General features: G+C 49.5%; 3 protein-coding genes and 1 long non-coding RNA gene across 6 annotated transcripts; 2 read left to right on the forward strand and 2 right to left on the reverse strand.

The window, feature by feature from the left end:
- Window positions 1-25,266: 25,266 nt before the first annotated feature.
- Window positions 25,267-45,568, reverse strand: LOC311520106 (maestro heat-like repeat family member 5; the record flags this gene model as incomplete). The annotated part of the gene is made up of 11 exons (XM_084627346.1): window positions 25,267-27,119; window positions 28,377-28,530; window positions 29,381-29,413; window positions 29,893-29,995; window positions 30,384-30,506; window positions 31,020-31,175; window positions 31,902-32,078; window positions 32,460-32,603; window positions 33,148-33,265; window positions 44,202-44,357; window positions 45,540-45,568. 10 exons carry the CDS (start codon window positions 45,566-45,568, stop codon window positions 28,418-28,420), a joined length of 1,152 nt encoding a protein of 383 aa, XP_084483472.1. The 3' UTR covers window positions 25,267-27,119; window positions 28,377-28,417.
- A 4,050-nt stretch (window positions 45,569-49,618) lies between these two features.
- LOC311520107 (uncharacterized protein) lies at window positions 49,619-84,859 on the reverse strand (the record flags this gene model as incomplete). The annotated part of the gene is made up of 5 exons (XM_084627347.1): window positions 49,619-57,205; window positions 57,613-57,726; window positions 67,588-67,714; window positions 70,288-70,370; window positions 84,724-84,859. 5 exons carry the CDS (start codon window positions 84,857-84,859, stop codon window positions 55,953-55,955), a joined length of 1,713 nt encoding a protein of 570 aa, XP_084483473.1. The 3' UTR covers window positions 49,619-55,952.
- A 73-nt stretch (window positions 84,860-84,932) lies between these two features.
- Window positions 84,933-104,985, forward strand: LOC311519259 (uncharacterized protein). Of its 3 annotated transcripts, none has more exons than XM_084625609.1 (5): window positions 84,933-85,283; window positions 86,898-86,986; window positions 87,631-87,757; window positions 100,663-100,776; window positions 101,148-104,985. In XM_084625609.1, the coding sequence occupies exons 2-5, from the start codon at window positions 86,906-86,908 to the stop codon at window positions 102,434-102,436; spliced, it is 1,611 nt and encodes a 536-aa protein (XP_084481735.1). In that variant the 5' UTR covers window positions 84,933-85,283; window positions 86,898-86,905; the 3' UTR covers window positions 102,437-104,985. The 3 variants fall into 3 exon arrangements, with proteins under 3 accessions (XP_084481735.1, XP_084481734.1, XP_084481736.1); XM_084625608.1 differs by having other exon boundaries at window positions 84,935-85,283; window positions 86,815-86,986; window positions 101,148-104,984; XM_084625610.1 differs by having other exon boundaries at window positions 84,936-85,283; window positions 86,815-86,986; window positions 101,187-104,983.
- Window positions 104,986-105,161: 176 nt separating this feature from the next.
- Window positions 105,162-108,107, forward strand: LOC311519367. Its single transcript, XR_014711256.1, has 2 exons — window positions 105,162-106,610; window positions 107,531-108,107. It is a non-coding gene; the product is annotated as an uncharacterized lncRNA (long non-coding RNA).
- Window positions 108,108-143,132: the final 35,025 nt, after the last annotated feature.

Genomic DNA, 143,132 nt, shown 5'->3' on the forward strand with positions numbered 1-143,132 from the left:
GACATCCCTCGGTGGGTCCCTTGGCGACAGCCCCTGGTGGCTGCTCTTTGCCAGGCTCTCCTAGTGCTGCAGTCATTGCTCTATTGCCCTCGTCTCCCATTGGGTCTGGCTGGGTTTCCTGCCGGTCCTGAGGGAGCAGAGAGGAGAGGAGGGACGGGCCAGGCCTCTCCTCCCCAAGGGTAGTGTGGGCAGAACAGCTGGTCGTGGCCCCTACACCATGGCATGGCTAGCTGTGCCTCAAGCAACCAAGCCACTTAGGCCTGTCAACACCACAGTTCGGCTGGCATACATTGCCTTGCATTCACCTCGCTGTGCCCAGCTCTGCACTCAAATTTGTCTTTGGCCAATGTAATTGCTCCCTTACGGTGATGCAGTAAAACCACCTCTCCAGATGGCATTGGCCTACATCTACCCTAACCATCCTCCAGCAGCTGTCCCGCAATACCCCATTCCCTGCAACAGTGACCACAGTGGCCATGTTGTAAACTCCACGCAGCACCCCTCGCCCCATGAAGTGATTCCTGCACTGCAGGGAGCCTGGTCTGCTCCCCGGGGTTCCCTAAACCCAAAGCTCATGGTAACTTTACTCTCTGTGAGGCCGTTGTGACGTTGCACTCATATGCTTTATGAAAATATGCTTATGAACAGGAATATAACATGCCTGGAATATGCTTTATGCTAAATGCCCCATGTAACATATCATTAGAAAGCTTGTAATCTACTAAGTGTGTACTACTAGGGGCGGATCGGGGGCATCCCAGGTGCTGGGGGAGGAGGCCCGGGACCCCACTGGTGCTGGGGGAGGGGGCTGCAGTGCGCAGCCTGGGAGTGGGACCCCTGCTGGTCCTGGGGGGTGGGCACAGTTCCCATTGGCCAGGAACCTCAGCCAATGGGAGCTGCGGGGGGCAGGGCCTGCAGGCACAGGCAGAGTGGTGTGGAGACACCCCCCCCCCAACCCCTCTGCCATCTAGGAGCTGCAGGGCTATGCCGGTGGGAGCCGGGGAGCCCCCCATCCCGAGGTAAGCTGCCCCGCATCCCTCAACCCCCTGACCCAGCCCCCTCCCACCTCCTTTCAAGGTTCCTTCTCCACTCTGAATTCTAGGGTACAGATGTGGGGACCTGCATGAAAACCTCCTAAGCTTACTTTTACCAGCTTTGGTTAAAACTTCCCCAAGGTACAAACTATTTTACCCTTTTGCCCCTGAACTTCCACTGCCACCACCAAACTTTATCTGGGTTCCTGAGAAAACGTAGTTTGGACACGTCTTTCCCCCCCAAATCCTCCCAACCCTTGCACCCCACTTCCTGGGAAAGGTTTGGTAAAAATCTTCACCAATTTGCATAGGTGACCACAGACCCAAATCCTTGGATCTTAGAACAATGAAAAAGCATTCCGTTTTCTTACAAGAAGACTTTTAATAGAAGTAAAAAGAATCACCTCTGTAAAATCAGGATGGTAGATATCTTACAGGGTAATTAGATTCAAACATAGAGAATCCCTCTAGGCAAAACCTTAAGTCACAAAAAAGACACACAGACAGGAATAGTCATTCTATTCAGCACAGCTCTTTTCTCAGCCATTTAAAGAAATCATAATCTAACACCTACCGAGCTAGATTACTTACTAAGTTCTAAGACTCCATTCCTGTTCTGTCTCCGGCAAAAGCATCACACAGACAGACACAGACCCTTTGTTTTTCTCCCTCCTCCCAGCTTTTGAAAGTATTAGGTCTCCTCATTGGTCATTTTGGTAAGGTGCTAGCGAGGTTACCTTTAGCTTCTTAACCCTTAACAGGTGAGAGGAATTTTCCTCTGGCCAGGAGGGATTTTAAAGGGGTTTACCCTTCCCTTTATATTTATGACAACTCACGACTGCGCCGTGCAGGAGGCCTGTGATGTGTAGGGGGCCAGATGAGATGATCTAAGAGTCTCTTCTGGCCTTCAAGTCTCCAAACCTCTGCAAAACCGAGTGCGGCACATTGAGCATCCTCTGATGGTTCCACGTGTGGCCTGCGTGAACCCTTGCACGACCACTGAGTGTGTGGGGGTGACCCAGGGGGAGCAGCTCAAACACGCACAGGAGCCGGCTCGGGGCAGGACATGAGCCCTGCAGGGCAGGGGTGGGGGTTGCAGTGACATCACAAGGGCCTTTTGCAGCACTCAGCTGATTGGTGAAAGGCGGTTGGGAGGCGGTGACCTCACAGAGAGTCCACGACAACGGCCAGGGAGGACAGGCTGCAGGGCAGGGGGATCTCAGAGACCCCCGGGGCTTTGCTGCAGGGAGTCTCCTTCTGGAGGTGTCTCCTTGAGGACTGAGAGAGAATTCAGGGTCTCGTATGTGAGCGCGAGGTGGAGCCTCTCTGGAGTTTTCTCCTTTCCCACTGCTCATTGAGCGAGAAGACAGACGTCCCTGTGGAGAAGGGAAGAGCCCCAGAGAGGTTTGGTACCGAGGCAGCCTGATCCACCCGGTGCTGGCCAAATTCTCGACACGGAAAACAGGAGGTTAAGGTGGGACAATTTTCTCAGTGGTGGCAGATGACAGAACAAGGAGCAATGGTCTCCAGTTGCAGTGGGGGAGGTCTAGGTTGGATGTTAGGAAACACTAGTTCACTAGGAGGGTGGTGAAGCACTGGGATGGGTTCCCTCGGGAGGTGGTGGAATCTCCCTCCTTCGAGGTGTTTAAGGCCCGGCTTGACCAAGCCCTGGCTGGGATGATTTAGTTGGGCTTGGCCCTGCTTCGAGCAGGGGGTTGGAGTCTAAGTTCCCTCTCAGCCGCGCGCTCGCACACCAGCGATGAAGGGCCACGCAGCAGGGGCCTGGAGAGGAGAGGGGTAGACGGGAGGGGAGCCAGCTGGGGATGAAGGGCTGCCACAGGCCCCTCTCCTGGCCCCGGAGCTCGCTGCTGCCCGTGGGGGGAGAGAGGCCCCTTCCCCCGGAGCACCGTGCTGCTGGTGGGGAGAGGGCTTGGGGGAGTCCTCTGGCCCGAGCCCCCGTGCAGCCTCTTTGGGCCCAGGGCTATTCGATATTGTCGGCCCCCAGGCTCCAGGCTGTGGTGAATAATGCAGGGTTCAGAGCACAGGAGGTGCTGCAAGTTGAGACAGGGGGGTGGGTGCGGAAGGTGGTGAGGGGGCCGACTGGGGGTGCGGGCTCTGGGGCAGGGCTGGGGATGAGAGGTTTGGAATGTGGGAGGGGGATCAGGGCAGGAGGTTGGGGTGGGGACTGGGGGGAGTTAGGGTGTGGGAGGGGGCTCAGGAAGGAGGTTGGGGTGGGGCTCTGGGAGAGAGTTAGGGTGTGGGAGGGGGCTCAGAGCAGGAGGTTGGTGTGGGAGTGGGGGTCTGAGAGAGAGTTAGGGTGCGGGAGGGGGCTCAGGACAGGAGGTTGGGGTGGGGGTCTGGGAGAGAGTTAGGGTGCAGGAGGGTCTCAGGGCAGGAGTTTGGGGTGAGAGTGGGGGTCTGGGAGGGAGTTATGGTGCGGGAGGGGGCTCAGGGCAGGAGGTTGGGGTGGGGGTGGGAGTCTGGGAGAGAGTTAGGGTGCAGGAGGGGGCTCAGGGCAGGAGGTTGGGGTGGGGGTCTGGGAGAGAGTTAGGGTGCAGGAGGGGGCTCAGGGCAGGAGGTTGGGGTGGGGGTGGGAGTCTGGGAGAGAGTTAGGGTGCAGGCGGGGGCTTAGGGCAGGAGGTTGGGGTGGGGGTCTGGCAGAGAGTTAGGGTGCAGGACGGGGCTCAGGGCAGGAAGTTGGGGTGGGGGTCTGGCAGAGAGTTAGGGTGCAGGAGGGGGCTCAGGGCTGGGGCATGAGGAGCGGGGTGCTTGCCTGGGGCAGCTCCCATTTGGGGGCGCACTGGGGTTGAGGCAGGCTCCTTGCCTGCCCTGGCCCTGCGCTGCTCCTCCCGGAGCGACCCTGCAGCTGCCGGCACGGCACGGATGTCCCTGGCTGCGGCTCCGGGGGGGGGAAGGTTGCTCCTTGCGCTGCCCTGCGTCTGCCTGCAGGCACCGCCCCCACAGCTCCCATTGGCTGCAGTACCGGGCCAATGGGAGCTGTGGGGGTGGAGCCTGCAGGCGAGGGCAGCGGGTGGGCGGAGCTTCCAGGCGCTCACAGCTCCAGCTCCAGCCCCGCTAGGAAGGGCCGGACGCAGGGACGTTAGTGGCCGCAGTGCAGGGTCTCGGGCTAAGGGGGCCCCGCCAAAAGATCTGCACTTCTGGCAGCCTGGAGATCTTTTGGCAGAGTCCCCCTTAGCCAGGGCTGCAGCCCCTAGAGCCCCTGCATTAATCCTGCCCTGTCTGCACCCCAAACTCCTCATCCCCAGCCCCACCCCAGAGCCCGCAGCCCCCACACCTCCCAGCCACTGGGTCTCATGATTTATAAAATTGCTGTATGCAAAAATCCAAATATTGAAAATTAATTCCCGGGTCCTGCAGACACTTAAACAGACAGAACTTTACTCTAGAAACAGTCCCGTGGTTTTAAGTTCAGTGAGCGTTTGCAGCGTCAGGGACTCCGTGTATTTTTATTAAGAACTTGTCATGTAGTGGCATAAAATCTGTCACTTCAACAGTAAAACAATTTTGTTTTAACAATAAAAAGTTATTTAAACTCTCAGTAATTTACAATAGCAATTTTTTTTATACCGGCCAAAGTTTCCAAAAAGTGGAGCCCAAAATTAGGCTCTTCAGCCTGCCTTTAGCCACCTAAGAGAGGGGTTTTCGAGAATGCTCAGGGCACAAGTCCTATTGACTTCAAACTGCAAATCCTGATGGTTGAAGCATTTCAGCTCTTTACTTGTGGAAGTACAGTGTCCTGGCCAGAAATCCTCTCACTCGTCCACGTCGCTTTTCACTAGTAGATCTCAAAGCTCTTGACCAAGGAGGCGCAGAGCACAGACTTCTTGATTTTCAATGCTGCGTCTGTATAGTCTCATACTAGGGGATATTAATGAGGCCTTGGGCTTGTCTTTTTCAGCACAGATGAGCATTTTAAGTGTGAAACTTCTTAGTCGAAAAATATCGACATAAAATCCAAAATCTTATTAACACTTAGGAAACGAAAAAAACAAACAAGTAGAAAACATCCACTTTGACAATTTAAGAGCATAAAATGGAAGAGAAGAACTAGCAATATGTAGATAAGAAATTTGATGTAAATTTTCAAAAAAAACCCCTATATTTAAATGTCATAATTTAAATAAAAATTTTAGTTGTGATTTTTAGCCACCCTAAGAAGGGGAGCTCCCAAAGGGTGCTGATGAAAATGTGGTCAGGTAGGAGAAACACCAAAACAAAACCAAGACCTGTTGTTTGAAAACACAAGAACAAAAGAACATAAGAATGGCCATACTGGGTCAGTCCAAAGGTAAATAACTTTTCCTTATTCACCTTCTCCACACCACTCATGATTTTATAGACCTCTATCATATCCCCCCTTAGTCTCCTCTTTTCCAAGACAGAAAGTCCTAGCCTCTTTAATCTCTCCTCATACGGGACCAGTTCCAAACTCCTAATCATTTTAGTTGTCCTTTTCTGAACCTTTTCTACTGCCAGTATATCTTTTTGAAGATGAGGGGTCCACATCTGTACGCAGTATTCAAGATGTGGACGTACCATGCATTTATATAAGGGCAATAAGATATTCTCCGTCTTATTCTCTATCCCTTTTTTAATGATTCCTAACATCCCGTTTGCTTTTTTGACTGCCGCTGCGCACTGCGTGGACGTCTTCAGAGAATTATCCACGATGACTCCAAGATCTTTCTCCTGATTAGTTGTAGCTAAATTAGCCCCCCATCATATTGTATGTATAGTTGGGGTTATTTTTTCCAATGTGCATTACTTTACATTTAGCCACATTACATTTCATTTGTCATTTTGTTGCCCAATCACTTAGTTTTGTGAGATCTTTTCGAAGTTCTTCACAGTCTGCTTTGGTCTTAACTATCTTGAGCAGTTTAGCATCACCTGCAAACTTTGCCACCTCACTGTTTACCCCTTTCTCCAGATTGTTTATGTATAAGTTGAATAGGATTGGTCCTAGGACTGACCCGTGGGGAACACCACTGGTTACCCCTCTCCATTCTGAAAATTTACCATTTATTCCTACCCTTTGTTCCTTGTCTTTTAACCAGTTCTCAATCCATGAAAGGGTCTTCCCTCTTATCCCATGACAACTTAATTTACGTAAGAGCCTTTGGTGCGGCTTCAGAGTGATAGCCGTGTTAGTCTGTTTCAGCAGAAAGAACGAGGAGGACTTGTGGCACCTTAGAGACGAACCAATTTATTTCAGCATAAGCTTTCATGGGCTAAAGCCCACTTCATCAGACGCATGCAGTGGAAAATACAGCAGGAAGATATATAGATATATATACACAGAGAACATGAGAAAATGGGGGTTGCCATTCTAACTCTTAACGAGACCAATCGATTAAGGTATCACAACAAAAGTGTTTTTTTCTCCTGCTGCTAACAGCCCACCTTCATCGATTGGTCTCGTTAAGAGTTGGTAGGGCAACCCCCATTTTCTTGTCTTCTCTGTATCGATATATCTATATCTATATCTTCCTGCTGTATTTCCCCTGCATGCATCTGATGAAGTGGGCTTTAGCCCATGAAAGTTTATGCTCAGATAAATTGGTTCGTCTCTAAGGTGCCACAAGTCCTCCTCATTCGCTTTTCCTGACTGATTGTGCTGGGGGATCAGCCTGGCTCCAGCGCTCCGGTCCCTCAGTGACCAAGGCCACCTGGGAACCCTGATCGATTCCAGCTTCAAGGAGTGCTGAGATCCATCTGTCTCTTTCTGTGCCTCTGTCTCTCCTGACCCTGCCTCCTGTGATCAGTTATAGTTTGCTAGCCCCCCACGCCACCTCCATGGGTGGTTTTGGCTTCTCCATTCACTCTGCAGCAACGCTCCTTGTACCCAAGCTAAAGATCCCTGCAGCCCCAAAATTCCTCAGGGGTTTGCTCAGCAAGTGGGTTACGAGCAGAATGGTTGTGGGGTGAAGGCGGGGATAGGGATGTGCTGAACCTGGGGCAGAGGGGGGTGGCAGATTAAGGTGTTGCTCAGCCCAGCCAGCTGAGTCCAAGGACATAGGAGGGGACCAGCTTTAAATTGCTGTTTGATCCAGCCCACTGAGTCCTGGGACACATCAGGGGTCAGCTTGCGAGTGCTGATGACCCAGCCCTCTCTGACATGCTATGTTCATGTGTGTGTGCCTGTGTGTCTGTTCGTGTTCATCATATCTGGAGGCTGGAAGACCCCAGCCCTGGGGAACCGAGGTCCTGAAGGGTAGCTCCATTGGGAGGGAACTTGCAGAAGGAAGGAGTAGCGATCCATAGGAAAACACAAGTGACAAAAGCAGCACATTCACAGAATTGCAGAATCTCCCCCCGACCAGAAGAGTAACCCTAACAAATGGGCGTACCCCAAGGTAAAGGGCAATTCTGGTAACAGCTCATTTGGGGCTTGTTTGGAAGGGGGATGGACGTCATTCTTGGCACAAGTCACCTGCTATTGCAAAAAACACTTTAGCCCTGTTCGCCCTTCCAGACAAATCTTATGTCCCAAATACTTTGGGGCCAGTTTTGTTTAATATCTTCACTAATGATCTGGAGGATGGCATGGATTGCACCCTCAGCAACTTTGCAGATGACACTAAACTGGGAGGAGAGGTAGATACACTGGAGGGTAGGGATACGATACAGAGGGCCCTAGACAAATTAGACGATTGGGCCAAAAGAAATCTGATGAGGTTCAACAAGGACAAGTGCAGAGTCCTGCTCTTAGGACGGTAGAATCCCATGCACCGCTACAGACTAGGGACCGAATGGCTAGGCAGTTCTTCAGAAAAGGACCTAGGGGTTACAGTGGACGAGAAGCTGGATATCAGCCAACAGTGTGCCCTTGTTGCCAAGAAGGCCAATGGCATTTTGGGATGTATAAGTAGGGGCATTGCCAGCAGATCGAGGGCCGTGATCGTTCCCCTCTATTCGACACTGGTGAGGCCTCATCTGGAGTACTGTGTCTGGTTTTGGGCCCCACACTACAAGAAGAGTGTGTAAAAATTGGAAAGAGTCCAGCGGAGGGCAACAAAAATGATTAGGGGACTGGAACACATGACTTATGGGGACAGGATGAGGGAACTGGGATTGTTTAGTCTGCGGAAGAGAAGAAGGAGGGGGGATTTGATAGCTACTTTCAACTACCTGCTTTGAGCAGGGGGTTGGACTAGATGACCTCCTGAGGTCCCTTCCAACCCTGATATTCTATGATTCTATGATCAGTCTGGAGTTTCACACACTGAATGATCAGAATAAAGTGACCTGGAATGAGCTACAGACCAACAACCATTCACAGCGATTCTTTAGCAAGTGTTTTAGAAGCACAAGAACACCAGCGAGAACCAGGAACGGATCAGAGACAATCAGCAGCGAGAAGGAGAACAATTCACCAAGCAGATGATTGGTTCTGGCTTATTTACTGGGCCTTAAACGAGAACAACAAAGTCCTGAATCTCCTCCCTGCCACGAGACCCCCTGCTCAGACAATCAGCGTGGAGACTCTGGCGGTGGCTGAGGGTTCCCCAGATGGCCCAGGGATGGCTCAGGTCACCGGTGAGGATCACTCTCAGAGCACGCTTCCTGTCCCAACTCTTTGGGACCATGAGGGCTACAGAGCAGCCCCCTCCTCGCCAGTGGAGGGAGGGAAGCAGGAAAAGAGAAACCAAAAAAGTCAAACCCCAAAGACTCACAGGGACAAAGGCCTAGCTGGCGGAAAATTGTCCCACCTTAACCTCCTGTTTTCCGTGCCGTGAATTTGGCCAGCACCGGGCGGATCAGGCTGCCTCGGTACCAAACCTCTCCGGGGCTCTTCCCTTCTCCACAGGGACGTCTGTCTTCTCGCTCAATGAGCAGTGGGAAAGGAGAAAACTCCAGAGAGGCTGCACCTCGCGCTCACATACGAGACCCTGAATTCTCTCTCAGTCCTCAAGGAGACACCTCAAGGAGACTCCCTGCAGCAAAGCCCCGGGGGTCTCTGAGATCCCCCTGCCCTGCAGCCTGTCCTCCCTGGCCGTTGTCGTGGACTCTCTGTGAGGTCACCGCCTCCCAACCTCCTTTCACCAATCAGCTGAGTGCTGCAAAAGGCCCTTGTGATGTCACTGCCACCCCCACCCCTGCCCTGCAGGGCTCATGTCCTGTCCCAAGCCGGCTCCTGTGCGTGTTTGAGCTGCTCCCCCTGGGTCACCCCCACACACTCAGTGGTCGTGCAAGGGTTCACGCAGGCCACACGTGGAACCATCAGAGGATGCTCAATGTGCCGCACTCGGTTTTGCAGAGATTTGGAGACTTGAAGGCCAGAAGAGACTCTTAGATCATCTCATCTGGCCCCCTACACATCACAGGCCTCCTGTATGGCACAGTAGTGAGTTTTGGACCAAAGCAGACTCCAGAAAGGCATCTCATCAAGGGATGGAGGAAGCACCACTTCCCTTGGGAGTCTGGAGGAAATTGATGCTGTGGGGGGCAGGGAATTGACCTCAAGGCCACACTTGTGAGTCTGTATCATAACACACATGCACAACAGCACTGCACGAAGTATGTACATGTCACCTTAACTCTGATGTTTCCTAACGTTTAAAGGCCTGGTTTCCAGGGTGTTCTTTGTGCTTCTAGATTGATTCTGGGGAGAGATGTAATGATTTAGTTCAGAGTGGGAGCCGTGTTAGTCTGTATCAGCAAAAAACAAAACAAAACGAGGAGTACTTGTGGCACCTTAGAGACTAACAAATGTATTTGGGCATAAGCTTTCGTGGGCTAAAACGCACTTCATCGGATGCATCCACTGGAAAATACAGTCGGAAGATATATATACACAGAGAACATGAAAAAATGGGGGTTGCCATACCAACTCTAACAGACGAATCAATTAAGGTGGGCTATTCTCAGCAGGAGGAAAAAAACCTTTTGTAGTGAAAATCAGGAACGCCCATTTCAAAGAGTTGAGAGGAAGATGTGAGTAACAGTAGTGGGGAACTTAGTTCTTAGTGGGGAAATAGTTTTTACTTTGTGTAATAACCCACCCACTCCCAGTCTTTATTCAAGCCTAATTTAACAGTGTCCAGTTTGCAAATTAATTCCAATTCTGCAGTTTCTGGCTGGAGTCTGGTTTTGAAGTATTTTTATTGGAGAATTGCGAATTTTAGATCTGAAATTGAGTGACCAGGGAGGTTGAAGCGTTCTCCGACTGCTTTATGAATATTATAATTCTTGACGCCTGATTTGTGTCCATTTATTCTTTTGCATAGAGATTATCCGGTTTGGCCAATGAACATGGCAGAGGGGCATTGCTGGCAAATGATGGCAAACACCACATTGGTAGACGTGCAGGAGAATGAGCCCATGATGGTGTGGCTGATGTAATTAGGTCCTAGGATGGTGTGCCTAGAATCATAGAATATCAGGGTTGGAAGGGACCTCAGGAGGTCATCTAGTCCAACCTGTTGCAGGCACCCTGTGCCGAGAGGCTAAACAACAGCTGAGGTTGGTTCACTACCCGGTGTGCTACACCCAATAATCACAACGGGGTGGAGAAGCAGAAAAGTTTATTTGCAGCTGCAAAAAGGTACAGGGAGAAAAAGATCTCATATCCTGCACCCAGAGCAGGAAGTTTCACAGGCTTTTATACATCCTTTTTCCCAGCATACCTATCCAATAGCAAGCTGCCCTAAGTATCCATATAGCCAGCCAATCCAGTTCCCAGCTAGTTCCCTTGTTCTCTGTATCATTTGTTAACCTATACATAAAGCTGCTTTATTCACCATTGTTCTTCCATATCTGCCCTGTTCGTCCTTGTTTAGTTTCAGGCAGTCTGACTCTGCAACATATTGTTGCAGATCCTCAGCATAACTGCTGCGAGTGCCTCCAGGCGGGGGGGGGGGGGGCAAGGACACTTGGACCTAGTATGCAGAGCTGCTGCGAGTGCCTCCAGGCGGGGCGGGGGGGGGGCAAGGACACCTGGGCCTAGTGCGAGGGGGCTTCATCGACACTCGTGGTCTTCTATCCCCTCGAGTTACCTAGTGGCCATGCCCCAGTGTCCCCAACAACTCCCCTGCTCAAAGCAGGACCAATCCCCCACTAAATCATCCCAGCAAGGGCTTTGTCAAGCCTGACCTTAAAAACTTCTAAGGAAGGAGATTCCACCACCTCCCTAGGTAACACATTCCAGTGTTTCACCACCCTCCTAGTGAAAAAGATTTTCCTAATATCCAACCTAAACCTCCCCCACTGCAATATGAGACCATTACTCCTTGTTCTGTCATCAGCTACCACTGAGAACAGTCTAGATCCATCCTCTTTGGAACCACCTTTCAGGTAGTTGAAAGCAGCTATCAAATCCCCCCTCATTCTTCTCTTCTACAGACTAAACAATCACAGTTCCCTCAGCCTCTCCTCATAAGTCATGTGTTCCAGTCCCCTAATCATTTTTGTTGCCCTCTGCTGGACTCTTTCCAATTTTTCCACCTCCTTCTTGTAGTGTGGGGCCCCAAACTGGACACAGTACTCCAGATCTCCAGAATAGATATGTGGACAGAGTTGGCAATGAGTTTGTTGGAAGGATCGGTTCGTGGGTTAGTGTTTTTGTTGTGTGGTTGCTGGTGAATATTTGCTTCAGGTTGGGGGGCTGTCTGTAAGCAAGGACTGGCCTGTTTCCCAAGATCTGTGAGAGTGAGGGATCATCCTTCAGAATAGGTTGCAGATCCTTGATGCTGTGCTGGAGAGGTTTCAGTTGGGGGCTGAAGGTGACGGGTGGTGGTGTTCTGTTCCTTTCTTTGTTGGGCCTGTCCTGGAGTAGGTGACTTCTGGGTATTCTTCCCTTCAGCAGGTAGTTTTAAGATCGCTTGATAGAGATCCTGTAGGTGTTTGTCTCTGTCCGAGGGGTTGGAGCAAATGAGGTTGTACCATAGAGCTTGGCTGTAGACAAGGGATCGTGTGGTGTGGTCTGGATGAAAGCTGGAGGCTCACCACATGATCCATCGTCTACAGCCGAGCTCTGTGATACAACCACATTTGCTCCAACCCCTCAGACACGGACAAACACCTACAAGATCTCTATGAAGCGTTCTGACAACTACACTACCCACCTGCTGAAGTGAAGAAACAGATTGACAGAGCCAGAAGAGTACCCAGAAGTCACCTACTACAGGACAGGCCCAACAAAGAAAATAACAAAACGCTACTAGCCGTCACCTTCAACCCCCAACTAAAACCTCTCCCACGCATCATCAAGGATCTACAACCTATCCTGAAGGACGACCCATCACTCTCACAGATCTTGCGAGACAGGCCAGCCCTTGCTTACGGACAGCCCAACCAATCTGAACCAAATACTCACCAGCAACCACACACCACACAACAGAACCACTAACCCAGGAACCTATCCTTCCAACAAAGCCCGTTGCCAACTCTGTCCACATATCTATTCAGGGGACATCATCATAGAGCCTAATCACATCAGCCACACTATCAGAGGCTCGTTCACCTACACATCCACCAATGTGATATATGCCATCATGTGCCAGCAATGCCCCTCTGCCATGTACATTGGTCAAACTGGACAGTCTCTATGTAAAAGAATCAATGGACACAAATCAGACGTCAAGAATTATAACAGTCAAAAACCAGTCGGAGAACACTTCCATCTCTTTGGTCACTCGATTACAGACCTAAAAGTTGCAATTCTTCAACTGAAAAACTTCAAAAACAAACTCCAACCAGAGACTGCTGAATTGGAATTAATTTGCAAATTGGACACAATTAACTGATGCTTGAATAGAGGCTGGGAGTGGATGGGTCATTTCACAAAGTAAAACTATTTCCCCATGTTTATTCCTCCCCACCCCCACCCCTCACTGTTCCTCAGACTTTCTTGTCAACTGCTAGAAATGGCCCACCTTGATTATCACTACAAAAGGTTTCCCCCCCCGTTCTCTGGCTGGTAATAGCTCACCTTAAGTGATCACTCTCGTTACCGTGTGTATGGTAACACCCATTGTTTCGTGTTCTCTCTGTATATAAATCTCCCCACTGTATTTTCCACTGAATGCATCCAATGAAGTGAGCTGTAGCTCACGAAAGCTTATGCTCAAAGAAATTTGCTAGTCTCTAAGGTGCCACAAGTCCTCCTTTTCTTCAAGTGAGATGGTAATTCATTCATTCCCTGGGTTACTTCCTGGCCATTTGTGTTGCTTTAGTGCCATTGAGAAAACTGTTCTCAAAATCTCTGGGTCCCCTTGCCCTACGCTGTGGTTATGAAAGCTTCTTCTCAGCTCCTTTTACTTTCCTGCTTTCCAGTCACTGTAAATAAACCATTAACACAATTCTTCTTGTTTCTTCCAAATTCATGTCCTAGTTCCAGTTGTCTGGGGCAGAGTCATGAGATGTGTTTGTGACACTTTACACCTTGAGGGAGTGTGCTATGCTGATAAGAAGCACATGGGATCTTTTCAGGGGAAAAGGCAATACGCCGCGTTTGTTGAAAATACAACTCTTAGCATACGCATTTAATCACACACACACACACGTCCTGCAGATGGTCTTACAGTTACCAGTTTGCTGTAGCTCTTGTCAATCTAATGGCCAGTTAGATTGAACACAAGCGAGGAGCTGGGCTCTGTTGGTCGCGATCCCATGCTCCGAGGCTTTGCAGCACTGAACCCAGAGTCTGATGGCAAAACACCCCAGCTTTAGACTTGTAAATTCCCACTTTCGTCGATGGATTTTGCAATGTCATTCTGTAATCGTTAGTCCTTAAGTGGGGTTAATCTCCGGGTTTTCTGCTATTATCATTTGGTGGTTTTGTTGGCTTCCCATCCTTAGCTCTTCTTTGTTGTCTTGCATTCAGGGTGCCTGCCTCGCCTTTGAGGTCATCAATGCTGCTAACATGTTTCGCGTCGGATACAGTGGCTGTTTTCTGATTGTCTCCTGCTGTTTCCAAGTCTCTCACTTCTTCTTGACCGTTTGGACATTTGTGATGGCTTTCCACCTTTATTTTGAACTATGCACACATTTCTCACTCACACCAAACAATTTGATGGAGACTTTCAGACAGGATAACATTTTAGAAAGGATGAAAAGGATGATATGGTTTCTAAAGGGATTACAAAAGAACCTTAGGCAACTTAGTTTGCAACACAGAGAAGAAACACAACTTAATTTCAGGTTTCAGAGTAACAGCCATGTTAGTCTGTATTCGCAAAAAGAAAAGGAGGACTTGTGGCACCTTAGAGACTAACCAATTTATTTGAGCATAAGCTTTCGTGAGCTACAGCTCACAGTGAGCTGTAGCTCATGAAAGCTTATGCTCAAATAAATTGGTTAGTCTCTAAGGTGCCACAAGTCCTCCTTTTCTTTTTAAAACTTAATTTGTAATGCAGATAAGAAACAAGACCTTGGAGCAAATACCGTAATGAAACCTTATCCTAAAACAAAAGGTGACCAGGACTGTTCTGGTCTATTCCTGCCTGAAATCAGCTTCAGACATCAGAATCTGGCTGATGCCTCTTTACCAATGGCACACGAGGCCGTTCCTTCCTGCACTCAGAAAGGGTGGCGGGCAGAATATGGTCAAATCCTATCATACATCAATCCATTTAATACATGATTATCCCTTCTCTTTCATTATGCAAAATGCAAACATCGAATCCTACTCCTCTAGGTGCCCTGTAACCCCCATATTCCTCATCTTGGATTGAATTGTGATGTTACACGTAAACCATGCCATGCAGGGGATCAGGGGAAAGGTGAGGAGCTGCCAAAAGTCACTCTTCTCTCTGTCTAGATCTGTGTCTCCTCAATGCCTATGAAATGACAAGAATCGGATGGTTTTCACTGAAATATGCTGTAAGTTGTGCAATCAGCCCAAAATGAGCTTCCCCAGAGGTACCAGCAAGGAAGGTCAGCAATCCCCGGGTGGGGTGTGATACAACCCATCAAGAGCCATTGCCCAGCAAGGAAGCTCCCATTCAATGATTCACCTGCATGAGGCCAGAGAAAGGGAATTGCTCCACCTTGCTGGGAGATTGAGCAATGCCCGCCCCCACCCCAGACATGCCTGGACTGGGGCTTCCCAAGCACACGGGCTGAGGGTACAAAAACCAAACCCAAACCCAGGGGCCCACGCTTGGCCTTTCTCCTTCCCCCACCGACACTGCAAGCAAGAAGGACACGGAAGACTTGAGACTCCAACTGAGGGGACTGGCCCAGATTCCAAGGGAGAAATCTGGGTGCTAGGGACTGCAAAATCCAGGAGGGGGAGAAAAACGGCTTCGTCTCGTTGTTGCCTAGTCTAGGAGGGTTGAGAGTTCAGACTGTACACTTAGGTGTTTATTTCCTTTGGTGACTAACTTGGATTTTTTGCTGTTCACTTCATACCACTTAAAATCTCTATTTTGTCGCCAATAAACGTGTTGACCTGTTCAACTTGAGCAGTGAGTTTCCCTGAAGTGGATGGTAAATTCCTCAGTCATCAAAGGCTGGTGTCGAGCCACTTTCCACTGCTGAAATGGGGAAGCAATTCATATGATAGAGAGCCTACTCCTGAGATACAGGGCTGGGAGCTGGGGGGATCCGGCTGGTGCCTCCCTGTGTGACTCAGGAGTGGCTCCGGGAGCATTCATGTGATCAAGCTGGGTGATAACAGCACTTGGCGGGGGTGCTGCTGGTCACTAGCAGGGCATTGGGAGAGACAGCCCAGGCTGGAGAGGGTTCAGGGGGCACAGCGGTCCCTTGGTCCCAGGCTGCACGTCAGGGGGATCCCATCACAGCACCCACAGGCAATAGCGAGCCTCGAGGAGCAGCGTTTGGGCTTTGCTGAGAGGTGTCCCTTTCCAGTCTGTGCTCTGTCTCTTGTCCTGGACACACCCCTGTCAATCAGGAATCGCTCAGCTGTGCTCTGCAGAGAGCTGACTGGTGACACAGGGCGCAGCCCAGGACGGGACGGAGGTGTGGCAATGCTGAGCGTCACAGGCCATGGGTTTAGACAGCTAGAAAATCACAGGAACAACACGGATCCACACAGCGGAGTTAGGTGCCGAAACTCCCCGTACAACGCATGGGCCACACAGGCACCATACAATACAACACACGAAAGCCAGCTCACTGGGCAGGGAGCCAGCCAAGCCCTTGAATGGGAGAGACTGAGGAGGGGGAGGTGTCCTAGCCCGACCCTTCTCTCACAGCACTCACCTGGGCTGTGTCCTGCTGCCTAGCGTAGCTCGGGGCGTGAGTACCAACCTCAGGGCAGAGTGTTACACACCAGGGCACACATCCCATGGGGACTGGGAGCTCGATAGTTTGCTTTCACCCACCAAGAGCCAACTCCCCAGGCACGGCAACAGCCTGAAGAGGGAGTCCCAGACACGCCCCTTGGGCACTCTGCTCTGTCCTGCCACCGAGGCAAGCCTGCCTTTGGGCTCGATCTGTGGCTCAGGGAGGCCTGAGCATGAGCTGGTGCTGCCAGCATCACCTCCCACTGCCTGCAAGGGAGGAAGGATTGAACCAGGGTCCCCATGTTTCAGTTCAGTGTGTGAAGCACGGTGCTGTGGTGGGGCTCTCTCCCGCGCTCCTGTGGAAGTTGGTTCCCTGAGGCTAAATAATGAAAGAGCTCGGGCCAGGGGGATTGGATCACCGGGGTTTCCTAATTCCGACCTCTCCGGTGGGTTCCTGCTCCACTGGACAGTGTCATCCAAATAACATTGTTAGAAATCAATCATGAAAAGATGCGGAATGACAGCAAGCCAGAGGGTTTCAGGACAGGGAGACCAATTCAGGCAATCAGAAGACCAGATAGGACACATTTGGAGCTCCTATGAGGCTCCAAGCAGACACGTTATAGAGACGGAAACTGGCCAGGAATTCTCGGAAACTGGTTTAACACTTATCAAAGTATCTGTTTGCGTTATGCTGAGGGGGTTTGGGGGGAGGGTGTAAACTATTTCCCTGAATCGAGTTTCCACTGGCAGCTCACTCCACCATGTCAGCGAGAGAAGAGCTGCGGTCCCTGGGCATTGAGCTCCCCGGGGTCTTTAACACCACAGCCCTGGGGAGGGGGTGCTGAGAGGGACCATCCAGTGAGGAACACAAGTCCTTCGACCATCCACCACACCCTCTTTTGGAACGGCTGCTGATGGCTCACCCCATCTGTGGGAACTGTTATCCCCTCTGCCACCCTCTATCTCGGGGTTTTCTCTTCTGCGCCTATCTGGCAGGGCAGCTCCCCTGTCTGAACGCCTGATCTGCTCCCAGTTTTGTCCCTCTGCCCATCCCTCCCCTCCAATTTCCCCCCTTCAGGGGGATTTTCCCTGCCTTTGGTTGCAGGGAGCAGATGCTGGTGATGAGTGTGGGCAGCAACTTGCAGATGTCACTGAGCAGGTGATAAGAACAGAAGAGCAAAGAACGGCCAGACGGGGTCAGACCAAAGGTCCATCTAGCCCAGTGTCCGTCTGCCGACAGTGGCCAGTGCCAGGTGCCCCAGAGGGAATGAACAGACAGGAATCATGCCGGGATCAATCCCTTGTCGCCCTATTCCCAGCTTCTGACAAACAGAGGTTAGGGACACCATCCCTGCCCATCCTGGCTAATCGCCATTGATGGACCGAGCCACCAGGAATCTCTCTAGTTCCCTGTCGAACCTTTTGATCCCAGGACCCTGCTCAGGAACAGGGAAGTGACCAAGTTCTAATAAAGAAGCAGCTTCTGATACCAGGGCAGCTCCTCTTCCTCCTCCCCTCCCGTGGGGATAAGCAGCCCCCACAACTGTCTCTCTGCCCCAGGCCTCCTTCTCATCACCCCTTCAGCCTCCCTCCAAATATCCCCTTCTTCCCATCACCTCTTCAGCCCCCCATCACTCCCTTCAGCCTCCCCTAACTGCCCCAGTCTCCCTCCCCTCATCGTCCCCTCAACCTTCCCCCCCTTCCCAGGCTCCTCCCTAGCTGCCCTTTCAGTCTTTCCCCCCTACAACCAACTGCCCTCCTTCAGCCTTCCCCCCGAACCCCTCGCCCAGCTGCCCCACCTGACCCCTTTCGCCTCCCTCCCCTGCAACTGCCCCTTCACCCCCTTCCCCACTCCCCTCCCTCTGCCTCTCCCCAAATCCCAGCTCTACCATGCTGAGGTTCCCTTCCCCACAACCATCCGCTTCCTCCCCATGGGGAACAGGGGCAGGAAATGCTTTTTGAAAACCCTGCTGCCAAATAAAAAGTAAAACAAGCAAAGCAAGCCCCTCCCTTGCTTTGTGCTGGGCGCCCCGCTCACTCTCTCTCTCTCTCTCTCTGTGTCTGTGTGTGTGTGTGGGGGGGGGGGGAGGTTGTTCTGAGCACACTCCGTTCAGGGAAGGGGTGGAGTTGGCCAAAGGGGCACCTTGAATCCTTAGCAGAGAATTCCTTTCTCCACGATGTTAGCTGAGCGTTGCTGTTAAATGTCAGCCGACGAATGCAGCATTTGAAACAATCTGACGGTAAATCCCTTGCCCTCTCAGTTGCTGGAGTTCTCGCACCCTCTGCTCTTGGGAGGTCCCCATGTGATGTGGTGTCTTATTTCCATAGCGTCTTGTAGATTAGACGGGACCTCAGTTTCCATGGTAAAAAATGAAGCGTAACTCCTTCCCTTCCCCCATTTGACTTCGGAAAAATAAATTCTGTCCCCTCCCGCATCTCCAAACCAGCGCCCCAGGAGGTGCTGCGGCCAGGAGAGAGGTGCCTCGCCCCAGGCCCTGAGCTGCTGTGGTAAGAGAGGGCTTGGGTGGGGGTGAGTCCCCTCTCCCTGGGGCAACCTGCACCCCAAACCCCTCATCCCCAACCACATCCTGAACCCCACACCCCCAGATTGAGCCCTAACCCCCCCTGCACCCCAACCCTCTGTCCCATCACCATCTCCAGAGGGGATCACTCTCAGATCCACACCCACCTCTTTGGGAGGACCCCCCACAATGAGAGCAACCCCACACACACACTCCACACACACCCCTCCTTGGACGGGGGAGGGAAGCAGGGAAACGGGGGAAAAGAAGCAAGCGAATAGGAGAAAAGAGGAAAAGGGAAACCAAAAAGGATAAACCCCAAGGGCCCCAGTGATTCCAAGAGTCACAGTCCGAGGTAGGAAATCAAATTCTGCCCCTTAAGCCAGTGTTTTCTGTGCCGAGAATTCTGCCTGCAGCAGGTGCATCAGACCCAACAGGTTCCAAACCTCTCGGAGCCTCTGACCTTGTCCAAGGGACGTTCGTTTTCTGGCACAACCAGGGGTAGGAAAGGAGAAAACTCCACAGAGGCTCCTCTTCATGTTCACAGAGGGGAATCCTAATTCTCTCCCCGTCCTCAAGGGGAGACCTGGAGAAGGAGACGTGCGGCTGCAAAGCCAGGGGGGGGGGTCTCCGAGACTGCCCTGGCCCTGCACCTCGGCCCTGCCCGGCTGATGTCGGGGTCTCTCTGTGAGGTCACCCCCTCCCCACCACCTTTGCCCAATGGGCTGAGTTCCTGCAAAAGGCCTTGGTGATGTCACTGCCCCACCCACCCCTCCCCTCCAAGCTGATGTCCTGCCCCTGCCCAGCCTCTTTGGAGGTTGGAGTTGTTGCCCCTGGATCGAGGGTTGCCAACTTCCACGCCCAACAAAACTGAACACCCTTGTGCCCCCCTTGCCGAGGTCCCGGCCCGCTCACGCCATCTCCCTCCCCTCCATCGCTCCCTCTCCCCCACGCTCCCTCACTCGCTCATTGTCACCACACTGAGGAGGGCTGGGGAGGGCCCCTTTTCAACTGGGTGATGTCGGGACGCACCTGGGAAGGAGGGCTGCCTGCCAAGCACCTTTAGGAGGAGGCGTCCCTCCCTGTCAGAAAATCATCTCCCTCCCTCAGCTCAGTGACGGCCTGAATTGCCCCTTCTCCCGGCAGAGCCAGAGGATTGGAAGCCTCACTCATTGCCACACTCAGTGCTTCCGACACACACAGACTCACACACACATCTTGCAAGGAAAACCTCACCACGGAGCCACATGCACCTGTTGCTTCCCTGCCCCCTGCTCTCCAGAATCCAACCCCAAGGAAAGCTTGTCGGGCCCAGAGCTGGCAGGGCGTCCAGTGCTGGAGTATTGAAGCTACCGTGACAGCACTCAGAGGAAAGAGGCTGAGAGATGCAAGTTAAGAATTGGCCGGTCAGGTTTCCAGTCCCCTCACAGGTCATTCCCTCACTCGAGCAAAGGGGCACATCTCAATTCTCAGCTGGCTCAGTCGAGCGGCATCGTTCTTGTTTCCACTGAGTCAGGTTTGAGGCCTGTTTCGCACCCTGTCTTTGAGAAGACAGTCAGAAACTACTCTCTGAAACAGCCAATGCAGGAGGACGTGTTATCGCTCCTGCCCCAAGTCAGACGGACAAAGAGAGAAATGTTCTCGCTTTGAGGGTGGGACTCCCTGCCCTGGGCCAAAGACGAGCACCTCTCTTTGACCTTGGTCGCTCCTTCAGCTTTTCTTTCAACAGGGAGCCCGAGAGCTCAGGTGCTGGAGCGCTGCGTTGGTCAGTGAAGCTCGGTGAGCTCCAAGGTCACTCGGCTCTTCTACCAGCAAGTCAAAACACAGGAAGGATTTCCTCATTTGACAATACTGGGGCTGTCTGAGGGTCTGTCCACACTGCACACTGAGCCTGTCTCTATGTGGCCTGGGCTTGCTGACTTGTGTTGCCAAGCTGGTGTTTGAGCATCCAGACTGCAGCGGAAACTCAGGCCTCACACTGTGTCTATCTGTCAAGGCTCCTTCCCCACTCTGAACGCTAGGGTACAGATGTGGGGTCCTGCATGAAAACCTCCTCAGCTTACATTTACCAGCTTAGGTTAAAACGTCCCCAAGGTACAAACTATTTTATCTTTTGCCCTTGGACTTTCGCTGCTACCACCAAAAGTCTAACCAGGTTTTTTATTAGGAAAGAGCCGTTTGGAAACGTCTTTCCCCCAAAAATTCTCACCAAAACATTGCACCCCCCTTCCTGGGGGAGGTTTGGTAAAAATCCTCACCAATTTGCATAGGTGACCACAGACCCAGACCCTTGGATCTTAAGAACAACAAAAAAGCATTCGGTTTCTTAAAAGAAGAATTTCAATAGTAGAAAAAGTAAAAAGAATCACTTCTGTAAACTAAGGATGGTAAATACCTTACAGGTTAATTAGATTCAAAACATCGAGAATCCCTCTAGGCAAAACCTTAAGTTACAAAAAGACACAAAAACAGGAATATCCATTCCATTCAGCACAGCTTCTTTTCTCAGCCATTTAAAGGAATCAGAATCTAACGCATATGTAGCTAGATTACTTACTAAGTTCTAAGACGCCATTCCTGTTCTGTCCCCGGCAAAAGCATCACACAGACAGATCCAGACCCTTTTCTTCTCCCTCCCCCCAGCTTTTGAAAGTATCTTGTTTCCTCATTGGTCATTTTGGTCAGGTGCCAGCGAGGTTCTCCTAGCTTCTTAACTCTTTACAGGTGAGAGGCTTTTTCCTCTGGCCAGGAGGGATTTAAAGGTGGTTAGCCTTCCCTTTCTATTTATGACTCTATCCTACTGCAGGAAGTCGTCCTAAGTTACGCTGCTCCCGCTGCGTGAATAACAGAGCTGGATTTGACGTCGCTTCGGTCGACTTACTGCTGTGTCTACACTGGGCTGGGTCGACGGGAGACGCTCTTCGGTCGACTTCCCTTCCTCCTGCTGTTCCCGACGCAGTCCCAATGGCGACCGGAGAGCGCTCTGCTGTCAATTTAGTGGGTGTTCACTCGACCCCAACGACATCAACCCCCAGTGGATCCACCGCAGCAAACAGAGCCTCCCAACCGTGCTGCCCCATCCACACGGCACGACTTAGACCCGAGTGGGAAATTCAGCTCCTGTGGGGTGTGTCACCCTCATCCGCTGAAGATGCTCCCCGAGTCTCCAGGGATTCCTGCCCTAACTGCTCTCCAGCCGGTTTGTGTCCATACGCTCCCCGCGGGGAGGCTGTGAGTGGCCTGGTTACAAGCGCTGGTTGCTCAGGCCTGGCAGGGAAGGGAAGCTCTGGGCAGCATTGACAGTCTGGCGATCCCTCGGGGGAATCACAGGCGGTGGGTGGAACAGGCCGGGAGGCAAAGCTGTGGGTCCTGCGGATGCCCTGAAACCAGCTCACAGACCCCCGGGGGTCACGCTGCCCTACACGCTGTTGCAGTAATGTTTGTACAAGGTGTGACGCTGGCAGAGCAGCTTGTGTCAGAGTGTATTCAGGCCAACGGATGTGTGTGTTAGTAGAGATCAAAGCGACTGTTAAATGTTCAAATATATTGGGTGTTTAAACCTCCTGAAAACTCGTGGAATGTTGTTTGCACTGTTTTCACGTCTCTGTGTCCTGTTACGCTGTGATAGCAAAGAGTTGCCTTGTGTAGACCCCTGTCACTAAATAACCCCTCAAAGGAGAATGAAGGTGTGTGGGATGCAAGTGAAGAAAAGGTTCATTTCCAAAGAAGGGGTGGTAAGAAGCAGGATCCCTGGGCGGGGGACAGGAGGGTGGTTTGCACTGTTGTTGCATAGGGTGGGAATGGGGAACTGGGCTCTGGCTTAAAGCGGTGTCAGGCTTCGGGGGCTGGGTTCAGAGCTGGAGGTTCGGGTTGGGGTGAGGGTTGGGCTACAGTTTTGGTTCAGGGATTTCGAGTTGGGGGGCAGGTTATGGGGTCAGGGTTCCAGTTGGGTTCTGGGTAGGGGGTGGGGTTTAGATTTTGGGGGGAGGGTTTGGCCAGCAGCAGCATAGAAGTGCGGGTGGCAATGGGGTGCAGCCAATCGTGATAAGTCGGGGGTCTTTTAGGTCGTTTTATTGTCAGTAGCACCCTGGGGAGGGGGTAGGGTCATGTTTACGACAAGGGGCTAAAGTGTTGGGGAAGGGGGTGGCAAGTTGACCCATCCCACTTCGCACTTCCCACACGGACACGCACAATATGTCGAAGGCGCGGACGCACACACGTCACACACACACGATGACACAAAACGGCACACAGCACGACACACAAAAATAACACACCACACAGACACACACACAAGACGACATGGAAAGCGTCACACACAAAACATCACACACACGACGCACAACATGTCATACACACTCAACACAAGACCCGCAACATGTCACACTCAACACAACACGACCCACAACACGACACACAACACGTCTCACACTCAACACGACACACAACACGACCCACAACACGTCTCACACACACTGAATGACACACAGCACGTTGCACGTACGTCACACACACACAAAGTCGCACACACAGTTTGTTGCATGTTGCACGTATCATGTCACACAGATGTCACACTACGCACATGCACACGCACAACACGTCACACACACGCACACACTACATGTCACACACACATGACGCACACCACATGACACAAAATGGCACATGACACAAAATGGCACACATGACATTGAGACACACACACACGACACTGACACATTGCACGTCGCACACACAACCCGTCACACACACAAAAATCACACACAACATTGACACACAACACGTCACACACCAACAAAACCCTCAAGAAAACACACACAACCACGTCTCACACACACACAATACCACATGACACACAATGCCTCACACACAGAAACACGTCTCTCACACACACCGACACACACACGCACGGCACACGACGGCTCTCATACGTGCCGACACACACTCACGCGCTCGCGCACGGGACACGACATCTCTCACACACGCCAAGAAACACAACACACACCCCCACACACACACGACACACGACATCTCACACGCCCACGACACCGACACCGACACCGAGACACACGACGTGTCACATACACACACACGACGTCTCACACGCCCACGACACGACATACGACACTTCACACGACACACAAGACGGCAGACAACACGACACCGAAATCACACGCGACACCAACACGCGACACACACACAAGACGGCAGAGGACAAGACGGCTGAGCTGCTTGGGCCTCTTTCCAAGGCTTGGTTTTTCTCAGCTCAGAGCCCTGATTTATCTGGTGCTCTGGGTAGTTCCCCTGATCACACTTCCTCAGGCTCTTCCTTGAGAGGAGATTTATCATGGGAATTACGCGGAGAGGAATGATCCTGGGGAAGTCAGTGCCGAGCCTCCCAAATCTGCACCTTTGTCTTTCTTTAATGAACAGATGGAAGATCAAAGCATTGTATTCAATCCTTGAAGTGTCCATCCCATTTCTGTGCAGATTGGACTTGAAAAGTTGTCCTTCTTCATCTGTACACCACACGTGTCCATTTTAAATCCAAAGATGCATAATGAGCCACGGGCTACTTCCCTATGACAGAGAGGGTCACAAACATGGTAGTGAAGAGGACAGATTACTAAGTAATCCCAGTGGGTTTCAGCCCCGTAGGATCACCTGGAAGGATTTTTCCTTCCTTTCAAAAGGGCAGAACCCAAACCCCATTCAGAAGATGCAGGGAATCTGACAGTAAATTCTTCCCACATGGTCCCCTTTGTAAAGCCAGTCTGTCAGAGCTTGCCTTAGCACAAGAAAATAACGGCAGGCAGTGGTAAGCACACAAACAAGACTTTATTTACGAGAGGGAAAAGGACTAGGCTAGGCTAGAGAAGGGGTGGATTAACAAAACTTGAACTCTGGAAATGCTCCAGTCTCCCAAACAATTACACCCAGGAGGTCAGGTTGATGTTCTCTCTCCCTTCTCTTGCAGGGACAGCGATGGACGGCTGCTGCTCTCTTGACATTGGACGTCAGGGAGGGACTCCATGATGGAAACAGGAACGGGTGAGTAGACCTAAATAAAAACCCTCCCTATCCCTCTTTGCGTCGTCTCTGCCTGGATGTTAGACCCTATCTACGCGGATTCAATCCATGCGTGGGAGTGTGCTTCCCAACCCAAACTAATAGAGGAAATGACTAAAGGTCACCAGCTTCTTTTCCCAAGTCCAAGATGGCCACCTGACAGATAACCCAAAAGGTACATGCCTTTCTTCCCTTCTTTTAGGAAAATTTGGCAGGGGCAAGCAGCATTTTACACACCCGGAGACTGGATTTGACCAATCAGGGGACGTTGCGGGGCAGGGTGACCCACACAGAAGGGGGTTGTATATCCCCTCTGAGAACTCCTCCCTGTGTCCTCTACCAATTGAAGTGGGCGTCAGCCCCGTAGGACCACCCCGAGAGGGGATTTGACCAAAGAAGGGAAGTGCTGCAGTGGATTGACCTGCCCGCAACAGGATCCTGTAGTCCCTCTAAAACGTCCCCACACCACCCTCTAGCAGTTGGCGAGGGTTTCACTCCCACCTTAGGCCATCTCAGAAGGGAAATGTGTACCAATCCAGAACAGGTATAGCCCGAAGGTCTAGGCCACAGTTTCTTCAAAAGACATCCTTGGAACGAGACGGGCTCTTCCCCGCAGTGTTGTGTTGCGACTTCCCGGACGATGCTGCCAGCCCCGCAGACAGGGAGCTCCAGAGATCGGCGGCTTCTGGCCTAGACCTTCGGGCACTGCCTATTCTGATCGTTACGTTTCCCTTCTGGGATGGCCTAAAGCGTGTGTGCGAAACCCTGACTGATTAGCAGAGGACGGTGCGGGGATTTCATGGAGGGGTGATGGACCCCTCTTGCGGGCAGGTCGCCCCACCAGGGCACTTACCCTGTTTGGTGAAATCCCCTCTCTGGTGGGTCCTAAGGGGCTGAGGCCCACCCCAAGTGGGAGGAGCTCTTGGAGGATCACGTGACCCACTTCCGGATGGGTCACTCTGCCCCAGAACATTCTCCAATTGCTCAAATCCATTCCTGAGGTAGGTGCATGGAGATAAAACACCCCCAGATTGGTAAAGGAGTGGGAGAATCTCTTAGAGGGGTCACATGCCACTCCTTGTTTCGATTCCTGTTTGCATCTTGACCCCAAAAGTCTTCTGTCATGGGGTCGGTCTCATGGTGACAGATGAGCGATGTCTGAGGAGTGAAGGGACGAGGTCCCATGGCTGACATCAAATAACTTCCCTAAGCCTCAGGGTAGTTTGGCCAAATGCCCAGTGTCAAAATGGCTGCCCTCCCACGCAGTGTGTGTGTCCCAACACCCAGAGTCCATGCGGCTGCCCTCTCCGTTGGGGCTGTGTGGCCCAGCGACCAGAGTCCGTGTGGCCGCCCGCACCATCGGGGCTGTGTGGCCCAGCGACCAGAGTCCGTGCGACCGTCCTCTCCGTAGGGGCTGTGTGGCCCAGCGACCAGGGTCCGTGCAGCTGCCCTCTCCATCGGGGCTGTGTGGCTCAACGCTTAGAGTCCATATGTCTATCCTGTCTCTTACGCCCGTGTGGCCCGATAGCAACGGACAATATGGCTACTCTCTCCCTCAATGCTGTGTGGCCCAACGGCCGGAGTCAGTGTAGCTGCCCTTCACTGCAGGGCTGTTTGGCTGAGAATTCAGAGGCAAGATGGTTGCCCCTCCTCTTGGGGCTGTGCAGTCTAATGGGTCAATGGGGACGTGGGCAGCCACCAAAGGATGGATGGCAGCCAGGGCAGGTGGACCCAGGCCCTCGTTACTCCACCGGCTCCTCGCCCAGGGCCTCGTCCGTGGCCAATGGGTTTGCCATTGAGTCAGTGGGGATCCAGCACTGCGGATGACAATGGCTAGTTCACCCAGGTTACTTCCTTGGAGATGTCTCTAGGCCATGGGCTGGGGGTCTCTGGGTTCCCGGCGTGGGAAACTCCCAGAGTCTCCGATCTCCCTTGCATATCTGCAGGCCCCCGGGGATGTGGCTGGGTCTCGGCGCCTCAGAGCTCTGCAGTCAGGGGCTTGAGCTGCTTCTGGACTGGAGCCTACAGTGTGCATCCTCCATTTTCAGCGGTCTGAGCTGCTCGCTTACACACTGGTGCTCCAGTTGGAGCATGTCCGGCAGGGCTGGGGGGGGCTTGGCTTTCTCCACCTAGACTATGGGGTTCTGTGTGGCTGGTTCAGCCCGGCACATGCTGCTCGGCCTCTTCTTTCTCCTCCTTCCCATGCAAAGCTGCTTTGCCATCTCACAAGAGATGGGATCAGTGGTGGGCTCAATTGGCTCCTGTTGGCCTCTCGATGTCTGGAAGAGGGAGAAAGGGCAGGAACCCAAATGAGAAGAACAAAACCTTCAAGCAGGGTAGTTTTCCACAGCACAACCCCACCCCACTTTGCTGATGCTCATTGGCAACTTCCCTGAGAGCTGGCATTTCTTAAAGAGAGCACCCAACCCCCTGCAACCTCTGCTACCCTGTGGGCTGGCAATGGTAAAAGGGAGTCTGGGAGAATTTCTCCTCTCTCCACCTGGCTCTGATGAGTGAGGGAACCACATGCGAGAAGCTGTGTGAATGTAGGGCTCTGTGCAGTGGGATGAGATGTCCTCCATGGTGCCCAAAGGTGGGGTTGTCCTGCCTTTGCAGTGACTTCCTTCTAGTGAGAGAGATTTCAGAGATCAGCTCCGGGGTTCTGCCCTGTACCAGTGTGTGGGAATGGGGCAGAAGTGGGGCAATGGTGCACTCAGGAAAGGAGTAGGGCTAAGGGGGGCCCAGGCTGCAGCCACTAAACCCCTGCGTGCTGCGTTGCGGCCGGGCCGGCTCTGCCTGGCTGGGGTGGGGGTGAGGAGGCTCCGCACACTGCCGTTCCTCATCCCCGCCAAACACGTCACCATGACGAGCACCACACCGGGAACCTCTGTCCCGGGGGCTGATCTTGCCTGTAGGCTCTGCCTCCCCGCAGCTCCCATTGGCCGGGGATCGTTAATCCGGCCCTTGCCCTATTCCCCAGCCTGTTCCAATCCTGCTCTTGACTCCTGACTCCGGCTCCAACCCTTGGCTCCCCTCGGCTCGGCCTCCATCACTCTGAGCATGAGGCCCCAGAGCCACTGCTCCAACCACTGGGCCCAACCAGCCGTGCTTTGGCCTCTGACACCAGCGCTATGGAGGAGTCGTTCACCTCACTGCTTTCCATGTGTATGGCCCTGCCTTGGTCAGCGCTGGTTTTCATCTGCCATGGTGCTGCCCAGTGACATGGCTTTCTTAGATCCCTTTGAGCTTCTTCCAAGTCTTCTCTAGGCCCGACTAATCGACATAATTTTGGGTCATCTGCTGATATCCACCTCGTTGTTCAGCCCCAGTTCCAAACATAAGGACATAAGAAAGGCCACAACAAAGGTCCATCTAGCCCAGTATCCTCTCTTCCGACAGTGGCCAATGCCAGGTGCCCCAGAGGGAATGAAGGGACAGGCAATCATCTAGTGATCAGAACCCTGTCCCCCATTCCCAGCTTCTGGCAAACAGAGGCCAGGGACACCAAAAAGTTGAGAAGCATCTGTTGTATTTACCATAGCAGGACAAAGAGCTCGTCTGTGTCGGTCCCGGTTCCCTAGTCAAATGCAGAACCCGACACGAGATTTCCAAGCTTCTGCAACCATTTATAATATCTGTTGAGGATGTACCATGTGGTCCTGTCTGATTTCAAAGGCACTTTGTGAAAAGCTGAAACCAAGAGGAAATGGGTTGAAAACCCTGTGATGCTGATGTGACTGGTACCTAGGAAACCTCCACTTCCGATGGCCATTGCCCCCTGCTATTAGCTCCCCAAGAGTCTAAGGGCACAAGAACAACAACTCCGCTCCTCCCAAAATAGCCCTGGACAGAGAGGAGACCCCATTCTTGCCTAACTTCCCCCTCTGCTGGCAGACACTCCTCCACACACCTGTACACACAGAGGGTTGGGGGCACTTGTTCTTTGGATGGAACAGGAAAGTGACAGCGGCAGCCACATTAAACCATCCAACATTTAGGCCGAGATCCACAAAGGGATTTAGGCTCCTAACGTCTCCTGAAATCCTTTGTGGCCCTGTGCCTTCATTCCTGAAGAGCTCACAGGAAAAAGTGTTACCCATGTGCCCTCATGGGATTTCCTAGGAGCTGATAACAAATCTCGGAGTGAAGGTCCCTGGCCTGCAATCACTCCATTCCAGGGAGGGCAGGTGATGAATCTTTCCCTACAGAGGGGAATCGTCGTCATCATCATCATCATCATCATCCTTAATACCAACAGCCCTTTTCAATTCGGTCAGGCCTTCCTTTAGAGACTTTCTGACCTTGATGAAGACAGTCTCCCCACACAGCTCTAAGGCTACGTCTACACTAGGAGCTCGGGATGGAATTCCCCTGCTCCCATGCACAGATTGTGGGACCACGATGAAAGCTCACGTGACCATCCTTCTTCCTTCAACGCTGTCCTTAGACTGAGAGGGACACATTCAAAGCTGTGTTCAGGCCCTGTGCTGCACCCCTGTGCTTCCCACAGAGGCCCAAACACACAGAGGTATTTCCTTACCTTCATACAGGCGGGAGATGCCATCTTCATTCACTGTTTCAGACAACAAATCACAGTAATGGTGGATAGTATTTCCTAGACAAACAATGAATACAATGGCTCTCATGGCTTTTCAGATCCTTTCCTGAAAACTGCTCATGATGCAGCCATTCTCCCAAGACACCTTTGGGAAATTCCAGACATTCCTTACATCTGTTCACAAAGCATATTCCAGAAAGCATCAGATGCCCAGAAGTTACTGAGAGGCTGATTTCCAAAGGAGACTGAATTCACATCCTGCTGGTTTCCCCTAGGCGCAGCCAAAGAATTGTTGTGGGCGGGGGAAGTTGGTGCAGTCGATTCAGCTAAGTTGCTCCCTTCATCTTGGAATACATGTTAATTCACACACACACACACTCACACACACACCCCGTTTTAGGATTCTGGTGCTGTTGGAGGGAACAGAGCAGCCGTCCAGAAAAGGGCTCTGAAGGAAGCATTGAGAAAAGATCAAGTGGATTTGCTCTGCTTACCAATGAATCGGGCTGCTGAATGTCTTATTGTTGTCTGTGAGCTTTCCAGGTACTGTAAGGCCTGGAACAGGAATTTGGGGATGTGGCTCTCGTTGTTCTGCATCTAGGAAGAAAGAAGGAAGAAATGCACAATATACAAATGACATGTTCTTCCCACAGTGAATAGTCCAGGAAAGCCAAAGCATATAGCCAGGCCATGGCAACCGCCAATATGAACCCATACACCAGAGCAGCACCCCTCTGAAGTTCCTATTGTGTTCTCCAGAACCTCAGCTTTCATTTGAAAAGACAAAAGTTTGAAGGTCGGAGAATTGTGGAGAAAAATGTCAACAATGTGAACGGATTGTAAGTCCTGCCGAAATGAGCCAGCAGAGAGCCTGGAACGGAGTCCTGCAGCCGGACCGAAGCGGATGGGTACTCAGGGTGCGGAGTTAGAAAGGTCTTCCTCAAGTCCCCATTCACCACTCTCAAGGCACAAGGAATTCACCTACCAAGCAGATCCAGACACACTTCAAGAGCTGTGAGGAGCCATCCCAGGCCAAGCTGCGGGAGAGGGTCTTCAAATGAGCCCACCTGAGGAACACTGCGCAGCGGAAGAGCGTCAGTTTACATGACTGCAAGAGAAGAGGAGACCAAGAGGGTTCTCCCTGAGAGAGGGATAGTCTGGGGGACATGGAACCTTCCCCGTCCCTTGTTCTCCTGCTTTTCCTGCCAGTGGAGATTCCTGTCATTTGTTCTCCACAGGAGTGTGCTGAGGAGAGGAAAGGGAGAGTTGGCTGGAGAGAGCCAGAGCCGTCCTGACCTTTGGATGGTTTGGGGTGGTTGCCCAGGGCCCCGTGCTTTGGGGGGCCCTGCACTTCAGGGGGACGCAGGCCCTGGGCCGTGCCGGGGCCAGCAGCAGTACTCCTGGCCCCGCTACGCTATGCCCCACCTCTTTCCCAGAAGAAGGCTTTTCTTCCCGATTGTGCTGTGTGCTGTGAGGATGGATGAGGCACTTGGCTCCAGCATGGAGTGAAGCAGGGAGGAGAAGACTCTGCTTGGGCAAGGGGCTCTGGCGATGACTGGAGTGGGGGCCCCAGGAGATACTGGCTCTTTCCTCTTCAGGCAATAATGACCGTGGCACTTACCAGTTTCACACTCTCCTCCTGGTCTTCAAGATGCAGCAGCAGGGGGAGCAAGCAGTGGATGATTTCCTGCTGCACGAAGGGTTTGTCGGGGTCCTGCACCCTGCTCACCACGTTGCCAAGCAGTACAATGGCAGCTGAGCGCACACTGCCCTTCTCCTGGCAATGACACACAGGGGGTGGGGACCCCCGGTTAAAGCCAGGCAGCATCAGAGCAGAACGCCACTGAGTGGTGATGCGCACGCTGCTCCGGTTCCCCTGTGTGAACTACCTGGGCTGGCGGGACCAGGGAGGCCACCAGGCCAGCGCCATGGACATCTTGTGCAGGCCTGAGACCCTGTGCGGGACAGTGCAGCCCAGGGTGTCCCAGAGGCAGTTTCTGTCTGGAGAGCACAGAATCCTAGAACCCGAGAAGATGAGGGGAGAGGGCAGGCAGGCTGCTGGAGACTGGTGTGGGGAAGGGGAGAAGCAGCTGCTGGAGCCTGGCAGGGACTGGCTGCTCCAAAAGACAGCATTTCTTTTGCTCTTGGGTGTCCCTGAGAGCCGGGCCATTCCTGACCCACCTCTTTCCTGCTGAGAATCTCCACCTCTTTGGGGGCCTGTGTTCTCCAGACAGCTGGTCATCTGCCCAGTGCCAGGCCCCCTCTCCCCCAGGCCAGGCTGCAGCAGGGGCTGGGAGCATGGCACTGAGGCTGAGCTTTGGAGAGAAGAGCTCTGACAGGGAGGTGGCTCAGCAGGAGATTCCCCACCCATGGCGGGGGCACTCCTTGGAGGTTCCATGGCAGGCCTTAGGGGAGGGAGGAAGGGGATGGGGAGAGAGAGACAAGGGCATCACAGACAGCTTTAGCGGGGGATTGGGCTTCTTCTGGGGGTTCCAAGCCTTACGTCATCAATGGAGGGGCGAAGGCTGACAGCAATGTCTTGGGAGATGGAGCCAAGCCCCTCCCTGTTGAGGAGGTGGATGATGTCTGCAGCTTTATGCATGGCCTCCATGAGATGCCTTCCATCCCTGCCACAAAACATGGCCAGGATTGCTGGCAGCTGGGCCCGTAAGAATTGCACCTGCCGGAATGAAGAAGGCAGCTCATTACTATGCCAGGTGACAACCTGGAGCACATGATGAACCACTGCCACCGATGATAAACCACGGAAGGCACAGCCCCCCAACGGGGCAGAAAGTCATTCTCCTGTCACTCTGTGCCAGTTGCTCACTGTCACCTTTGTCTTTGCTCACCCCGCCTCCCCCATTGCATCCCATCTGCAATCAGGGCTCAGCTCACGGCAGCAGGGAGCATGGCATGCCTTGATTTGTTCCGAAAGCACCTCCACCATTTGAGGGCTGTGTTTTAAACAACAAGGCTTGTGTGTGGCTCTCTCTCTCATTTCTGAGCTATTTGATGGCCATTGGCTTCCTGGGTCCCCTGGGCAATCCCCAGCTCTCACCTTTTCTGGCTGGAACACAATACTGCCAAGGCCTCGCAGACTGAGCCTCCGTATGATGGAATTTGCATCTTTGGTCCAGTCCATCAGCTGTGCCTGGAGGGCTGATCTTGTCAGGATGGTGTCAATGGAAGGACTCTGGAGAAACTGGCAAGAGCCAAATGAAGATCGGGTTGAGGAGCAGAGGTCTTATTGTGGGGTCTGTTCCCTGGACAGTCGTCTTTCCCAAAGGGCCACTTCCTCCTATGCAAAGTCTCTGGTGAGTAGGGAGCCAATTGCTGCTGTTTCAGTTGGTTCCTTCCCCAAATTTAGACTAATGCACAAGTCACAAATAAGCTCCCAGGAAAAGGGGAATCTCCAGACCTCATTGAGTGCCATGGAGAGAGCCGTGGGGCAGAAGAAAAGCAGAACCCCAGGAAAAGCAGAATCCCCAGTGAGGAGGGAAGCATGGCCTTGGGGCACTGGAGAAACATGGCTTCTTGTCCCATAACCCCATCTAGGCACATCCAGCCAGGAGCAATCTCACCCTGTCTCTCCCTCCCTCTCTTTGCCATGCCCCGCATCCATCCATGTGCGGAGAGGAGCTAGCTGGCGGTAGGGCTGCTAAGCTGCTGACAATGTAGCCTAGAGCTTGCTGTCCTGAGCTGCTCTCCAGAAAGCCCACTTCTGCCTGTCAACTCATGAATCTCACCTCAGTGCAGAAAGCCAGGGCGATAGTTCTCTGCTCCTCCTCCTTCCCACTCTGGACGATGGTGATTGCCTCTCTGAAAACTGCAGGGAGCTGAGGGTTCTCAAACTCGATCATGGCTCTGGAACATTTTAACAGAAAGTCCCTTTTGATTCTCAAGGGGGAGAGAGCGTTCAGCTCCAGTTGCTGGGCTGAGCTGGCAGCCTGGAACTGAGGACTATTTCACACGCAAATCCCATTCCCAAGAGAGACTGTTCAAATTCAGCTTCCAGGTGCTGAGCCTCAGTGGTCCAGCCCTGAGTGAAGCTTTCACCCTTCCCTTCAGAAATATTATGAAGCATATAGCATGTGGCTATAAGCATATTGTCATCGGCCAGGTCCAGCCTTCCATACAGGCAGCGCCAGCGGGCCTTTAAAAGGCCCAAAGCACACTCAACAGTCATTCTGCTCTTGCTCAGCCTGTTTTTGAACCACTCCTTGCTACTGTCAAGGTGTCCTGTATATCGCTTCATAAGCCACGGCATCAAGGGGTAGGCAGGGTCTCCCAGGATCACAATGGGCATTTTAACTTCCCCACGGTGATCTTTTGGTCCAGAAGGAAAGTCCCTGATTGCAGCTTCCTGAACAGGCCAGTGTTCCAAAAGATGCATGCATCATGCACCTTTCTGGACCAGCCTGCGTTAATGTCTGTGAAATGCCCATGGTGATCCACAAGTGCCTGGAGAACCAGAGAAATATCCCTTGTGATTAATGTACTCAGTGGCTAGGTGGTCTGGTGCCAGAATTGAAATGTGTGTGCCATCTATCACCCCTCCACAGTTAGGGAAGCCTGTTCGTGCAAAGTCATCCACAATGTCACGCATTTTGCCCAGAGTCACGGTCTTTTGGAACAGGATGCAATGAATAACCCTGCACACTTTTGTCAACATGCATCCAACAGTCACCTTTCCCACTCTGAACTGGTTAGCAACCGACTGGTAGCAGTCTGGAGTAGCCAGCTTCCACAGTGCAATTGCTACATGCTTCTCCAACTATGGCAGCTCTCATTCTCGTGCCCCAGCCCTGCAGCTCAAGGATGAGCTTATCACACAGTCCCAGGAATAAGAAAAGGAGTACTTGTGGCACCTTAGAGACTAACCAATTTATTTGAGCATGAGCTTTCGTGAGCTACAGCTCACTTCATCGGATGCATCCGATGAAGTGAGCTGTAGCTCACTAAAGCTTATGCTGAAATAAATTAGTTAGTCTCTAAGGTGCCACAAGTACTCCTTTTCTTTTTGCGAATACAGACTAACATGGCTGTTACTCTGAAACCAGTCCCAAGAATGTGGCTTTCCTCATCCGAAAGCTCTGCAGCTATTGCTCATCATCCCAGATGTGCATGACAATGTGATCCCACCACTCAGCAGTTGTTTCCCAAGACCAGAAGCAGCAGTCCACTGTGGTCAGCACCCCCACGAGCGCCACAAGCAATCTTGTGTTGTTGCTACAACACGTGACGAGATCAACGTCGAACTCCTCTTGCTTTTGGAGTTTAAGGAATAACTCCACTGCCACTCATGACGTGTGTGATGTTATGGACATAAACTGACCGTATAGATCATTGCAACCACTGTTATATATTTGCACCAAATCTTGTACAAAGGAGGTCCAGTAAGCTGTCTATGGAAAGATTATGATGTTGCTATCTGTATGTGTATCATTTTTGTAGTTGAAGCTGTGGAAGTGGAAAAAGAGATAAAGGGAATTTGAATGCAGAATTCTTAGTTTTCTTAAGAATAGAGCAAGAGTCAGGCTAACTGTAACTCTAATAAAGCAAGGCTTTAAGGCAGGGCCTGGGCAAGTGGGAAAACTGTAAGAGATGCTGTTTTGACCTTGTATTAGATAAGAATGGAACACAGACTGCAGCAGGAACTGCTGAGTAAAAGTAAGATATCAGGAAGGAATATGTATAATCAAGATGTGGCTGTGGATCATTATTGTATACAACAAAAGGTATAAATGCTTGTTCTAATTGTTTATCTGGCGGAGACCTGCCTAGGAAGGGGAAATGCCTGTCCATGCGCTCTCTTTCTCTTGCAATTGCTTGAGGATAAACTGTCTCTGTCTTGTTTCAAACAACCTATAAGGTGGGTAGAAAGCTGGCTAGATTGTCGGGCTCAACGGGTAGTGATCAATGGCTCCATGTCTAGTTGGCAGCCGGTATCAAGTGGAGTGCCCCAAGGGTCGGTCCTGGGGCCGGTTTTGTTCAATATCTTCATAAATGATCTGGAGGATGGTGTGGATTGCACTCTCAGCAAATTTGCGGATGATACTAAACTGGGAGGAGTGGTAGATACGCTGGAGGGGAGGGATAGGATAAAGAAGGACCTAGACAAATTGGAGGATTGGGCCAAAAGAAATCTGATGAGGTTCAATAAGGATAAGTGCAGGGTCCTGCACTTAGGACGGAAGAACCCAATGCACAGCTACAGACTAGGGACCGAATGGCTAGGCAGCAGTTCTGTGGAAAAGGACCTAGGGGTGACAGTGGATGAGAAGCTGGATATGAGTCAGCAGTGTGCCCTTGTTGCGAAGAAGGCCAATGGTATTTTGGGATGTATAAGTAGGGGCATAGCGAGCAGATGGAGGGACGTGATCGTTCCCCTCTATTCGACATTGGTGAAGCCTCATCTGGAGTACTGTGTCCAGTTTTGGGCCCCACACTACAAGAAGGATGTGGATAAATTGGAGAGAGTCCAGCGAAGGGCAACAAAAATGATTAGGGGTCTGGAACACATGACTTATGAGGAGAGGCTGAGGGAGCTGGGATTGTTTAGCCTGCAGAAGAGAAGAATGAGGGGGGATTTGATAGCTGCTTTCAACTACCTGAAAGGGGGTTCCAAAGAGGATGGCTCTAGACTGTTCTCAGTGGTAGCAGATGACAGAACGAGGAGTAATGGTCTCAAGTTGCAGTGGGGGAGGTTTAGATTGGATATTAGGAAAAACTTTTTCACTAAGAGGGTGGTGAAACACTGGAATGCGTTACCTAGGGAGGTGGTAGAATCTCCTTCCTTAGAGGTTTTTAAGGTCAGGCTTGACAAAGCCCTGGCTGGGATGATTTAACTGGGAATTGGTCCTGCTTCGGGGAGGGGGTTGGACTAGATGACCTTCTGGGGTCCCTTCCAACCCTGATATTCTATGATTCTAACCTAAGAGTGGAAGACTGCATTTTTCTTCCACAATTTTGAGCTGTGACTCATAGAATATCAGGGTTGGAAGGGACCTCAGGAGGTCATCTAGTCCAACTCCCTGCTCAAAGCAGGACCAATCCCCAATTTTTGCCCCAGATCCCTAAATGGCCACCTCAAGGATCGAACTCAGAACCCTGGGTTTAGCAAGCCAATGCTCAAACCACTGAGCTATTCCTCCCCCCATGGCAACTCAGCTGGCAACGCCCAGCTGAGACAGCGGTAGTCACTATGGACCACTCCCCTTCGAACCCCAAGGCACCAAACGAGAGGTAAGATACCTTTTGAAGTCTCTACTGGGGTGTCGGAGGAGGACTGCCCATGGGGCTGTCTGTCTCTTTGGGGCTTACACCATCTGAACTTAATAATTTTGCAACAAGATCAGATGCAGAGGGGTGCTGAGGAATTTGTTGCCGCCCTCAAGTAAGGTTAGCTAATGCGGTTCTGAGGAATAGTTTTGCTGCCTTCAATAAGGTTAATGCATCGGTGCTGAGGGCTTTTTGCCACTTCAAATAATGGAAAGGTTGTATTAAGTCTGGAGGTAAAGAATTAAGGTTTTTTTTAAATGAGATGAATCTAGATATGGGGAATGAATGAGTGTGTAAGAATGAATGCGGGGGGGGGGGAGTATGAGCCGCTGACCAGGTCTAAGATGTAAGCTGACTCCAGCTGCCCCAGGGCTACCCCATGCGGGAGTGCTGAAAGCAAGGGCACGTCAGCCGAACCTTATGACCCAGAGGAGAATTTTCCATTACTTATGAGCTGCTGACCAGGTCCGGACTTAAGTTGCTGGTTGATGAAACCCATGACCCAGTGGACCCTTTCCCTGGGATGTGAGAGAGTGAGAATTTTCTCTAGTTTATGAGCCGCTGACCTAGCAGACAGGCTGCCCGCCCTGGAGTGTGTGGAAATCTTCCCTTATGAGCAGTTGAATGGACAGGGCACTCCCCTGTGTGATTGGAAAATGGGTGGGGGACAGTCTAAGAATTCCCCCACACCACCAAAGGGCACCCCTGCATAATACACGTATGTACATTGTGGTCCTAGGACCTGCAGGTATTTAGAAATTTGGAATTTTTACAAGCATGATAATCCATCTAAACAATTCTCACTAGAAGGTACCTTCAATCTAGATAAAATCATATACCTCAGAGGAACCCTTACAGCACCAAAAGCCTCTGACATACAGTCGGAGCAATTTGTTTATTGGTGGGAGGAAGCCACAGAGAGACTCCATGAGTCTCAAGTGTGGAGTCTGAAGAACTCCCAGGAAAAATTAAAAACTCAAGTACAGGATTTGAAAACTAAATGCAAAGCATCCGGATGCCTCCCTACACAAGCAACTCCCTCTGCTCCTTTATATACCCAATTAGATAAGGCTGAGAGTGAGGAGGGAAAGGAATGGGTTAATTTGAAAAGTCAGCTTGGCCTAGAGATAAAGAGAAAGCTGCTCTGCATTCAAGGTCAAGAATCGACACAGACCGTGCCAAGCATGGATGCACGCAAGTATGCGTGTCACACACACACCCTCTGCTTTCAGCCTGTAACGCTGCTGGTTCTGGTGGGACCCAACTGAGAGTGCCAATTCAGGACAAATTGCTTCAAGCAGGGCGGTTACAGCCCAAGGCTGGGGTTTCTCCACCTCTAAGGCAAACCAAACCAGACAGACAGAGCGGACTTTGGTTTTACCCCACTGGCTAACCACAAGTCACACAAGCAATTCCCTTAGACACTCCAGTTTCCCAGTATCATCACCAGTGCCACTCGTTATGGGGACAAATGGTCATGAAAACCAATACCCATGTGAAAGAAAAAAGGTTCTCTCGATCTCAAAGGACCCAGACCCAGGTCAATACACAAATCAGATCTTACCCACAAATCACGCTGTTGCCAATCCTTTAGAACCTGCGTCAGGTTACAGGGAGCCTATATAGGAAGGATGGGTTCCACCTAAACCAGAGTGGATCCAGGCTGCTGGCACTTCACCTTAAACAGGTTGCAAAGCAGTTTTTAAACTGAGAGATGGGGGAAGCCGATGGCTGCAGAGGAGCACGTGGATCGGACAGAGACTTCTCTTAGAGGAGAGTCTAGTGATAGAGATTCTCTAGATTTTAGTCAGGAGGAGAGGATGGAAGAGGATAAAGTATGGGCCGGATCAGACGAGAAACATTCATATGAAATAGAATCTGACACATCAGAAAAGGGCAGACAAATAAACAGTGACAAGTTTTTAAAGTGCTTGTACACAAATGCTAGAAGTCTAAATAATAAGATGGGTGAACTAGAGTGCCTCGTGTTAAAGGAGGATATTGATATAACAGGCATCACAGAAACCTGGTCGAGTGAGGACAATCCATGGGAGTGGCACTATATGTGAAAGAAAATGTAGAATCAAATGAAGTAAAAATCTTAAATGACTCCACACGTTCCATGGAATCTCTATGGATACTAGTTCCAGGCTCTAATAAGAATATAACAGTAGGGATGTATTACCGACCCCCTGACCAGGACAGTGATAGTGACGATGAAATGCTAAGGGCGATTAGAGCGGCTACTAAAATAAAGAACTCAATAATAGTGGGAGATTTCAATTATCCCCATATTGACTGGGTACCTGTCACCTCAGGGCAAAACGCAGAGACAAAATTTCTTGATACTTTAAATGACTGCTTCTTGGAGCAGCTGTCAACCCACAAGGGGAGAGACAATTTTCAATTTAGTCCTGAGTGGAGCGCAGGATGTGGTCCAAGAGGTAACTATAACAGGACCGCTTGAAAATAGTGACCATAATATAATAACATTTAACATTCCTGTGGTGAGAAAAACACCTCAGCAGCCCAATGCTGTGGCATTAATTTCAGAAAGGGGAACTATGCAAAAATGAGGAGGTTAGTTAAACAGAAATTAAAAGGTTCAGTGACTGGAGTGAAATCCCTGCAAGCTGCATGGACACTTTTCAAAGTCACCATAATAGAGGTTCAACTTAAATGTATACCCCCAAATTAAAAAAAACAGTAAAAGAGTCACCATGACTTAACAACCATGTAAAAGAAGCAGTGAGAGATAAAAAGGCATCTTTTAAAAAGTGAAAGTCAAATCATTGTGAGGTAAATAGAAAGGAGCCTAAACACTGCCAAATTAAGTGTAATAAGAAAAGCCAAAAAGGAGTTTGAAGAACAGCTAGCCAAAACCTCAGAAGGTAATAACCAAATGTTTTTAAGGTACATCAGAAGCAAGAAGCCTGCTACACAACCAGTGGGGCCCCTGGACGATCGAGATACAAAAGGAGCACTTAAAGATGATAAAGTTATTGTGGAGAAACTAAATGAATTCTTTGCTTCAGTTTTTACAACTGAGGATGTTAGGGAGATTCCCAAACCTGAGCTGTCCTTTGTAGGTGACAATTCTAAGGAATTGTCACAGATTGAAGTGTCGTTAGAGGAGGTTTTGGAATTAATTGAGAAACTTAACAGTAACGAGTCACCGGGACCAGATGGCATTCACCCAAGAGTTCTGAAATAACTCAAATGTGAAATTGTGGAACTGTTAACTATGGTTTGTAACCTGTCCTTTAAATCAGCTTCTGTACCCAATGACTGGAAGATAGCTAATGTAATGCCAATATTTAAAAAAGGCTCTAGAGGTGATCCCGTCAATTACAGACCGGTAAGTCTAACATCAGTACCGGGCAAATTAGTTGAAACAATGATAAAGAATAAAATTGTCAGACACATAGAAGAACATAAATTGTTGGGCAAAAGTCAACATGGTTTCTGTAAAGGGAAATCATGTCTTACTGATCTCTTAGAGTTCTTTGAAGGGGCAACAAACATGGACAAGGGGGATCCAGTGGACATAATGTATTTAGATTTCCAGAAAACCTTTGACAAGGTCCCTCACCAAAGGCTCTTATGTCAATTAAGTTATCATGGGATGAGAGGGAAGATCCTTTCATGGATTGAGAACTGGTTAAAAGACAGGGAACAAAGGGTAGGAATAAATGGGAAATTTTCAGAATGGACCAATTCTATTCAGCTTATTCATAAATGATCTGAAGAAAGTGGTAAAGTGGCAAAGTTTGCAGACAATACTAAACTGCTCAAGATAGTTAAGACCAAAGCAGCCTGTGAAGAACTTCAAAAAGATCTCACAAAACTAAGTGATTGGGCAACATGGGTTAAACATTACTTTTTATACTAAATATAGGGCTTAACTGCTTTAATAGGTACTCACAACAATCTTCTGTCAGAAGGGGAATTTTCTCTCCCCTGCTGAGTTCTCTGTTTTAGCAAATGAGTTCATAACCAGATATTTACACTAGTTTCTTAATTTCCCTGTGATAGCAATTCAACTTTTGTTAACTGTTTGAAAGCACAAGCTTTAACAACCACCATGTCTTTTTAACGTAACATAACACACAAAAATAGTATAAAATGAAACCAAAATGAAGTTGAAAGGCAGGTCTATGCACACACACTGAGCGTATTAAGTTTTTATATTTGGTTGTGCTTGGGCGACAACAATAGAAACCTGTTGAAATTGGTGAGTTTTAACATTTTGCAGCAAAACCAGATATACTATAGATTGTAATATTTTGGACATTTTGGCTACAACATGCTTATAACTATATTTTAATATTTAATAAAGGTGCAAACAAGTTTGTAAACCCCCCAAAAAAGAAACTAACGTTTTCTTAATGTCAACTTTTCATTACTGTTGAGGATTCTCTCTGCAGATTTTCTTTGAATAAAACCCCCCTGTGATTGAGAAAAGAGAACCCTTTTTGTTTGCAATTGCATTATGTCTTGAGGCAGAGAAAGCGTTTCTGGAAGAGAAACTTATCTCGAGTTCTCACTCTTTTAAAAACTGGAGCCGAGAGGAGTGGGTCTGTGGACTAGCACTGTGATGGGAATCATTGGTGGGGGAAGGGGCTTTCTATCCTGGTCAGAAATTGGAGACCCCCAAACTTCTGCATCTCGGGCACACTTGTTGGGGTCCACGGCTGCACCTGAGAAATGGGCTGATCAATGGTGGGCATGCTGATCCATACCTAACTCAGGGTACAAACTGGTCTGTGCAAACAAAAAGGATGGAGAGGCCTCAGACTGCAATAATTCAGTGCGGATAAATCAGGCTTATCCACCCTGTATCCTGGCACAGCAGTGAAGGTGAGATTTGGAAAACTGTCAGAATCATAAACAAACCCCTTTTCATGCTGACAAACCAAAACAAAGTTGGGACACGCCCAGAGGGGGAACGGCACTCAGGGCATACATGTCGGATGCTCCTTGAGAACTGCTGCCTACCGCAAATGTCCCCTTTTTCTGTCTCCAAGTGGGTCCCCTTGGCTTCAAAGTGTTGACCTAGTGGACAGGCGACCATGGGGGCAGCACCACAAAACCCCATGTCCGAGCAGCAATGCCAAGGTCACAGGCTTAATCCTCCAGTCCAAGGCCAAAATCTTCAGCCGGGCCCTTGTCGTTCCCCTCCTGCCTCTGCCTGAGTTGCGAGGGAGAAACCCACGAGACGCGCAGGCTCCACCTTCCTTCCCTCCTGCTACTATGTAGACTGTGCCCAGCTCTTTGCCTGTGGCATCCCCTGCCAGGGAAGCCTGGCCATGCGACCCGAGCCTGAGCTGCAGTCACAGTCCCTCCTCCCGTGGCTGGCCGAGGGCAGAGCAATGCGGGCCAATGCCAGACTGAGCTGGAAGGCCCCTGCCAGCCAGACCGAGCTGACCGATATCCTGAGAGCCTCACTCGTGTGTCCTCAAAGCAGCTGCCTGCCTCTCTGGGCAGGAGAGGGGGACAAAGAAGCACCGATGCCTCAGGCCAGGGGATGAGGCACTTCCCTCCCATGGCAGCGCCCTTTGACTTCAGCCCAGCCAGCGAGGAGTGCTGGGGACCTTCCTAGCAGGATGGAGCCTCAGCAGGTCCCTGACCTCAGGGGCCAGGCTCTTGTTACTGTGCAGGCCCCTGCCAGGCTTGAAGATCCAGGAGAAAAACAAGGGGGGCGGTTGCTAGCAGAGAATGGTATCACTCCCTCAACCGCTGACTTCCCGGCCCAGCGTGTTACGGCTGCAGAGCTGTGCGCGGATCCGTTACCTTGGAGAAACAGGCAGTAGCCGTTGCCAATTAGCTTCCCTTCAGCAGCTGAGATCGGGGTCCCCAGGGCGGTGCCCGCGGGCACAATGGTGCCTGCCGGGGCAGATGTGTGCACCCGCAGGACACCGCGCCGCCGAAATGCCGACAGCGAGCGCGGCCGCCAGAGAACCACCTGCCAAAATGCGCTGCCATTTCTCGGCGGCATTTCGGCGGCGGGGTGTCTGGTGCCCGCCTGGTATTCTGGGAATAGGAATATGCTGTTCCCACAGAAAGGTTGGGGACCACTGGTTTAGATGGTGGAGCGGAGGCCTGTAGCAGGCCAGGAGCGGATTTACCATGAAACACTCAGGTGCAGAATACCACTTTCTCCTCTGGCTGAGGAGCTGGAAAACCAGGCACAGACGACTGGTGTCTGCCGAAACAGGTGGGGGGGCACAATTTCAAGGTTCAGCCCCACCCCCTTACGATCAACAGCCGCTCCCAGGTGTGAACAATGCAGGGAGGGGAAGCAGCAAAGGCAGCCCCCCTCCACTTCCCCCTCCAGCAGCTGCTGTGCAGGGAGGGAGCCTGGCCACACCGCATGATGTAGCAGGGATGCTAACCCAGGGGGGGCTCATGACCCCACATAGCACCCTCTGCAAGTGTTGCCTCTGAAATTAGGGGAACTCATGAGTTCAAGGCACAGCTGCACAGCCAGAAAAAAGCCCAGCACTACACGCCCAGGGTGAGGGGTGTGCTAAAGCCTGGCATCGAGCCAGAAACCTTCAGATCATCCATCTCATGCACTCCCAACTGAGCTACTTTGGCAATGACTGGGTCAACCAGGAAGGCTTCATACACGTGCTGCAGCTCATGCTAGGAAGATGTAAATCTGGATGTCACAACACAGGAGACCAGCAGTGGACTTGGTCTGGAGGGGTAGGCTGGGGTTTCCTACATCACGTTCACTCAAGCCAACACCTGGCCCCTCCCAAGCTGTGACTGGCGCCCCCAGGTCAGCCAGAAAGAAGCAGCTGTTCTCACTGGAACAAGTCCACCCACGGCTCGCAGACAACTCCCAAGCCCACCACAGCACACCATCTTGGCCAGAAAGGAGCCCACTCAGACTAACCATTGCTTATTTTCCTTCCACCCAGAACCCTGCTTCTTCTCCTGGGCTCCAAGTAGCCATCCCTGGGAAGCCAAGAGCCAACTGCCCCTCCATCCCAGGCTTTGGCAGAATGAATGGTGGCACTCTACTAACGCCACCTAGACACACTAAGGTGCTTAGCTTCTGCCCTGCCTTCCTCAGCATGACTCTCCTCTTTTGCCCCATTCCTGCCTCACTTCCTCCTTTGGCAAGTCATGCAAAGGAGGCCAGCTGGAAGAGCCGGCCTCCATAGGTCAGCCTCCAAGGGCAGAGGAGGCCAAGCCACAAGGCTCCAAAAGGTGAGTGGCCTAGATGCTCTAGCTTTCCCCGGCTGACGCCAAGGTGCTTTCTCAGCTCATTTCACCACCCTCTGTCCTGCAGGGGTCGGGGTTATCCCAGGGACAGGCCAGTGGCAGAAGGAGGAGTGCCTCACTGGACAGCTAGGGGAGTTGGGAAATGTAAACCATCATGTTTTGTCTGGTTTTGAATGGGGGGCCTTTTACATGTTAGGCAAACATGATGACCACTACACTACAGAAACTCTGACACTGAGCTCTGCCCCTCCCTTCAAATTCCATCCACTTGGCTGGCTCTCACCCTGGCACACTCCAATGGGGCGACCTGGAGAAAGTGGTGGCAGCCCTTTGGTAGGTCAGCTGGTAGAGCAAAGGACTGAAGCCAGAGCTCAGGAAGTCGTCTTTATGTCTCCCTTGTGACTCCAGCTTGAAGGAGAGCTTCTTTTTCTTCCCCTTGCTGGGAAAGAACAAGAGAAGAAAGAAAGCTCAGGTGGGCCAACTTGTGCACAAGCCCACACTGTCTTTTCCTACTGGGGAGCTTGAAATGAGGGACTCGTGGCCAGTAAAGGCACCGCTGCGCTTCCAGAAAACAGACCCCACCCCTGCACACCAAAGAGCATGCCAAAGCCTGGGATTGAATCAGGGAACTTCTAAATCTTCATTCTAACACTCTCCCCACTGAGCTTCTTCGGCACCAGCAGAGCACCTTTTTGGCCTCTTGCTTCTCTGTCCGGGACGTTTTTGTCAGCCACGGAACACAAAAAGGATGTCATTGTGAGCGACCCACAAAGTCAAGATGAATTTTTGCCTGCCTTGCTCAGCTTGACTTGCTTCCTCACCCCATTCCTGCCTTAGTTCATAGAATCATAGAATGTCAGGGTTGGAAGGGATCTCAGGAGGTCATCTAGTCCAACCCCCTGCTCAAAGCAGGACCAATCCCCAACTAAATCATCCCAGCCAGGGCTTTGTCAAGCCTGACCTTAAAAACCTCAAGGGAAGGAGATTAAACCACCTCCCTAGGTAATGCATTCCAGTGCTTCACCACCCTCCTAGTGAAAAAGTTTTTCCTAATATCCAACCTAAATCTCCCCCACTGCAACTTGAGACCATTACTCCTTGTTCTGTCATCTGCTACCACTGAGAACAGTCTAGATCCATCCTCTTTGGAACCCCCTTTCAGGTAGTTGAAAGCAGCTATCAAATCCCCCCTCATTCTTCTCTTCTGCAGGCTAAACAATCCCAGTTCCCTCAGCCTCTCCTCATAAGTCATGTGTTCCAGTCCCCTCATCATTTTTGTTGCCAAAGTTCCTGGGTTACCTGGTGGCTGAAGGTGACTGGGGTGCAGCGGCATGGGGAGGAAGTTGGGCAGCTGAACCCCGGCAGCAAGAGTCCTGCTGTCACTTGCCGTCCCACCCTGTTGTCCCAGCTTCACCTACTGGCTGCCAGGGACTTGGTGCCCAGCAGCACAGCAGGAGGTGGACAGAGACACCTCTTTGCCTCCTCTCTCTGGGCTCCTAGCTCGTCTTGCTGGCTGACAGGGATTCTGGGGTGCAGGAGTGCAGGGAGCAGGAAGGGCGAACATCAGCAGCTGCCTCCCCTACATGCGGGAAAATCGGCTTGACCTGCTGGACCCACATACCAAGTCACCAGGCCTCCAGCTCGCCGCATTCGACTTAATGGATTGACCTGGTGGCCTGGCTGGGATTTCCCCCCCTAAAGTACCCTACATGGGTTCAGGGTCCTCTACAGTACAGACCACACAGGAAGGCTTAATGCTCGAGCTGCAGCACGTACTGGGCAGCCTTAAGGCTGGGCTCCCCGAGGCAGGAGAGAAGCAGAAGACTTGGCCCCTGGAAGAGCAGGCTGGGGCTTCCTATATCCCATTCACGCACAGCCAGCCCCCCGCCCCCACTCCCAAGCAATCAATGGTGGCCCCAAGTTGACCAGAAAGGAGCAGTGGTTCTCACTGGAACAAGTCCACTGATGTCTCGCAGGCAACTCCCAAGACTGCTACAGCACACCCTCTTGGCCAGAAAGGAGCCCACTCAGACTCACTATTGCTTCTTTTCCTTCCATCCACAACCCTGCTTCTTCTCCAAGAGGCAGGCACAAGGTTCTACCTCCCAGCAGCCAAGCACACCTCCATGGGTTCGGCCCTTGGAAGGGCAGGCGAGGGCTTCCTGGATCCCAGTTGCTCACAGCCAGCCCAACCCCCACCTCCAAAGCCATCAGTCACACCCCCGGTTAGGCCACTAAGGAGAAGTGGTTTTCACTGCCCCATGGGTGGCAGGGAGCCTCTCAAGCCCATCATCACACACACAGATTGGACAGAAAAGAGTGCTGGCCCAGGCTCACTCAGACTCAGCTTTGCTTGTCTCCCTTCCACCCAGAACCCCCCTTCTTCTCCTGGGCTGCAAGTAGCCATCCCTGGGAAGGCAAGAGGCAGGCACAGGATTCTACCTCCCAGCAGCCAACCGCACCGCCCCAGGCTTTGGCAGAACGAATCAAAGTCATCCTTACATCACCCTTGCGACTCCAGCTTGAAGGAGAGCTTCTTTTCTTCCCCTTCCCGAGAAAGAGCAAGAGAAGAAAGAAAGCTCAGGTGGGCCAACTGGGTGCAGAAGCCAATGCTGTCTTTTCCTGCGGCGGAGCCCAAAATGAGGGATTCGTGTTGGGGGAAGGCACCACTGTTTCCAGAAAACAGCCCACCCCTGCACAAAGAGGGATGAAAGAGCATGCCGAAGCCTGGGATTGAACCAGGGACCTCTAGATCTTCACTCTAACACTCTCCCAACTGAGCTACTTCAGCAACTGTGGGGGTTGCTTTTGGCCTGCCGCTTCTCACCTTGAAGCTTATTCTCAATAAAACATAGCTCCAACCAACAGTGGCCAATGCAAACGTGTCATCGCTTGCTATTTTAGCACTTGAAAATGTCACTGGCCAGTGTTTGGCTCTCTCTAACGCTGCACTTCAGTTCATGAGGGGAAAGGCGAGAAAAGTGATCTTTGAACTAAAGGCCTATGATTAACAGTCTAACGCTGTCTCTTACTCGAACACTATTTAAGACTGGTCCACCCTGTGGTGATGCCAGTTTGGTTTCTAGATGTTAGTACATTTCAGTTACTGTTAAAATTAAAAAGTTTCTATATGCTTAAAGGAAACTAATTTTTTATTTGCTTCTATATGGGATGAATAAATACAGATTTACAGATCCTAGCCTGCAAATGTATTGTCTTATATGATACAGAAAATCATGCATCCAAATTGTGCATCAAAACCATGAAATGAGCTACAAATGCAATAAAAAACAAAGTATTCAATGGTTTAACATATCGAGTGGGTGTGGCGGGGGGCACCGAAGATGCTTCTCGCCTGGGGTGCCATTTGGTCTAGGGGAAGCCCTGTCAGGGAGAGCAGGAGTTAAGTTTCCCATGCCTATTTTCAGGCTGTAATCTGTGGGCACTCTGCTCTGTGGGAGGGATCCTGGTAGCCCAGACTCAGGGCTGGAACAGGCCCTTTATTTAGATGGTGGCTGCATGGTTTACAGCGCTCTGATGTCTCAGACAATCTGTCTCTCCCAAAGCCTCAGATCTGCGTCCCCAGAAGGCTCCTGCACCGCCTCCTCTCCCTTCACATTCTGTAGAAAGGAGCAGCATCAAGGGTTAGGGATGAATCATAGGGCACTACGTGGGCAGCAGATGCTTCAGGAGTAAACCCAGCACCCAAAACAGAGGGGGGCAATATACTGCTTTTTCTCATTACTTAGCCACATGCTATAGCTCAGAGAGCTCTTTTAAATGTCTCCTCTCACACAACCTGGGAAAGGGGAAGGATTCTTAGGTTCTGGCTTGATTTGAATGAGGATCACTGGACCCTAGAACCATTCACTGCCCTTTCCTAGAGAATGGGGAACAGAGAGAAACAGAATGGGGCTGAGATAAATGCTTACTGGAATCAAGAATTGTTCCCCTAGAATACCAGCAGCATTGGGCAGCTGGAAATCTCACAAAAGGAGCTGAAGCCTTGGTGGTTCAGTAATAGATGTCCTAGGTACTGCATGGGAGGTTTAGGTTTGTTTTCTGGACAATAGCAGTCTGAGTTTTATTGCCTCCAAATTTCAGTAGAAAAATTCAGACCCAAACTGTGTGTGGTGCGGAGGTTGATTGCAATTTCTTTGGGTTTGATTTGGTTTGTTCTCTTATTCTCATTTTAAAAGCCCTTGAGCATTTTGATGGAAAAAATGTTTGTACAAGACCAAGGAAAAGTAAGAAAAGTTAAAAATCTGCATTGAAGGGAGGGGGTGCCTGTGTACCAGGGCAGCGGTGGAGATTTTTATGGGGAGGGGGTTAAGGGATAAATGAGAAGCTTCTGCTGGAACACAGGGGGATGTTTTGCAGTTTAATTTTCTAAAGGGAAATCTCTCCACTTTCCCTCTGCTGATGCCCAGCTCAGACCCCACTGACACCCCTGTGATGAATGAGAATTTTCTGAACATTTTGTATGCATATTGTGTATACCTGTTGCACGATTATCTAGGTCAGATGTCCAAAATTGTGGGGTGCATCCTGCCGGGGGAATGGAGTAACATTCAGGGGGATGCAACTGGGGCCCGGGTTTTTGAATGTTATAATTCTTGATTTCTGATTTGTGTCCATTTATTCTTTTAGGTACAGACTGTCCGGTTTGGCAGTCGGAGAACACTTCAATCTCCCTGGTCACTCAATTACAGGCATAAAAGTCGCAATGCTACAACAAAAAGCTTCAGAAACAGACTCCAATGAGAAACTGTTGAACTGGAATTAATTTGCAAACTGGACACCATTAACTTAGGCTTGAATAAAGACTGGGAGTGGATGGGTCATTACATTAAGTAAAACTATTTCCCCATGCTTATTCCCCTCCCCCCACTGTTACTCACACCTTCTTGTCAACTGTTGGAAATGGCCCATCCTGACTATCACTACAAAAGGTTTTTTTTCTCCTGCTGATAATAGCTCACCTTACCTGATCACTCTTGTTAAAGTGGGTATGGCAACACCCATTTTTTCATGTTCTCTGTGTGTATATACATCTCTTCCTACTGTATTTTCCACTGCATGCATCCGATGAAGTGGGTTTTAGACCACGAAAGCTTATGCTCAAATAAATTTGTTAGTCTCTAAGGTGCCACAAGTCCTCCTCATTCTTTTTGCCGATACAGACTAACACAGCGACCACTCTGAATCCTGCCTAGCTGGATTTCCTGAGAACCACAGTTGTCCATGTTCTTCCCCTAGGTCCCTGTACAGGGGCAGTTGTCATTTCTGGCCTCATGAGTATAGCGGTGACTATGCCTACCTGCCACATGGGGGACTACGGTTTGATTTCCTGATGAGAAAGCTGTGATTTTGACATCAAGTGTATGCCTACAGTACAATTAAAAACCCACAGCAGGCCCAGGCCAACTGGCTCAGCTTGCCCGGCTTGGGGTCCAGGGGTCTCTTCAGGCTGGAGCCCGACCACTGGGATCCTCCCCATCACTAGGTTCAGTGGGCTATATGCTGAAGATGAGTTTATAATTGGGGAGTGTACACTGGGTGTTGCCACGGGACAGACACTTCCTAGCAGGAGATCCACCCAGTTAATGTGATATACTCTAAAAATACTGGATGACAGAAAGGCAGCCTGGGGCTCTGTATGTATCGTCTCGCAATGACTCCAGATTCAACATGCTCAGGTTAATAAAAAAGATTATTTTTTATTGCGAGCCTGGAAATAGCCTCCGGTGTGCAAGTCAGAGCTGGATTATTTCCAGCTCATGCACCCTTATCACTAATGAAGGAGTAAAGGAAAGTACAAACCAATGAAGCCATAACATGTCATTTGCATCCCCAGCCCTTTTCCCTGTGACAGGATCTCAAGGACAGGCAGAAATGTTACTCAGGGTCAGGAGGAGAGAGGAAAGCACTTTCCCCCACGTATTTCCCCAGCCAGCTGTGCAAGGCAGCACAGGGGCTTTCGGGCATTTTCTGTCACTGATATTTTTCATCTTGGTGTGGGAGGAAAGACTAAGGGTATGTCTACACTACAAAATTAGATCAATTTTATAAAGTCAATTTTTAGAATTCGGTTTTATACAGTCGATTGCGTATGTCCACACTAAGCGCATCAAGTCAGAGGAGTGCATCCTCACTACCATGGCTAGCAGCGACTTAAGGAGTGGTGCACTGTGGGTAGCTATCCCATAGTTCCCGCAGTCTCCGCTGCCCATTGGAATTCTGGGTTAAGCTCCCAATGCCTGATGGGGCAAAAACATTGTCGCGGGGGTTTTGGGTACTTGTCATCAGTCGCCCCTCCCTCCGTGAAAGCAATGGCAGACAAATATTTCACACTTTTTCCCTGGGTTACCGGTGCAGACGCCATGCCATGGCAAGCATGGAGTCTGCTCAGCTCACCATCACCGCTGCTGTTGTGGGCAAGTCTACTGTGGGGGCTGCTATGATCTAAGTAGCCAATGCAAACACTGACGTTTTGTTATCAAGGATAGTGACTGTGGGAAATGTGCAGGCCTTTTTAGATTTTAGGTGCATCATATTCCTGTCCTTTGTCACTGGTGAAGAAGTCTTGCAGTGGTATATTCCAATCCAGTCGGCACTGTAACTCTCCATAGCAGTTCTGTGGTTGACACATGTAACAGCTCCAGGGCTCTTGCTCTTTTGCCTTGGCCGAGGTACCTTGCCCTACCAGGACCTCCAAGCATTCGACACAGAAGCACCTGCAACAGCTGGCATTGCTACACAGCAGCAGCTCTTGGGTGCCTTCGCAGCAGACGGTGCAGTAGGACTGCTAGCTGTCCTCATCCATGGTGTACAGCTCCACCGCTTCAACTCTGCTCTCCTGTGAGCTGGAGGCTTCTGCCTCAGGCTGCTCTCCCAGGCAGCAGCACCGCACGGTCGCTCCTACCCCAGCCTACCCCTTGCTCCCATGGCTCATGAAGCCTGGACAGTAGTAAGAAGCAGTTCAACTATAGGCTGAGCAAGTGCAGAAAGCTGGTAGAATGTGCCTTTGGATGTTTAAAAGTGCGCTGGCGCTGTTGGTCAGACCTCAGTGCAACCAACATTCCCATTGTTACTGCTGCTTGCTGTGTGCTCCATTATATCTGTGAGAGTAAGGGGGGAGACATTTATGGCAGGATGGGAGGTTGAGGCAAATCTCCTGGTGTCCAGTTTTGAACAGCCAGACACCAGGGCGATTAGAAGAGCACAGCAAGGTGCACTGTGCATCACAGAGGCTGTGAAAACCAGTTTCATGACTGGCCAGGCTTCGGTGTGACAGTTGTGTGTGTTTCTCCTTGATGCAAACCCACCCCCTTTGTTGATTTTAATTCCCTGTAAGCCAACCACCCTTCCCCCTTCAAAATAAAGTTACTATTGTTTTGAAACCATGCATTCTTTTTTTATTAATTAAAAAAAGAGATAATGGACAAGGTAGCCCAGGTGGGGTGGGGGAGGAGGGAAGGACAAGGCCACATTGCTTATGGTAGCCACACTAAAAATCAAACTGTTTGAATGACAGCTTTCTGTTGCTTAGGCCATCCTCTGGAGTGGAATGGCTGGGTGCCTGGAGCCCCGCCCCCGCCAAGTTCTTGGACATCTGGGTGAGGAGGCTATGGAACATGGGGGGGAAGGTAGGTGGTTATACAGTGGATGCAGTGGGGGGGGGGGGTTGTGCTCTTGTTGGCTTTCCTGCAGCTCCAACAGATGCTTCATCATCTCCCTTTGCTTCCCCAAGAGATGCTTCATCATGTCCGTTTGCTCCCCCTTTAGCCTCAGCATCGCATCCTGCCTCCGCTCTTAAAATCTTACTTAAATCTCACTTAAATCTTTCCTAGCCTCTGCCACTGAATGCCTCCATGCATTAAGCTGTGCCGTATCAGTGCAGGAGGACTGCATGAGCTTGGAAAACATGTCATCGCGAGTGCATTTTTTTCACCTTCTGATCTGCGATAACCTCAGGGACAGAAATGATAGGGGGAGTGTAGAAACATTCTATGCTCTATGATTCTAGGGGAACTGTATGGTAACCTGTTCTGCTGAGATCGCCAAGCTGACCAGACAGGAAATGAAATTCAAAAGTTCCCTGGGCTTTTCCTGTGTACCCGGCTAAGTGCATCGGAGTTCAAAGTGCTGTCCAGAGTGGTCACAATGGAGCACTCTAGGATAGCTCGCAGAGGCCAATACCGTCGATTTGTGTCCACACTACCCCAAATTCAACCCAGCAAGGTCGATTTTACCGCTACTCGCCTTGGTGAGGAGGAGTACAGAATTTGATTTTAAGAGCCCTTTAGGTTGACGGAATGGGAGTGGTTGTGTGGATGCAGTCATTTTTAAATTGACCTATCACGACTAAATTCAACCTAACCCTGTAGTGTAGACCAGGCCTTAGACCTGCCAACTTTTTGAACCTGTGAATCTTAAGTGACCAAGTGATGAGTTAACAGGAATGCTGTTGCACAGGATTTGACTGGAGCTAGAAAACAAAAAGCCCTTAAAGTTGAACTCTTGGGTGAATAGAATGATCTGATTTATATTCAACCTTGGAAGGCAATAGATTGTTACATCAGTCAGAACAGCCTGGTTGGGTTGGTTGGTTGGTTTTATTGGTTGGTTGGTTGTTTTCCCTGAAAAATTGCAGAGGGTTCAGAGAAGAGCCATAGGAATGATTAAAGGCTTGAGCAGGGAGAGAAGTTTAAAAACAAACCCAGCCTTTCCTGCTCCTACCGGCTGTGGCTGGTGAGGACATTTTCCTTCTCTACTCCAGGGTCTCTCTTCTGCCAGATTCTCAGAAAGTCAGGCCGCCCTGCAGACTATGGCAGAGTAGTTTGGTAATAGGCTGCAGGACTCACCATGTAAGAGTGCAGCTGCTATAGCACCTTGACTGATCATGGGCCAAATCCTGCAGGCCTGGCAGCCCAGCATAACCGCCCACGAATGGCAATGGTAATTGAGCCTTTGTAATTAGCTGCTGGTACCTTAGGTCTCAGATATGAATTAAACTGGTGGCAAACACAGCTTTGAAGGATGTAAGTGAAAGAGCAAAGCTGGCCCTCTGGGGAACTGCTGCAGTCCCATAACAACAGCTGGAAGGGAGAAGAGAAAAAACTCCCTAAAGTGCTGGGAGCAGCACCGAGAATAGGAAGTTTGTCAGTGAGAGCAGTAGCAATAAATACGAAATGAAGGAGTGCTTTCTCCTCTGTGATGCCATGTTTGAATTGTGTTACTTTCTTATGAGATAAAGCTTTAAAATATCCTGGTCTAATTTCAGGATGGGTCTGTAACCATAATTGGTCTCTGTGGGAAGTGGGACTTTCAAAATTCCCAAGGAATTTAAGGGGTGGGGTTCATGGTTGGTCACCTGAGGGCGGTGCAGTAGAGTTCAAACCTATGACCAGAGAGGCAAGAACAGGGATTGTGGGACATCTCCCAGAGGCCAATTGCAGCTCTGTAATCGACCAGGGTGTTCACACTGGCATCGCGGCGCTGTAGCCCCAGGGCAGAAAGCTATAAGCCTCTCGTAGGGGTGGTTTTCATACAGCACTGCAACTGCGGAGTTTCTGCACAGCAAGTGGCTTGGCAGTGTGTACAACTCAGAAGTTACACTGCAGAAAGCTTCTTTACTGTGTAGAAACTTGCCAGTGAAGACAAGGCCATAGATGGCTTACATAAGAATGCAAGACTGGTCATACTGGGTCAGACCAAAGGTCCATCTAGCCCAGTATGCTACCTGAGAGTGACCAGTGCCAGATGTGTCACAGGGAATAAACGGAAGAGGCTTGTTGACCTGCAAGGTGTGGATCTTTCACCCTTACCTTTAACTTCATTGTTGTCTATTCCTACTTATCCTGTCTACCACACCTCCCCCAAGGTCTCTGGGCAAATCAGGAGTGAACCACTCCTTTGATACAGATGTGTCCCAATTCAGCTGAATTGAGGCAGACTTTGGGCCAATGTCACTTTGGAAAAGGCCCGCTTAACCCAGCAGGTTTCTCAAAGTAACAGTTGCTGTGAACCGCATGTAGTGTGTATATGTGAACATCAAAGATACCACACATGAAAGAAACACAAGGCCAGTTCTGAGGGAGTTTCCAGAGCCAGTTCTGAGGGTTAAACATCTGTGCTCAAAAGGAAAAGGGGCCTCAGCACCTATTAAAATAACTGGTTGCAAAAAAACAAAACAAAAATTAAATTAAAAAAACAAACCAAAAAAACAACCCGGAAAAGCTACCACCACACATCCATCACCATTTTAGATTTTGATATCTCCTGCCTAATGTGACATCTTTGCTTTGCAAGAAGGGACCTGGGGAACTCTCTGGCTGCTACCCTCTAACTCAGTAAAAGGTTACACATCTTGCCACAAATAATTTTCCTCTTAAAAGAAGATTTATTTTTAAATTTATCAAAATAAATTCCATTTTAAATAGAAATCATTACAGTCTACACTGGGTCTCTATTCTCATACATGCTATTTCTCTCACATATTCCCCCACTCTAATTCCTTTGGAGTGAGGTTTTAATTTCAGAATTAGCCACCATTTCCTATATAGTAGGAGGGTGCAGGGAGAGAACAAGAAGAAAACCTGAATCATAGAATATCAGGGTTAGAAGGGATCTCAGGTGGTCATCTAGTCCAACCCCCTGCTCAAAGCAGGACCAATCCACAATTAAATCATCCCAGCCAGGGCTTTGTCAAGTCTGAGCTTAAAAACCACAAAGGAAGGAGATTCTACCACCTCCCTAGGTAACGCATTCCAGTGTTTCACCACCCTCTTAGTGAAAAAGTTTTTCCTAATATCCAACCTAAACCTCCCCCACTGCAACTTGAGACCATTGCTCCTTGTTCTGTCATCTGCTACCACTGAGAACAGTCTAGATCCATCCTCTTTGGAACCCCCTTTCAGGTAGTTGAAAGCAGCTATCAAATCCCCCCTCATTCTTCTCTTCTGCAGACTAAATAATCCCAGTTCCCTCAGCCTCTTCTTATAAGTCATGTGCTCCAGCCCCCTAATCATTTTTGTTGTCCTCCGCTGGACTCTTCCAACATTTCCACATCCTTCTTGTAGTGTGGGGCCCAAAACTGGACACAGTACTCCAGATGAGGCCCCACCAATGTCAAACAGAGGGGAATGATCACGTCCCTCCATCTGCTGGCAATGCCCTTAGTTATACAGCCCAAAATGCCATTGGCCTTCTTGGCAACAAGGGCGCATTTTTGACTCATATCCAGCTTCTGGTCCACTGTAACCCCTAGGTCCTTTTCTGCAGAACTGCTGCCTAGCCACTTGGTCCCGAGTCTGAAGCAGTGCAAGGGTTTCTTCCGTCCTAAGTGCAGGACTCTGCACTTGTCCTTGTTGAAGCTCATCATATTTCTTTTGGCCCAATCCTCTAATTTGTCTAGGTCCCTCTGTATCCTATCCCTACCCTCCAGTGTATCTACCACTCCCAGTTTAGTGTCATCTACGAACTTGCTGGGAGTGCAATCCATGCCATCCTCCAGATCATTAATGAAGATATTGAACAAACTGGCCCCAGGTTTTATCAGTACAATCGTGATGCTCAGGATTTGTTTAGACTAGGAAAAGCAATGGAGTTTAGGTCAGGTCAAGGGGAAAGCTAATGTCAACCACTGCATCTGGGCTGCATCTGCTCTACAACTATAATTGTCTTTTTACACCAAGATCACTCACTTGAGCAACCAACACCATGTACAGTCCTAGTGGATGTAAGGGACAGGTAGTTTTTGCCTCAGTGTAGCTTGTTGGGATCAAACCTCTCTCCCCCACCTGGAGCTGATGAACATTCCTGGCTGGAGGGACACACTCTCCTATGACTCAAAAGCAAAGGAGTTGATAGAAAAGATCACAGGACTGACCCCAAAAAAGGGTTAGCTGCAAAGGGCAGAAGCAGGCAACTCATCTGGGGGAACTGAGAGACCACGGTGAAGATGGTGCAAAGACCGCTATGTGGGAATTAGCAAATGTGATTTAAAAATAAAAAAAACCTTTGGCCAGCCCTAGTCAAGGCATTTATTACAGTTCCCTCTCATGTGGATTTTCTGATGTGTAACAAGCTTTGAATTATAACTAAAGCTTTTCCCGCACTCAGAGCACGTGTAGGGCGTCTCTCCTGTGTGGATTCTCTGATGTGAGATGAAGGCTGAACTATGAATGAAGCGTTTCCCACACTCAGAGCATCCATAAGGTTTCTCACCTGTGTGGATTCTCCTATGTTTGATAAGGTTTGAACTCTGATTGAAGCTCTTCCCACACTCAGAGCATGTGTAGTGTTTCTCTCCTGTGTGGATTCTACAATGTGTGATAAGGTGTGAGTGCTGATTAAAGCTTTTCCCACACTCAGAGCACGTGTAGGGCATCTCTCCTGTGTGGATTCGCTGATGTGTGATAAGGTGTGAGCTCCAATTGAAGCGCTTCCCACACACAGAGCATCCATAAGGTTTCTCACCCGTGTGGATTCTCCTATGTGTGATAAGGTCAGAGCTCTGATTGAAGCTTTTCCCGCACTCAGAGCACGTGTAGGGCATCTCTCCAGTGTGGATTCTCCTATGTTTGATAAGGTTTGAGCTCTGATTGAAGCTTTTCCCACACTCAGAGCATTTATAGTTTCTCTCTCCTGTGTGGATTCTACAATGTGTGATTAGGTGAGAGTGCTGATTAAAGCTTTTCCCACACTCAGGGCACGTGTAGGGTGTCTCTCCTGTGTGGATTCGCTGATGTGTGATAAGGTGTGAGCTCCGATTGAAGCGTTTCCCACACTCAGAGCATCCATAAGGTTTCTCACCCGTGTGGATTCTCTGATGTGTGATAAGGTCAGAGCTCTGATTGAAGCATTTCCCGCACTCAGAGCACACGTAGGGCGTCTCTCCAGTGTGGATTCTCCAATGTGTGATAAGGGCTAAGTGCTGATTGAAGCTTTTCCCGCACTCAGAGCATGTGTAGGGTCCCTCTCCTCTCTGGAATTTCTGATGTATGAAAAGGTCTGAGCTCCCATTGAAGCTTTTCCCACACTGATGGAATGAGTAGTGTGTCTCTTCAAAGCTCATTCTCTCGCATGTAATAAGGTCTGAGTGGCTCCTCAAGTTTTCCTTTGGCTTGTGCTGACTCTCACAAGCTTTTGCTTTTTCTGGGCGTGCACAACTCCCGGAATCATTCCCTTTGGATCTTCCTGATAACGTCCCATATGGTTCTACTTGCTCAGCATCTTCCTGCTGGGGTTTCTCCTCCTCATTCTCACTCACCATCCCATCACCTGATGGGAGACAGAGAGAATCCAGACATAGGTCACTCCCTGCGCCAGAGAGAAAGGAAATCTCAGAGAGAGGAATGGAAAAAGGGAGGAACAAATGAAAATACGTGCAGGAGAGCTCAAAGCTATCAGGAACTGATTTTCCCCAAACCTTTCCCCAGAGGAGAGGGGAAGGGATCAGTTTTGCTCCAGATCTCACCAGAACACTCAGGGAAAAGTGAGATCAGGGAAGGACCTGCTGCCAGTTGTCAGTCAGGGTAGGTGGGAAGCCATGAGTGACATCTGCCTAATAATTCCACATCTGCAGGGAACAATCCTAAACTTGAAGAGCTCACAAGGTCTTTGAAGGGCATCCCAAATGTTTCCTGTATTCATGGACAGTTTCTGAATTGGTTTAACCAATTCCCTACCTGTGCAGGCAGCTCTTGAGAGCACTTCTTTGTCAGAGCCCTGGAGGTCTGGGACCCATAGCTCTTCCCCTTGTTCCAGCTGCGAGATCACATCAGGTTTGGAACCTGGAAACCCTGCTCAAGGCAAAGAAAACAAGGGAGGTCAGTAGAATTTGTGGGATACTTGTCACAAGGAATATTCCATGGTTTTAAGCCCAGCTCATTTTTAAGCAGTAACATCCCAAGGCCAGCTTTCTTAGCTCAAAGTGGCAGGAGAGTTGTTGTTATTATAAATCAAAGGACCAACTAACACTGGGTCCCCATTGTGCTAGGCAAAGTACATACACAGAATATTAGATGGCCCATGCCCTGAAGAATTTACAATCTAAATAGACAAGACAGACATAGAATGGGGGAAAGGGTAGAACCCACTGTTAGAATGTACAGGTTTCAGAGTAGCAGCTGTGTTAGTCTGTATTTGCAAAAAGAAAAGGAGTGGCACCTTAGAGACTAACCAATTTATTTGAACATAAGCTTTCGTGAGCTACGGCTCACTTCATCGGATGCATAAAGTGGAAAATGCAATGAGGATGTTTTATACACACAGACCATGAAAAAATGGGTGTTTATAACTTCAAAAGGTTTTCTCTCCCCCCACCCCATTCTCCTCCTGGTAATAGCTTATCTAAAGTGATCACTCTCCTTACAATGTGTATGAAAATCAAGGTGGGCCATTTCCACCTACAGGCCTCCAGCTTTCACCCAGACCACACCACACGGTCCATTGTCTACAGCCAAGCTCTACGATACAACCGCATTTGCTCCAACCCATCAGACAGAGACAAACACCTACAAGATCTTTATCAAGAAGTCTTACAACTACAATACCCACCTGCTGAAGTGAAGAAACAGACTGACAGAGCCAGAAGAGTACCCAGAAGTCACCTACTACAGGACAGGCCTAACAAAGAAAATAACAGAACGCCACTAGCCGTCACCTTCAGCCCCCAACTAAAACCTCTCCAACGCATTATCAAGGATCTACAACCTATCCTGAAGGACGACCCATCACTCTCACAAATCTTGGGAGACACGCCAGTCCTTGCCTACAGACAGCCCCCCAACCTGAAGCAAATACTCACCAGCAACTACATACCACACAACAGAACCACTAACCCAGGAACCTATCCTTGCAACAAAGCCCGTTGCCAACTGTGCCCACATATCTATTCAGGGGACACCATCACAGGGCCTAATAACATCTATCACAGGCTCGTTCACCTGCACATCTACCAATGTGATATATGCCATCATGTGCCAGCAATGCCCCTCTGCCATGTACATTGGGCAAACTGGACAGTCTCTACGTAAAAGAATAAATAAATCATATGTCAAGAATTATAACATTCATAAACCAGTCGGAGAACACTTCAAACTCTCTGGCCACGTGATTACAGACACGAAAGTTGCGATATTACAACAGAAAAACTTCAGAACCAGAGTCTAGCGAGAGACTGCTGAATTGGAATTAATTTGCAAATTGGATACAATTAACTTAGGCTTGAATAGAGACTGGGAGTCATTATGCAAGGTAACCTATTTCCCCTTGCTTTTCCCTACCCCCCTCCACGGTTCCTCAGACATTCTTGTTAAACACTGATTTGTGCTGGAAATGGCCCACTTTGATTATCATACGCATTGTAAGGAGAGTGATCACTTTAGATAAGCTATTACCAGTAGGAGGGGGGGGGGGAGAGAAAACCTTTTGAAGTGATAAACACCCATTTTTTCATGGTTTGTGTGTATAAAAACGTCTTTTGCACTTTCCACAGTATGCATCCGATGAAGTGAGCTGTATCTCATGAAAGCTTATGCTCAAATAAGTTGGTTAGTCTCTAAGGTGCCACAAGTACTCCTTTCTTTTTGTTAGAATGTAGATATTCAGGCCTGCCTGTAAAGCTTATACTTTAAGAAGTTAGGTGTATTTTTATCACTTAGCTAGTTATAAGGGTATAAAAACAAACAAAATCACAGTCCGCCTGTGTATGGGCCTTCTCTCACTAGCACAGTCTGACACCTTGTTCTTAGGCTAAGGCCTTTCGCTAAGCAGCAGGGGCAGCCATAAGGTGGGACGCGTACGGTAACATCGTCATATCCCAAAGCAGTTACACTGAAATAACGTGGTATTGGGCTGTTAGGAAGATGATCCTGTCCTGATAGTGCCCATCACCACCAGATAAAGAAACAGATCTTAAGATGGTTAAAGAAAACTTAGTTTGATAGCCTCCTGTCTGGCAAGAACTAAATGGTTCACAGAATCATAGAATATCAGGGTTGGAAGGGACCTCAGGAGGTCCTCTAGTCCAACCCCCTGCTCAAAGCAGGACCAATCCCCAACTAAATCATCCCAGCCAGGGCTTTGTCAAGCCTGACCTTAAAAAGATCTAAGGAAGGAGATTCCACCATCTCCCTAGGTAACGCATTCCAGTCTTTCACCACCCTCCTAGTGAAAAAGTTTTTCCTAATATCCAACCTAAACCTCCCCCACTGCAACTGGAGACCATTACTCCTTGTACTGTCATCAGCTACCACTGAGAACAGTCTAGATCCATCCTCTTTGGAACCCCCTTTCAGGTAGTTGAAAGCAGCTATCAAACCCCCCTCATTCTTCTCTTCCGCAGACTAAACAATCCCAGTTCCCCTAGCCTCTCCTCATAAGTCGTGTGTTCTAGTCCCCTAATCATTTTTGTTGCCCTCTGCTGGACTCTCTCCAATTTTTCCACATCCTTCTTGTAGTGTGGGGCCCAAAACTGAACACCGTACTCCAGATGAGGCCTCACCAATGTCGAATAGAGGGGAACAATCACGTCCCTCGATCTGCTGGCAATGCCTGTAGTTATACATCCCAAAATGCCATTGGCCTTCTTGGCAACAAGGGCACACTGTTGACTCATATCCAGCTTCTCATCCACTGTAACCCCTAGGTCCTTTTCTGCAGAACTGCTGCCGAGCCATTCGGTCCCTAGTCTGTAGCAGCGAAAGGGTTTCTTCCGTCCTAAGTGCAGGACTCTGCACTTGTCCTTGTTCAAGCTCATCAGATTTCTTTTGGCCCAATCCTCTAATTTGTCTAGGGCCCTCTGTATCCTATCCCTACCCTCTAGCGTATCTTCCACTCCTCCCAGTTTAGTGTCATCTGCAAATTTGCTGAGAGTGCAATCCACACCATCCTCCAGATCATTTATGAAGATATTGAACAAAACTGGCCCCAGGACCGACACTTGGGGCACTCCACTTGATACCGGCTGCCAAACAGACATGGAGCCATTGATCGCTACCTGTTGAGCCCGACAATCTAGCCAACTTTCTATCCACCTTATAGTCCATTCATCCAGCCCGCCCATACTTCTTGTATGGATTGTGCTGGTGAAACCCGCATTTCTGTGTTGTTTTATCTTTACGACCCCCACTTTTTTATTTTTAATTTGTCTGGTTCTCTAATTGTTTCTGTCTGCTGTATAATTAATTTTGCTAGGTGTCAGTTAATTAGGGTAGTGGGATATAATTGGTTAGAGAATTATGTTACCATATGTTAGGATTGGTTAGTTAAATTTCAATAAAATGATTGGTTAAGGTATAGCTGAGAATATTATTATATAAACTGGGGTCAAACAGGAAGTGGAGGGGAAACTGGAATCATGTTTGCTAAGGATGGGGGGAACGGGACTGGGGAACAGGGACACAGGCAAGGGGGACACAGAGCTAGGAAGGAGGATGTGGGGTAAATGATCTGCGGTGTCACAGCTGGAAAGGAAACACCGGGGAACAGACTATATTGGAGTATAGAGAGAAGCCCGACTGGTGTGAAGAGCTTCGGAATATGCTTGCTTGGAAATGAACCCCAATAAACATTGCATTGTCTGTGCTTCAGATTTCTGGTCTTTTGCTGTTTCCTGTCTGTGTGACAAGAACCAGGAAAGAGAGAGAGTGAAGGGAAATCCCTCTAACAAAATTGACATGACGTGATAACCAAGAGGTAAGCTTTTAAGGAAGGTTTTAGTACACTTTGGAAACGATCAGGGATTCCCATGAGGACTGATGAGGGGGCGATGGTAAATACGCATTTAGATCCTTTGCTTGTTTTATATCTTTTCCCACACTATCATGGATCCATAGGATCTGTGCAATGCCCTGGATTTTAAACAGTCCTTGGGAGGCGCCCCTTGAGTGCGCTAGACCCCCAAGGGGTCCCACTCTTCCACAAGGATAGGCCATATAGCTTCAACACATGAGACTGAGCATCTGGCTTCAAGACTCCTATTTCAACCTGTGAGCTCTGCCAGCAGGTCCAACTGAATTACACTCCTCTTCAGAGACCGTTCCTCATTCATGCTTCAATGCACCTCAGGAAGTTTTTGCTGTGACACTGGGCAGACTGTTAAACGTAGCAGGGTTTATTAGTCAACTGAAACACAGCATTGGAAATTGTCCTTAGATGAGGACAGAGAAGCAAAGATGACAATATAGTCCAGACTGGCCAAGGCCCTTGTGCCATGCTGCTGTTGAAAACAGTTTGGTTTCCTTTCAATGTGCCTGTCCATTTGTCTTTGCTGCGGTAGAGCTCCCTGCATCTGCGAGCCCAGTTCTTCCTGCTCCCCAAAACACAACGAGTCCATATATGCTTCACTCAGCCAAGCAGAGATCCTCCCGTGGACAGGTGACAATTATTCCCTTGCCTCTGTCGGGTATTCCACTGATGTAGGTTGGTCCCAGCCCATCCTTAATGAGCCATTCATATCACCCCATGACAGCTACGTGACAAAACACCTCATGTCTCCTGCTCTGTCTAATCATAGCAATACCAATCACAGAGGGAAACTGAGGTGTGTATTGGCATCATACAAGTATTACCAAAATTCCCACCTCTATCACACACACACTGCTCACAGCCCTTGGAGAGAAACCAAAGCACAGGAACAGGATGTTAGTCCAGTGAACACAGTGGAGGATAAGTTGCAATCCTCAAACCCTGGTCAAAAAGGAGAGGCATGTGGGTCCCTACCCACAGAGAGGGGCTGGCTAGAGTCCTGATACCGGAGAGGGCATTCCTTGAGCAGAACATGGAGGCAGATCAAAGGCTTAGCTACCCCAGAACTGTGACATCGCAAAAGAACATTTTGGGGAATTAGGAAATCTAGTGACTCAGTTTAATGGGAGGGAGATGTGTATTGTAGAAAAGGCTAGAGAATTAAACACTAAAATTCAGGAGCAACAGCCTCTAATTTTTCTGAAAAAGGAGAATGTAAGAAACAAGAACTGGGCCACACAACCTCAGGAGGAAGAGGCTCAGGGATCCAAGGAGCCTGGAGGGAAGACAGCTTGTGGCTACTGCAGATGGGGAGAGGAGGACAAGGCTCTCCCCAAATTCACTTCTGTTGATCCCGACCTGATTTTATGATCTATGACCCAGTCTAAGGTCTCGTGGGTAATTTAATACCTTTTATACCTCGCTAGAGGTAAAATGTCATTATCAGAATATTGCTTATTAGCTTGGAACATGCATGGAGGAGCAAGGAGGTGAACATAAATAAATGGGTTATTAAGCTTACTACAGTTAAGGGCCTGTTATATTAGGTTGAGGCTTTGTGGAAGTAGTTATATTAAAGTATGGGATTTACCTGAATAGGCCTAAGGAGAGAATCCCAGGTCAGATACTTTGCACCCACATTTTGAGAGACTAACGAGTAACCACAAACAGGTGCAATACACCACAGGATTCTGAAAGAAGGAAGTTTGGCATGGGCTTTATCAATTAGGTTGCTATGCAGTATCTCAGCAGCAGGACCACATTCATATATTGGAATTATTAATAAATAAGTGATTTAAATCATGAGTATTAATGCTCGATACTTAATGATGGACTTCCCAAAGGCCACATATGGGTTGGGGCAGCTATGGACATTATTGTAACCGCAGTAAAGGAGCAGATATGGTATATAGCTGTACTATTACCATTAAGAAGCGGATAAAACACCTCTCCTAGTAACCATTTTTTCATTTTGTCAGGTCCCAAAGACAGTGTAAACTGAACCAGGACCTCCCTTCTGATGGGCTCCCTTGCCCATCCATCTTTGTTTCCAATGGTGTCCATAACTTGCAAGTATGCAGAGTGCAAGATCTTCTTTACTATACTTATCTTAGTCTAACTGTTATGTGCATTGATCCTTGCCCATAATTTCAATTATAGCTGTCTGTATTAAATCAAGTTCTGTGTCTTTCACCAAATTTCAACTTCTCAATTAACTTTGAGTAGCCAGGTACAGGGGCAAGCTGTACCCCAATATGTAACCTTAGAGGTGTAAAAATTGTCACTCTGTGACACCATCAACAGTGTCCGTTTGTGCTGGGTAGTGGCCCTGCTATGGGAGGGAGGAATGCAGCAAGGACTCAGGATCGATGGCCAGGGTCGCCGTGCATAGAGATGGGGAGGTTATATGGGGAGGGGGGTAATGAGTGAGAGAGGGAGGTCAAGGGTTGCATTAAGGAGGTTGTCTAAGGGCTGCATTAAGGAGGCTGTGTTGGTGAGTATCTGAGTGTTTGTTGTGGGGACAGTTTGGCAGTTTGACCATGTGCTTGAGTGGTGGTTTGAAAAGTGTGAATAGGGAGTGCTTTGTTCCAGGTGAGCCTTGAGTGGGCCTGACTGTATAAAAGCCAGTCAGCAGCAAACAGCTGAGCAGCTAACAGAGGGAGTTTGCCTGGGAGTTCGCCCGGGGAGAGCCCACTGAGGCTTACATCTCGCCGGCTTCTCTGAGTAGTTACTACAACTTCTGAGTGAACTCGTAGAAGAAAGAGAATATGGATGGGGGGCGTTCAGCTGTTGTGACCTGCACTGGATGTGCCATGTTTGTCTTTCTTCCACAGGACAGAAGCGACTTTATCTGTACAAAGTGCAAGCTGGTCTCCATTTCAAGGTCTGGAACAACAGGTATCGACCCTGCGTTGCATAAGAGAAACTGAAGATTTCCTGGACAGACGTCAGGATATGCTTCTACGGACACAATGTTCTGAAGATTCAGAGCAGGCTGTGCAGCGGGGACAGGAGGACGGTGAAGAAATTTGGCAGCATGTGACCTCCAGAAGAAGAAAGGAGAGCATCCATGTACCAGCAACGAAGATACAGGTAAGTAACCGTTTCCATGTTATCTCCACAGGTACTAATGCGGAGACTGGACTAGATGATACATCTGAGGGAAGGGAACAGAAGGAGACTCCGCCGACTGGAAGGCATGAGATGCACTGTCCTAGGTTTGGGGGTTCCACGACCACCGCTCCCAAGAGAAGGAGGCGGGTGGTGGTGGTCGGCGACTCTCTCCTCAGGGGGACTGAGTCAGCTCCCAGACTACTGCACTGGGCAGCACAGCATGGGGAGGAGGTGGCCAGCCCTCTGTGAAGGAAGAAGTGGTTCGGGATTATTTAGAAAAACTGGACGTGCACAAGTCCATGGGGCCTGATGCGTTGCATCCAAGAGTGCTAAAGCAGTTGGCTGATGTGATTGCGGAGCCATTGTCCTTTATCTTTGAAAACTCATGGCGATCGGGGGAAGTCCTGGAAGACTGGAAAAAGGCTAATGTAGTGCCCATCTTTAAAAAAGGGAAGGAGGAGGATCCTGGGAACTACAGGCCAGTCAGCCTCACCTCAGTCCCCGGAAAAATCATGGAGCATGTCCTCAGGGAATCAATTCAGAAGCATTTAGACGAGAGGAAAGTGATCAGGAACAGTCAGCATGGATTCACCAAGGGAAAGTCATGCCTGACTAATCTAATTGCCTTATATGATGAGATAACTGGTTCTGTGGGTGAAGGGAAAGCAGTGGATGTCTTATTCCTCGACTTTAGCAAAGCTTTTGACACGGTCTCCCACAGTATTCTTGTCAGCAAGTTAAAGAAGTATGGGCTGGATGGATGCACTACAAGGTGGGTAGAAAGCTGGCTAGATGGTCGGGCTCAACGGGTAGTGATCAATGGCTCCATGTCTAGTTGGCAGCCGGTATCAAGGGTCGGTCCTGGGGCCGGTTTTGTTCAATATCTTCATAAATGATTTGGAGGATAGTGTGGATTGCACCCTCAGCAAGTTTGCAGATGACACTAAACTGGGAGGAGAGGTAGATACGCTGGAGGGTAGGGGTAGGATACAGAGGGCCCTAGACAAATTGGAGGATTGGGACAAAAGAAATCTGATGAGGTTCAACAAGGACAAGTGCAGAGTCCTGCACTTAGGATGGAAGAATCCAATGCACCGCTACAGACTAGGGACCAAATGGCTCTGCAGAAAAGGACCTAGGGGTGACAGTGGACGAGAAGCTGGATATGAGTCAACAGTGTGCCCTTGTTGGCAAGAAGGCCAATGGCATTTTGATATGTATAAGTGGGGGCATTGCCAGCCGATCGAGGGACGTGATCTTTCCCCTCTATTCGACATAGGTGAGGCCTCATCTGGAGTACTGTGTCCAGTTTTGGGCCCCATATTACAGGAAGGATGTGGAAAAATTGGAGAGAGTCCAGCAGAGGGCAACAAAAATGATTAGGGGACTGGAACACATGACTTATGAGGAGAGGCTGAGGGAACTGGGATTGTTTAGTCTGCAGAAGAGAAGAATGAGGGTGGATTTGATAGCTGCTTTCAACTACCTGAAAGGGGGTTCCAAAGAGGATGGCTCTAGACTGTTCTCAGTGGTAGCAGATGACAGAACAAGGAGTAATGGTCTCAAGTTGCAGTGGGGGAAGTTTAGGTTGGATATTAGGAAAAACTTTTTCACTAGGAGGGTGGTGAAACACTGGAATCTGTTAGCTAGGGAGGTGGTGGAATCTCCTTCCTTAGATATTTTTAAGGTTAGGCTTGACAAAGCCCTGGCTGGGATGATTTAGTTGGGGATTGGTCCTGCTTTGAGCAGGGGGTTGGACTAGAGGACCTCCTGAGGTCCCTTCCAACCCTGATATTCTATGATTCTAAGAGTTAAAATAATAATATTTGGGGAAAATATGTATAATGAAGTGAAACTAAACGGAAATAAAACTGGAGTGCAGGCTCTAAAGCAACAAGGCCTGGGTAGGGATTTAAGGCTAAAGGTCTGGGATCCCCCACAGATTTAGATCCCCAAACCTCTTCTCCCTCCCACCGACCCACCCAGTCTACTTCCTGGGTGCCTTCCTCCACACTCCCCTCCCCTTCTTCCCATTACTCTCAGCTGGCACCACCTCCCAGCACTTTTGGAGCTTCTTGTGTTCCCTCCTCGTCTCTCACTGCCTCATCCCTCCCTACTACTTCTTAGCTCTAATCCTGCACACACCCTCCCCATGTCCTGGCACCCCAGAATTATCTACTCCCCCCCTTCTCCTCCCTTTCTACGACTCTGTTCTCCCTTCACCCATGGGCTCCTGAATGGCAACATTATATATTCTCCTATCAAAAAAGGAGCTCATCTGACTGTCACAGAAGCCATACATGAGTCATACACCTATTTATTCAATTTAGAATTCTACAGGTGGCATATTTTCCTCTTAAAATGAGGAAAAGGCATGAAAGCTCTTGTTATTAATGTACCCAATAAGGTTACATTTAATACAATTTTAAAATGACTGACTGCACCAAAAAGGCACATGTCCAAAAATTATTCTAGTGGATGGGAGATAAAGCAAAAAAAGGGGGGCAAGGAAACTTGTTAAAACTTGTATGACAAATAAAAGTATAAAGTTATTACTACTCAGGTTCTTTAGAGACCCCACAGCTTCTACTAACAGAGCGGGGGAGGGATAGCTCAGTGGTTTGAGCATTGGCCTGCTAAACCCAGGGTTATGATTTCAGTCCTTGAGGGGGCCATTTAGGGATCCGGGGCAAAAATTGGGGATTGGTCCTTCTTTGAGCAGGGGGTAGGACTAGATGACCTCCTGAGGTCCCTTCCAACCCCAATATTCTATGATTCTAAGGGACAGGACTCCGTACCCAGCAAGACCACCGTCTCGTAGTTCTTCTGCATGACATCCCTGTAGAGGGCTCTCTGAGCGGGGTCCAGCAGAGCCCACTCTTCTCTGGTGAAATACACAGCCACCTCCTCAAAAGACACTGGCCCCTGAAAGAGCAAGAGTCCAACACTCAGTGCCTGCTGCCACACTCACAGCTCCACTATTCACGGAACAGCAGCACCAGGTAAATGGAAGCTCCAGGATGCACATGTTAACAGAGTCCCACCCCACCTTGCTTAGAGCAACCAGAAGGCACCAGAGGGTAGAAAGAGAGAAACTCTGAGTCCCCCAGCTGACAGACGGAGGTAGGATCTTCACAGTTATCACATACCAATTTTCCACAATTCTGGCTAGTAGGTAAGGGAAGCTATCAGAAATCAATGACTAATCAATGAAAATAAAAAGGAAGTTTTTTAAAAGCACATTAAGTACAAAATTAATCTTAACAATGGTAGTGGTAAATTACTAGACGGAAATGGCAGAAGTATCAAAAATAATGCAAAAGAGGTAAAAGTGTTCAATAAATATATCTATTATGGATTTGGAGAAAAAGAGATGATGTACTCATTTCATAAGATATTGACGATGACACTCTTTCCTTTTCAACGAGAACATTAAACAGCAGCTATTAAAGTTAGACATGTCCATTTAACTTCTATCCAAGAGTTTTAAAAGACCTGGTAGAGGAGCCTGATGGACTGTTAATGTTGATTTTAATTAGGACTTGGAACACTGGCAAAATTCCAGAAGACTGGAATAAAGCTAATGCTGTGCCAATATTTAATAAGCGTAAAAGAGATGACCCAGCTAATTACAAGAGTGTCAGTCTGACATCAATACTGGGCAAGAGAATGGAGCAGCTGATACTGGATTTCATTAATAAAGTAGTAAAGGAGGGTAACATAATTAGTACCCATTAACAAAGGTTTAGAGAAAATAGATCCTACCAAACTAACTGGATATCCCTATTGGATGAGATCAAAAGTTTGGTTGCAACTAAATTGTTGATGTAATATACCTAGACTTCTGTAAGGTGTATGACTTGGTTCAGCACAATATTTTGACTAAAAAACTAGAAAGATACAAAATAAACATGGCATACATTAAAAAGATTAAAAATGCTGATTGTAAATGGGGAACCACGGTCGAGTGGATTTATTTCTAGCGGGTTCCTGCAAAGATTGGTTCTTGACCCTGTGCTATTTAACATTCTTATCAATGACCTAGAAGAGAATATAAAATCATCACTGATAAAGTTTGCAGTTGCCACAAAGATTAAGGGTGGTGGTAACTAATGAAGTGTCAGTAGATTCAGGCTCCATCACTGGCAGTCTGGGAAGTTTTCCCAGCCCTGGCTGGAGGGTTATTTCCTGTTCCACAAAGAGGGGAAGTTCCATTCCCAACTCCAGTGCCTTGAAATTAGGCCCTATCTGACATTACATCCCATATTCAGCGAAGTGGTATGATTATAATATGATTAGGACATAATTATGATGCATTTTGTGCAAGATGAGTCATGTATGATGTCATTGAAAAGTTATGATTTGCTGAATATGATTATCCTATTTGTGTGCATGGATCACGTTTGTATCTGAAGTTATGGATATTGACTATGTAGCTGTATTTCAAATGTGCTTACTCTGGGTAACACCCACAACTAGCCTTTCAGGTACAACAATGAAGAAGCCAGACAGTGCTGATGGCTCATCAGCAAAGACAATGGACCGTGGAAGAGCTTAGCCTTCCTGTGAATGTTTCAGCCAGCCTATAAGTCATGGCTACTATGACTCGGCAGGGCATGTGTACAGACCACATGACACTGAACTCCATTTTGGTACCTGTATTTTTCCACAAACTGGACTCAGTTTGGAATAAAGGGCTCCCGCCGTATAGAAAAGCTATATAAGGTGGAGTGTGACATCATCTCTTGGCCTCATTCCCCACACTAGAGAACTCCTAGAAACACCGGAGGAACAAAGACTGAACTGGGGGAAGCGCTGGTTTCAGGGTAAAGGGATTTCTAGCTTGTGTATCGAAACTTGGTGGACTGTTTGTACGATCAGTCAGGGTGAGAAACTGCTAATTCAAATTCTATCCATCTAGTATGTTAGGCTTAGTTTGAGTTTTTGGTTATTTGCTAAGTAATCTTCTTTGATTTGTTTGCTATCACTTAGAACCTATCTTTCTGTCATTAATAAACTTGTTTTACGCTTTATCCCTGTGCACTATAAGATGGTATAATTCTGGATTTATATAACAGCAGGTGTGCAAGGTTGGGGAGCTGGGAAATTGGCTGTTGTCTTCTATCTGTCCTCGAGTGGCTTAGGTAAAGCACTCTGGTAGCTTAGTTGGATGTATGGCACCACCTACTGTTGGGTGATAAGAGGGCCTGGAGAGGCTGGCTGAATCTCCAGCAAAGCAATGCGAGAAGGGCCAGCCCAGCTTGAGTTAGAGGGCACAGCGGTTCCCAAAAGCCCCCAGATTGCACCCCAGGGGTGACAACCCATCACATCCTAGATTACACAAGTCTTAGCAGGTTTGTCACATCCTGTCCCCTCCCTTTTTCCACCCTAGATATTTCCTGCCTCCCATCAGCTCTAGCAGCTCCAACCCTCCTACGCATTTACTGGTCCTCTCCCTCCAAGCAGAACCCATCACCAGCTCCCTGATAATCCCTTACCTGAGCCAGCTCCATTGCAGCCACTTCCTTCTCCCTGGGTGGATGGGATAAACTGGAGCAAAACCTGGACATTATTTTGTAGCCTGCCAGGGCGAGAAGGGCAATGTGAGAGAATTCAGATGTGGCTCTTTTCCATTCAACAAGCCGATTCCCCCTAGAATTTTCCCCTGCTAAAGGACATTTTAGGTTCTGCCACACTGTGAAGCACAGAGTGACCTTATTCCAGTACAGGCCTAGCCCTCTCCCACCAGGATGAAACTCTCCCAGTAACAGAGTCTCTCCATTACATTTATAAAGTTTGTGGATGATACCAAGCTGTGAGAGGTTGCAAGTGCTTTGGAGGATAGGATTAAAATTCAAAATGATCTGGACAAATTGGAGAAATGGTCTGAAGTAAATAGGATGAAATTCAATAAGGACAAATGCAAAGTACTCCACTTAGGAAGGAACAATCAGTTGCACACACACAAAATGGGAAATGACTGCCTAGGAAGGAGTACTGCAGAAAGGGATCTGGGGGTCATGGTGCATCACAAGCTAAATAGGAGTCAACAGTGTAATGCTGTTGCAAAAAAAGCAAATATCATTCTGGCATGTATTAGCAGGAGTATTGTAAGCAAGACACGAGAAGTAATTCATCCACTCTACTCCACGTTGATTAGGCCTCAGCTGGAGTACTATGTCCAGTTCTGGGCACCACATTTCAGGAAAGATGTGGACAAATTGGAGAAAGTCCAGAGAACAACAACAAAAATGATTACAGATCTAGAAAACATGACCTATGAGAGAAGATTGAAAAAATTGGGTTTGTTTAGTCTGGAGAAGAGAACACAGAGAGGACACGATCACAGTTTTCAAGTACATAATAGGTTGTTTCAAGGAGGGAGAAAATTTGTTCTTCTTAACCTCTGAGGATAGGATAAGAAGCAATGAGCTTAAACTGCAGCAAGGGCGGTTTAGGCTGGACATCAGGAAAACTTCCTAACTGTCAGAGTGGTTAAGCATTGGAATAAATTGCATAGGGAAGTTATGGAATCTTTCTCATTGGGGATTTTTAAGAGCAGACTGAACAAAACACCTTTCAGGGATGGTCTAGATAATACTTAGTTTTCTGCCTTGAGTACAGGGGACTGGACTAGATGACCTCTCAGGGTCCCTTCCAATTCTATGAACCAAAGGGCAGAGAAGAGGAGAATAAAAGGAGTCACTTTGGGGGATTCTCCCCGTCATTGTCCTAAGAAAACTGTTTCAGGTTTACCCTTGTTTGCTGACAGTCAGCTCTTTCGCTGTTCCACCTGGTACCCCGAGAGAGGAAGAAAGTGCCCTGAGGTCTCAGCCAGAGGGTTGAGCTCTGACACACTAGAAAGATAAACCCCCATAGCACCCCAGGGGGAGGGGGCAACTGGACTCAGAAAGGTGCACCCCAGAAGGCCTGAGGCCCAGAAGTTTGGCACCAGTTTGATGGACTCGATAGTCTCTCAATCGGGCCTACCAGCAGCGTGGCACATGGAGTAGATACAAGGTGGCCTGGGGAGCAGGAAGCAGGCAGCATCCCAGACAGCACACCGAGAAGGAAAATGGAGAGGGGACGGGAGGCTCTGCAGTTGTCCTGAAGGCTCTGCAGAGAACTCAGCAGTTGTCCTGAAGGCCATTGGTAGAAAGTAGTCCTCTCCCTGGTCTACAGGGGTCAGACAGTGACACAGAGATCCCTTGGCAAAGGGTCACTTGGTCTTTGCCAGCAGCTCTCACCTGAGACCTGACAAACCCATCACAGCAAACGCATCCCTTGGAGGATGATTGTGTGAGGTGTCTACAGAGAGCTCATAACTGGTCAAGATCATAATGACTGAGAGATCAATGTATGAGTCATATGTAAGGAAGAAAGCATTTATACTGAAAATCTACTTTACAGACTTGGAATAGAAAATCAATCACGAAAGGTAACGGGCCCCGGGATTGGCCCATCCGCCAAAGAGGGAGTCGTCACTCCTGACTAGTCAGCTGGCAAGGTAACGCAAGGCTCATGTGACCAGCCCTGCTCCATCCCAAACCATCAACGGAAAACCATCGGGGCACCACCAAACAACTGAAATTGTGGTTGGGGGGGAGCTTAAGGTAACACAAATGTAATCATCCAAAATATGAATAGTTTAAAGGTACATGTTACACATGTATGGGGTGGAGGAACAGGCCAGAGTGTATAGGGGAGGGGGCCTGTTTGGAGAAGGGACAGACTGGGAAGAGCTAGGGCTGGACCAGGGACAGGAGGCCCAGCTGGAAGTAGCAGTGAGGGGGCCCAGCTCATTGTGTACCTCAGGCTACATCACCAAGGTGGCATGTGCCATACCCTACACTGCTGCCTGTAATACATGTGTGCAGCAGCCTAGGACAGGAGACAGCTACTGGCTTCTACAGAGCTAAGAGAGGGCTGGAGGAGATGGACAAGAAGGGGAGGCGGAACAGGAAATTGTGGTAGGAGGAGGAGAGAGAGACATTTGAAAGCATGACCATTATTCCCATTCCACTGTAACAAAAAGTACAGGAGAGGGGAGCAGCATTTCAGAATCACCCATTAAAAATCCCTCCCTTTGATATCCTCTGACCAACATGGCTACAACAACTCTTTTCCCTTTGTACCCCTCCCCCTCTGAATTCCCCCCCAGCTGAGACTGTCCCATGTGATGGGAAAACAAGGGTTCAGTCCTGGAACTGAATTGGGTCTTGCCAGCACTAACGGGTGTAAAAGCCTTTATGCGTTAATGACAGCAGCAGCTCTAGGACTCGGAGACATAGTACAAAATAATAGACTCACCAGAAATCTGAAACGGCCACTTCATAACTCATAGAATCTTATTTATCTATTGACGTATGGGAATAACCAATAAGAAAAACAACCCAGTGAAGTTGATACCGTGTGGGAAAGGGCTCACCTGACTTTACAAATTGGTATAATCTAATCTGGAACTTTACACAGAAAAATGCCCTAGTCGTAGCCTTATGGCTATTTGCCTGGTGTCACAACAGGGCAGAATTAAGGTGGGGTGCCTTAGCTCTGAATTTCCATCCCCTAGTATATTGCAATTGCTATTAAGTGGGTTTGGCAAAATTCATTTTCTCTATTTATTTTTTTTAATTTCAGTTGATGATATCAATATTTATTTTTAAGCCCTTTTTCAATGTTTACAATTTCAACTTTCAGAGCTGTGGGAAGTTATGGGGGTCATCAGACAACAATTATGTAATTACAGTAAATGTTGAGATTCAAAAAAACCAAATCTTTATAACTGTTCAAACACAAATAGTGTCACATGCAAAACATACAGTGTAAATATCCTTAAATCAAACTCTGCTTTCTCCAGAAGGTTAGATGGAGGCTACCAGGGTTGAACATGGCCCTACAGAGCATGGGGAGAAAACTCCCTCTCAGCCTCTCCTCTCTCTCACCTCCCAGAGTCAGTGACTCTGATAAATCGTTCCCTGAAATCTATAGAGCCCAAGTATGTGAGCCAGTGATTAACACAGGTGCCTTGGGGGCTGCAGCACCACCCCCTGCCTGGGTGAGGGGGATGAAGAACTGTAGTAGAAACGGATTAGGGTGGGAGTGGGCACAGCTGATGTGGGACTGGGAACAAAGTTGACCAAGAGGCCAGAACTCATGGGGGGGGGGGGGGTTGGGACTAGAAGTCAACAGGACTGGGCAGAGGCACTTCTGTGTATTTTCCCCATTTACAATCCTTCCATGTATTTAATTTAGAAACTTTTCATTCACAATTAAACACATTGGAGATAAGCTGTACTGATGCATTTTCACTTACAGTGGCACAGTTTTAAATGGATGCTTATTCAGATGCATATGCAACACAAATCAGTCAATAATTGGTGTGCTTTCATTAATTAACTTGACCATGTGCTGTGCATCGCTTTTAAAAAAGAGATGGTGTGAAGGAGTGTCAAAATTTCAGGCATTAAGAAATGGAAATTAGGTGTCAGTTCACTTCTCATGCGTTTATCTCATAATTTTAATTTCAGTTTTGAATCAATGTTAATACCATGTTGTTTTAATAGCATTAGAGTCTATTTGTATAATTGTTTGCAACATTTCATTGGATATTGTGAACCTGCAGTCTTAACCTTTTATTTTGAGATTACTAAATACAATCCAGCGCACCACGCCTGAAAGTCTGCCAGGCCTGGCCGGTGACATCCTCCCTAGAGAGTAAAAACCTGACGAGCCCTTTCACCCTAAAAAGCGCTTTTGGCTCTTTGACACTGTTTTACCCATCCCATCAGAAAATGCTATAGGTAACCAGGTACTTACAGCATACCTTCACTAGGTATAGTTCTACCAGCTATGTGCCAAAATTCAAATGGTTCTGTTTCTTTCATTCAGATTTACAATTATTATATCCCATTTAAAAACTGGAACTGAAATAACCAAAGCAAGTTAAGAAGAGAGTGACATCGGACACAGGCGGGGGTAAAACAATAAAGGGAAAGAACTAACTTTTTATGCAAAAAGGAACATCCCAAACTATCAGAGCCTCAGATCCCTGTCCAACTGAATCCACCCCAGCCAGGCATATAAAGCTGGGCTCCTGAAAAATCATCAGTCCCATCTGGCAGTGAATGCTGCTTGTTCCAGATGGAGGTACGGCATGTGAATCTGGTCTACTGACATGCTGCTTTGGTACGGAAGGCACCACGGCCACAGGGAGCAGAGACATGGACTCCTACAAAACAAAATCCCAGCTACACCTCCAACATCCCCTCCCCCACCTCCGCATGGCCATTCTCAACCTACTGCGAACAGCTCCTTCCAGCCTTCAGCACTATAAATAAATAAAACACAGTGTTACAAAAGGTAGCTCCTGCCAGAGAAACCTGACCTCCTTCTGTGAGAAGGTAACTAATTTTTTGGACAAAGGAAATGCAGTAGCTCTTATCTATCTGGACGTCAGTAAGGCATTTGATACAGTTCCACGTGGGAAACTGAATGAGGAGTGCCTGTGGTACCTTAGAAACTAACAAATTTATTTGGGCACAAGCTTTCGTGGTCTAAAACCCACTTCATCGGATGCATGCAGTGGAAAATACAGTCGGAAGATAGATATATAGATAGATAGATAGATCTATAGATATACACACACACAGAGAACATGAAAAAAATGGTTGTTGCCATACCCACTATAACAAGAGTGATCAGTTAAGGTGAGCTATTCTCAGCAGGAGAAAAAAAAACAACCTTTTGTGGTGATAATCAGGATGGCCCATTTCCAGCAGTTAAATTGGAGAAGATGGGGATTAATATGAGAACTGAAAGGTCGATAAGGAATTTGTTACAGGAGAGACTACAAGGGGCCATACTTAACGGTGAGTTGTCAGGCTGGAGGGAGGTTACTAGTGGAGTTCCTCAGAGATCAGTCTTTGGACCAATCTTATTCAACGTTTTTATTAGTGACCGTGGCACAAAGAGTGGGAGTGTGACACAAAGCTGGGAGGGACTGCCAATATGGAGGAGGACCGGAATATCATCCAAGAAGATCTGCATGACCTTGAAAGATGGAGTAATAGAAATTGGATGAAAATTAATAGTACAAAATTATGCACTTAGGGACTAACGACAAGAATTTTTGCAATAAGCTGGTGACTTATCAGTTGGAAGTGACAGAGGAGGAGAAAGACCTGGGTGTATTGGTTGAGCACAGGATAATTATGAGCTGCCAATGTGATGTGGCCGTGAAATAGGTTAATGCAGTCCTAGAATGCATCAGCTGAGGTATTTCCAGTAGATACAGGGAAGGGTTAGTACTATTATACAAAGCCCTGATGAGACCTCATCTGAAATACTGTGGGCCATTCTGGTCTCCCATGTTTAAGAAGGAGGAATTCAAAGTGGAACAGGTGCAGAGAAAGGCTACTAGGATGATCTGAGGAATGGAAAATCTGCCTTACGAGAGGAGACTCAAAGAGCTCGGCTTGTTTAGCCTAGCCAAAAGAAGGCTGAGGGGAGATATGATTGCTCTCTATAAATACATCAGAAGGATAAATACCAGGGAAGGAGAGGAGTTATTTAGGTTAAGCACCAATGGTGGCACTAGAAAAAATGGATACTGGCCATCAATAAGTTTAGGCTTGAAATTAGGCAAAGGTTTCTAACCATCACAGTGAAGTTGTGGAACCAAGGGAAGCAGTGGGGGCAAAAAACCTAACTGGCTTCAAGACTGAGCTCGATACCTTTCTAGAGGGATTACTAGGATGGGACTGCCTACAATGGCATGTAGTCAATCTGCAACTGCTAGCAGCAAGTATCTCCAAAGGACAGTGATGGGACACTAGATGGGCAGGGCTCTGAGTTACTACAGAGAATTCTCTCCCAGCTGTCTGGCTGCTGGGTCTTGCCCATATGCTCAGGGTCTAACTGACTGCCATATTTCGAGATGGGAAGGAATTTTGCCCAGGCTCAGAATGGCAGAGACCCTGGGGTGGGTTTTTTGCCTTCCTCTGCAGCATGGAGCATGGCATGGGTCATTTGCAGGTTTAAACTAATGTAAATGGTGGGCTTTTTGTAACTTGAAGTCTTTAAATAATGATTTGAGGACTTCATTAACTCAGCCCAAAGTTAGGGGGTCTATTACAGGAGTGGGTGAATGAGGTTCTGTGGCCTGTGATGTGCAGGTCAGACTAGATGATCATTATAGTCCCTTCTGACAGTTAAAGTCTGTGAGTCTATAAACTGTGCCTTGCGTTGCAGACACTGACGGTGATCAGGGTCCCATCGTGCTGTGCATGGCAGAGAACATGACTGAGATCAGCACCCCCATTGTGCTGGGGCTCTGCACAGACAGACAGAGAGGGACAGTCCTTGCCCCAAAGAGATCACAATCCAAACAGACAATGGGTAGGAGGAAAACAGAGAGGGGCTGTGACTTTCCCAAGGTCACCAAGCAGGTCAGTGACAGAGCCAGGAATAGACCCCGGTAACCCCAGAGACCTGTCACCCGCAGTTTGGAAAGTTCCCCAGACCCCATTGTGTTAGGCTGCAGGAAGAGGTGGTTTGTGCATGGATGCACGGGCTGTCCTGGCGGGGTAGCTCGGCTGCAGTCCCTGCACACAGCTGGGGGGTGTGTCCTGGGTCAGGAGAAGTCAGTGTCCAGTCCTGTGGGGCTGTGCTCCTGGCTCATACCTCCAGCACTCACGGCTGCCCCTCCATTACCAGCTGCACTGTTCAGCCAGCCCCTGGCCTCAGTGAGGTCACTGTTCCCGCCCCATCCCAAACCTTCGAACTGGGACATGGTGCTCCAGTGCCAGAGTGCACTAGTGTAAGTTCTGTCTACACTACGGGTTTGCACCAATGCCTAAAACACCAGTGTGGCAGAGACCTTCAGTACCCACAACAGCAGTACGGTGGCACTAGAACTGGGATCCAACGGACAGCCTGGGTGACCTCGGAAATGTCTACGTTTCTCCTCCCAACTTTAGTTTATTTACCCTGCTGCCCACTCCCTGGGGTCTCCTCTCTCTCTCTAGAGCTGCTCACCCCTAAAATCTGTGTGGGTGTTTGGGACATTCTATACCTTGGGGGAGCGTACTGTAACCCCCGTATTCTTCATTTTTATATAATCGTAATCGAACATATAAAGCATGCCTTGTAAGGTACCAGGGGAAAGGTGATGATCTGCTGAAAGTCATTTCTCTACCCATATATGTGTATCAGTAATGCATATGAAGTTATGAGAATTGTGTTGTATGGTGGTCACTAAAGGTACGCTGTAAATTGGGGAATCAGCCAGATATTAGCTCCCCAGAGGCAACGGCAAGTAAAGTAACCAACGCCCGGGCTGGGTATCAAAGAACCCATCAACAGCCATTGTCCAGCAAGGGAGCTACAATACAATGACTCACCTGCATGAGGCCATACTAGGGGAATTGCTCAACCTTGCTTGGAAAGGCTCAGCAATGCCCCACAGACATGCCTGGACTTGTGTTCTACAAGCACATGGACTTAGGGTATAAGACAGACAGAATAGACACTTACTGGGCTCTTCTCCTGCCCCACCTATGCTGCAAGCAACCAAGACCCCGAGAAGAAGAAAAGACTCCAACACAGGAGACTGGTCCAAGTTTAAGGAACAAACCTGTATATTAAGGACTACAATATCCAGTGGGGTGAAAAAAAATGCTTAATCCAGTTGCTGCCCAGTCTAATAGGACTGAGAGTTTAGACTGTGTGCTTATATTTTTTTCTTTTGGTAACCACTCCGACTTGTTATGCTTTGACATATAATCACTTAAAATCTGACTTTACAGTTAATAAATCTATTTGTTTATTCTATCTGAATCATAGAATCATAGAATATCAGGGTTGGAAGGGACCCCAGAAGGTCATCTAGTCCAACCCCCTGCTCAAAGCAGGGCCAATTCCCAGTTAAATCATCCCAGCCAGGGCTTTGTCAAGCCTGACCTTAAAAACCTCTAAGGAAGGAGATTCTACCACCTCCCTAGGTAACGCATTCCAGTGTTTCACCACCCTCTTAGTGAAAAAGTTTTTCCTAATATCCAATCTAAACCTCCCCCACTGCAACTTGAGACCATTACTCCTCGTTCTGTCATCTGCTACCATTGAGAACAGTCTAGAGCCATCCTCTTTGGAACCCCCTTTCAGGTAGTTGAAAGCAGCTATCAAATCCCCCCTCATTCTTCTCTTCTGCAGGCTAAACAATCCCAGCTCCCTCAGCCTCTCCTCATAACTCATGTGTTCCAGTCCCCTAATCATTTTTGTTGCCCTTCGCTGGACTCTCTCCAATTTATCCACATCCTTCTTGAAGTGTGGGGCCCAAAACTGGACACAGTACTCCAGATGAGGCCTCACCAATGTCGAAGCTGTGTGTTTGGTTTGAAGTGTGTCAGAGACTCCCCTTGAGAAAACAAGCCTGGTACATATCAATTTCCTTGTTAAATTGAAGAATTCATGTACGGTTGCAGCGTCCAGTGGGCATAACTGGACGTTGCAAGACAGCGGTTCCTAGGGTTGTGTCTGGAACCAGAGATATTGGCTAGTGTTAGTCGCTTGCAAGTAGCTGGGAGCAGCTTACATGCCAGAGGCTGTGCATGAACAGCCCAGGAGTAGGGGGGTTCTCACAGCAGAGCAGGGTAACGCTGGCTCCCAGAGTCAAGGATTGGAGTGATCTAGCAGATCACAGGTCCAGATATTCCCCTCCGGTGTTGTCACAGTGTCACCAGAGCTAAGGTAGTTAATCTCTGGAAAAGTTTTACAAGGGTGGTTGTGGAGTCTCTTTCCCTAGAAGTTTTTAAAAACAGGTAGGACAAATCTCTATCAGAGATAATCTACATATACTTGGTCTTGCCTTGGCAGAGAGAGCTGGACTTGATGATGTCTTGAGGTCCTGTCCAGCCCTACATTTCTATGATGCTATACAATATATAGCTCTTCTTGACCTGCTGCTCACAAATCGGGAAGAATTAGTAGGGGAAGCAAAAGTGGATGGGAACCTGGGAGGCAGTGATCATGAGATGGTCGAGTTCAGGATCCTGACACAAGGAGGAAAGCAAAGCAGCAGAATACGGACCCTGGACTTCAGAAAAGCAGACTTTGACAACCTCAGGGAACTGATGGGCAAGATCTCCTGGGAGAATAACATGAGGGGGAAAGGAGTCCAGGAGACCCGGCTGTATTTTAAAGAATCCTTATTGAGGTTACAGGGACAAATCATCCCGATGTGTAGAAAGAAGAGTAAATATGGCAGGCAACCAGCTTGGCTTAACAGTGAAATCCTTGCTGATCTTAAATACAAAAAAGAAGCTTACAAGAAGTGGAAGATTGGACAAATGTCCAGGGAGGAGTATAAAAATATTGCTTGGGGATGCAGGAGTGAAATCAGGAAGGCCAAATCACACCTGGAGTTGCAGCTAGCAAGAGATGTTAAGAGTACCAAGAAGGGTTTCTTCAGGTATGTTAGCAACAAGAAGAAAATCAAGGAAAGTGTGGGCCTCTTACTGAATGAGGGAGGCAAGCTAGTGACAGAGGATGTGGAAAAAGCTAATGTACTCAAGGCTTTTTTTGCCTCTGTCGTCACGAACAAGGTCAGCTCCCAGACTACTGCACTGGGCAGCACAGCATGGGGAGGAGGTGACCAGCCCTCTGTGGAGAAAGAAGTGGTTCGGGACTATTTAGAAAAACTGCATGTGCACAAGCCCATGGGACAGATGCGTTGCCTCCGAGAGTGCTAAAGGAGCTGGCGGATGTGATTGCAGAGCCATTGGCCATTACAGGCCAGTCAGCCTCACCTCAGTCCCTGGAAAAATCATGGAGCATGTCCTCAGGGAATCCATTCTGAAGCATTTAGAGGAGAGGAAAGTGATCAGGAACAGTCAGCACGGATTCACCAAGGGCAAGTCATGCCTGACTAACTTAATTGCCTTCTATGATGAGATAACTGGTTCTGTGGGTGAAGGGAAAGCAGTGGACGTGTTGTTCCTTGACTTTAGCAAAGCTTTTGACACGGTCTCCCACAGTATTCTTGTCAGCAAGTTAAAGAAGTATGGGCTGGATGAATGGGCTATAAGGTGGATAGAAAGCTGGCTAGATCGTCGGGCTCAACGGATAGTGATCAATGGCTCCATGACTAGTTGGCAGCTGGTATCAAGTGAAGCGCCCCAAGGGTCGGTCCTCGGGCCGGTTATGTTCAATATCTTCATTAATGATCTGGAGGATGGTGTGGACTGCATCCTCAGCAAGTTTGCAGATGACACTGAACTGGGAGGAGAGGTAGATAAGCTGGAGGGTAGGGATAGGATACAGAGGGCCCTAGACAAATTGGAGGATTGGGACAAAAGAAATCTGAGGAGGTTCAACAAGGACAAGTGCAGAGTCCTGCACTTAGGACGGAAGAATCCAATGCACCGTTACAGACTAGGGACCGAATGGCTCGGCAGCAGTTCTGCAGAAAGTGGACGAGAAGCTGGATATGAGTCAACAGTGTGCCCTTGTTGCCAAGAAGGCCAATGGCATTTTGGGGTGTATAAGTAGGGGAATTGCCAGCAGATCGAGGGATGTGATCGTTCCCCTCTATTCGACACCGGTGAGGCCTCATCTGGAGTACTGTGTCCAGTTTTGGGCCCCACACTACAAGGAGGATGTGGAAAAATTGGAGAGAGTCCAGCGAAGGGCAACAAAAATGATTAGGGGTCTGGAACACATGAGTTATGATGAGAGGCTGAGGGAACTGGGATGTTTAGTCTACGGAAGAGAAGAATGAGGGGGGATTTGATAGCTGCTTTCAACTACCTGAAAGGGGGTTCCAAAGAGGATGGCTCTAGACTGTTCTCAGTGGTAGAAGATGACAGAACAAGGAGCAATGGTCTCAAGTTGCAGTGGGGGAGATTTAGGTTGGATATTAGGAAAAACTTTTTCACTAGGAGGGTGGTGAAAGACTGGAATGCGTTAGCTAGGGAGGTGGTAGAATCTCCTTCCTTAGAGGTTTTTAAGGTCAGGCTTGACAAAGCCCTGGCTGGGATGATTTAATTGGGGATCGGTCCTGCTTTGAGCAGGGGGTTGGACTAGATGACCTCCTGAGGTCCCTTCCAACCCTGATATTCTATGATTCTATGGTAGGTACAAAATCACTACATACAGGAAAAAAAAACCCACCACAACGTCATGTCAGGCAATTCAGAAAAACAAAAAAAAACCCCTATACTCCACAGCATAAAATGACACAATAGATAGCAAGAAGAAGAAAGAAGAAAGCAACACAATGCAAACTAACACACCCTAGGACAAAAGTACACAATGGAAAAGAGCTCAACTCAAACCAACAAAACAGAGGCACCAAACAAGTTGAGGCAAAACAATGCACCATAAAACTATGCAACACAGCATGGTGCGTTCACAGTTCCAAATGGCAACATGGAAAACAGCTCAGTGTAGAACACGACACAGCACAAAAGAGAATTATTTCAATGTAGACATGGAAGGGATCTTGAGAGGTCATCTACTGAAGCCTCCTGTGATGAGGCAGGACCAAGTATCCCTAGACATTCCCAGACTGGTGTACCTCTAACCTGGTCTTCAAAACCTGCAATGAAGGAAATTCCACAACCTCCCTTGGAAGCCAATGCAATGCAAACACTCAGGCCAAAACAACGCTGTACACACACATACGCTGGGCTTGCGGTTAAGGAGAGAGGCAAGAATTGAAACAATCTGTGTTCCATTCCCAGTTTTGTCCCAAATTCTCCATGCAAATTTGAGCAAATTACTTCAGCTCTTTGAGCTTCAGTTTGCCCATCTATAAAATGGAGAGTAGGCGCCCACCATTTACCGATTTAGCCTTTGAGCTTTTTGTGGCAAGGACTCTCTGTCACTGTGGGCATGTCTACACTGCAGTTAGACACCTGCAACTGGCCCGTGCCCATTGACTTGGGCTCACACGGCTCAGGCTGTGGGGCTGTTTAATTGTGGTATAGATGTTCCGGTTTGGGCTGCAGCCCAAGGTCTGGCACCCACCCACCCACCTCGCAGGGTCCTACAGCCTGGCTCCAGCCGGGCCCAGACATCTACACTGTAATTAAACAGCCCCTTCGTCTGAGCCCTGCGAGCCTGAGTCAGCTGACATGGGCCAGCTGTGTGTTTTTAATGGCAGTGTAGACATACCCTTGGTGTCTGTTCAGCCCCTGTCACAATGGGGACCCTGATCTTGGTCAGTGTCTGTGCAGAGTGCTACACAGCAGGGGGCCTGATGTCAGTTGGGGGCTCTGCAATTCCCGGCATTACAATATCCCTGATTTAGTCTGGGGTCCCTGCAGCATCTGGCAAAATGTGGGGGCAGGATCTCTGTGGCAAGGACTCTCAGTGGAGTGCCAGGCCCAACAGGGACACAGATCTCAGTCGAGGTCTCTGAATTGCTCAGCACAATGGAGGCAGCAATCTCGGCAGCAGTCGTGCGCTGCCTGGCACAAGGGGAGGCCATGATCTCAGTCCAGGTCTCAGTTTTACCTGGCACAATGTGGGGCCTGATGTCAGTTGGGGTGTCCACAGCACCTGTCACAACAGTGGGGTCTGACCTCTGTTGGGGTCTCTGCAGCACCTGGCAGAACAGGGACCCAGATCTCAGTTGGGGTCTCTGCAGCTCCAGGAAGAACAAGGTCCCTGATTTTGTTTGCCATCTCTGCAGCACCTGGCACAATGGGAGCCTGATTTCACTTGGTGTCTTTGCAGGGCCTGGCACAACAGGGGCCCAGAGTTCAGTCATGGTCACTGTAGCCCCTGGCACAACAAGGTCCCTGCTCTCTGAGTGGGTCTGTGCAGTTCCTAGCATAACCAGTGCCCCAAATTTGGTTAGGGTTTGTGCAGTGCCTGGCACACTGGGGCACATAATATCAGTCAAGGCCTGAGCCACGCTCAGTACGATAAGAGCTCTGATCTCAGTCAGGCACCTGGAGAGAAAAGCGGGAAGATTTTCAAGACTTTGATATCAGTATTTCAGAACCTAGGAGAAAATGGGGCACAAAGGAAATATTTGCCAATATAAGAGAGAAGCACCAACATCTGGGGAGATTTTATGTCACCAGTTCAAGAGAAAAGAGGGGAGATTTGAGGGGATTATACAGCGATATTCAACCAACAACAGAGTGGGATGGATTCTTCTTGCCCCACACTCACATGGCCGGCAGGGAGCCCTGGGTGATGTGGCTTTCACAGGGGAAAGGAGTGGGGCTGGAGTCAGACGGTCACTGGCTGTGGGGTCTGGCAATGTGACTAGCCGGCGGTGTCTTGGGGGGGTCGGGGGGCTGCTGGGTTGGGCAGGGTGGGGGCGGGGAAGTAGCGGGGGCTGGGAAACCGAGGACTGGGCCGTCTCCATAGGGGGGGACCCTTGCTCCTCCCTCCCCTTCCTGGGCCCCCCCAGCCCAGCCCAGCCCAGCCCCTGTCCCTGTCCCTGGGCTCTGCCCCCCTCTGCCCGTTTCAGAAATCACTCCGGGGAACGATTCCCCCCTAAACCGGGACAAGTCACTGCAGGTAAAGTGGGGGGGACACCCCCCCCCAGGCGGAGATTTGAACTGGCCACGGGCGAAGTGGGGAGGAAACGGGGTCCGGGGGGGGGGCAGAGCCCGTCTCAGGGAGGTGGGGGAAGGGGGGGGTCACCCGGGCTGCTGCCGGGAGCGAAAGGGGGCAGGGCGGGAGCGGGGGGGGGGCGGTAAATCCGAGGGGATCTCAGCCCCCCCCTTCTCTCCCCGCCCCTCGGGGGTCCCGGCTCTTCCCCCCCCCCGGCCATGTCCGGGCTGCGCCGACATTTTCCCTCCGCCCCTTTCCCCAGGTCTCCCCCCGCCCGGCCCCACGCAGGGACCCCGGGGGGGCTGGTCCCCCCCCCCGGACACTGGGGCAGCGTCACCGCCCGGCCCCGGGGCTCGCTCCGGTACCTGGAGGCTGCAGCTCCGCGGCGGGGCGGGCGGAGCCCGGGGCGGCTCCGGCGGGAGCGGGGCCCGGGGGGTGGATGAAGGTCTCCCCGGCACAGACCCTTCGGCGCAGCCGCGGGCGAGCGCTATCTCTGCGCATGCCCGACTCTTCCCCCCCCTCCCTCCCCGATCTGCGCATGCCCAGAGCCGGGAGACACAAAACGCTCCTGCGGGCCAGGGAGAGGCTCTAACGGCCAAGCACGAGCCGGCCGTGTTCTCAGCCCCGTTCGCACTCCCCGCCCCGCGCCCAACGTCACTTCCGGGGGCCGCCGGGAGCGGTGGGTGCCGGGAGGAAGGAGGCAGGAGTTGGGGAGAACAAAGAGCCGAGGGCGCCGGGGCCCGCGGGGGCAGCTCCTGGGAGCCCGGGCGCTGCTGCTGCTGCTCCCCTGGGAGCCGGGGGCCGAGCGGTCGCTGCCGCTTCCCCAGCGGGCTCGGGGCGGCGGGCCCGGCCGGGGGCGCCTCCTCCGGCGAGAGACCCCCGGGCGCTGCTGCTGCTGGCGGCGGCGGCTGAGCGGAGACTGCAGGTGAGAGAGACCCTGGGGCCGGGCGGGTCCCGGGCTCGGCGCAGCCCCCGCCCCGGGTGTCCGGGGGCCCGGAGCTGCTAAGGCCGGAAGGGAGCCTTCTCCCAGCCAGCCTGGCCGCTGCCCCGGCCCTCTGCTGTGCCCCTCACCCGTGTGGCTCAAGCAGGTCTAACCGCCTGGTACCCCCTTCCCCGCCCGTGCAGAGCGGGGCCAGCCCCGGGAGAGAGAGCGAGAGCCCCCAAGAATGGGATGGTGGCCGCGGCTCCCCTCCAGGGGGGTAGGGCGCTAGGGAAGAGGGTGCCAGGACAGATTTTCAGATCTCGGACCCACTGTCAAGGTTCCTCCCCCACTCTGAACTCTAGGGTACAGATGTGGGGACCCGCATGAAAGACCCCGGAAGCTTATTCTTACCAGCTTAGGTTAAAAACTTCCCCAAGGGACAAATTTTGCCTTGTCCTTGGACATTATGCTGCCACCACCAAAGTTTTTAAACAAAGAGCGGGGAAAAAGACCACTTGGAGACGTCTTTCCCCAAAATATCCCCCCAAATATCTTTCCTGCAGAGGGCTTGATAATAATCATCACCAATTGGTACAGGTGAACGCAGACCCAAACCCTTGGATCTTAAGAACAATGAAAAATCAATCAGGTTCTTAAAAGAAGAATTTTACTTAAAGAAAAGGTAAAAGAGTCACCTCTGTAAAATCAGGATGGAAAATACTTTACAGTGTATTCAGATTCAAAACACTAGAGGATCCCTCTGTGGGCAAAACTTTAAAATTACAGAAAACAGGAATAAACCTTCCTCTTAACACAGGGAAAATTCAAATAAAACAAAAGATAAACGAATCCTCCTTGCCTGGCTTACCTATACTGGTTGCAATATTGGAGACTTGGATTAGGATGGGTTGGAGGAGAAGGATTTCTGTCTGGCCTCTCTCAGTCCCAAGAGAGAACCAACACCTAAACAAAGAGCACAAACAAAAGCCTTCCCCCCAGCCAAGATTTGAAAGTACCTTTTCCCCTTATTGGTCCTTTGGGTCAGGTGCCAGCCAGGTTTGCTCAGCTTCTTAACCTTTACAGGTAACAGGATGTTGCCTCTGGCCAGGAGGGATTTTATAGCATTGTATACAGAAAGATGTTCACCCTTCTGTTCATATTTATGACACCCACCCGGGCACACTCACTGCAGCAACCCTGCACAGGGTCACCTTCCTGTGAACAAGGTGAGGAGCAGAGAGAGGAAAAACCAGCCCCTGACTCTCCCTGTTCCCCCTGCTGCAGGAGTGTCCTCCATGGGGACTCTGTCAGGGGGAATTCCCCCTGCCCCCCCCCCCCCCAAAAGGGGCTCCTTTGGTTCTGGTCTTTTCCAGTGTTTAATTCATACTCTGTTGCTGGGAGGGTTTGAAAATGTCTTGGTGGGTTTAGTCCTGGTTGGGAGGAGGGAGGGTGGAGGACAGGGGCAAGGTCTGTTCTGCAATATGGGGACTGAGCATGTTCCTAGCATGGCAGAATCTACGATCTCTGTCTGCAGGGAAAGAGCCTGGAGGAATTCTGATGTGAAATGAAGTAAAGCCAGTTCTGAAATCTCCACAACTGCCCTTCTCGCCCTGCCAGACTGCAGAATGACGCCCACGTCTCGCTCCAGCTCATCCTGTCCTCCCATGGGACAGGAAAGAGAAATGGCTGCTGTAGAGCCAGCTCAGGTAGGGGTTATTGGGGGGGGGGGGTGTCCTGGTGGGTTCCTGCTGGAGGGAGAGGGGCAGTAAATACTGAATGGGTGGCAACTTCTGGGGAATGAGGTCTGCAGGGGGTAGGGACTACCCTGGGTGAAGAAAGGGAGGGGGACAGAGTGTGACAAACCTTTTGGGATTTGTTTAACCTGGGCCTAGATTCTAGGAACAAACGCTTGGGTGTTGGAGGAGAAAATTCTCTAATTTGTGAAACAGGAAATAGAGAAACCAACCCCCTGGGAAGGGCTGGGAAAACTGACCAGACTTCCACTGCTGAACCCTCAACCTGCAAGCCAGAGGCTGGTGTGACATGGAAAGGGGGCACCCACCAGGGAGGTGTAGGGAAGATGCCCCAGCCACTCACATCCAGCTGCTGGCAGTGAGGAGGGTTTTAGGATTCCTACCATGGGGCTGTATCAGCCTCTGGCTCGTAGGTGTGTGGCTCTCTCTTTGTGCTCTCACCGTGATGCGTCATGGCTGTTCTCAGCAGTATGGTGATAGGACTCTGCTGACTGTCTCTCTCTCAGAGCTTCCATTTGATTGGCTCCTCTCCCCCATGAATCGTGGGGCTGTGACTGGGGCAGCAGGTCCTGAGTGTTGGACTCTTGCTCTTTCAGGGGCCGGTGACCTTCGAGGAGGTGGCTGTGTATTTCACCAGGGAAGAGTGGGCTCTGCTGGACCCCGCTCAGAGAGCCCTCTACAGTGACGTCATGCAGGAGAACTATGAGAATGTGACCTCGCTTGGTAAGAATTCCCATCTCCTCCATTCTTAGAAGGGGAAATGAAAAGTTAAGGTTCATGCCACCTCTGCCCTGTTTCAACATCATCCCAACATAGAATCATAGAACTGAAAGAGACTTCAACAGGCCATCTAGTCCAGTCCCCTGCACTCAAGGCAAGACTAAGTATTATCTAGACCATCCGTGAGAGGTGTTTGTCCAGCCTGCTCTTAAAAATCCCCGATGCCGGAGATTCCACAACCTCCCTAGGCAATTTATTCCAGTGCTTAACCACCCTGACAGGAAGTTTTTCCTAATGTCCAACCTAAACCACCCTTGCTGCAAATTGCTTCTTGTCCTATCCTCAGAGGTTAAGAAGAAGAATTTTTTGCCTTCCTCCTTGTACCACCCTTTTATGTATTTGAAAACTGTGATCATGTCCCCTCTCAGTCTTCTCTTCTGCAGACTAAACAACCCCAATTTTTTCAATCTTCCCTCATAGGTCATGTTTTCTAGACCTTTCATCATTTTTGTTTTTCTTCTCTGGATTTTCTCCAAGTTGTCCACATCTTTCCTGAAAGGTGGTGCCCAGAAGTGGACACAGTACTCCAGCTGAGGCCTAATCCGTGCGGAGTAGAGTGGATGAATTACTTCTCGTGTCTTGCTTACAGTACTCCTGCTAATACATCCCAGAATGTTTCCTTTTTTTTTTTTTTGCAACAGCGTTACACTGTTGACTCATATTTAGCTTGTGATCCACTATAACCCCCAGATCCCTTTCCGCAGTACTCCTTCCTAGGCAGTCATTTCCCATTTTGTATGTGTGCAGCTGATTGTTCCTTCCTAAGTGGAGTACTTTGCATTTGTCCTTATTGAATTTCATCCTATTTACTTCAGATCATTTCTCCAGTTTGTCCAGATCATTTTAATTCTATCCTCCAAAGCACTTGGAACCCCTCCCCGTTTGGTATCGTCCGCAAACTTTATAAGTGTACTCTCTATGCCATTATCTAAATCGTTGATGAAGATATTGAACAGAACTGGACCCAGAACTGATCCTTGCGGAACCCCATTCGTTATGCCGTTCCAGCAGGACACTGAACCACTGATAACTACTCTCTGGGAATGATTTTCCAACCAGTTATGCACCCACCTTATAGTAGCTCCATGCCAGTGACACACACACCAGTGCTCTGCCCTCCCCTGTTACAGAACGCTCTGGGAACAGAGCAGTACAGCAGAAAGTCTAACAGCTTCTCTTAGCTAAGATAATAGTCGGGTTCATCTCTATCCTAGCAAACAGACGCTTCCTACCCCTGGCCTGCACTCCCGCACTGAACTTCCTGCACGCAAGCCATCTGAGACTTGCACAGTGTTACCACCCCTTTGCCCTCAACCTGACTTTTCCTTTTGAGTCACTGCCTTCACTTACCCCTCACTAAGCCTCACAGATCACTAGACCATATGCTATCACAGTGCTGACAATCCCTATGACACAAGCACACCCTTGGGCACCTTTACTGACAAAGCCTACAACACTCAGCACGGAAATGAGGCAGAATTGGTCCCCCAAGTTTCACACGCACCTCTCTTCAGAGCACAGCCACAGCTCTGCCCAGCTGTTCCAACCTATCCCTCCTTCATCCAATGACAGCTACAGCTGACCCCGTGCACACAGCTGGAGGGCATGCAGAGAAATGTTGGGATTCCCATCTGTGAACACAACACAAACACTGACAGGTTCTCTTAGTCTTTCCTCATATCGATTATAGGTTCATAGATTTTAAGGCTGATGTGATATTAGGTCATTTACTCTGACGTCCTTTATAACACATACCATAGAATTTCCTCCCGTGACTGCCGCATTGAGCTGAATACCTGAATTCCTGTGGCCATTTGTTAAGCTTTGCACCGCCCACACAGAACCATTCTCAGCTGCAGGGCTAAGGGTTGGGGGCAAAGTTAAGGTTGCATTGGAGGGGTGGCGTTTACATTAACTTTTCTTTTCCTGGTTTGCAGAGATTTAAGTTTAGTAACCGTCCATACGGTGCAAGGCAGGAGGCAGCACTGGGCAACCTTAACTCTGCAGTAATGTAGCTTATGAGCATTTAGTTTCCTTTTTTTTTTAAATGGACACTTTTGCCACTATAGCTGTGTCTATAATTGAGCTTTTGCCAGCAGAGCTATGTTGGATGGTGTACAAGTGTGCGTGCACTTTTTCACAGCCTTAAGCAACAGAGCTGGACTGGCAAAGCTTTTAAGAGCAAACCAGGTCAGAGTCGGCACATGGATTTTAGAGCCCTGGAAAATATGCCTCTCAACCCAGAAATGTTCGTATCAGAGGGCAAAACTTTCAAGAGGAACTCCTACAGGATGCAAGAAAAATGCACAGCACACATTGTCTGAAAGGTATCAGTGGTGGGGTCTCACTCAAACTCATGGGTGGAGCTCAGGTTCTCTTGAGCCAATGAATTAGACAAATTAGAGGATTGGGCCAAAAGAAATCTGATGAGGTTCAATAAGGATAAGTGCAGGGTCCTGCACTTAGGATGGAAGAATCCAATGCACCGCTACAGACTAGGGACCGAATGGCTAGGCAGCAGTTCTGCGGAAAAGGACCTAGGGGTGACAGTGGACGAGAAGCTGGATATGAGTCAGCAGTGTGCCCTTGTTGCCAAGAAGGCCAATGGCATTTTGGACTGTATATGTAGGGGCATAGCGAGCAGATCGAGGGACGTGATCGTTCCCCTCTATTCGACATTGGTGAGGCCTCATCTGGAGTAGTGTGTCCAGTTTTGGGCCCCAGACTACAAGAAGGATGTGGATAAATTGGAGAGAGTCCAGCAGAGGGCAACAAAAATGATTAGGGGTCTAGAACACATGAGTTATGAGGAGAGGCTGAGGGAGCTGGGATTGTTTAGTCTGCAGAAGAGAAGAATGAGGGGGGATTTGATAGCTGCTTTCAACTACCTGAAAGGGGGTTCCAAAGAGGATGGCTCTAGACTGTTCTCCATGGTAGCAGATGACAGAACGAGGAGGAATGGTCTCAAGTTGCAGTGGGGGAGGTTTAGATTGGATATTAGGAAAAACTTTTTCACTAAGAGGGTGGTGAAACACTGGAATGCGTTACCTAGGGAGGTGGTAGAATCTCCTTCCTTAGAGGTTTTTAAGGTCAGGCTTGACAAAGCCCTGGCTGGAATGATTTAACTGGGAATTGGTCCTGCTTCAAGCACGGGGTTGGACTAGATGACCTTTTGGGGTCCCTTCCAACCCTGATATTCTATGATTCTATGAATTACAGTGAGGGTAGATTGCTGGAAACCCTCTGACTGTTAACAAGAGCCTTAGGCCTGGTCTACACTGCAGAGTTAAGTCAACATAACGCAGCTTACGTTGACCTAACTCTGTAAGCATCTACACTGAAAGGTAGTTGCCACCAGTGTTACTTGCCCATTACGCTGAGTTAATAACTCCACCTCCACGAGAGGCGTAGCGCTTATGTCTATGTAGTTCGGTGGACGCAGTGTCCGTGTAGACGCCGCGTTGCTTACGTCGGCTGCTGCTGCTTTTAGAAACTCCCACAATGCCCCACATTGGCAGTTAAATTGGTGCAAATGCTCCTGGTGAGAATACACACCACTGACACAAGGAGTGTAGTGTGCACATGTAAAACCGATTCAGTTACTGTGGTGGCTGTATGTTGACTTAGTTCTGTAGGGTAGACTTGCCCTTAGTCTTGCTGCATTTCATGGGCCTTTCAGGCTCTCTGAGTCTACCCTTTTCCTCGTGCCAATCTGAAATTCTAACCTCTACAGTTATTAGCTTTTTCTATACCTCTTCCCCAAGGAGGCACTGGGTGCCATGTACCAGAAAAGATAAATGCAAAGGGACTGAGATCACTTGGTGGATAATTACAACCATAGTTTCAGCCCCAGGTTTGTCCATTAGCCCTGCTCGGCACCCCTATAATAAGCAGCAAATTTCAAAAGATTCTTAGTAAGCAAGGGGAAGTTAGACCTATTCAGATAGCTGATCTTTATACAGAATGTAATGTTGAACTTTAGCTATGGTAGAACTGGTGGTCTGCTATAACAACTTCCCAAATGCATGAAGTGTGTGACAGTTGGGGGGGGCTCATTGGATAGGAGACAGTGGGAGGTTCCTTCCTTGGGAGAAGGTGATGTGGGCTGGTACATGAAAATTACTGGGACAGGAATATGGGTCTGTAGAGGCCCGGAGGGGTGGTGGTTCTGTGCCACCACCGGGCAGCCTTGACAGAGCTGCTGGCAATGCACAGCCTGGAGACCAGTCACTGCAGGAAGTGCCGCCCACACGAGAGATGACTGGCAGCTCTTCCCGTGACCTCTGATCCAGGTGTCCTGTTTAAACCTGGAAATACTGGGAAGCCCTCTGTGCAGCAAGGCAGATCCCTGACCTATTACTGAGAGAGACCACACCTTGTTTCTGGTCCCTGCCTTGTCACATTCCTCTGTGGTTCCTGGTGTTTTGAGCCAGATCCTGGCATCTAATTTTGGCTTGACCATGTAGGCCTGACCACTTACGGTTCTCACACTGGACCTCACTTTTCATGCCCCGGGTCCTGTTAGCAGTAGACACGCTCCAACCTCTGAGCTTTCCAAATGTCTCCCTGGACTTTCCAGCCCCTTGGACACTCCTCATGTTGACAGATTCGTTGCTCCCGAAGAAGCACTGCATCGCAGCTTACCAGTTACCCCTCAGATCACGACGCCATTTAACTCATGGCACTCAGACGTATTTCTAATGAAAATAAGTGAACATTTATTTAACCAAGGATAGAGATTCAAGTGGTAGCAAGTAGAAATCTTGGAAACAAATGGTTTCACATGAAGTAAAATCATAACATGCTTTCTAGAACCTAGACTTACCTACCTAACTAGATCCTTTCATGTTATAGAGCAAAACCCATGAAAGTTCCTCCAGCATTTTACAGCCAGGTTTGGCTGTGATCTTTCTTTCATGAGACAAGTCATGCTGTCAGTTTGTTTCCATGGCAGAAGATGCAAGTTGTATCTCTGCACCCACAAATGTCCCCCCACATACCATTGTCTTCACTCGAAACAGGATCCTGCTCTTTATTTTTTCCCTGTAAATTTTCTTCTCTTGAAGATTTCACAATCTATTCAATTAGCATTTCGCTGAGTGTACAAACAGGCCCCCATTGTGAGACGTACAATGCCCAGTATGCACATCACCAGACAGAGAGAGAAAGGTCTGTTACCTCCTGGTTGAAAGGAACCTGTTTCAGTCTTTGTGAACATAATTTCCAGTATATATTCATAACTTCCTAAATGTTCTCCTTACACAGAAAGGGGGAAGGACTAGAGATCACCACAGGAGACGGCAGCAGTAAATCTAAGGTGATCTCAGCCCCTCCTTCCCTTTCTCTCCCCACTCCTCAGGGGTCACCTGCTCGTCTCCTCTCCCTGTAATTTCCTGGCTGCGCAGACATTTTTCCATCTGCCCCTTTTCCCAGGTCTTCCTCCTCTCCTCCCAGCCCGGTCTCATTTCTCACCCTGCCTGACAGCCTCCCGCCCAGCCACATGCAGGGCTGGTCCCCTCCCGCCCCGGATCCCCCAGTGGTGCCCCAGGGCAGAGCCTGCCCGGGCTGGTGGGTGTTGGGCTCCTGCTGGGACAGCAGCTCCGAGCCTCCCTGGGCACGGGCCCCCAGGGAACAGATCCCGGCGCTGCGAGATGCCGGGTTCTCCCCCCACCCCCCCCCACCCCCGCCCCGACACTGGCGTAGAGTCACTGCCCAGCCCCGCGCCCGGGGTTCGCTCCGGTATCTGGAGGCTGCAGCTCCGCAGCGGGGCGGGCGGAGCCTGGGGCGGCCCCAGGGTGGTTCTGGCAGGAGCAGGGCCCAGGGGTTAATGAAGGTCTCCCTGGCACAGACCCTTCTGTTCAGGCCGGCCCCACAGCACCAGGGAGCAGCAGCAGTGTGGCACTTGCCCAGCACCTGATCACACTCTGCCCTGCCCTTTCTCCAGGTCTCCTTCCTCCCCTCCCTCCTTTTCCTCGCAGCCCTGTGTCACTTTTCCCCTCTGCCTGGCAGCCTCCCGCCCAGCCACACGCAGGGACCCCATGGGAAACAGCAAAAGAGCTGACTGTCGGCAAACAAGGGTAAATAAAGGAATGAAATAAAAGAAATGGGTGGGGGGGAAACTGTGGACAGATCCCATCAGGATATGGGCCCCTCTTATGCTGGGGGCTGTGGGAGAGTCTCAGTCGCCTTCAGAGTTGACTGGGTCTCCAGCGCAAGTTTCAGCCTGCTCCCCCTTTGAGCTCTAGGGATCCCACCCTCCCTCAGTGAAGGCCAGAGCCCTGAATGCTGCCAGCCCTCTCTTTGGGGCTGGAGATGCTCCATAGACTGTTCCCTTCCCAGGGTGGCCCCCCTCTGACTAGAGTAGGTCTCTCCTGTTAACTCCTGCTCCAGTACTGGCCTGGTTTGCATATGTGGAGGGGCTGGGCCAGTCCAGACTAAAGCGGCAGTTTAACCCCTTCTGTGCCAGTGTGTGGTTTATATAGCCCTTCACAGGCAGCTAGGCCCTAGGAGCCCCATGCCTGATGTGGTGGGGTGACCCACCAGCATCATTGCCTTTCAGGGTGCTGCTCCCTCCTCCTCCCACTCCCTCCTCTCCCTGTTTACTGCCACCACAATGCCTGTCACCTTCATTTCCTGAGGGGTGACCCCCGAGGGTATGTTTTGTTATCCCCCACCGCAGGATCCGTTGTGCACCCTCTGTCACTCACCTGTGTCTCAGGAGATAAGGCGGGTCATGAGGTGTGGGTGATGCTATGATGGAGATCCATCATCACTGAAGGAGTGGCAGCCTTGACCCTCCTTGAAGGTTGCCGGTATGCTGATGTACACTGGAGGAGAATGAGGGCTTGACTGAGTCCATGGACCATATGGCCCACACGGTGCCACCGTAAAACCTGCTCTGCATTCCTGCAAATTGCTGCTGGTGGCTTTGCACCCATAAGTCTCTGTAACGCTGTCTTCAGTAACCCGAGAGCAGGAGCACCAGCCTCAGGCAGACTGGTAAGAAGGACGACACAAACCCCAAATTGGTTGTGAGGTCGATATGTAGATTTCACCAACCAAGTATCAAGTGTAAACGCTTCATGCACTGTAGCAGCATGTAACATGGAATCACGGACAGTCCCCTTGGATCATCCCATAGATCTCACCACGCAGGTGAGCTCACCTTTGTGACAGATGGTCCCTTCCACCAGGGGTTCTCACCCTTTTTCTGAGGATCCCCCAACATACTATAAAAACTCCACGGCCCACATGGGCCACAATAACTAGTTTTCTGCATATAAAAGCCAGGGCTGGCATTTGGGGGTAGCAAGCAGGGCAACTGCCTGGGGTCCCATACCACTGGGGTCCCATACCACTGGGGCCTCCACAAAGCTAAATGGCTTAGGCTTTGGCTTTCGCCCCATGCGCTGGAACTTCAGCTTTCTGCCCTGGCCTCGGCAAGTCTAATGCTGGCTTTGCTTGGCAGCCCCCCTGAAACCTGCTTGCGGGCCCCCAGGGGGCTCCGGGCCCTGGTTGAGAACCACTGCCTTACACCACGAATCACAGCAATGTTCAGGTTACTGCCTGTCCCAAAGGACCAATCACTTAGGTCAATTCAATCTTAGATCTCCCAACAAAGACAAAACTTGTAGCCAGTCCTGTAATAGCCTATATTAAGATTAATTTAAAAGGAAATGAGAGTTGTTCACAAAGTTAAAGCCTTAATCATATCGATGCAGACAAGTTACAGTCTTAAATTTCAAAAGGTAATAGAAGCTTCTATAATAAGTAAGCTCTACATATTCTTTAGGACTAACCCTGGCTAAGCGGCTGGGGATCTCTAGCTTGTGCCTAGAAACTTTGCCCCCCAGAGTCCAAGCAGCATTCAGATAATCTGTTCCTTCCGTATGGGGTTTTTTAGTCCCCTTCCTGCCATGTGCTCTGAGCTGCAAACTCAGCTAATAGGAAGTCAAGAGCACAACAACAGTCTTTTGCCTTCTTTAACATCCCATAATAGTCTATCTGGTGTTGATGGACCTTTCCTGCCTGGCAGGGTGTCATGCATTCCATTGACAATCAGCACTTCACACAGGTAAAGTCTCTCTCCTGTCTGGTGATTTACAGAGCCACAGAGGCTCACGATGCAACTAGTCAGATATTAACCCAGGCAGCAACTCACAAGCATTCAATAACGTCTAAACACATTCTTACCATTCTAATACCTGTTTTAACAATACTAACACAGGTGAGCCAGACTGATTCCAGCTCTGCATTTGTCCATGTTCAATTAAGACATGGGGGCTTTTGCAAGAGCTAACATCCCATCTGCCAGTGTCACAGGCAGGATGAGCAGGGATGGTGTCTCTAGCCTCTGTTTGCCAGAAGCTGGGAATGGGTGACAGGGAATGGATCACTTGATGATGACCTGTTCTGTTCATTCCCTCTGAAGCACCTGGCATTGGCCACTGAGCTAGGTGGACCTTTGGTCTGACGCAGTGGGCCGTTCTTATGTTCACAGTATCTATCAGAAGTATCTACTCATTTGGACTCACTGGGGAGCCACAGAAAGAAACAAGGTGTGTTGAGGCAAGAAGGCCCAGTCTCAGAGCCCCCAGGGTCATGCTTGCCAAAAGCTAAAACTAGGCCCAGCCCATGAAAGGGGGCACTCCCAGGAGAGACTCTATAAAGGCTGGAGCATTAAACAACTTTATAAACCTGAGACAGCTGTCTTGGGCACGACAGGGAGAATCGCCCCAAAGTGACTTCTTTGATTCTGCTCTTCTCTGGCCTTTGGTTCATAGAATCACAGAACTGGAAGGGACCTTGAGAGGTCATCTAGTCCAGTCCCCTGAACTCAAGGCAGGACTAAGTATTATCTAGACCAGTGGTTCCCAAACTTTAACAGCCTGTGAACCCCTTTCACTAAATTGTGAAATCTTGTGAACCCCCTCCTAAAAATGAATATTTCCAGGGATTTAAGTTTAAATTTCCTCAGTATGATGGATGCGCTTGCTTTGCTCTGCATAGCTCCTAGAAGTCCAGAACCACTGGAGAAAGATAAAGTCTCAGGTCTGGTTCGGCATCAAGTCTGTTTCTGTATTTGGTTTTCAGATGTGCGTACGAGGAAAACGCTTTCTCATAAAAGTATGTTGTTGAAAATGGTAACAAAAGTGCAGCAAGTTTTTCTGCCAGAAGGGGGTACTCTTTTCTTAAACTCAGCCAAAGGTTGATCAATGATAGATTTCTGAAACTCCTTTTCCAGTTCGTAATCACAGGAGATCATTTGCGGATGATACTAAACTGGGAGGAGTGGTAGATACGCTGGAGGGCAGGGATAGGATACAGAGGGACCTAGACCAATTGGAGGATTGGGCCAAAAGAAATCTGATGAGGTTCAATAAGGATAAGTGCAGGGTCCTGCACTTAGAACGGAAGAACCCAATGCACAGCTACAGACTAGGGACCGAATGGCTAGGCAGCAGTTCTGCGGAAAAGGACCTAGGGGTGACAGTGGACGAGAAGCTGGATATGAGTCAGCAGTGTGCCCTTGTTGCCAAGAAGGCCAATGGCATTTTGGGATGTATAAGTAGGGGCATAGCGAGCAGATCGAGGGACGTGATCGTCCCCCTCTACTCGACATTGGTGAGGCCTCATCTGGAGTACTGTGTCCAGTTTTGGGCCCCACACTACAAGAAGGATGTGGATAAATTGGAGAGAGTCCAGCGAAGGGCAACAAAAATGAGTAGCAAAAAGAAAAGGAGTACTTGTGGCACCTTAGAGACTCACCAATTTATTTGAGCATGAGCTTTCGTGAGCTACAGCTCACTTCACAAAAGCTCATGCTCAAATAAATTGGTGAGTCTCTAAGGTGCCACAAGTACTCCTTTTCTTTTTGCGAATACAGACTAACATGGCTGTTACTCTGAAAAATGTTTAGAGGTCTGGAACACATGACTTATGAGGAGAGGCTGAGGGAACTGGGATTGTTTAGTCTGCAGAAGAGAAGAATGAGGGGGGATTTAATAGCTGCTTTCAACTACCTGAGAGGTGGTTCCAGAGAGGATGGTTCTAGACTATTCTCAGTGGTAGTAGAGGACAGGACAAGGAGTAATGGTCTCAATTTGCAGTGGAGGAGGTTTAGGTTGGATATTAGGAAAAACTTTTGCACTAGGAGGGTGGGGAAACACTGGAATGCGTTACCTAGGGAGATGGTAGAATCTCCTTCCTTAGAAGTTTTTAAGGTCAGGCTTGACAAAGCCCTGGCTGGGATGATTTAGTTGGGGTTTGGTCCTGCTTTGAGCAGGGGGTTGGACTAGATGACCTCCTGAGGTCCCTTCCAACCCTGATATTCTATGATTCTATGAGATTGTTAGGGGTCTTATTCCTTCACTCACTTCCTTCCCTGGTCCTTCTCGCATGAACAGAGAGCAGGAATACCCAAAGTCCAAAGGTGCAGACAATTAGATGTTTATTGGGGAGAACTTCCAGCGAGCATGATTCCAGTTTCCTTCCTTAGTGTCCCCCTTCCCAGCTCTGACACCACAGAGCCTTATTTGTGTCCCTGTTCCCATTCCTGCCCTTAGCCAAACATGATTCCAGTTTCCCCACCCCCATTCCCTGCTCCCATTCCCCCCCTTACTTCCTGATTGACTACAGACTATATAGTAAAATCTGAATTTTACAAAAGTTTTACAAAAGACCCCCCCTCAGTCAGCTCAAACTCAGCTGTTTCTCCCCAAAAAGTCTGTCTTCAGTCTCGTGAAAGAGGTTAAATCACTACCTGCCCCTTTCAGCATAGGGCAAAGCTTCAAAAGCTGGAGAACTGCATAACTAACCTTGAGATTTCATCACCCCATAGTGACACCATCTTGCACAGGGAACCCATCCCTCAGCCCTCCCCAGTATCATTTGGCCCATCTCAGCATCATAGTCTGTGAAGTATTCATGCTTTCAAGGGCTGTCTCAAATATAGAGATAACAGTCATAACTAGGGCTACTGTTTGCTGGCAATGAAAACATAGTAATTGACAAACATGAGCAATATATAATCCTTTACAGCATGAAAATTCATTGGGGGGAGACGGCAGGAGCCAGCTGTGTGTGGGAGGTGGGGCCCAGACACTGGGCATAGAGAGCCTAGAGCCAGCTGTGTGCTGGGGAGACAGGGCACGAACCACCTGTGTGCAGGGAGATGAGCAGGGGAGAGGTGCTGTGGACACAACTGAGAGGAGGTGCGAGTGCCATCTGCTCCGCAGTATGATGAGGGAGCCCGGCATCCCACTGCCAAGTGCCCTCCTTGCTCAGAGGAAGCTCCAGTGGTTTAGCTGAGCCCAGATTTGTATGAGGAGGGAAGAAATTGGCAGCAAGTCTCAATAGCAGCCAGCCCCCAGCCTCTGCCCTCTGCCCCGGGGGGGAGTCAGGTGTCTCCAGCCAGAAATCGGGAGGGGGGCAGCACACGGTGTCCCTTGCCCACACATCACCTCTGCCCTGCACTGTGGGGATGAGTCAGGTGTCTCTGGGCAGAAATCTGGGGGGTTGTGATCTTGCATGCCACACCTACCCTCTGTTCAGCAATTCCGGATATGAACGGTGATTCCAGAAATGAAGAGTGTCAAGGTTCCTTCCCCACTCTGAACTCTAGGGTACAGATGTGGGGACCTGCATGAAAACCTCCTAAGGTTACTTTTACCAGCTTAGGTTAAAACTTTCCCAAGGTACAAACTATTTTACCCTTTGCCCTTGGACTTTCGCTGCCACCACCAAATGTCTAACCGGGTTTATTATTGGGAAAGAGCCGTTTGGAAACGTCTTTCCCCCCAAAATCCTCACCAAAACCTTGCACCCCCCTTCCTGGGGAAGGTATGATAAAAATCATCACCAATTTGCATAGGTGGCCACAGACCCAAACCCTTGGATCTTAAGGACAATGAAAAAGCATTCAGTTTCTGAAAAGAAGAATTTTAATAGGAGTAAAAAGAATCACCTCTGTAAAATCAGGATGGTAAATACCTTACAGGGTAATCAGATTCAAAACATAGAGAATCCCTCTAGGCAAAACCTTAGTTACAAAAAGACACAAAGACCAGAATATCCATTCCTTTCAGCACAGCTTATTTCCTCAGCCATTTAAAGAAATCATAATCTAAAGCATATCTAGCTAGATTACTTGCTAAATTCTAAGACTCCATTCCTGTTCTGTCCCTGGCAAAAAGCATCACGCAGACAGACAGAGAGGCTTTGTGTCTCCCTCCCCCCAGCTTTTGAAAGTATCTTGTCTCCTCATTGGTCATTTTGGTCAGGTGCCAGCGAGGTTATCCTAGCTTCTTAACCCTTTACAGGTGAAAGGATTTTTTCCTCTGGCCAGGAGGGATTTTAAAGGTGTTTACCCTTCCATTTATATTTATGACAATGAGTAATGTCAGGAAAAAAAGTGCAGTAATAGCGGTAATTTCTAGAAAACACTGGCCCTAGTCATAACATTAAATACGATAGTCTCAAGATATAAGCTGTGTTCATCAGATCTGGCACTCTGCCTTCACATAGTTCACTCGGCTGGTGGGTTCTACCCCTTCCCCCATTCTGTGTCTGCCTTGTCTATTGAGACTGTAAATTCTTCAGGGCATGGGCCATCTAATATTCTGGGTTTGTATGGTGCCTTCCACAACGGGCTGTTAGTTGGTCTTTAGGCACTAAGGTAATGAATATGATTTATAATAATAATAACTCTCCTGACACTTTGAGCCAAGGAAGCTGGCCTTGGGATGTTACTAATTAAAAATGAGCTGGGCTTAAAGTCATGGAATATTCCGTGTGACAAGTATCCCACAAATTCCACTGACCTCCCTTGTTTTCTTTGCCTTGAGCAGGGTTTCCAGTTTCCAAACCTGATGTGATCTTGCAGCTGGAACGAGGGGAAGACCCGTGGTTCCCAGACCCCCATGGCTCTGAGAAAGAAGTGCTCCCAAGAGTTGCCTGCACAAGTAAGAAATTGGTTAAACAAACTCAAAAACTGTCCATGAATACAGGAAACATTTGGGGTATCCTACAAAAACCTTGTGAGCTCTCCAAGTTGAGGATTGTTCCCTGCAGATGTAGGATCATTAGGCGGATGTCACTCATGGCTTCCCAGCTACCCTGACTGACAACTGGCAGCAGGTGCCTCCCCAATCTCGCTTTCCCATGAGAGTTCTGGTGAGATGTGGACCCAGAACTGATCCCTTACTCTCTCTCCTCTGGGGAAGGGTTTGGGGAAAATCAGCTCCTGATAGGTTTGATCTCTCCCACACATATTTTGGTTTGTTCATCCCTTTTTCCATTCTTCTCTCTGAGATTTCCTTTCTCTCTGGCGCAGGAAGTGATCTATTTGTGAATTCTCTCTGTCTCCCATCAGGAGTTGGGCTGGCGAGTGAGAACGAGGAGAAACCCCAGCAGGAAGATTCTGAGGAAGTAGAATCCCATGGGACGTTATCAGGAAGATCCAAAGGGAATGATTCCGGGAGTTGTGCACTCCCAGAAGAAGAAAAAGCCTGTGAGAGTCAGCAAAGGCCAGAGGAAAACTTCAGTAGCCACTCAGATCTTGTTACATGTGAGAGAATCAACTTGGAAGAGACATGCTACGTATGCCATGAGTGCGGGAAAATCTTCAATCAGAGCTTTGCCCTTACCTCACATCAGAGAATCCACACTGGACAGACGTCCTACACATGCTCTGAGTGCGGGAAAAGCTTTAGTTGGCACTCACACCTTAGCATACATTGTAGAATCCACACACGAGAGAAACCCTACACGTGCGCTGAGTGCGGGAAAAGCTTCAATCAGAGCTCAAACCTTATCACACATCAGAGAATCCACACTGGAGAGATGCCCTACACGTGCTCTGAGTGCGGGAAATGCTTCAGTCGGAGGTCTGCCCTTATCACACATCGGAGAATCCACACAGGAGAGACGCCCTACACATGCTCTGAGTGTGGGAAAAGCTTCAGTTATAGCTCAAGGCTTATCATACATCAGCGAATCCACAGCGGAGAGACGCCCTACACATGCTCTGAGTGTGGGAAAAGCTTCAGTCAGAGCTCTCGGCTTATCACGCATCAGAGAATCCACAGTGGAGAGAGGCCCTACACATGCTCTGAGTGCGGGAAAAGCTTCAATCAGAGATCACACCTTATCACACATCAGAGAATCCACACAGGAGAGACACCCTACACGTGCTCTGAGTGCGGGAAAACCTTTAGTTGGCACTCGCACCTTAGCGTGCATCGTAGAATCCACACCGGAGAGAAACCCTACACGTGCTCTGAGTGTGGGAAAAGCTTCAGTTATAGCTCAGCTCTTACCACCCATCAGCGAATCCACAGTGGAGAGACGCCCTACACATGCTCTGAGTGTGGGAAAAGCTTCAGTTATAGCTCAGCCCTTACCACCCATCAGCGAATCCACAGTGGAGAGAGGCCCTACACATGCTCTGACTGTGGGAAATGCTTTAATCGGAGCTCAAACCTTATCAGGCATAGGACGATCCACACAGACGAGAAACCTTATGGATGCTCTGAGTGTGGGAAACGCTTCAGTTGGAGCTCAAGCGTTATTAAACATCAGAAAATCCACATGGGAGAGAACTGTAATAAATGCCTTGATTAGGGCTGGCTAAATATATATATATATATTTAAATGACATTTGCTAATTCCCACATAGTGATCTTTGCACCATCTTCACTGTGGTCTCTCAGCTCCCCAAGATGAGTTGCCTGCTTCTGCCTTTTGCAGCCAACCCTTCGTTGGGGTCAGTCCTGTGATCTTTTCTATCAAATTCTTACCTTTTGAGTCGCAGGAGTGTGTGTCCCTCCTGCCAGGAATGTTCTTGAGCACCAGGTGGGAGAGAGAGGTTTGATCCCAACAAGCTACACTGAGGCAAAAACTACCTGTGCCTTACATCCACTAGGACTGTACATGGCATTGGCTGCTCAAGTTAGTGATCTTGGTGTAAAAAGACAATTACAGTTGTAGAGCCAATGCAGCCCATGTGCAGTGGTTGCATTAGCTTTCCCCTTGACCTGACCTAAACTCCATTGCTTTTCCTAGTCTAAACAAACCCTGAATATCATGGTTATACTGTTCCCCCATTTCAAAGCAATTGTTAGTCATCAAGTTTCCCCTTCAGAAACAAATTGTTTCATTTGCAGTTGCTCGGATGTTGCTTCAGGTTGTGCTGGAGAGCAGATTTTTTTACTACCATTTTCCTCACTTAAAATATATTGAACTATAACAAAGATCAGGAACAGGGCAGGGATAGGGGAAAATGTCATTTCACCCTCTGTAACAACAGAAGAACATAAGAACATAAGACCAGTCATACTGGGTGAGACCAAAGATCCATCCAGCCCAGTATCCTGTGTGCCAACAGTGACCCATGCCAGGTGCCCCAGAGGGAGTGAACCGGACAGGTAATGATCAAGTGATCTCTCTCCTGCCATCTATTTCCACCCTTTGACAAACGGAGGCTAGGGACACCATTCCTTACCCATCCTGGCTAATAGCCATTAATGGACTTAACCTCCATGAATTTATCCAGTTCTCTTTTCAACCCTGTTATCATCCTAGACTTCACAACCTCCTCAGGCAAGGAGTTCCACAGGTTGACTGTGCACTGTGTGAAGAACTTCCTTTTGTTTGTTTTAAACCTGCTGCCCATTAATTTCATTCGGTGGCTCCTCGTTGTTTTATTATGGGAAAAAGTAAATAACTTTTCCTTATTCACTTTCTCCACACCACTCATGATTTTATAGACCTCTATCATATCCCCCCTTCGTCTCCTCTTTTCCAAGCTGAAAAGTCCTAGTCTCTTTAATCTCTCCTCATATGAGACCTGTTCCAACCCCCTAATCATTTTATTTGCCCTTCTCTGAACCTTTTCTAATGCCAGTATATCTTTTTTGAGATGAGGAGACCACATCTGTACACAGTATTCAAGATGTGGGCCTACCATGGATTTGTGTAAGGGCAATAAGATATTCTCCATCTTATTCTCTATCCCTTTTAAAATGATTCCTAAGATTCTGTTCACTTTTTTGATAGGGTAAATCAAAGGGATTCCCTTATTCCATGTCACCATCCCAATCCCCTTGTTGTTCAGTTAGTTAAGTCAATATTTTTTTCTAAAGGTCTGGGAATAGGATTCACTAGTAAATGACTTGTAAATAAGCAAAGTACACATACATTCGCTCCCAAAGCAGTTGTGGCCCAGGTTCTGCAGCAGGTTGCTCCTGAAGATATCTCTTTCCTAATCAGGTGCATGTTGCCTATTATTTGTGAAATGCAGTCCCTAGCTAGGTAGAGATGGGGAAAATGGAAGTGACATTGCTGTTCAGCTCACCCCTGGGAGATGCTGCAAATGTGTAGAAAATGAAATCCGTGTTGAATGTGATAGAGCTGCAGAAAGATACCTATTTCTAATAGATTCCTGACTTTTGGTGTCTTACAGGGATTTTAAGACACACCTGAATTTAGTCCCTAATTTAAATCTGCACCACCAGATTAAAGAAATAAAAGTGCATATTTGGGGGAGTTATACCTCACTATCGCTACTGATATGTTGTGTGGTTGGTGAAGAATTCTATGCCAGAGAAGTGTAAAATTGCTTGAAGGAAGGTCAACGATTTGACAAGAACTCAGGTAGAAATGGCAGGTATGAGTGGTTGATTTTCACCACAGAGATGGATGCTCTAGTGACCTGTGGCCTAGGTAAACTATTTTTAGAACGCTGCTCCCTAGTTAAGTGGCATTGATCACACTCCTAAAGGATGCCATCATTAAATTGTGAACAACTACCTTTTACCATTTGGCTCCAAAGTTTCATGAAGCACAGAGAGAAATGATGATACTAAACTGGGAGGAGTGGTAGATACGCTGGAGGGGAGGGATAGGATACAGAAAGACCTAGACAAATTGGAGGATTGGGCCAAAAGAAGACTGATGAGGTTCAATAAGGATAAGTACAGGGTCCTGCACTTAGGACGGAAAAACCCAATGCACAGCTACAGACTAGGGACCGAATGGCTAGGCAGCAGTTCTGCGGAAAAGGACCTAGGGGTGACAGTGGACGAGAAGCTGGATATGAGTCAGCAGTGTGCCCTTGTTGCCAAGAAGGCCAATGGCATTTTGGGATGTATAAGTAGGGGCATAGCGAGCAGATCGAGGGACGTGATCGTTCCCCTCTATTCGACATTGGTGAGGCCTCATCTGGAGTACTGTGTCCAGTTTTGGGCCCCACACTTCAAGAAGGATGTGGATAAATTGGAGAGAGTCCAGCGAAGGGCAACAAAAATGATTAGGGGACTGGAACACATGAGTTATGAGGAGAGGCTGAGGGAGCTGGGATTGTTTAGCCTGCAGAAGAGAAGAATGAGGGGGGATTTGATAGCTGCTTTCAACTACCTGAAAGGGGGTTCCAAAGAGGATGGTTCTAGACTGTTCTCAATGGTAGCAGATGACAGAACGAGGAGTAATGGTCTCAAGTTGCAGTGGGGGAGGTTTAGATTGGATATTAGGAAAAACTTTTTCACTAAGAGGGTGGTGAAACACTGGAATGCGTTACCTAGGGAGGTGGTTGAATCTCCTTCCTTAGAGGTTTTTAAGGTCAGGCTTGACAAAGCCCTGGCTGGGATGATTTAACTGGGAATTGGTCCTGCTTTGAGCAGGGGGTTGGACTAGATGACCTTCTGGGATCCCTTCCAACCCTGATATTCTATGAAATAGCTGATTCCTTCAGAGCCATTCCATGCTTATGAGTCCCAATCTGGCTGCCTTGTTGGACAAGAAGCACTTCCATGCTGGGCAAATGATGGTAGACAATGAGGGAATGTATCAGATTCCAAGTTCAGACTGTAGGATACATGAATGCTGAGTCCAGAGTCTGTGTTTTGGTCTCTTAGCCCTGGTCTACGCTACAGGGTTAGGTCAAATTTAGCCGGTTTAGATCGATTTTATAATGAATGCGTGTACATAAGCAAACCCGTTCCATCGACCTAAAGGGCTCTTAAAATCGACTTCTGTACTCCTCCCCGGTGAGGGGAGTAGCGCTAAAATCAACCTTCCTGGGTTGAATTTGGAGTAGTTCAGAAACAAATTGATGTTATTGGCCTCCGGGAGCTATCCCAGAATGCTCCAATATGACCACTCTGGACAGCACTTTCAACTCCGATGCACTAGCCAGGTACACAGGAAAAGCCCCAGAAACTTTTGAATTTCATTTCCTGTTTGTTCAGAGTCGCAAGCTCAGCAGCACAGGTGACCATGCAGTCCCCCCAGAATCATAAATGAGCGCCAGCATGGAGTGAACGGGAGACACTGGATCGATTGCTGTATGGGAAGAAGAATCTGTGGAGGCAGAACTCCGATCAAAAAGAAGAAATGCAGATATACATGCCAAAATCGCACAGGTCATGATGGACAGAGGCTAAAACGGACACACAGCAGTGCCCCGTGAAAGTCAAGGAGCTCAGGCAAGCCTACCAAAAAACAAAGGAGGCAAACAGTCACTCTGGGTCAGAGCCCCAGACATGCTGCTTCTGTGATCAGCTGCATGGCATTCTAGGGGGGGACCCTACCACTACCCCACTACTGTCCATGGACAGCTGCAAGCGGGGAGTCTCACACAACAGGGAGGAGGATTTTGTGGATGAGGGGGAGGAAGAGAATGAGCAGCAGGCACGTAGTGAATCCGTTCTTCCCAGCAGCCAGGACCTTTTCATCACCCTGGAGCCAATACCATCCCAAGGTGGGATCCCCGACCCTGAAGCTGGAAAAGGCAGCTCTGGTGAGTGCACATTTGTAACTACAGTACAGGGTTTAAAAGCAATAGTGTTTAATGTCTGATTTGCCCTGAAGACTTGGGATGCATTCGTGGCCAGTACAACTACTGGAAAAGTCTGTTAACATGTCTGGGGATGGAGCAGGAATGCTCCAGGGACGTCTCCATGAAGCTCTCCTGGAGGTACTCTGAAAGCCTTTGCAGAAGGTTTCTGCCTTATTTCGTCCTCCATGGTAGGACACTTTAACACACAAAGACAGTAGCAAGTAGTCTGGAATCATTGCAGCACAAAGCATGGCAGCGAATGGTCCTGGGTTTTGGTCACATTCAAGCAACATTTGGTCTTTATCTTTCTGTGTTAGCCTCAGGAGAGTGATATCATTCATGGTCACCTGGTTGAAATAGGGGAATTTTTGTAAGGGAACAATAAAAGGACCCCATTCATGCTGGGCTGTTTGCACTTGGCTAAAAGGGATCATCCCAGAGAATAGCCACGCGGTGGGGGGAAGGGTGAAGGGATCATCTCAAATAGCCATGTGGAGGGGTGGGGGGAGGTCTGTGCTGCACATCTACCTGAAAACCGCAGCCCCACCTTTTAAATGGCAAACCAAACCGGCATTGCATGCTATGGGAAAGGAGGACGCTGCAGTTTGAAAATATTCCCACACATTATGAAAGTGTTAGAAGCCAAACCCGCGTACCCTTTGGCTTACCATGACTGCCTGGAAACCGAATTCTGTTGCCCAGCCATGTGTGATGTGTCACCATACCGGCAGGCATTCAATATAAAAGGCAAAAAGCGACCTTGTACCTAAAGCACATGTGCTGTCTGCTGTGAATTGCTTGATTCACTGTGAAAGAGTCTCTCTTTTGTTCTCAGAAATGTATCTTCTTAAATTTTACTCTCCCTTTTTATCCCCCTGCAGGTGCAAATGTTTCTATGCTCCCCCAACATATCCGTCCCTGAGGTTATCGCAGATTAGAAGGCAAAAATAAAACCACATTCATGTTGACGTGTTTTCCAAGCTCATGCAGTCCTCCCGCACTGATAGGGCACAGCTGAATACATGGAGGCATTCAGTGGCAGAGTCAAGGAAAGTATTATGTGAGCGCAATGAGAAGAGGCAGGATGCAATGCTGAGGCTAATGGGGGAGCAAACAGAGATGCTCAGGTGTCTGGTGGAGCTTCAGGAACGCCAAAAGAGCACAGACTGCCGCTGCATACACTGTACAACCGCCTGCCCTCCTCCCCAAGTTCCATATCCTCCTCACCCAGACACCCAAGAATGTGGGTGGGGGGAGGCTCCAGGCACTCAGCCACTCCACTCCACAGGATTGCCCAAGCAACAGAAGGCTGTCATTCAAACAGTTTTGATTTGTAGTGTGGCTACAATAAGCAATGTGCCCTTGTCCTTCCCTCCTCCCCTACCCCACCCGGGCTACCTTATCAGTTATCTCCCTTTTTTTTAATTAATAAAGGAAGAGTGCATGGTTTCAAAACAAGAGTGACTATTTCCGTTGCCAGCTGTGATTGAAATGGGGAGGGTGGTTGGCTTACAGGGGATTAAAATCAACAAAGAGGGCGGGTTTGCATCAAGGAGAAACACACACAACTGTCACACAGTAGCCTGGCCAGTCATGAAACTGGTTTTCAAATCCTCTCTGATGCGCAGCGTGCCTACCTGTGCTCTTCTAATTGCCCTAGTGTGGCTGTTCAAAATTGGCAGCCAGAAGATTTGCCTCAACCTCCCATCCCGCCATAAACATCTCCCCCTTATTCTCAGAGATATTATGAGGCACACAGCAAGCAGTAATAACAATGGGAATATTGGTAGCGCTGAGGTCTAACCTAGTCAGCAAACAGCGCCAGTGAGCTTTTAAATGTCCAAAGGCACATTCTACCATCATTCTGCACATGCTCAGCCTATAGTTGAACTGCTCCTTACTACTGTCCAGGCTGCCTGTGTATGGCTTCATGAGCCATGGGAGCAAGGGGTAGGCTGGGTCTCCAAGGATAACTTAGCATTTCAACATCCCTAACAGTAATTTTCTGGTCTGGGAACTAAGTCCCTTCTTGCAGCTGCTCAAACAGCCCAGAGTTCCTAAAGATGCGAGCGTCATGCACCTTTCCCGGCCATCCCATGTTGATCTTGGTGAAATGTTCCTTGTGATCCACCAGTGCTTGCATCACCATTGAGAAGTACCCCTTGCGGTTTATGTAGTGGTTGGCAAGGTGGTCTGGTGCCAAGATAGGAATATGCGTTCCGTCTGTCGCCCCACCACAGTTAGGGAAACCCATTGCAGCAAAGTTATCCATTATGACCTGCACATTTCCCAGAGTCACTATACTTGATAGCAGAATGTCAGTGATTGCATTGGCTACTTGAATCACAGAAGTCCCCACAGTAGATTTGCCCACTCCAAATTGATTCCTGACTGTCAGGCGTTGCAACCTTCTACAGGGCTATAGCCACTCTCTTCTCAACTGCCAGGACAGCTCTCATCTTGATATTCCTGCACTTCAGGGTGGGGGGAAGCAACTCACAGAGTTCCAGGGAAGTGGCCTTACACATGCAAAAATTTTGCAGCCACTGGGGATCATCCCATACCTGCAAGACTATGAGGTCCCACCAGTCTGTGCTTGTTTGCTGGGCCCAGAATCAGCGTTCCACTGTATCAACCAGCCCCACTGCTGCCATGATGTCCCAATTGCACACCCCATGCTTTCAGGAATGTCTGTGTCCATGTCCTCCTCACAATCATCCTCATGCTTCTGTCTCAGCCAGGTTCTGCACATACTGCAGAATAATGCACGAGGTATTTACAATGCTCGCAACAGCAGTGGTGAGCTTAGCAGGCTCCATGCTTGCCGTGCTATGAAGTCTGCATGGGCAACCCGGGAAAAAAGGCACAATGTGATTGTCTGCAGTTGCTTTCACAGAGAGAAGGAAGACTGGCGACATGTACCCAAAACCACCCGCGACAATATTTTTGCCCCATCAGGCATTGGGAGCTTAACCTAGAATTGCAATGGGCAGCGGAGACTGAGGGAACTGTGGGATAGTTTCCCACAGTGCACCGCTCCGTGCATCGATGCTAGCCATGATAGTGAGGATGCACTCCTCCAACTTAATGCGCTTAGTGGGGACATACACAATTCACTGTATAAAATCGGTTTCTAAAAATCAACTTCTATAAAATCAACCTAATTTCATAGTGTAGACATACCCTTAGTTTTGCTCTTGAGTTTCATGCATGAGTATCACTTCTCTGCCTCCTGCTTCTTTGAAAGATTAGAAAGTGTGAAAATAGAGCACAGGTGATATTTCTCATCATGCAATCTGCCCACGTAGTGTGATGACCCAGAGAGAAATGAACTCACAGAAATGGAAGGCTCCTAAGTTATTGTAGAATGTGACTTCACACAAAGCTCAGTGGGTGGAAATGGGAATTAAGAGAAAACCGCCTATAGGTTTATATTTTGTAATCTTTGAATAAGTTGTGTGACAGGGTCAGGCCAGATGGCTATAGGAGAGGAATTTTTTTTTTGAAGCAAAAAGGATGTTTTTATTTGCATAACACACTTACAAAGTAAAAACAACAGCATATGCAATGTATAACACAGCAGCAAATCAAAATTATTTTCTCATTAGCTTCAGGGGAGGGAAGTGTTCAAGCTTGCCCAGGCCCAGAGCGGGGGGCTTCCTCGACTCTCATAGTGTTCCATCCTTCCAAGTTACCTGGTGGCCCAGAGCGAGGGGGCTTCATCGACTCTCAAGGTCTGCCATCCTCTCAAGTTACCTGGCGCCATGCTCAGTGTCACCAACAATTCACTCCTCTGAAAGCACCCAACAAGAGGGGCAGGCTGTGGGGTGGACAACCCAAGGGGGGGGGGGGCACGTGCATCCGCGTGTGAAAGGACCCCTCTAAGATGGTGGTGTCTGTAGCAGCAAAGGCTGGGGCTGGGGTCCCTTACTCTCTGCCCCAATCAAAGGGTCAAACAAAGGGAACCAGATGGGGACACCGAGCAGAGAACCTCGGACAGCGCCCACCGCTCTTCAAAAGCATCAAAGGAGTCGGTGGACACCGCCCAGAGGACCTCCGCCCGGATATGTGAACGGACCAAGGATCAGAAAATGGCCCCACAGTCAAAGGAAACTCCATCGGCCAACCTCTTCTCGTTGGTTTTACAGATGGCCGTTTTAGCCAGGGCCAGGAGGAGGTTAACTAGGAGATCTCGCGACTTTGTGAGGCCACGGATGGGGAGTGCATAATAAAAAGGTGAGGGAAAAAATGCAACCACAAACGTAATAGAAGATTTGTGAGGAGCCAAAACAGGGGCTGCAGCCTGGTGCACTCCAAATATACATGCTGCAGGGTTTCCCTCACACCGCAAAAAGGACAAGTATCTGGGATGGGGGTGAACCGCACCAAGTACGTGCCCATGCTCACAGCTCCGTGAAGGAGCTGCCAACTGATGTCCCTGATGGGCCTCGGAACCAAGGTGGAATATAGGCTGGCCCACTGGGGCTGCTCACCCTCCAAAGGTGGCAAAAGGTCTCGCCACTTTGTGTCGGAGCGGGACACTAGGGTGAGGGTGTGGGGCGAGTGGACCACGAGCGTGTATAGATGTTTCCTTGGCGCGGTTTGGAAGCATACCGGCTGCAGTTCATGCGGCCAGCGCACAGTAAAGGGGTGAGGGGGTTGATTGAGTCTATGGGGCAGGGGTCCAATTAAGAGGTCCGGCGGGCCTGGGGTAGAGGGTGGGCGGGGCGTGCCCTCAAACAGGACCCTGTTGAGGCAAGCTCGAGCAGCGGGCGGCAAAGCAGCCTTCACCTCCTGAAGTACGCGCCGGGAGGTACGAGGTCTGGAGAGCCCCATGCGCCGAGCGAGCATCAGGGGATCCAGCCAGTCTCCCTGGTCGTAGTCCAGGAGGTCTCCGATTCTCGTGACTTCTGCCAGGATCAAGCTCTGGTGCACCGAGTGGGACTCCGCCACCTGCACACGGAGCTGGGGGTTGTGTAGCAGGGGCTCCGCGAGGAGATCAGCCCCCTCGGTGGCCGCCACGGACCTGGTCATTAAAAACAGTTTCCAAGTCCGGAGGAGGTCCTGGTAGAAGACAAGCAGCCCGGAAAGGTCTTGCGGAAGACCTCCCGGATGGAGATGAAAGAGCTGCCGGTCATATCGGAGCCCTCGGACGCGGTGCAGGAAGGCGTACACCAGTATACTCCATGCCGAACTGCCTGCACCATAGAGGAACTTCTGTAGGGCCTGGAGGTGGAAGACGCAGACCTGAGTGTGCAGACATTTCAGGCCCTGTCCTCCTTCCTTCAGGGGTAGATGAAGAACCCCTGAAGGGGCCCAGTGCGTTCCTGACCAAAAGAACCCCAGAATCGATGTCCGGAGGTTGGTCAGGAAACCCAGGGCTGGGACCAGGGTGTTGAGCCGGTACCAGAGCATGGACAGGACTAGTTGATTAAGCACCAATGCTCTCTCTCGGAGGGAGAGACATCGGAGTAGTCCCGTCCATTTCTGGAGCTGCTCTATCACCCCGCCCTCTAAATTTTCCCAGTTCTCCGGCAGAGAGGGATGTGTGGCTGAAAGGTAAATGCCGAGGCAGAGCAGCGGACCCGCGCTCCACCGGATGGTCTGAAGCGTGGGTGGGAGGGAGCTCGCCTGCCGCCAGTCTCCTACTGCCAAGCCAGAGCTCTTGACCCAGTTGACTCGGGTGGAGGAGGCTGCCGAATAGATGGCCTGGCAAGCCTCCACCCGTGCCAAGTCACCCCGGTCCTGGATCACGAGGAGCGTATACCGACAGCACCAGCTGCAGCTCCGGCTCCTGCAGCACCAACCCTGTCAACCTCCTGCGGAGGAGACAGAGGAAGGGCTCGATCGCCAGAGCATACAGCTGGCCCAAGAGGGGGCACCCCTACCGTACTCCTCGCCCGAAGCTGAGCGGTTCGGTCAGAGTCCAGTTGAGCTTAACCAGACACTCTGCGGAAGCGTACAACACCCGGAGAAAACCCACAAACTGGGGTCCGAAGCCAAACGCCTGCAGAGTGCTCAGGAGGTACCCGTGGTCCACCCTATCGAACGCCTTCTCCTGATCTAGGGACAGGAGGGTGAACAACAGACCGTCTCTACGCCCAAGTTCCAAAAGGTCCCAAACCAGAAATAGGTTATCAAAGATACTGCGGTCCAGGATGGTGTAAGTCTGGTCTGGGTGGATCACGTCCGCCAGCACAGACCCTAGCCACAGCGAGATTGCTTTCGCTATGATTTTGTAGTCCGTGCTGAGGAGCGAGATGGGACGCCAATTTCATAAATCATGGAGGTCCCCCTTCTTTGGCAATAAAACGAGCACAGCTCGCCTGCATGAAAGAGGGAGGACCCTGCTCTGCAGAGACTCGGCCCAGACGGTGACTAAGTCTGGGCCGAGGACATCCCAAAACACGCGGTAGAACTCCACGGTCAGCCCGTCAATGCCTGGAGACTTATTAGTGGGCATACGACGGAGGGCTTCTGAGAACTCAGCCAGGGTGAGAGACAACTCTAGCTGGTCTCGGTCGCTTGCGCTGACCATAGGGAGCTCCTCCCAGAGCACTCTGCAAGCGCCAGGGTTGGTCGGATCCGGGGAGAAAAGACTTGCGTAGAAGGCTCAGGCCCTCCTGCACATCTCCACCAGTTCTGTGAGAGGGGTGCCATCCTCTGCCAGGAGGCAGGTGACGTGTTTCTTGGCCCTCCTCGTTTTCTCCAGGGCATAGAAGAAGCGGGAGCTGCGATCCATCTCCCGAAGGAGGCGGATGCGGGATCGAACAAAAGCGCCCCGGGCCCGATGGTGCTCGAGGGCCCGGAGCTCCTCTCTCTTCTCCTAGCACGCTCCGCAGAGGAGCGGGTCCTCGGGGCTGGCAGCCAGATGCCTCTCCAGCTCTAAGACCTCCCGTTCCAGCTGCTCTATTGCTGCATTTCTCCGTCGGCTGGTGTCCCGGGTGTAGTTGCGGCAAAAAAGCTGGGCGCGCACCTTCCCCAGGTCCCACCGTCACTGCACCGAGGGAAAGGCACGCCGCTGCCCTCGCCAGGCCAGCCAGAAATCCCGGAAGAACATCACAAAGCCCTCGTCCTCCAACAGGCTGTTGTTAAAATGCCAGTAGGCCGGCTCCGGCCTCTTCGTACAGAGGGAGGCTGTCACGGTGGCTAGGTGATGGTCAGAAAATGGGGCTAGCCGAATGCTGGAGGAGTGGGCTCGTGAGAGATGGAAGCGTGATAAATAAATGCGGTCCAACCGGGATTGGCTCAACCGATGGGCTTCCACCTGGACAAAGGTGAACGTGGAAGTGTCATCCGGGTGGTGGTCACGCCAGATGTCCACTAGGGAGTGATGTTCGACTATCTCCCGGAGGGTGTCCGCGGCGGCCGGGCTCTGCTCGGTCCCTGAGCGGTCCCACTCCTCGAGGGTGGTATTAAAATCCTCTCCCAGGACCAGGCACTCGTGAGAATCTAAGGTGCCGAGGAAGGCGGACACCCGCTGATAGAATTGCAGCCGCTCCGGGCCCGATGTCGGGGCATAGACGTTAACGAGGTTAACCATGAGCCCTTCCATACGGACCCGGAGATGCAGAAGGCGACCTGGCACAGCCTCAGCGACCCCTAGCACCTCGAGCAATAGGTCGGGGGAGAACAGGGTCGCCACTTCAGCTTGTCAAACTGTGGAATGGCTAAAGTAGACCATGTCCCCCCACTCCAGCCGCCAACTGTCTTCGGCGGTCGGATCCGTATGGGTCTCCTGCAGGAAAACCACAGAGTACCCCCCATCCTGAAGGAAGGAGAGCACCTGGGACCTGCGGAGAGCCATCCTACAACCCCGGGTGTTCAACGATACGATGGTGAGAGGTGTCATGGGGAGGGCCGGGGGGGATCCTCACTGGCAGGAATGCTCACATCCCCCGGCGGGCTGCGGAACAGTCCTTGACCCATCCCGTAGGTGAGTAATTGGTCACGGAAGACGCGGACCCGCCAGTAGGCCGCGGCATCCTGCTTCCCTGTCCCTTTACCTTCCCTCATGAGGGCTCTTGTGGCCCGGAGGATTTGAAAAATGTCCCCAGATCGCTGGAGAGCAAGCTGTACCTTGTTGCAGGAACCACGGACATCCTCTAAAAACTTACGCAGTTCTTCTCGCAGCTCATGGGGGGCTGGGGTTACGGTTTCCGGGTTGTTCCCCAGCAGGGCCCTTGGTGTAGCCCTGTGGTCCACTTGGACAAACAGGGTGTGGACCCCTGATGGGGTGCCTGATGGGCTGGAGCTTCTAGGCCTGCCTCAAGCTCTGGGGCAATAGGCGGCGTTGGAGGGAAAATAGCAGCTCCTAATGGGTCAGGGCAGGAGAACACAAAGGCCGCTCCCTGGGGGTCATCAGTTGGGAAAGGGAAGGAGACAGCCCTGGGGGCCACAGCATCAGGAGGTGGATTATCTTCTGTAGGGCCCCTGCCCGGGAAGGAAATCAATGGCTCTGCACCCACAGGGGGTGCCCCTGGCAACTCGTGTCCCGGCCGCGTGGCACCAGCTGTCACCTGAGCAGGCTCGGTGGTCTTCAGCGAGGTGCCCTCAGTGGCTGGGTCAGTGGAGGAGTCCTGGGGCTCCTCGGAGGTGGGAGCGGAAGCAGCAGTTAGGGGGAGGGAGCATGGGGAAAAGAGGGGTGGAGTGAGGTTGCCCAGATCAAGATTTGCTGGCAAAAGATCGTCCTCCCCCTGGGCAACCAGGGTCAGATCTAAGGCTTCGATCTCCTCGAACATGGAGGAGAGAACACTTTCCGCCGCCCTGGGGTTCTCCCCGCCGGCACCCACCACGACGGTTGCCTCGGGGTTCACGGGGGCTTCGGGTAGCGTCAGGACAGAAGGGGCTTCCTCGAGGGTCTCGGAGGGGAGGTTCTCCTGTGGAGGGGAGACACTACCCTCCGGTGCTGCCACATCTTTCCCGGCTGACACCGGTGGATGGGACGCACTTTTGGGCAAAGTGGAAGGTTTGGCATCGGTGCCCCCCTTCCTGGTCTTCCGGGGGGGCCTCCGCCTCGGGTAGATGAGGCAGAGCTCAAGCCTTCCACTTGCTTCGCTTCCCCTGGACTAGAGCCCAGCCCTCCATGGCATCATCTGGGGGCTGGTTAGCAGGGGTCGTGTCAGGGGGTAAAGGCGATGGCTCAGGGACTTGGGGGGGAAATGGTGGGGCAGCATAAGGGAGGGAGGATTCTCCCTGGGGCAGGCTCTCTCCCATGCCTGGTGATATCTCTGCCACACCCTCCTCCGTAGGCCCCGCTAGATTGCCAGCAGCGAGGGCGGGGCTCTCCCGCTTGTCTGGGCGTTGTAGGGGAGGTGCCCCTTGGGCCTGAGCGGGAGTAGCGGTGGTCCGAAGAGGGGGGCGGGCAGGTTCGGATACCGGGGAGCCAGGGGCGTCGGCAATGATGGGGCCGATGTCCTGCCGGGTCTCGGGGATCCCAGGTGCCCCTCCTTGCTGGGCTAAGGGGCAGTCCCTCCGGACATGCCCTGACGCCTGGCAGAGGTAGCACCAGGCTTCTCCCGTGGAAAAGTACACCCGGTAATGGGCCCCCTGGTGGAGGACTAGGAAGGACCCTTCGAGCACCACTCCGTCATGTGCTGCCGACGGCAGTAGAAGCTGCATTTGCCAGGGGAAGGAAAAGATGTGATGGAGGGTGGGGTCCTTGCAGCCCAATGGGAGAGGGCTTATAACAGAAACAGGTTTCCCCAGGGTGGAAAGGGCGGGTAGCAGGGCAGCATTGGGGAGAAAAGGAGGGACAGAGGTCAGGACCAGGTGCACGCCCAGGTCCTCTAGCGGCTCTAGGGGGACAAACACCGCCCCGCCACCGCCAGGCCCCTCTCCACCACTTCCTGGGTGGCAGCCTCCAATGCTAAGAAGAAGACGACCTTTCTGTACGTTTTGGAGGCCGCCACAATGGCCAAGGGCCCCACCACCCTCGCCAACGCCCGCACGTAGGTCTCCATGTGGGGCGAGGCGGGCACCAGGAGGCATCGGACACCGCGCTTCCTTGTCATGGTAGGAAAGGGGCCCCGGCCGCTATTGATGGTGGCGGAGGTGGTGGGCAGGAGAGATGACGAGGCGGCAGGGTTGCCGTTGCCCGGGCATACGTCCGGGGGGTGAGGGAGGGACATCTGCAGAGCTGGTGGAGGGGGCAGCGGGGGAGGATGCTGTGGTCAGTGGCGGGGCCGCAGCAGTGGGGGTGGCCCCTGCCATGGAGGGCCCGGTGGTTTTAGCGGGGCCCTTCCCCTTCTTCTTGCCCTGGCCTTTCCCGCTGGCTGGGGGGGCTTCCCTAAAGTCTGGGGAGGCGATGGGCATGGCAGCGGTGGAGGTCACCCTGGTGCCCTCCATTGCCGATGCCCCAGCGGGGGCGGTGGCAGGTGGTTAACAGGAGTTGGGGTCAGGTAAAAAGGGACAAGCTGTGGGGTGGAGAATTTAGGGGGCGGGGCACATGAACCACCGTACGCTTGTACAGAGAGTCTTTGGGGTGTTCACAGCAACGGATACTATGAGAAACATGCTGGGTTAAGCGGGCCTTTTCCAAACTGACATTGGCCCAAAGTCTACCTCAATTCAGCCGGATTGGGACACATCTGTATCAAAGGAGTGGTTCACACCTGATTTGCCCAGAAACCTTGGGGGAGGGGTGTAAGGTAGGATAAGTAGGAATCAACAACAATGAAGTTAAAGCTAAGGGTGAAAGACCCTCACCTTGCAGGTCAACAAGCCTGTTCTGTTCATTCCCTCTGGCACATCTGCCACTGGTCACTCTCCAGCAGCACGCTGGGCTAGATGGACCATTGGTCTGACCCAGTATGACCAGCCTTGCGTTCTTATGTAAGCCATCTACGGCCTTGTCTACACTGGCAAGATTCTGCACAGTAAAGCAGCTTTCTGTGGTGTAACTTCTGAGGTGTATGCACGGCCAAGCTACTTAGTGCAGAGAAACTGAGCAGTTGCAGCGCTGTAAAAGAACCAACCAGATGAGAGGCATCCAGAGGCGTACATCTCTCCTCCGGTGGCTGCTTTTTAATAAAAGAATGGTTTTGGTTTAAAAACAATCTTTATTTCATTAATTGAAAGCAAACAGAGCCCTGCAAAGCAACAGGCAATTTCACAGTGCATCGTCTGCACCAATCGAGCATTACAAGCACTGCAGTCCAGTCATAGCAACAAATATTCGTGGCTTTCAGCTTCAAATTGCTGCCTCAAGGCATCCCTGAGTCTTATGGCCCCGCGCTGCGTCCCTCGAATAGCTCTGGTCTCTGGCTCTTCAAATTCAGTCCCAGGCTCTGAGCCTCAGTGGTCCAGCCCTGAGTGCAGCTTTAACCCTTCCCTTCACAAATATTATAGAGCATACAGCAGGCATATTGAATACAGCATAGGAATATTGTCATCGGCCAGGTCCAGCCTTCCATATAGGCAGCATAACCGGGCCTTTAAATGGCCAAAAGCACACTCAACACGCATTCTGCACTTGCTCAGCCTATTGTTGCACCACTCCTTGCTGCCATCAAGGTGCCTCATGTATCATAGAATCATAGAATATCAGGGTTGGAAGGGACCTCAGGAGGTCATCTAGTCCAGCCCCCTGCTCAAACCAGGACCAATCCCCAACTGTATGGCTTCTTAAGCCACGGCATTAAGGGGTAGGCAGGGTCTCCCAGGATCACAATGGGCATTTCGACTTCCCCTACGGTGATCTTCTGGTCCAAGAAGAAAGTCCCTGCTTGCAGCTTCCTGAACAGGCCAGTGTTCTGAAAGATGTGTGCATCACACCCCTTTCTGGACCAGCGTTAATGTCTGTGAAACGCCCACAGTGATCCACAAGTGCCTTGAGAACCATAGAGAAATATCCCTTGTGATTAATGTACTCGGTGGTTAGGTGGTCTGGTGCCAGAACTGGAATATGTGTGCCATCTATCCCCCTCCACAGTTAGGGAAGCCCATTAGTGCAAAGCCATCCACAATGTCACACACATTGCCCAGAGTCACAGTCTTTTGGAGAAGGATGCAATGAATGGCCCTGCACACGTTTGTCAACATGCCAAACTGGTTAGTGACTGATTGGTAGCAGTCTGGCGTAGCCAGCTTCCACAGTGCAGTTGCCACGCACTTCTCAAAAGACAGGGCAGTTCTCATTCTCATGTCCTGTGCTGCTTGGCTGGGGCGAGCTCCTCACACAGTCCCATGAATGTGGCTTTCCCCATCCAAAAGCAGCCACTGCTCGTCATCCCAGATGTACATGACGATGTGATCCTACCACTCAGTGGTTGTTTCCTGAGCCCAAAAGCGGCGTTCCACTGTGGTCAGCACCTCTGTGAATGCCACAAGCAATCTCATGTCATAGCTAGTACGTGGGGTGAGATCAATGTCGAACTCCTCTTGCCTTTGTAGTTTAAGGAGTAACTCCACTGCCACTCGTGATGTGTCAGTAGGAGGGAGCAGCATATTGGTCAACGGCGCGGGATCCATTCCTGCTGCCCGAAGAGGCAGAGCGCGCAGTACACCAACCATTGAAAGATGGCGCCAAATGCGGACGGAAGCACAGGGATTGCTGGGATGCGAAGCAAGGCATCACGGGGCATTGGGACAGGTCCCGGGATGCCCCGTGACCCCCTCCACCTTCCCACAACTCTTAGCGGCAGAAGAGGAAGAGATGCTCAGTGGGACAGCTGCCCAGAGTGCACCGCTCCAAATACCGCAGCAAGTGCCGCAAGTGTGAACACACTATTGTGCAGGCAGCTGACAGTGTGAACACACAACAGCGGTTTCCCTTCAGCGCTCTCTGAGCAGCACTGTAACTCCTGGTGCTGTAACTCTGCCAGTGTAGACAGGGCCTCAGAGAGACAGGCTGCCAGGATCCCAGGACTGATCCCCTCTGGGGAATGAAGCACAACGTCGACAGGCTATGCAGCCTTCACTCGTCTCCTGTACCTGTAAACCCTGCTAGCCCAACGTGCTGGACCATCTCCGCCAGCACCTGGTTCCTCAACTGCAGGTACAGTTCCTGCTCCAGGGGAATCCAAAGGCCGAGAGGTGCAGAGATCCAACCCCTTATAACCTTAGAAAGGTTTTGTTTCGTTTTCTATTTTTTGTCTGTTTCTTTTTATGAACTTGGAGACCTCTCAGCCTTCTATTAGATTGGGGTGTAACCGTGCGGCTCAGTGGGGGTGAGTGTGTGAACACCTCTGAAATCTACAAAGGGAAGATGTTAGGAAGAATCGTTCCCCAAATCTTAATAGCCTTGAAACTCTGCCCCATGAAATGACTGAATGCATGCTCCTTTACCTATGGAAGCATTGCAAGGAATTGAGCTGTCAGATATATGTTGTTCAGTGAGATCTGTTTGAACTTCTTTTACTAATGTCTCTATAAGGTCTGTATGTGTTTTTGGGTGAGAGGGCAAGAAGTGTTAGCTACATAATAGTGAAATCAAAGGAGAAAACTGTAATTAGCTTTGAGGCTGTAGGCTAATTGTAAGCAATAATTTGGTTTTGGTATTGAAATATTCAGCTGGCTAAATCTGGTTTGCACTGCCTGGCTAAAAGTCTCTGATTGGGGTTTTGGCATCACTAGATATGCACCTGCCTTCTTGGGTTGCTCTTTTAGGATTTGTAAGGGTTGATTTTCTGCTGTATTAATCTGATGGCTTGACTAAATTGACAACTTGATTCCAATGCAATATTCTTGTTAACTCATTGATTTACTGATTTGACCTGAACTTTATCACTGTATTGTTTAACCCTTAGCTGAGTGGTGTTTATAGTCATTTAGCCTTAGTGATGTGTGCTCTTGGATTTATTTGTTCATGTTAAAAAAACATGTAACTTGGATCTTGAGTCATTTCTTTCAATAAGCAACAGGGGCTGGATCTTTTATTTCTATATTTCCCTTTAATTCAATCATAGAATCATAGAATATCAGGGTTGGAAGGGACCTCATGAGGTCATCTAGTCCAACCCCCTGCTCAAAGCAGGACCAATCCCCAACTAAATCATCCCAGCCAGGGCTTTGTGAAGCCTGACCTTAAAAACTTCTAGGGAAGGAGATTCCACCACCTCCCTAGGTAATGCATTCCAGTGTTTCACCACCCATCTAGTGAAAAAGTTTTTCCTAATATCCAACCTAAACCTCCCCCACTGCAACTTGAGACCATTACTCCTTGTTCTGTCATCAGCTACCACTGAGAACAGCCTAGATCCATCCTCTTTGGAACCCCCTTTCAGGTAGTTGAAAGCAGCTATCAAATTCCCTCTCATTCTTCTCTTCCGCAGACTAAACAATCCCAGTTCCCTCAGCCTCTCCTCATAAGTCATGTGTTCCAGACCCCTAATCATTTTTGTTGCCCTTCACTGGACTCTCTCCAATTTCTCCACATCCTTCTTGTAGTGTGGAGCCCAAAACTGGACACAGTACTCCAGATGAGGCCTCACCAATGTCGAAGAGAGGGGAACGATCACGTCCCTCCATCTGCTGGCAATGCCCCTACGTATACATCCCAAAATGCCATTGGCCTTCTTGGCAACAAGGGTACTGTTGACTCATATCTAGCTTCTCGTCCACTGTAACCCCTAGGTCCTTTTCTGCAGAACTGCTGCCAAGCCATTCGGTCCCTAGTCTGTAGCGGTGCATGGGATTCTTCCGTCCTAAGTGCAGGACTCTGACCTTGTCCTTGTTGAACCTCATCAGATTTCTTTTGGCCCAATCCTCTAATTTGTCTAGGGCCCTCTGTATCCTATCCCTACCCTCCAGTGTATCTACCTTTCCTCCCAGTTTAGTGTCATCTGCAAACTTGCTGAGGGGTGCAATCCACACCATCCTCCAGATCATTTATGAAGATATTGAACAAAACCGGCCCCAGAACCAACCCTTGGGGCATTCCACTTAATACCGGCTGCCAACTAGACATGGAGCCATTGATCACTACCCGTTGAGCCCGACAATCTAGGCAACTTTCTATCCACCGTATAGTCCATTCATGCAGCCCATACTTCTTTAACTTACTGGCAAGAATACTGTGGGAGACCATGTCAAAAGCTTTGCTAAAGTCAAGGAACAACACGTCCACCACTTTCCCCTCATCCACAGAGCCAGTTATCTCGTCATAGAAGGCAATTAGATTAGTCAGGCATGACTTGCCCTTGGTGAATCCATGGTGACTGTTCCTGATCACTTTCCTCTCGTGTAAGAGCTTCAGAATTGATTCCTTGAGGACCTGCTCCATGATTTTTCCGGGGACTGAGGTGAGGCTGACTGGCCTGTAGTTCCCAGGATCCTCCTTCTTCTCTTTTTTAAAGATGGGCACTACATTAGCCTTTTTCCAGTCGTCCAGGACTTTCCCGGATCTCCATGAGTTTTCAAAGGTAATGGCCAATGGCTCTGCAATCACATCCACCAACTCCTTTAGCAGTCTCGGATGCAGCGCATCCGGCCCCATGGACTTGTGCTCATGCAGCTTTTCTAAATAGTCCCGAACCACTTCTTTCTTCACAGAGGGCTGGTCACCTCCTCCCCATGCTGTGCTGCTCAATGCAGTAGTCTGGGAGCTGACCTCGTTCGTGAAGACAGAGGCAAAAAAAGCACTGAGTACATTAGCTTTTTCCACATCCCCTGTCACTAGGTTGCCTCCCTCATTCAGTAAGGGGCCCACACTTTCCTTGACTTTCTTCTTGTTGCTAACATACCTGAAGAAACCCTTCTTGGTACTCTTAACATCTCTTGCTAGCTGCAACTCCAGGTGTGATTTGGCCTTCCTGATTTCACTCCTGCATCCCCGAACAATATTTTTATACTCTTCCCTGGTCATTTGTCCAATCTTCCACTTCTTGTAAGCTTCTTTTTTTTGTTTAAGATCAGCAAGGATTTCACTGTTAAGCCAAGCTGGTCGCCAGTCATATTTACTATTCTTTCTACAAATCGGGATGGTTTGTCCCTGTAACTTCAATAAGGATTCTTTAAAATACAGCCAGCTCTCCTGCACTCCTTTCCCCCTCATGTTTTTCTCCCAGGGGATCCTGCCCATCAGTTCCCTGAGGAAGTCAAAGTCTGCTTTTCTGAAGTTCAGGATCCGTATTCTGCTGCTCTCCTTTCTTCCCTGTGTCAGGATCCTAAACTCGACCATCTCATGGTCACTGCCTCCCAGGTTCCCATCCACTTTAGCTTCCCCTACTAATTCTTCCCAGTTTGTGAGCAGCAGGTCAAGAAGAGCTCTGCCCTCAGTTGGTTCCTCCAGGACTTGCACCAGGAAATTGTCCCCTACACTTTCCAAAAACTTCCTGGATCGTTTGTGCACCGCTGTATTGCTCTCCCAGCAGATATCAGGGTGATTGAAGTCTCCCATGAGAACCAGGGCCTGCGATCTAGTAACTTGCGTTAGTTGCCGGAAGAATGCCTCGTCCACCTCATCCCCCTGGTCCGGTGGTCTATAGCAGACTCCCACCATGACACACCCTTGTTCCTCACGCTTCTAAACTTAATCCAGAGACGCTCAGGTTTTTCTGCAGTTTCATACTTGAGGTCTGAGCAGTCATACTGCTCCCTTACATACAATGCAACTCCCCCACCTTTTCTGCCCTGCCTGTCCTTCCTGAACAGTTTATATCCATCCATGACAGTACTCCAGTCTTGTGAGTTATCCCACCAAGTCTCTGTTATTCCAATCACATCATAATTCCTTGACTGTGCCAGGACTTCCAGTTCTCCCTGCTTGTTTCCCAGGCTTCTTGCATTTGTGTATAGGGCCTTGAGATAACTCGCTGATCGCCCCTCTTTCTCAGTATGAGGCAGGACCCCTGCCCTCTCGCGCGCTCCTGCTCGTGCTTCCTCCCATTTTCTTGTGCAATCTCCATTTTCTGCATTTCGTTACTGTTCTAAGTTAAGGAACGTGCAGCAATGCAAACGGACACAAACCTGTTGCTGCCCCATTCTGTGCCCATCCAGCAGGAGTAAAGAACAAACACCTCCTGGAGCAGGGATTGTAACACTGGACGCCTGTTCCCAAGGTTTGCTGTCTTTCTCCAATCATGGCATGAGGGTGATACCTACAGCTGCTTGTAATCACGCCTCGCAGGAAGGAGACCCCTATGTTCATTCCCTTGGGAGGCAGAGGGATCTGGGAGACCCTGGACACTGGGGGCTACTTACCCAGAGCACAGGAGCAGTCTACTCAGGGGTGATGCAGTAGAAAAGAGCTGGGTGCTGCTTTCCCCTCTTATTTCCCCTTATCGCCTTTCGGTCTCTCTCTCCTCTTTCCCTTTCTTCCCACTCCCCCCACCCTCTGGCAGGGAGACTTGGTCACTTCCCTGCTCCCAGGGGCGCTCACTCTCCCATAGCTGGGTTGGCCCCTGCGAGTGCTGATAGGAATGAGAGCCTTGCAGTGGCTCTGAGATACACAGAGGTAGGAGGAGGAGCAGAGATGGGGCCAGTTCCCACCTCAGAAAGTCCCTGGCCTGGTGAGTATGGCAGCTGCAGCCTGCTTTGGGCTTGAAGGGGCCAGAGCAGTGGGGAGCGGGGGGCTGGTAGGAAGGAAGGCAGGAAAAGAGCTGGGGGTCAGCTCCTGGAGGCGGGGCTCTGTAAGGTATGAGACACCAGTGTTTGCAAAAATAGGGGGGCGGGGGGCAGAGGGGCTTTTTTATTTCCCCTCCCACAGACAGTACCCCCAGTCTTGTTGTGGTCACTTAGAACAGGGGCTAGGGTGTCCCCACTCTGGAGTACTCTCTCCACACTGGACTCTTCCCTGACCCACTGATCATTGCAGGTGCTTCAAGCAAATGTAATTTATTAAAGAGCAATCAATTTAAAACATAAGGAAAATGGGAAACGTTAAAGGCAAACACGTAACCTCATTCTGTAGCACAGAGATATCACAAACAGGAGTCTCTGGCACATGAGGGAAGTTCACAGTCTCTCCCTCACATGTCCTGGGCCTCCTTCCCGGGTCCTGGCTGTGGTGCAGGGATGCCACAGGTCAAACACTTGCTCTGGTGGTGGCCACATGCCCTCAGGCTCTAGATGGCAGGACCCTTCTTCCCAGCATTGGCCCCCTGTCGGGGTTATGATCCTCCACGTCTGGCCTGCAAGGCCTCTTGACTGGTGGCATCTCCATGTGCTGGGCCTTCTGCCCCGGTCCCCCTTGCTCTCCCAAGCTGCTCACTGCACGCACCTCCAGCCACAGGCTGCTGCCGCTCTGCCTCCATTTCCCTGGGCTGCTTCTCTGGCCTCTCTGGCTCTGGTTGCTCCAGCTTTCCTCCCAGCACAGATCTGCTCCCTGGACTGCTTCTCTGGCTCTGGCTGGCACAGCTCTGTTCCCCAGCTCTTCTTGGGCTCCTGCTCTCTCCTTAGCTCAGCCCACTCTGGCCCAGGTAGTTCCATCTCACATGGAGGATGGGACCCTCTGGCCAGCTAAATCCCTCATTAGACTGCCTGCCCTGTCAGTCATGGTGATCTGGAGCTTTGCCCTCTCCCCATTGCCCTTAGAGCTGAAAGTCCTAGCCATGGAGGAGAAAGAAAGAGAGCAAAGACCACTAATTGGACTGCTAGAAAAGCAGAACCAGAACCTTCCCGTCACTGATTCCCACCTTCCAAAAATCCACAAATGGGAACAATTGCGTCTTTCATGCAAAATGACAGATGATATTACAGAATGTTTCACTACCTTTGAGAGGCTGTGTCTGATTCCTGAGATTCCTGAGGACAAGAAAATCCCCACTTTGGTTGCAAAGTTAACTGGTAAAGTTCTGAATACATTCAAGGAAATACCCATTCAGGATGCTTTGGATGACTATAAATTCAAAGGAATGGTTTTGAAATGATTTCAGATCTCCCCTGAAACATATCGGGTGAATCTTAGGAATCTTAAGAGAAATGCTGGTGTGAGTAATAATGTTATACCAATAAAATAAAAACCAGCAGGATCTTATTAAAGGGGAAAAGGCAAAATGCCACATTTATTGTGGATACAGAAAGAATCATAGTAAGCAGTTAGTTATAGCTATAACTTTCCATTCAATCTCATATTTATTCATACACACACACACAGGTTCTGCAAGGTTATCATCGTTACCAGCCTTAGAGTTGCTCATGCCAAGCCAATGGCCAGGTGGCCTGGACATGAGGAGGGAGCAGGGCCTTGTCAGATGCTCATCTGATGCTCCTGAAAGTTGGTTAGCAGAATCAGACCCCAAAGTTCTCACTTTCTAGAGTCCATTTTTATAGGAATTTCTTCCTATGCCAGTCTGTGGGAATTGCTTCATTATGCTGTTGCTGAATCAATAGCAGATGTCACATTCCTGACGGCTCCGTGCTGCCAGATGTTATCTTGTTCTTTGGTTCTCCCATCCTTGAGGCTGCTGGGTGGATTCCAGTCTGCCCTCCAGGGGTCCTCTGGTTATTTCCACTTGATGCCTTCTTCAGCCGATGGACACTGGATTCTTAGGCTGGCACCTCCCTGATCATTCAGTTATTATCCACACCAAGCATCCATCCACATACATCCTCTATCTCTATTTTAAACACAATTGTTAACAAAGCGAGATGAATACAACAAAAGGGCGGGGAGTTTCTGGATGCTGTTTCTGTAGTTACAGAGTATTGCTTTGAGTCTCTCTCTGTGTGAGTAGTTGTTGTTACAAAGAATTGCTTTGAGAACAGACTCTGTCTTAGAATATACTAACACAATTAGCAGCTTGCAAGTTTCACACAGAGAGGGGGAGAAACCGTACCAAAAACCAAGAGACCTCTTCATTAGTAATACCCTGGAATTTAAACTGTGGGGAATCAAACTCATTTGTGATTTTAATTCAGAACTTCTTTAATATGATCCAACAATGGGGAGTATGTAAACAGGATGAACGATCTGATGGGAGAACGGTGAGGGGAAGGGGAATTGCCAGCTCTGAAGAAATGTTTGAACTTGTTGCTCAGCAGCATTTCTTAAGCACATGTAAAGAAGATATGAAGCAGTGTTTATGGGACAAAAGCTTGAACACTCTGGATGAGATGGTGTCTCTAGCTGATGCCTTTGAGCCAACCAAGTGTCTACTGAGCATAAACCACAGAAAGGGAAGTTTAAACCTGGTGGGAAGCAGGGTTCCTGTTTTACCCCTGGGAAAAGGGAAGGGGGGTGGGAGGCTGGGCACTCGTATGTTTGTCCGCAGAGAATTAAATACACGTGTCTGTTAACAGAGGGGGGTTGAGTCCCATCCCTTGTCACCATCAAAGTGCAAAACAGGGGCCTGTTGCTTTGCATTCCTGGTGGTGTGTCTCCATCGTGTGGTCAGTCCTTTTAAATAAACAATGCTTTTTTTTTTTTTTAATAGAAACCATATTTTCCTCATCCAGACACAGGAATAGATTGATCTACAAAGGGCAGGTGATTCCCAGGCAGTTCTGGAGGGAGAAGGGAACATTTTCAGCATCACAAAATGATTGTGTTGTACCTCTCACACACACACACAGAGTGACAATAAACATAATTAACTGAGCTACCAACATACTTCACAGGAATGAAATAAACACCTTTATGTTCAAGGAGTTAGGTGCATTGAAATAATATTAAAAATATGTTCTGGGCAACACATGGAAACCTCAGTTTCTTGAACAACCCACTTGATATAGTTCATATACTCCATGATATTTAAAACTTCAAAACCAGACTCCAGCGACAGACTGCTGAATTGGAATTCATTTGCAAACTGGGTACAATTAACTTAGGCTTGAATAGAGACTGGGAGTGGCTAAGTCATTATGCAAGGTAACCTATTTCCCCTTGTTTTGTCCTTGGCCTGAGAGGAAGACTAGACTTGGCTCCCTGGGTGCTCAGAAACTGAAGGTACAGCCATGAAGACACCACACACCAGCCTTCCCTAGTTGGCAAGAACCAAACCTCCACAGAAAGACCCCCATGGTTTCCTAGGCCAGCTCCCTAAGCACTCACCCACAACCACTTAATACAGGGGCTTTTCTGCACTGTGGTTCTGTTCTCATTGAAAGGTCATTTCCAATTGTTTGCTCAGACCAGCTTACCCAGCACGCTCACTGCTTTGCAGTTCTGTAAGTGTGGCCATGGCTGAACAGTGAGAATTTCTGCCCATTTCCCTACTGGCTGGAGCATGGTTAGAGTGTGTTTGTGGTTAATGATTTTGCTGTAGATTGTTCATTCCCTGCTGTGACAATTCAGACAGTCCTTCCCCCCCTCATATCGCCAGCACATCGGTGATACCAATAGCAGGGGCAGGCTTTCTCTGGGACACTGAGATTTTTCAGGGAGTTGGTGGCTCCTGTATTTTCTCACCCTGGAGTAAACTCAGCTTTTTATTCCATCGTTCATGTTTCATGGAATAACAGCAGCAGCAGGAAGGAAGAGGAGAGGGAATATCTCACTGTCAGGGCTGAAGGTGGCCACGTCCCCTCTGTCTGACCATTGCCATTGCAGAAGAGAAGGTTTAAGTGGAATTGAATGCCCTGGCTCATACTAGAGACATGGAAAGGTTTTGCTGTTCATGGCTGTGTGCAAAGGAAATTGGGGGGAGGGATAACTCAGTGGTTTGAGCATTGGGCTGCTAAATCCAGGGTTGTGAGCTCAATCCTTGAGGGGGCCATTTAGTGATCTAGGGCAAAAATTGGGAATTGGTCCTGCTTTGAACTAGATGACCTCCTGAGGTCCCTTCCAACCCTGCAGCGGCACAATGCCCTAAGGCATGACGGGTGGAGGAATGACTGGAGTAGACTCACCTGGGATTGAAATGACATTTGTTCCTGTCAAGTAGTGAGAAATGTGACATTAATTCAGATGTGGCATTGAGGCTTCTTTAGCTCCTTGTAAAAACTTGAACTTGATTTCCCAAAAGGGAAAGTCTAGAGCTGCCTTTAATCCCTGGCTGGGGTCTCCTGGGCAGTGGAAAACATCCCTTGTTTTGCACTGCCAAGGGGATTGTGGAGAGCTCAGATGTCCCTCAGCTTGGATCAAAGAGGGATGTTGGATGGAATTTATCACAGAACTCTCCCTGCTCCCCAGAGCCCCACGGGCAGAATCTAGAGAAGGGGCAGTCATTCCTCACCTGCGCTCCCAGAAGAGCTGCTAGGACTCCTTCCTGCCAGCTACTCACCCCCTGGATTCATCCTCAGCTCCTGGGATCTTTCTGCTCCCAAAGCTCCAGAGTCCTGGGGTGGGGAGGGCGTCACTGCGCAGTCTGAAATACAAGGGAGGATTCTGGAATTAAAGGAATGGTGGGGGGCGGGGGGGAATTATGGAGAGGAAAGAAACAGAGAGAAAACGCCTCTTCTCTCACCCTTCCCCCTCCCAGCAAGAAATGTTATCAATGAGGAAACTCCCCACCAGGACCAGTCTTAGGGAAAAGGGCGCCCTGGGCAAAACTTGTATTTTGACACATTCCCATTGCCCCTGGCCCCTGTGGGCTCCCCACTTGCCCTTTTCCACTAGTTCCTTCACCCCTAACCCTGGCACCTCCTTCACCCCTAACCCCTGCCCCTTCCTGTGTCCTAACCCCTACACTGTGTCACCTTTGCCCTTAACTCCTGCACTCCCCTCCTGTGCCCCCAGCCACTGCCCCTCTCCTGCACCCCCTTCACCCCAACCCCTTCACCCCCTCCTGCACCCCCTGTGTGCATGGGGCAGCTTTCATTGCTTCCTACTCCTCCCTGGAATGCAGCTCCTCTGTGCACCCCTCTGGGGCTGCAGGGGTGGGGCTGGGCAAGGAGCAACGTCAGAGCTCCCTGCATCCAGGTCACTTTCCTCCCCTGGGCTGGTCATTTTGGCAAAGCGGACCCATCATGCTGCATAGCTAGGCAAAGTAGGCGTCTCTATGCAAACACAGTCTGTTCCTGAAGTCTTTCCCCCAGCTCCTCACTAGATGTGAAGGGGAAGCTCATTCAGACCCTGCTTATGCTTAGTATTTAAAAACCCCTCATTGTCCCTACCTCTGCTGCCCTTAGATTTCTCCTCCTGTCCCTTTCCTAACAATTCAGATGAGGTGGCCGAGTGGTTAAGGTGATGGATGGCTAATCTATTGTGCTCTGCATGAATGGGTTCGAATCCCATTTTCATCGCATGCATTTAGTCTTCTCCTCTCCTTGACAAACAACTATCTCCCCATCTGGCATAATGACAGACCAAACCATGTTGCTTCCTGCAAACAAAAATCTCAGGAACTCAGACCTCTTGCTTTAAATGAAATATGTCTAAAGCCCAGATTTCTGAAAGAATTCTCTAGTTTTGTGTATCTTAGCTTTTATCTCAAAAGGTAACATCCCCCAAACATCCCTGGGACCTCCCCAAATTACTAAAATACCCCAAACCTCAGCAAGACCACAGCAGTGAACCACAGTTAGAGTGTCCAGGCCAAGCTGTTCTGAAGGAGGCCACTCAACATTTTCTCTCTGCTTCCCTTGGCAAGGTCTGACTGGGAAAACAAAATCCTGCAAATTGAAAATTTTCTGCTGAAAACCCTGTCTGGGGACTTTGATTTGAATGGATTATTATTAGTCTCGTCTGATCTCTGAATTATTTCAGTTCAGTCTTTGTCCTCCAGATGTGTTGCCAGGTGTTGAGTTGTGGGGGAGCGAGGCCAAGTCATGATGTCTCTTCCCCTCTTTCATAGTTTCTTCCAACTTGCTAGAAAGCTCCTTTGCTAGGAAGTGAGTCAAGCAGTGTCCATTGTCTCCGGGCTGTCTCGGAGAAGTCTGCATTGTACACGGTTCCTGGGATAGTCCTTGGGAGTGTGGATACCTTTACTGGGTCAGCAGCGAGTCTGGCTCCTCCATGTCGCACCGGAAAGGCTGGTGGTGGGCATTTCCCAGCCTCATCACAAATTTCAGTAACGCACCCAGAGCAAAACTTCATCACTTCCCAGACAAGGATAGCACACACCTTCCACCCAGGTATTAGCCTTCAACAGATCACGACTTTTACAATGATACCTCACAAGACACATGTTGTACAAACCATGTCATCATTATGTGACAGTGGTGACTATGGGGCTTCCAGGGTGCTGCTTTGAGCACAGGGTGCCACACCTGGGCTGACTTTGCAATGGAGACGTACCCTTAGAGTCCATCTCTCCTGGGATAAAGATGGCAGCAGGGCTGGTCTGGGTCACCTGACTTGGGCTCATGGGGCTGTGGGGCTAAAAACTGGGGTGCAGGTATCGGTGTTCAGGCTGAAGCCTGGGTTTGGAAACCCTCACCCCTCCTGGGGCCTCAGAGGTTGGGCTCAAGCTCATAAGTCTGCGCTGTCATTTTATAGTCCTGCAGCCCAAGCCCCATAAGCCTGAGTCAGCTCACCCGGGCTTTGAGACAGGTGCCCTGGGTGTTTTAATCGCAGTGTGGATATAATGTTAGGATACGGCTCCAGTGCAATGAAAACCCACAGGGAGGGGCAGAGAGGTGTAATGAGCCAGCCACATATTGACTCTATTTCCCCATGTTACGTATCCTCACACCTTCTTGTCAACTGTCTAAATGGGCCATCTTGATTATCACTACAAACGTTTTTTTCTCCTGCTGATAATTAATTAATCATCTTAATTAATTAGCCTCTTACAGTTTGTATGACAACTTCCACCTTCTCTGTATGTGTGTGTATATATATATACCTTCTTACTATATGTTCCAATCTATGCATCCGATGAAGTGAGCTGTAGCTCACGAAAGCTCATGCTCAAATAAATATGTGAGTCTCTAAGGTGCCACAAGTACTTTTTTCATTCCTTAGGTTCTGCCACCTTATGCTGTGGCCATTTCATTTCAGTCCTGTTCCAACATTTATCATTGTGCAAAGCAACGTTAGGCCCGTAAGTTGGGCGAGAGAAGACCAGAGGCTGTGTTCAAGCAGAAATGTAGATTAGGACCAATGTACTCTCCAGGTTCCTCCATCCCAACCTTCTGCTGATGCATCTCAACCCACAGCCATGCAGGGTTTGAAGAGTGCATTACATAAATTCCAGGACACTGGGGGATTTCAGCTTCCCTTTGTCCAGAGGAATCCCTGGGTCCCTGTTTGTCTTTTCTCTCTATCTAGGACAAGACCGGGTGCCTCAGTATAAATCCATGGTACACCCACATCCTGAATACTGCTAGCGGGTGTGGTCGCCCCATCTTAAAAAAAGATATATTGCAATTGGGAAAGGTACCGAAAGGGGGAACAAAAATGATGAGAGGTATGGAACAGCTTCCATATGAGGAGAGATCAATAAGACTGGGACTTTTTGGCTTAGAAAAGAGATGACTAAGGGGGGATATGATAGAAGTCTATAAAATCATGACTGGTGTCAAGGTACCTTCCCCACTCTGAACACTAGGGTACAGATGTGGGGACCTGCATGAAAGACCCACGAAGTTTATTCTTACCAGCTTAGGTTAAAAACTTCCCCAAGGTTACCAGGGAACTGACGGGTAGGATCCCCTGGGGGAATAACATGAGGGGGAAAGGAGTCCAGGAGAGCTGGCTGTATTTCAAAGAATCCCTATTGAGGTTACAAGGACAAACCATCCCAAAGTGTCGAAAGAATAGTAAATATGGCAGGCGACCAGCTTGGCTTAACAGTGAAATCCTTGCGGATCTTAAACATAAAAAAGAAACTTACAAGATGTGGAAGATTGGACAAATGACCAGGAAGAGTATAAAAATGTTGCTCGGGCATGTAGAAATGAAATCAGGAGGGCCAAATTGCACCTGGAGCTGCAGCGAGCAAGAGATGTTAAGAGTAACAAGAAGGGTTTCTTCAGGTATGTTGGCAACAAGAAGAAAGCCAAGGAAAGTGTGGGCCCCTTACTGAATGACGGAGGCAACCTTGTGACAGAGGATGTGGAAAAAGCTAATGTACTCAATGCTTTTTTTGCCTCTGTCTTCATGAACAAGGTCAGCTCCCAGACTGCTGTGCTGGGCAACACAGCATGGGGAGGACGTGACCAGCCCTCTGTGGAGAAAGAGGTGGTTCGGGACTATTTAGAAAATCTGGATGAGCACAAGTCCATGGGGCCGAATGCACTGCATCCGAGGGTGCTAAAGGAGTTGGCAGCTGTGATTGCAGAACCATTGGCCATTATCTTTGAAAACTCATGGCGATCGGGGGAAGTCCCGGATGACTGGAAAAAGGCTAATGTAGTACCCATCTTTAAAAAAGGGAAGAAGGAGGATCCTGGGAACTACAGGCCTGTCAGCCTCACCTCAGTCCCTGGAAAAATCATGGAGCAGGTCCTCAAGGAATCAATCCTGAGGCACTTACACGAGAGGAAAGTGATCAGGAACAGTCAGCATGGATTCACCAAGGGAAGGTCATGCCTGACTAATCTAATCACCTTCTATGATGAGATTACTGGTTCTGTGGATGAAGGGAAAGCAGTGGATGTATTGTTTCTTGACTTTAGCAAAGCTTTTGACACGGTCTCCCACAGTATTCTTGTCAGCAAGTTAAAGAAGTATGGGCTGGATGAATGCACTATAAGGTGGGTAGAAAGTTTGCTAGATTGTCGGGCTCAACGGGTAGTGATCAATGGCTCCATGTCTAGATGGCAGCCGGTATCAAGTGGAGTGCCCCAAGGGTTGGTCCTGGGGCCGGTTTTGTTCAATATCTTCATAAATGATCTGGAGGATGGTGTGGATTGCACTCTCAGCAAATTTGCGGATGATACTAAACTAGGAGGAGTGGTAGATACTGTGGCAGGTAGGGTTAGGATACAGAGGGACCTAGACAAATTGGAGGATTGGGCCAAAAGAAATCTGATGAGGTTCAACAAGGATTAGGGGACTGGAACACATGAGTTATGAGGAGAGGCTGAGGGAGCTGGGATTGTTTAGCCTGCAGAAGAGAAGAATGAGGGGGGATTTGATAGCTGCTTTCAACTACCTGAAAGGGGGTTCCAAAGAGGATGGATCTAGGCTGTTCTCAGTGGTAGCTGATGACAGAACGAGGAGTAATGGTCTCAAGTTGCAGTGGGGGAGGTTTAGATTGGATATTAGGAAAAACGTTTTCACTAAGAGGGTGGTGAAACACTGGAATGCGTTACCTAGGGAGGTGGTAGAATCTCCTTCCTTAGAGGTTTTTAAGGTCAGGCTTGAAAAAGCCCTGGCTGGGATGATTTAACTGGGAATTGGTCCTGATTTGAGCAGGGGGTTGGACTAAATGACCTTCTGGGGTCCCTTCCAACCCTGATATTCTATGATTCTATGATTCTAAGGATAAGTGCAGGGTCCTGCACTTAGGACGGAAGAATCCAATGCACCGCTACAGACTAGGGACCGAATGGCTCGGTAGCAGTTCTGCGGAAAAGGACCGAGGGGTGACAGTGGACGAGAAGCTGGATATGAGTCAACAGTGTGCCCTTGTTGCCAAGAAGGCCAATGGCATTTTGGGATGTATAAGTAGGGGCACAGCGAGCAGTTCGAGGGACGTGATCGTTCCCCTCTATTCGACATTGGTGAGGCCTCCTCTGGAGTACTGTGTCCAGTTTTGGGCCCCACACTACAAGAAGGATGTGGAAAAATTGGAGAGAGTCTAGTGAAGGGCAACAAAAATGATTAGGGGTCTGGAACACATGACTTATGAGTTGAGGCTGAGGGAACTGGGATTGTTTAGTCTGCAGAAGAGAAGAATGAGAGGGGATTTGATAGCTGCTTTCAACTACCTGAGAGGTGGTTCCAAAGAGGATGGTTCTAGACTATTCTCAGTGGTAGAAGATGACAGGACAAGGAGCAATGGTCTCAAGTTGCAGTGAGGGAGGTTTAGGTTGGATATTAGGAAAAACTTTTTCACTAGGAGGGTGGTGAAACACTGGAGTGCGTTACCTAGGGAGGTGGTGGAATCTCCTTCCTTAGAAGTTTTTAAGGTCAGTCTTGACAAAGCCCTGACTGGGATGATTTAATTGGGGTTTGGTCCTGCTTTGAGCAGGGGGTTGGTCTGGATGACCTCCTGAGGTCCCTTCCAACCCTGATATTCTATGATTCGATGAGCCTAAGGTACAAACTTTGCCTTGTCCTTGAACCGTATGCTGCCACCACCAAGCATTTTAAACAAAAAGCAGGGAAAAGAGACCACTTGGAGACGTCTTCCCCCCAAAATATTCCCCCAAGCCCCACACACCCCCTTTCCTGGGGAGGCTTGAGAATCGTATCCTAACCAATTGGTTAGAAAATCACCGAAGACCCAAACCCCTGGATCTTGGAAGAAAGGAAAAATTAATCAGGTTCTCAAAAGAAGAATTTTACTTAAAGAAAAGGGAAAAGAATCACCTCTGAAAAATCAGGATGGAAAATACTTTACAGAATATTCAGATTCAAAACACAGAGGATCCCTCTCTGGGCAAAACCTTAAAGATACAGAAAACAGAATAAACCTCCCTCTTAACACAGGGAAAATTCACATAAAACAAAAGATAAACGAATCCACCTTGCCTGGCTTACCTATACCGGTTGCAATATTGGAGACTTGGATTAGGATGGGTTGGAGAAGATGGATTTCTGTCTGGCCTCTCCCAGTCCCAAGAGAGAACAAACATGTAAACAAAGAGCACAAACAAAAGCCTTCCCCACCCCCCAACCCCAAGATTTGAAAGTATCTTGTCCCCTTATTGGTCCTTTGGGTCAGGTACCAGCCAGGTTAGCTGAGCTTCTTAACCCTTTACAGGTAACAGGATGCTGCCTCTGGCCAGGAGGGATTTTATAGCACTGTATACAGAAAGGTGGTTACCCTTCCCTTTATATTTATGACAAGTGGTGTGGAGAAAATAGATAAGAAAGTGTTATTTACTCCTCATGACACAAGAACTAGGGGTCACCCAATGAAATGAATAGACAGCAGGTTTAAAACAAATGAAAGGAAGTATTTCTTCATACAACAGGCAGTCAACCTGTGAATTTCATTGCCAGAGGATGTTGTGAAGGCCAAGACCATAACAGGTTTTAAAAAGAACTAGATAAATTCATGGAGGACAGGTCCATCAATGGCTATTAGCCAGGATGGGCAGGGATGGTGTCTATAGCCTCTGTTTGCCAAAAGCTGGGAATGGGTGAAAGGGGATAATCACTTGATGATGACCTGTTCTGTTTATTCCTTCTAGGGCACCTAGCATTGGCCACTGTGGAAGACAGGCTACTGGGCTTAATGAACCTTTGGTCTGACCCAGTGTGGCTGTTCTTATGTTGTGTTCTTATGAACTGGGATGTATGAGCACCCATGGCCCTCCCTGGAGCTGCCCTTCTCCTTCCCTTTCTATGCTCTCATGTTTCATTGACTCCAGACTTTTTTGTATTTATCATCAGCATCATCACAAACAAGCTGCCCTGACCTCCTGTCCCCCCAAAGAAACAGTGTCCCCTGTCTTGTGTAAATCCCTGACCCCTCTCCTCTCCTCTCTCTGCACTGACTGCCCCTCTGTGTCCTTGCCTTCAGTCTGTGCTGATGGGACCCTTCCCTCCAGTCCTGGGGGATTCTCCCTTCTCCTTCTTCCTCAAGTAGCCCAGGGGATGGGAATCTTAAAAGCATCCGGGTGAATTGGGATCAAAAAGCCCCACACACCTTCCATGTGATTGGCACTTGCCCCTCACTGCTCAGGATTGAAACTTGTGCAGGGAGACTGCTGGGCCACATCCCTGCTGGGCATTAGCAAAGCAGCAGGGCAAAAAGGGAATCTAGAGATGCTGGAGATTGAATCCAGGGCCTTATATATGCAAAACACATGCAAAACCACTGAGCTACAAACCCAGACAGCCTATAGCTGCTAGGTGTTACACTCAGAGCTGTCCTGTTCCCGGTGTATCCAGTGCCCTATAAGTTTCATGGGAAGCCCATTCCCCTCTCTCAGGGCCAATCATGTTCTCCTGGAGGTTGCTGGTTCATAGGGGTCCTTCACAGCAGGGCCAGATTTTATGTGCGGGGCAGAGAGAGTGTGTGCCCTGGACTCAGGGTGCAGAGATACACTCAGCCCTCTCCCCTGCATTGGGTGGGGAGTGCTGCAATCCCCTGCTGGAAGGTCATGGTGGTGTGGGGTGCTGTGAGCAGCTCAACACCTGACCCTGGTGGCAGAAGTGGTGTGGGGAGCTCCAGGTGTTTCTAGGATCTGCTATTTCCACCTGTCTGTAAATTCCACCTTTCCCCAGCACATTCACTGCAGTGTACTTGGGTCACTGTTTCCATGGCTCTACAGCAAAGAATCACTCCCAGTTTCCCTTCTATCTGCAGCATGATTAGCCTGTGTCGGTGGTTAACAAGGTGCATCTAGTTGTAGATGGTTATTCATTCCCCACCTTGACAATTCACACAGTCCCTTTCCTATGCAAATCCCCAGCACCCCAGTGATCCCGGAAGCAGGGGTTGGGTTTGCCCTGAGATTTTCAGGGTTCTTTTTCCTCTCCACCTGGAGTGAACTCAGCCTGTTCCCCATCCCAGATATTCCATGAAATAACTGTAGCAGCATAAAGAAAGAGGGGAGGGAACATCTCACGGCCAGGGCTGGAGGTGTCCAGGGCCCCCTGCTTGTCCACTGTTTCCATCGCAGAAGAGGAAGGTTCCACGGAATTTGACACCCTGCTCTGCACAAGGGACAGAGAAAGATCTTGCTGTTCCTGCGTCTGTGCAAAGAAAATTGTGCTTCTGTATGAAAGAGAGGCGGGAAATGGCCCCACGGTGGGACAATAACCTCAGGATTAAGAGCAAAGGACTCAGGCTGAGAACTGATTTCTCTCCACTCATCTGGGATTTAACAAATTATCTTCTATGGAGACACTGTGAATCTGTGACATTGATCCAGACTCAGGGCATTCGGGCTGCTTTAACTCATGGTAAAAACATGAGCTTGATTCCAAGAAGGGAGAGAGGAGAAGCCTGAAGCTGACTTTAGTCCCAGACTGGGGTCTCCTGGGTGAGTGGAAACTTCCTTTGCTGCTCCCAGGGACAGCGGCTACTGGCGACATCCCAGGGCTGGGATGAAAGGGGAATGTTTTATGGACTTTATGAGTACAGGGCCCCACTAACTCTGAATCCTCTGCTGTAGAGGGAACTTAGAAAGTCACACCTTCTTTCCCCGCACCCCCCTTCATAAGAAAGAGCTGGCAACTCAGGTGCTGTAATGATGCTGGTACTGCCGGGACCCAACTGAGAGTGCCAATTCAGGACAGGTTTCAGAGTAACAGCCGTGTTAGTCTGTATTTTCAAAAAGAAAAGGAGTACTTGTGGCACCTTAGAGACTAACCAATTTATTTGAGCATAAGCTTTCGTGAGCTACAGCTCACTTCATCGGATTCATACTGTGGAAAGTGCAAAAGACGTTTTTATACACACAAACCATGAAAAAATGGGTGATTATCACTACAAAAGGTTTTCTCTCCCCCCACCCCACTCTGCTGCTGGTAATAGCTTATCTAAAGTGATGACTCTCGTTACAATGTGTATGATAATCAAGGTGGGCCATTTCCAGCACAAATCCAGGGTTTAACAAGAAGGTCTGAGGAAGGGTGGGCGGGGGTAGGAAAAAACAAGGGGAAATAGGTTACCTTGCATAATGACTTAGCCACTCCCAGTCTCTATTCAAGCCTAAGTTAACTGTATCCAATTTGCAAATGAATTCCAATTCAGCAGTCTCTCGCTGGAGTCTGGATTTGAAGTGTTCTCCGACTGGTTTATGAATGTTATAATTCTTGACATTCAATCTCTCTGGTAACGCGATTACAGACATGAAAGTTGCGATATTACAACAGAAAAACTTCAAATCCAGACTCCAGCGAGAGACTGCTGAATTGGAATTCGTTTGCAAATTCGATACAATTAACTTAGGCTTGAATAGAGACTGGGAGTGGCTAAGTCATTATGCAAGGTAACCTATTTCCCCTTGTTTTTTCCTACCCCCCCCCGCCACCTGTTCCTCAGATGTTCTTGTTAAACCCTGGATTTGTGCTGGAAATGGCCCACCTTGATTATCATACACATTGTAAGGAGAGTCATCACTTTAGATAAGCTATTACCAACAGGAGAGTGGGTTTGTGTGTGTGTTGGGGCGGGGGGAGAAAACCTGGATTTGTGCTAGAAATGGCCCACCTTGATTATCATACACATTGTAAGGTGAGTGATCACTTTACATAAGCTATTACCAGCAGGAGAGTGGGGTGGGGGGAGAGAAAACCTTTTGTAGTGATAATCACCCATTTTTTCATGGTTTGTGTGTATAAAAACGTCTTCTGTACTTTCCACAGTATGCATCCAATGAAGTAAGCTGTAGCTCACGAAAGCTTATGCTCAGATAAATTGGTTAGTCTCTAAGGTGCCACAAGTCCTCCTTTTCTTAATTCAGGACAAATTCATAGAATCATAGAATATCAGGGTTGGAAGGGACCTCAGGAGGTCATCTAGTCCAACCCCCTGCTCAAAGCAGGACCAATCCCCAATTAAATCATTCCAGCCAGGGCTTTGTCAAGCCTGACCTTAAAACTTCTAAGGAAGGAGATTCTACCACCTCCCTAGCTAACGCATTCCAGTGCTTCACCACCCTCCTAGTGAAAAAGTTTTTCCTAATATCCAACCTAAATCTCCCCCACTGCAACTTGAGACCATTGCTCCTTGTTCTGTCATCTGCTACCACTGAGAACAGTCTAGAGCCATCCTCTTTGGAACCACCTCTCAGGTAGTTGAAAGCAGCTATCAAATCCCCTCTCATTCTTCTCTTCTGCAGACTAAACAATCCCAGTTCCCTCAGCCTCTCCTCATAAGTCATGTGTTCCAGACCCCTAATCATTTTTGTTGCCCTTCGCTGGACTCTCTCCAATTTATCCACATCCTTCTTGTAGTGTGGAGCCCAAAACTGGACACAGTACTCCAGAGGAGGCCTCACCAATGTCGAATAGAGGGGAACGATCACGTCCCTCGATCTGCTGGCTATGCCCCTACTTATACATCCCAAAATGCCATTGGCCTTCTTGGCAACAAGGGCACACTGTTGACTCATATCCAGCTTCTCGTCCACTGTCACCCCTCGGTCCTTTTCCGCAGAACTGCTGCCTAGCCATTCGGTCCCTAGTCTGTAGCGGTGCATTGGATTCTTCCGTCCTAAGTGCAGGACCCTGCACTTATCCTTGTTGAACCTCATCAGATTTCTTTTGGCCCAATCCTCCAATTTGTCTAGGTCCCTCTGTACCCTAACCCTACCTGCCACCATATCTACCACTCCTCCTAGTTTAGTATAATCAGCAAATTTGCTGAGAGTGCAATCCACACCATCCTCCGGATCATTTATGAAGATATTGAACAAAACCGGCCCCAGGACCAACCCTTGGGGCACTCCACTTGATACTGGCTGCCAACTAGACATGGAGCCATTGACTACTACCCGTCGAGCCCGACAATCTAGCCAACTTTCTAACCACCTTAAAGTGCATTCATGCAGTCCATACTTCTTTAACTTGCTGACAAGAATACTGTGGGAGACCATGTCAAAAGCTTTGCTAAAGTCAAGAAACAATACATCCACTGCTTTCCCTTCATCCACAGAACCAGTAATCTCATCATAGAAGGCGATTAGATTAGTCAGGCATGACTTTCCCTTGGTGAATCCATGCTGACTGCTCCTGATCACTTTCCTCTCGTGTAAGTGCCTCAGGATTGATTCCTTGAGGACCTGCTCCATGGTTTTTCCAGGGACTGAGGTGAGGCTGACTGGCCTGTAATTCCCAGGATCCTCCTCCTTCCCTTTTGTAAAGATGGGAACTACATTAGGCTTTTTCCAGTCGTCTGGGACTTCCTCCGATCTCCATGAGTTTTCAAAGATAATGGCCAATGGCTCTGCAATCACAGCTGTCAACTCCTTTAGCACTCTCGGATGCAACGCATCCAGCCCCATGGACTTGTGCACGTCCAGCTTTTCTAAATAGTCCCGAACCACTTCTTTCTCCTCAGGGGGCTGGCCACCTACTTCCCATGCTGTGTTGCCCAGCGCAGCAGTCTGGGAGCTGACCTTGTTTGTGAAGACAGGCAAAAAAAGCATTGAGTACATTAGCTTTTTCCACATCCTCTGTCACTAGGTTGCCTCCCTCATTCAGTAAGGGGCGTACACTTTCCTTAGCTTTCTTCTTGTTGCCAACATACCTGAAGAAACCCTTCTTGTTACTCTTAACATCTCTTGCTCGCTGCAGCTCCAGGTGTGATTTGGTCCTCCTGATTTCATTCCTACATGCCTGAGCAATATTTTTATACTCTTCTCTGGTCATTTGTCCAATCTTCCACTTCTTGTAAGCTTCTTTTTTATGTTTAAGATCCGCAAGGATTTCACTGTTAAGCCAAGCTGGTCGCCTGCCATATTTACTATTCTTTCGACACATCGGGATGGTTTGTCCCTGTAACCTCAATAGGGATTCTTTGAAATACAGCCAGCTTGAAATTGCTTCAAGCAGGGCAGTTACAGCCCAAGGCTGGGGTCTCTGTGCACACCAAGGCAAGCCAAACCAGTCAAACGGAGAGTACTTTGGTTTTACCCCACTGGCTAACCACAAGTCACACAAGCAATTCCCTTAGACACTCCAGTTTCCCAGTATCTCCACCAATGCCACTTGTTATGGGGATGAATGGTTATGAAAACCAATACCTCAGTGAAAGAAAAAAGATTCTCTCGATCCTAAAGGGCCAGGCCCCAGACCCAGGTAAATATACAAATGAGATCTTACTCACAAATCACGCTGTTGCCAATCCATCAGAATCTAAAATCTAAAGGGTTATTCATAAAAGGAAAAAGATAGAGATGAGAGCTAGAATTGGTTAAATGGAATCAATGACATACAGTCATGGCAAAGTTCTTGGGTCAGGCTTGTAGCAGTGATAGAATAAACGGCAGGTTCAAATCAAGTCTCTGGAGAACATCCCCAGCTGGGATGGGTCTTTCAGTCCTTGGTTCAAAGCTTCAGTGCAGCGAAGTTCCTCCAGAGGTAAGAAGCAGGATTGAAGACAAGATGGAGGAGCTGCAGCAGCTTTTTACAGTCTCTTGCCGTGTGCTCTTTCTTTCTTTGTCCCAAAGACAAGCTGCCCATCTCACGGCCTGGAAACTCGTCAGGGTTCTGTCCATGGCCGGGTCCTTGCACACCTTGCTGAGATGCAAGGCATGTCTGCCTTCTCTCAATGGGTCAATTGTATCGCTGATGGTCCTTCATGGGCCATCAAGCAGGCTAGGCAGAGCTGACACCAGCTTGTCTGGGGTGTCACCCAGAAGCATAGCATGAGTTTGAACTACAGACCGTATAGAGCCAACAACATTTTTAAATACAAAAATGATATGTGCATAGAGACAGAATAATCATACCCAGCAAACCATCACCTTGTCTTAGACACCTTATCTGATCCCCTTTATACAAGATTTGGTGCCACTACAGGACCTTGGTTGCAAGAATGCTCCATACGGTCCCAGTTCAAGTCAATAATGTCACAGGTGCAGAATACCACTTTTTCATTTGGCTGAGGAGCTGGAAACCAGGCATGGGCAACTGGTGTCTCCTGAAAGGGGGAGGCACAATTTCAAGGTTCAGCCCCACCCCCTTATGATCAACAGCCGCTCCCAGGTGTGAACAATGCAGGGAGGGGAAGCAGCAAAGGCAGCCCCCCTCCACTTCCCCCTCCAGCAGCTGCTGTGCAGGGAGGGAGCCTGGCCACACCGCATGATGTAGCAGGGATGCTAACCCAGGTGGGGCTCATGACCCCAGATAGCGCCGTCTGCAAGTGTTGCCTCTGAAATTAGGAGAACTCGTGAGTTCAAGGCACAGCTGCACAGCCAGAAAAAAGCCCAGCACTACATGCCCAGGGTGAAGGGGTGTGCTAAAGCCTGGCATCGAGCCAGAAACCTTCAGATCATCCATCTCATGCACTCCCAACTGAGCTACTTTGGAAACGACTGATCCAACCAGGAAGCCTTAATACACGTGCTGCAGCTCATGCTAGGAAGATGTAAATCTGGATGTCACAATGCAGGAGACAAGCAGTGAACTTGGTCCGGAGGGGCAGGCTGGGGTTTCCTATATCCCATTCACTCAAGCCAGCACCTGCCACCTCGCAAGCTGTCATGGGCGCCCCCAGCTTGGCCAGAAAGAAGCAGTGGTTCTCACTGGAAGAAGTCTGCCCACAGCTCGCAGGCAACTCCCAAGCCCACCAGAGCACACTATCATATCCTGAAAGGAGCCCACTCGGACTCATCTTTGCTTGTCTTCCTTTCACCCAGAACCCTGCTTCTTCTCCTGGGCTGCAAGTAGCCATCCCTGGGAAGCCAAGAGGCAGGAACAGGATTCTACCTCCCAGCAGCCAGCCGCACCTCCCAGGCTTTGGTAGAACGAATGGTGGCGCTCTACTAACCCCACTTAGCTGCACTGAGGTGCGTAGTTTCTGTCCTGCCTTCCTCAGCATCACTTTCCTCTTTTGCCCCATTCCTGCCTCACTTCCTCCTGTGGCAAGTCATGCGAAGGAGGCCAGCAGGAAGAGCCGGCCTCCGTAGACCAACCTCCAAGGGCAG

This window comes from Lepidochelys olivacea (assembly GCF_965140295.1).
Source record: "Lepidochelys olivacea isolate rLepOli2 genome assembly, chromosome: 4".
Lineage (NCBI taxonomy): Eukaryota > Metazoa > Chordata > Testudines > Cheloniidae > Lepidochelys > Lepidochelys olivacea.

Coding starts and splice junctions, on each gene's coding strand:
- LOC311519259 (XM_084625609.1), top strand. CDS start 86,906: ATGACGCCCACGTCTCGCTCCAGCTCATCCTGTCCTCCCATGGGACAG. Junction 86,987..87,630: donor CTGCTGTAGAGCCAGCTCAG/GTAGGGGTTATT, acceptor TTGCTCTTTCAG/GGGCCGGTGACCTTCGAGGA. Junction 100,777..101,147: donor CCCAAGAGTTGCCTGCACAA/GTAAGAAATTGG, acceptor TCTCTGGCGCAG/GAAGTGATCTATTTGTGAAT.